This window comes from Hibiscus syriacus, unplaced genomic scaffold (assembly GCF_006381635.1).
Source record: "Hibiscus syriacus cultivar Baekdansim isolate YM2019G1 unplaced genomic scaffold, ASM638163v2 tig00112498_pilon, whole genome shotgun sequence".
Classification (NCBI taxonomy): domain Eukaryota; kingdom Viridiplantae; phylum Streptophyta; class Magnoliopsida; order Malvales; family Malvaceae; genus Hibiscus; species Hibiscus syriacus.
This window is the reverse complement of record NW_024063347.1, coordinates 1,645-115,855: the sequence shown is the minus strand read 5'-3', so window position 1 is coordinate 115,855 and position 114,211 is coordinate 1,645. Positions and strand designations below refer to the sequence as shown.

The window sequence follows — 114,211 nt, the reverse complement described above, 5'->3', positions numbered from 1 at the left end:
GACCACTGCCACCGACGTAGTCCTTGTCATCATCCTAGTTATAAGTTGTCGTAGTTTGGCTGTCGAAATCGCTTGGGATTGCGATTTTTATCCTAGGATTCGCAGGGTATAAAACGTTGATTTGCCGCCAATCGTCCGTTGACCAGTCACAATTTCATAGGGTTTTGGTCGCCAAGGGAGGTAAGGTCGGGTGGAGCTTCGTCGACGACAAATGACGGCGGTCGGTGTGAATTTAGGGGTTGAAATGAATGCTTTTAAAGTTTCGGGTTATTTTGAAATTTATGTGTTTTCTTTTTAAAAATATATATAATTTTATTTTTTAAAATTTTATATAATTTTTTTAAAATCATATTGTGACACGTGTCATTTAACGGAAAAAACTAACGGTCTGTCATGGCTTGACCCATTTTGAGTAACGGAATGAAACATTGGGCACTAAACTATAACGAAATAAACATTAGGCACTAAACTGAAAAAACGAACATAAATTGAACACCTTTTGTATATTTAAGTCTATATAGAATTTAAATTATATCCCTCTTCGAATATATAAAAAACATAATAAAGTATACAAATGATTTTCTAACTATAAAGCGTTGTTTTATTCAATTTTTTTACTATTAAAAGTTACAAAATGATCCTCTGACTATACGGCGTTGCTTTGTTGACTCCCCGACTATTAAAATATACAAAATAGCCACTCGACTATTCATATATTACAAACTCATAATTTTCTATTAAAAATTTGGCAGCCTTCTAAGTTGGACGTTAAACTGTTGATTATGATATTATAAAATCTGATATCATAATCATTTGAGTTGTATTTTATTGATCAACACTCAGTTTACATTATGTCATCGAGTCAGCGCCTAAAGCATTACACCATTGAGTCAGTTCTTGAAAGCAACAATTGTGTCAGTAAACATCATTATAATATAATTTTATTATATATTAATCACCATGTTAACGTCTAGCTCAGACTGTCATCAATATTTTAACGGAAAAATACGAACTTGAAACATATAAATAGTCGAGTAATAATTTTGTAACTTTGAATAATCGGATGACTTAACAAAATATCACCTTATAATTAGATGATCATTTTTAAACTTTTAATACTTAGAATACTCGATAAAACAACTCTTTATAATAAAATGATTACTTGTATACTGTACCAAAAAATATTATTAAATCTATCTAAACAAACTTAAAACCATGGTCCAACATAAAAGGAAAGTAATTGGTAGATGTATAGCAAAGTGAAACTCGAAAGGTGGGTTATATGTCAAATCAATGGATACCGTAAAGAAGCCAGAGAACATTACTACAATCCCCCACTTAACCAAGATTTACACCAATTGAATAAAAATGTTGGGCATTGGGCACACCACTAAACCCCCCCCCCTCGGATTCTCTTCTTTCTCAACATTCTTTTTCAACTCAGAAATTGATTGTTGAAAATTGAAATTGCAGAGAGTGAGTGGCTTGGCAGAGAAGGGTCTTCCACTTTTGGGTTTTTTTGGATATAAATGAATAAAATATAACGCAACGTCAACGCAAGAGAGAAAAAGGGAGGATTTTGATTTTTGGTATTTGGGGGGTGGAAGAATCTAATTCTCTGGAATACGATTCTTGTGCATCAAACTCTCATCCCATTCGCAGAATCAATTCATATCACAGTTTTATAAGTAATTTTGACTTTGCCAAACATTTGCTTTTCCCACAGCATTACAATCCCCCACGCTCTGCCTCCACCAATCATCTTTCTTTATGACTCGCGTTCAACCTCCACCCAGGAAAAAAAAAAGGCATGAATTTTTTTGTCCTTATTTTGTACCCAGTCCAAATATGTTTCTATATTCGCAATCCAGCTCACATCAATTAATACCTAATCTAGGCTTCTATTTTCAATACCCATATGACCATATCTAACCTAAAAAAGAGTTTAATCTATAATATTTATTATAGTAAATTTTAATTTCTTTTTGAATAATTTAGTATGATTATAAGATAATATATGTTCAGAATATTTCTTAACCATTAACAACACGCACACACCCATAGATACAACTGCTTGAACTCAAAACCTCTAGTGAGAGCAACGCTCCTTTTAACCACTGAGCCAACTTGATGTGTTCAACAAGTTTTAAACTTTAAAATTGTGAAAGAAATTATTAAAGTGATGTAATCCTTTTGAGGTATCTGTTTAAAAAATAAATTTTGTAAGGATGTATAAAGAGTTTTGACAATAGATCGAATTTATAAGATATATCGGGTTTATGATATATACTAGAAGTTTTTTTTTCTTTGGAATATAAATATTTTTATTTATTTAAACTCTTTATAATTTGTATGGTTGTAGTGGATTTTTCTCTCATCTATAGTAGTAGACATAGACAAACTACTCTAAATTTTGTTTTTAATGTGATTATTTCATACGGATCTCGTTTTTATTATTTGCCTACTTATAATTTTATAGCAATTGATATTAGATTCATAATTTGAGACTTATGGTGACGTGGACATTAGTAGTTGTTCAGTTTCAAGAGAATTTATTGTTGTAGATTGCATTAGCAAGATTGAAAATATACTAGAGGAGTTTTTTGAAATTAGTTTCAATTGTAGAGGGGTTCTCAACCAGTAAAAAGTGCTTCAATGGATATTTGAAGACTTAAAAGATCAATTCTCTGTGCTAATGAGAGATTATTATGTATTAATTCAAATTTTAATTGATAATTAAGTTGGATTTGGTATAATTCTAGTGGTTCTAGATTACTTAAAGGTTAAATTTATTTATATAAGCATTTTTATGGAATAAAGTTTCTTGGTGATTAGCTATTTAGCTCTACAAGTAAGTCATAACCTTTAGAATTATGAGAGGAAATTATTAGAGAACTGCAATCTTTATGGGATCTTTATTTAAGATAAATCGAGTTTAGAGATATATTAGATTCATGATAAATATCATTTTTTTTAAGATACATAAAAGTTTATATATATGAACTCTTTGTAATATATATGTCTATAATAAATTTTTTAGCTCACTCAAAGAAGCATGCATAATCAAATCATGTTAAGTTTCATTTACTGTGTGTGATTACTTTTCTATTTACAAATTCTTAACAAATTATATATTCATTATATGTATATTCAATGTGTAACTTTCCCCTTTTTCATGAGATATAACAAAGTGAGTGTGCACCATTAAACCTTACAAAAATTTAACGTAGAGTTTATTTTTCATGTACAAGTTTAGTAATCGTTTTATAATTTTTTAATTTTAGTAATTAAATAATTATTTCGACATAATTTAAGGGTTACAAATGTTTTTAATTTTTTTATTCAATAAGTAGATAAAGCTGGCTTTGATTACCCCTATCGTATTTTTTTTTGTTTGATTTGTAACTCAACACCTAACAGTTATTTATTTAGGATAAGAAAAGATGTTAGGGCTTTACCTTTAATAAAGTACAGCAAATATAAAATTAGCCCATCAACTAAACAAAAGACTGTGGCCCGTTCAAACCTTTACAAGAATTGTGCTTAAAGGTTAGCTGTAGAGTTTTCAATTGCCCATCCAGTTCAGTTGGTAGAGCGTAAGACTCTTAACCTTATGGTCGTGGGATCGAGTCCCACGGTGGACAATTCACAATTCTGATTGCTGGAGTTATTCCACGGAAGTTACTCTCAACCTAGCGTTGAGGCAACATACTACCTTACCTCCCCCTCACCCTATTATATATGAGAATAGGGTCAGCTAATTTAATATTAATTATTTAGAATGGAACTCACCCATACGTATATAACAATTAGACGAACATCTTTATATTTTATTTTTATTTTTGTAGGATTTAAAATATAGTTTTTTATATTAATTTACAATTTTAAAAGAGACGGTCGGTTAATTATTTCGAACCCTCAATCGTTCATTCAGTTGTAAATCAATTACATAATAAATTTTATCAATAAATTTAAACCGTACTTATAAAATCAAGAGATGCTCCTCCAATCTAATTTTTAACATCTTTTTCAAATTTCTACTTTAATTAAAAAAACACAACTGTATAACTCGTTTAAGTTAAATTGGTCACTTCATAGAGATTGATACCCTAAAAAAATATGGTTTGTGTTATAAGATTTTACAACTTAAAAAATGTGAGACTTTTGTCTAATTTGCAATAAATGGAACAAATGGTGTAAGGCAGCAGCAACAGACACTTTTTAATTTAAAATTCAAACAATATAAAATGTCAAAATAATTATGAATTTCAAATTCATATGATCTCTCGGACTTTTGCTTCTTTGCTAATAATTTTAAACCCAATTTTTGTTTGTCACACGCTCCACTTGCATGTGGTCTCATTATAAAAGCGAAACATCAATCCAAATCTTACATTAATTTTTATACGATATATTTGAACAACTATCTCTTTTAAATGAATTCTGATTGAAATTTAATATCAGCTAAAGTAAGTATATTTGATTAGTTAATCAAATCGTTCAACTTTATTTATTCACATCCTCTTAAATTATCTATACTTAAAATTAAAATTAAATTTAACTTTTTTCAAAAACAACAAGTTTAACCTTAATTGAGTACTTCAAGGCATGTGTGATGTAACGTGGGGTAGCATTATCTTGAGAGTCACTTTTTTAAAAAAAGAAAATAGTTTTGTATTTGATTATATGTAAATATAAAATGGAATAACAGCTTGGACATCGTTAAAAAAACCTCCCTAAACTTAGATAGATGAAAAATAGTACACCAAGAATTGTTAAGAGTTTGTACCATCTACAAATAGTTTACTAGTCACTTAGTAACTGTAACACCCCTAACTCATATTCGACCCGAATACAAATCCGAGATGTCACATTGACTTTTCAAACTTTGATTCTTAAAGAAAAACCCCGGGAATTTAAAACTTTCATTAAAATAAAATACATTAATTTACATAAAAGATACCACTTAATACAAAATCGATCAGAGCATTTATAATTAACCACTTATTACATACCAACACTCTATACACAACAAAATACCTACTTTGTCAATTACTTCTGATATGATTTCTTAGTAATGTTACAATAATCTTAATCTATCTGATTTGCCTTTTGGGAGCCTTTTTCACAAAGCACGGCCTCAAACGTTTCTAGTGTCCAATTTAAAATGATTTGCCCAATTTTCAAATGACTGAAGATTATAATTCAACAATTACGATTACATTATTTAATTAAGTATTATCACCAACAGATTTGTAGAATAACAACATAAACTTCAAAACAAATTTGCCCCAAGTTGCTAGCTTTTGGAAAAAAATTTAATTATATCGTACACTTTGTTTATGTCTCAATTTAAAAGTTGATTTGATTTAGATTTAGATTATAATTTTGGTCATTTTATCGTGTTTAAATTTAAGATTATTTTAATTTAATATAATATAAACTATTTAATTTTATAGTATTGTTAGTTAATTAAAATAGTTGTTGTTATTCGATTAAATATTGATCTAAGGGTGCGTTTAGTTCACGGAATGTAAGACTACCGGCGGGAATAGGATTACCGGAACGTAACATTACCTAATACATTATTGAGAATGTTGCATTATTGTGTTTGGTTCGTTTAGTAGAAATGTAAGATTACAAAGTTTGGTTAAATGAATAAAAGATTATTGGAATATATATTTTACCAAATTTTCCTTATTATATATATTTTTTTAACAAATTGAATTCTACTATAATTCTACTATAATTAATTTATATATTTTCTTTAAAAAATTTAAATTCATAAAATTTATATAATTCTTTTACATAATTGAAAAGATAAACATGTTTAATGAAATAGTAAAATTTTATTTTAACCCCTGAACTTCATATAAAATTCTAATTCTAATTTTTTTTTGTAAATCTAAAATAGTTTAAGGATAAATTTCCAATTTAAACTTCGTAGATTTTTTTTATTCAATGACAAAAAAATGATATTTAAAAAAATTAAGGGTATTTAGTCTAAAATACTGGGAATGTAACAATAACTAAGGGAAGAGTAAATCACATTTCCAATAATAAGCCCTCAAAATATCACTGTTAAGAATAACTTATTACCGAAGGTTAAGAATCTTTACAATCCAAACATATAACTTGATCAAAACGCCCCCTAATTAACATACTTATTATCATAACATTTAAAAAATATAAATTTAAACATATTTAAACACATTAATTTTTAAATTTATAAATGAGATAAAGCTTACATAATTTAAATATTATTTTTAGGTTTTTCATTATCAATAATCATAAACTGATAAAAAATAATTATTTAAATTACATTACGTCACATCTTGAAAAGAAATAAAAAAGAAGAATAAAAGGCCGCAAATGCCAAAACAAAGGGAGAATGTGATTAGGCGCGTAAACGTGGCACCACTTGAATCGTATACGTATATACCCTTCGAATCCTCTTAGGGGCGGGCCCTTATTTTAAATATGTGAAAATCAATATTACAATTTTGAATATCAAACACGTATTTTGGAAGCAAAAATATTATAAATAAGCTTTCGAATTTTGAACCTCGAAGAGGCCCCATGTTATTGGGATAATGCACACTGAATTTATGTTTTCCTAAAGAGAAAATATTTTCTGACAAAAAATGCTTTATAATATATGACTTTAATTAATTTTTTTTGGATTTTTTAAAATGATCAATTAAATCGTAATGCGATCGATAATTCGTAACGCGATCTCCGGTATCGCAAATCAGTTTCCAGATTCGCAATGCGAATTTCGACTATCGCAATGCGATTTACATATTCGCATTGCGATAGTTCAAGTTCGCGTTGCGATAGTCGAAGTTCGTATTTCGATTTTCCAAATTCGTTGCGATAGTTCAAGTTCGCGTTGCGATTTATTTCAAATTTGTTGCGATAGTCCACGTTCGCGTTGCGATTTATTACAAATTCGTTGCGATAGTCTAAGTTCGCGTTGCGATTTATTCCAAATTGGTTGCGATAGTCCAAGTTCGCGTTGTGATTTATTACAAATTTGTTGCGATAGTCGTAGTCGAAGTTCACGTTGCGATTTATTCCAAATTCGTTGCGATAGTCCAAAATCGCAACGACTTGTGGTATTGTATTTGTTTCTTAAGAATTTTCTCTAAAAAGATAATATTCGTGCAGACGTGTCGAAGACACGACCACGACCACGGACGTGTCGAAGACACGTATTACTGCGACCACGACCACAACCACGAGACGATTAGTATTATACGATTAAATATTTCATAATTAAAAGTCAATCTACAATCAATCGCGATTATTGTAATTTTAAGCAAAACATTCAAAAAAATTGCATCACTCGCGAGAATAAAAAAATTGTTACCGTGTAATTATAATCAATTGAAAATAAATTAGAATTGCATGAAAACTAAACGAACCACAAATATTTTTCATACAAATACTAAAGTCATTAACTATAATTCACAAATAATATCACTATTTAAGGCTCAATCCCACATAGTATTAGGAACAAGTGTTGGTAATGCTCAATCCCACATAGTATTGGAAACACTATTGGGAATGGTATTTAAGGCTTGGCTTTCCCACTTCCTTGTTGAGTGATAGAGAACAAGGGGGACTTTCGCGTGCGCGCCGCCGCCGTATCGTCTCGTCTCGGGTCGTGGTCGTGGTCGTGGTAATACGTGTCTTCGACACGTCCGCGCGAATACTATATTTTTAGAGAAAATTCTTAAGAAACAAATGCAATACCACCGGTCTTTGCGATTTTGGACTATCGCAACGAATTTGGAATAAATCGCAACGCGAACTTCGACTATCGCAACAAACTTGGAATAAATCGTAACGCGAACTTCGACTAACGCAACGTACTTAGAATAAATCGCAACGAGAACTTCGACGCAACGAATTTGGAATAAATCGCAACGCGAACTTGGACTATCGCAACGAATTTGGAAAATCGCAACGCGAACTTGGACTATCGCAACGAATTTGGAAAATCGCATTGCGATAGACGAAGTTCGCGTTGCGATAGTTGATGTTCGCGTTGCGAATCTGGAAACTGATTTGCGATACCGGAGATCGCGTTGCGAATTATCGATCGCATTGCGATTTAGTTGGTCATTTTGACAAATCCAAAAAAAATTGATTAAAATCGTATATTATAAGGTATTTTTGGTCACTAAAATTATTTTCTCTTTCCTAAAATAATTATTATCCTTCGTAAAAGGTAGTGATCTTATCTGTGATTGTGTGAAATATTATTATCTGTTTTAAATATTATTTCTTAGGATGATTTCCCACAAACATGTGTTAATATTATTCACAATCCGTTTTAGGTTCGTTTAATCTAAATATCGTACTTAAAAAAATAATATCTAAATTAATTTTTTTAAGTTTATTTTTTGGATTCATATCTTTTTTGTGTGTAGGCTAAATTCGTTTTACGTCAGACATATTTTTAAAGATATTTCTCGTCAAACACACATTCAAAAAACATATTATTAAAAACTTTTATAAACAGAGAGCTAGATTCCTTAAATTATAAAATTTAATATTGATATTGTAAATGAAATAAATTCGATTTGGAGGATTGCTTTCGTAATGAATCTCTACAAAATTTTATTCGAATTAATCGATAAATTAATCAAATGTTGATAATTACTAAAAAAACTTTTTATCACTTCACACGCACTCGATTTTATTAATTTTATTAATTCAATTAATAAAGTACATAAATACTAAAGAATACAAAAAAATACATATTTATAAAGTTTTAAAATTAATAAATTTTTCTAATTAATAACTATAAAATTTAATCTTTTTAATTTTATCAAATAACATAATGTAACTACTCAAGATCAATTTATAAGAAATAAATAATAAGTGAGTGAAATATAATTTTGAATTATGATGATCAGAATTAAAAAAATTAAAACAAAAGTAACCAATATGATAATTGACCCTTAAAAGATTAATCTAACAAAATCCTTTTTAAGATTGTAGGGACGAAAGTTGTTCTATGATGATAGGCTATCATTGCTTTCCGTTTAATACAAGGATCCGTTTATGGAGATGTCAACCCTCTACCGAACAGCTAATCGCCACGTCAATTGAAAAGGCATTCCACCTTTGATACTCGTCCACGTGGATGACGGTGACGACAACAGTCTGTTAACTCAACACCCCCAGCAAATCAGGTTACCCTTGTTAGAATTTAGATGAAAATAAGACAGCCGCCTAAATTATTACATTTTGGACATCTCTCAAGCATTTTGCATTGCTGTCCCTTATATATATATACTATTCGTATTGTCCGTTTGTCGCGTACACATTATTTCATCCATCAATTCATTTTGGATCCTTGTTTTCAATATGGGCACCATGTAATTATTTATATATTTATTATATTCATTACCCACTTTAAAAATTAAATTCATGAAATTAAAAATTATTTATTATGAGGTAGATTTGTATGATTGCATTTCATCAAATATTATTGCTCCAACAAAATCGGTCCACGACATAAAAATTGACCAGGGTTATTTATATCTCTAATATATTACAATAATCAATAAAAATATTAGTTAATTTTTTAATAGTATTAGTTGATTATAATATATTACTTATTTAATTTTTAAATTATTAATAATATATATACTTTTCTACCAACATAATTGTTTGAACTCGAAATATTTTAAAAGAATAATATTTCATATATCATTGAGATGGTTCAGTATATTGGTTTCCTCTATGTTTGGGACATGAGAATTAGACGATTATGGAAATGGATAGCATGGATGCTTTGCGGCTAGTCAATAAAAATCTAGATCACCGACGTTGCTAACGCACATAAATAAATTGATTAATAGATCGTGAGAGACTCAATCTCAACATATACACCGAGCCGGAAACCGGGTAGTTGACAGATGGGCAAAAGCTGCAAGATTTGATGACGTTGAAACCCGACTATTTCCTGTATCCCTCGTTGGAGTGCTTCTCCTCTTGCATAAGGACAAAAGAGTAGCTTAAGATTTAGATTTATTATATCGTTATTCACCAAAAGAATTTAAATGACTATTTATTAAATAATATTTTTGGTGAAATATTTATTAAATAATTTTAATATATATATTATTATATTTAAATTTTAGTTAAAATAACTTATACTAATTATATTAAATATATATTCAATAAATTTAAAATTTAAATCCTAATATTTATATATTTTTATACTTGAAATGTTTTCCCAATTTAACAAATCAAATTAAATATGGTTTAAGTTTTTTTTAGATTTAAAACCCTAATAGTACATTTTTTTACGAACATTAAATTTATGTACCCGAATTTTTTAATACGGGCTTAGTTCATCAACAATCATGCATGTACAATTTTACCCCTTTTGTTTTTATTAACTATCGATATTTGACCTATTGATCGATTAGTTTAGACCAATATTATAAAGAACAACTCTCCTAATTCAATATGGCTATTCACCATATCATGATTTAAATATTTAATTTTATACAATAAATCTAATATATTATATCATTAGATCAACTAATTAGTGATCCTTTTGTTTTTGTCTTGTACATGAGAAAAAAGAATAAAAATACCAGGGATATGGTTGTAATTTTATTTTAATTTTCAAAAGCATTGAAAAAATGTATATACGTTAATTAATATACCTACCTTATTCAGAACAGTGTGAAATAGAGCAACAGGGATTGGAGCCCACTCTTGAATGCCTTTCTTCAAATCATTTCCCTTTCCCTTTCCCTTTCCATTTCTATTTAATTTCATTCTTTCTCAATCCTTCTCTTTTTGTTTCCATTGTCTCTCTCTTTTCCTCAGTTCATTTCTGTTGCATTCTTTGCTTTTATTTATTTATTTCTGAAAAAGAAAAAAATATCTCTGCTTTCTGGGTAGAGGATTAAGAAAATCATTAGGCTCGGGATTGGATCAGAGCTCATCACACCCAAATCTTTGTTCTTTGGATTGCTTTAACAGTAAGTTTTTAGTTCTGATTCTTTGTTTCCATATTTCTTGCCTTTATCTTTGGGTTCATTGAATTGCTTTTGGTCTGACTTAATTATCATTTCCCTTTTATATTGTTTGTTCAGCTCAAGTATGGTAGCTTGTTCCCCCCCCCCCCCGGGGGAAACATTTAAAACAGTGCCCAGTTTTTGGAAATTCAAAAGGTCACGTTTTTGTGATTTTATCCATTTTCCAGACCATCCGGCTTCTGAAAATTGACCCCCTTTTTTTTTCTTTTGTTGAAGATTACAATTCGGTTTCGGATGTTGGTATTATTGTTTTCTTCTTGTTCTGGTGTATGTATATTTATTGACCTTTTGAAATTGCAGTGTGTGGTCACTGTTTCCAATGAACAATGTTTGATCTTTTTCTCTGTTTACTCTATTTTGTTTCATTGTATTTGATTGTTTTGAAGCATCAATAATTTCAGGTTTTGGATTCTGATTTCTTTTTTATATAACTAAAGGATCTTTTTCTGATTGTAAACATGGATTCAGTGTATGATCGTCACAATTCTTTGGTAGTTAATTAACTTGTTTTTCTCCTGAATATCTTGGAATTTATCCCCATGCTTTTTGTTCCTTTTGATCTCTATAATATGAAGGATTCATTGTGTTCATAGCATAAATACTTTTAAAGGGGAGAAATACTCTTTAAAATTCCTGATTTATTTGGGATAGTTTTGAAACCTATGCAGAATTGCAGATTTACTTGTGAACACTGATAGAGGAATTAATTCCGTTTTAGTTTATGTCTCCGGGGAACACAGATACAGATACATAATTCAAGCATGACACAACATGGATACAATGACAGATATTAGGACATAATAATAAGGATGATTTTTTTATGCAATCATGTACAATGAAAATGTAAAATTGATAATTTTCAGATAAAAATTAACATGCAATTAACTTTTTTCTTTAATTCAAAACTAGTAAGCTGAATATTTAATGTTTGAAAAAATGGACTTCGTTTTCTCTTTGCAAGAAAATTTCAGTCTCAGTGCCTTACTGAAGTGTTTGGTTTATTCAAAAAGACGATCTTAGTCTAGGTGGAATTTACTGATTTAGAACAATTTACATTATTTTGCATAACAAACTTATCTCCCCTTCTTATCCAATAGGTGATTGGATTTACTGGAGTTATTATCTCACCAGATATGTAGTATGTGTCATTACTGTGGTGCTGAACTTTCGAATGCCAGTGAGGACAAAAGGAAACCGGAGAACGGTAATGTTTTAATCTCTTGTACTGGAGATACAATTCGGCCGTGTAAATTATTTTGGGAGAGGCAAGGAAGAGAGTTTGTAAAACGTGATGGTAATACTCTGTATTCAACACCATTGATCAGTCCAGCTTCTTTATTGTCTAGCGGTGACCGTTCATATTCTAGCTGCAGTTAGTATCCATCTATTTTTTATTTGTTAATTTAATTCTGTCCCATTTTTAGGTAACTATTTTAAATTTTGTATTCTGTTCCATCAGGTGATTTTTCAGTTGATATGGACTCATACGATCGGTAGGTGCCCTTCTTTTCTATTATGGTGCTGTTATACTACTAGTCATTATTAATTGGAGACTTGTGATTCTATATGTGTGACCGTGAATATAACATGTACTTATTTATATTTGATATGTCTCAGGGTTGAGGGTGAGCAAGAGTTTGGTTCAAAAATTAGTCATGGGGAGCTCAATTATCTGCCAAATGGACGAAACTTGAGCTCAGAAGGCCTTGGGGGGAGAGTTGATAGCTCGAATATGATAACAGAAAGCAACTTGAGGGATGAGAAAAATAGCAATGATATGGACATAGTTAGAGACGGTGAGAAAACAGAAACTAGTAATGAGCTAGCAGCAAAAGAAATTGGAAATTCTCCTAGAACCTTTGTCAAAGAAAATGGAGTTCCTCAATTTATTAGTGGTGAAATAGATAGTCAAATTTGGGAACCTCCGGAACCTGAAGATCCAGAGGATGACTTGGAGAATACACTGGCTTATGACGACGAGGACGACGAATGTGAAGATGGCATAAAATGGGGAAAACCAAGTTCCTTGAGTCATACAGATGTGGACAATGGACTCTACAGGTTTAAAGAGGAAAAACAAAGGGCAGTGAAAGAGGTGATAAATGGGAAGTTCAAAACTATTGTCAGTCAACTTCTTAAATCTGTGGGTTTTGCCTGTTCTGTGAATGACAATGATGGTTGGGTGGATATAGTTACTTCTCTATCTTTGGAAGCCGCTCTATTTTTGAAACATGATCCTATCGACGGCAACACAATGGGTCCAGATGGATGTATGAAAGTGAAATGCATTGCAACCGGTTCTCGCAGTCAAAGGTGATATGATTTCAATATACTATTTAAAATTATATTGCTCCTAGTTATGGATATTTATTGAATAATTAATTTAGAGTTTACGCGGAAGGACAAATAGGTTTTTTGTTTCACTTTTTATGTTCCTTTTTAAGATTAAAGGGTGAGCATACTGTGCTTCTCTGAAGCATCTTTTTCAGATAGTTCTTATAAACATATATTATCTGCATAATATTTAATTCATTGAGAGAGTATTGGTTACTTTTCCTTTAACTGATAGCATGTAAAAACTTAACACACTTTTTTAAAAATTTAATTAGTTGAATCAATATGTTAGAGCATGTGTGAAAATCAACATCTCACGTGCTTTATTTGAAATACCTCATTATAATAGAAAATTAATGTTATTTCTGTTATAGTATTCATTTCTTGAACCTAAAAATTAACCCTTTTTTGCAGCCAATTAATCAAGGGTTTGGTCTTCAAAAAGCATGCTGCTCATAAGCACATGCAAACTAAGTTCAAGAATCCAAGAATGTTATTAATTCAGGGAGCCCTTGGTCAGTCCTCAAGTGGGTTGTCTTCATTAAGTTCACTAGATGAGGTACCATGGGAAAACATGAATTCTAATTTTTGTAATGCAGAAGTTTTCTACTTCGTTTCTGATCATCGACCCTTAAAAACAGGAAAAAGGTCATATGAAAGCTCTAAGTGAGATGATAGATATGTGCCATCCAAATGTGATATTGGTGGAGAAATCTGTTTCACGTGATGTTCAAGAGTGTATTCTTTCCAAAGGAATCACACTGGTGTTTGACATGAAGCTACATCGTCTCAAGAGAGTTGCGTGCTGTACTGGCTCACCAATAATACCGTCCAATCATTTGATTAATCAAAACCTAAAGCAGAATGATTCCTATAAGCTGTGTGATTCCTTTCATATTGAAAAGTTTGTTGAAGAACATGCTTCCTCTGGTGAAGGGGGAAAACGACCAAGTAAAACATTGATGTTTCTTGAGGGCTGTCCTAAACGTCTTTGTTGCACTGTAAGTTGACAACTTATTCTTCTGTTTCTTTCTTTTTTGATTCTGTTCCCCAATAATCGTGATGAACCAATATGTTTTTGTGTACATGCAAACACATTTTAAAAATGAAGTTTCTTTATGGGTAAGTTACACTTTACCAATTTATAGTTGTTTATGCATAGTTTTGTTATGGGGCTGTTACTTTTGATGCTCGGGTGTCTTCCACTTGGTTTCTTTGTAACATCAATTTTTACCCTCCTGTTTCTCAAAAATAACTTAGTGGTTGATATCTAGTCTTAAGATATTTGACGTGATGCTATCTGCCGGATAACAAGCTTCTTCTTCATTTGTTTCTTTTCTGGTATATCTATGGCATGTTCCCGTCCGTGTACTTCCTTGTTAACTTGATATCACGTTGTTGCAGATTTTGCTGAGAGGAAGTCATTCTGAAGAACTGAAAAAGATTAAGTGTGTTGTTCAGTATGCTGTTGTCATGGCGCATCATTTAATCCTTGAAACTTCCTTCCTTATTGATCAGAAGGGAATGTTCTCTACAATTCCTTTATCTGGAATAGCAGACGTGTTGCCAACAGATCAGGAATCCCATACCTTAGATATTAGTAATACAAGTGTTCCTTGTCTTGATGACTCTACAGCTGAAATTGATTCAAATGAAGTTGACATTCCCATCTCTAATGGATACCATGAAGAAGGTTACCATGTAAATGATGATCAAATCTTGAAGTCAGAATTAGACTATAGTTCTGCTTTATCTTTGGAGCCATATAATCCAGCCATTTTCTCTGGTTTGTCATCTATTTCCGCCTCTCTGAAGAAAGTAATTGGGAACAATTTTCCTCTTGCATCCACTGCTCCTTATCGGTCGTTGTCTACATATTTTGGGTTAAATGAGGAGGAACCAAAGCTTACAGCAGCAGTTCCGACGATGAAAAGTTTAGAGGTCTCAGAGCAATTTGATGCGGAATCTAAATGTGGTCATGATGAAGAGAAATCCCTTGATGACGGACAACCTCAATCTTTTCCAGCTTCCTCTGAAGCCCCACTTGAGTTGAATACTAGTGGCGATAATGATGAAGAGAAAATGCAAAATAAGGAGAACATCAACAGTATGTTGGATTCACAAAGTATTTTGGTTCTTATGTCTAGCCGAAATGTTTTAAAGGGCATTATGTGTAAGCAAAGCCATTTTAGCCATATAATGTTCTACAGGAATTTTGATGTTCCTCTTGGGAAGTTTCTTCGAGATAATTTACTCAATCAGGTCTCTGGGATTTCTTTTTCAGAGTTTTTTCTCTCTTTTATTTTACTTGTGCAGTTTTCTCATGTATGCGATTCTTGAAGAATCGTGGTAGTGTTGAGTTTTCCAGTCCCACTGATAGGAGCTTTTGCGTTTTGCAGAGAAGGCAATGTACTATATGTGGTGAACTCCCGGAAGCTCACTTCTACTATTATGCACATCATAATAAGCAGCTAACAATACAAGTTAAACGGCTTCCAAAGCATTTACCTGGGGAAGCTGAGGGAAAACTCTGGATGTGGAGTCGCTGTTTCAAGTGCCAAACTGGGAATGGAATGTCAAAATCTACAAAAAGAGTTCTAATTTCAGCTTCTGCGCGTGGTCTCTCATTTGGAAAGTTCTTGGAGCTCAGCTTTTCCGAACACTATTCCTCCTACGGATTATCCAGCTGTGGTCATTCTCTGCATAAGGACTTCCTTTATTTCTTTGGGTATGGTTTACTTTTTCCATTTCCATTTAGCAGTAATAAACTACTTTCAAATGTATTATAGAATACAGAAAATTGTCCTTTTTGTTTGTCACTTGGGCTTTTTATGTTTTATAGTAACAGCTTGTTATTTTTAAATGTTTGTGACAATACCTATTAGCTAGGAGTTGGAGAGGTTTATAGTTTCTTATGCTCAGAGACTTGTTTTCCTTAGATTTCTTGTAATGTTAATGTAACTGCAGGTTAGGTCCTATGGTTGCAATGTTTAGCTATTCTACAGTTACCACTTATACTGTGTCCGTGCCTCCACAACGACTAGAGTTTAGCAGATCAATTATACCAGATTGGCTAAAGGAAGAATTCAAAAATGTATGTGTATATTCTATTCCCACTGTTTGATTTATGACATATTTATTCTGTGTTACAACACATTTTCTGTGCCCTCACCAACACTCACACATATTAATATGTTTGAATTTGTTTTGATATTTTCTTTAGGTTTATACAAAAGGAAATCTAATGTTTGGAGAGGTTGCATCCTTTTTGGATCAAATAAGGTCTCAGTTTGTGGGCTCAACTTTAAACCTTAATGGTTCCTTAAAAGCATTCTCTGATGTCGAAGAGATGCTGAAGCTGGAAGCTTCTGAATTTGAGGTTGGTTTCTCTTCTTCTTTCTGATATATTGTTGGGCGTTATTGATTTTTCCTTTTATTCATCAATCACCCGCAAGCAACTATTTTTCATGTTCAATACTGTGTGAGATACTGTAATATATTATATGAGTGTGTTCTTTTGTTTGTTTCCCTGTTTCAACAGATTGTTATCACCAGTGAAACTTGATTGTACTATAATTTTCAATGTAAATGACATCTAGTCAACAAAAGAAATTGTTGCTCTGCCATGTAGTTCAAAATTCAAATAACTATTTTAATTGATTTTTTTGGCTGCAGTATTTAGTTGAGCATGTGTCTCTAATCCATATATATCATTGGAAAAATTGCAGCTAAGCATTCAGAATGCTGTTGCGAATAATGGGAATGAAAACTTGGGTTCTCACAAACTCCTCAACTTGAACAGAGTAAGGTGGGACCTTCTTTTGACATCATTCATTTGGGATCGACGCATGCATTCTCTGCTGTTGCCTGTTACTACAGTAGTAGTCACTGGTGCCAACAACAAAGCAATGCCGGAGCAACTGAAGTTGCATACGGATAGGGCAGAGGGAGAGGACAGTGGTGGAGAAAATCAACATTTTTTATCTGAAAATACTGGTTATCTGAAAGCTTATTCCGATTCATTTGTTGAAAGAAATGAATTTTCAGGTGATGAATTATCTTCAGACATTCCTGTTAAAAAATCTGAAGAATGTGACAGCTTACATGGAAGTTCCACCGAGGTTGAAAACATTGAAAAGCCAACGGTGGATGCTGTGTCCCCTATGGAATCATCCAAGCTAGAGTCCATTGTGGCACCTAATATTTCTGTTTGTCCCAATTTTGGTGATGAAAATTACCAGGCAGAGGATGCACCAATATCAGGTCATTTACAAGTAGATAGAACAATCCCAATATCCAAAGATCTTGATTACAATGATTCTATAGTTGATGCAAGTAGTAGGGGTTGTGGATTTCCATGTTCATTACTATCCAGTTTAGAAAACATAAATGGATGGTTCTGGATGCCTTCTTCTGAAATCAGACAAATATATATGAAGGATCTTCTAAGAGGAAATGTCCCCAAGTTCGAATCCATCAGTAGTTGCACTCCATCACAAATACCTACAGGCTATCAATTAATCAGGGATGAAGCATCAAGACTACACATTCCTCTAGGAACCAATGATTATATAGTATCAGATTATGAAGGTGAACTCTCAAGTATAATTGCTTGTGCATTAGCATTGCTGAAAGATATGCCTTCTGTAACAGAAGTGCCTAATGAGGAAGGGAGGAGAGATAAACTAATTGAAAGTTTACGTAGCCTAAGTCGAGCACCTACTATAACATCTTTGCAATGGTCGTCCAATGGTTCCTCTGATTCAGACTCTGCCTCTAGTCTGAGCGTTTCTTCAGAAGAGTCTCGCTTCTCCAGTTTTGATGGGTTAAACTTGTTGGATTCTCTAGTTCCTCCTGATGCTCATAACATCGAGGTTTCTCTAGGGGTTACGAACTCACTAGGGAAGGGCAAATACTCGGTATTTTGTTTGTATGCTAACCAGTTCCGTGATCTTCGAGAGCGGTGCTGCCCTTCAGTACTTGATTATATTGCTTCTCTTAGCCGTTGCAAAAATTGGGATGCCAAAGGAGGGAAGAGCAAGTCCTTTTTTGCTAAAACGCTTGATGACAGGTTTATTATAAAGGAAATCAAGAAAACAGAATATGAATCATTCGAGAAGTTTGGTTTAGATTTTTTCAAGTACATGAATCAATCACTCGATTCTGGAAGCCAAACATGCCTTGCTAAAGTTCTTGGGATTTATCAGGTTTGCTTTAATTTTCTTTTATAAATTTTAAATATGTAATTACTTTTTTTTTGCTCATGTTCTTGAAAATTTGAACATTTTGCAGGTGATAGTAAGACAGCCTAAAACAGGGAAAGAGTTGTCAAGACATGATCTTATGGTGATAGAGAATCTTGCCTTTGGTAGAAATCTTACTCGACTATATGATCTTAAAGGGGCTTTACATGCTCGATTCAGTTCAGCTGCTGAGGGATCTAGAGATGTTCTTTTGGATCAGAACTTTGTCAATGACATGAATTCCTCTCCATTATATGTTAGTAATCAAGCCAAGCGTATCTTGCAACGGGCTGTATGGAACGATACAACTTTCCTCAATGTGAGCTTTAACATCTTTCTTTTGAATAGTATTCAAAACTCCCCATTAACCGCAACATGGTGACATCCCGAACCCCATATATATAGACGTGTATATATATATATCATTTGTAGGTTACATTTCTCTAATTTAGAACGAGGCATAGACTGAGTTGTGTTCTTGTGCTTTCATTTGCAGTCGATCAATGTAATGGATTATTCTTTACTTGTCGGGGTGGATACGCAGCGGCAGGAGCTTGTATGTGGGATTATTGATTATCTCAGGCAGTATACCTGGGACAAACAACTCGAAACATGGGTCAAGTCTTCATTGGTTGTTCCTAAGAATCTATTGCCGACGGTGATTTCTCCGAAGGAATATAAGAAAAGATTCAGAAAGTTCATGTCAACTTACTTTCTGAGTGTCCCTGACCATTGGTGCTCACAGGGATCCTCTGACCCTTGTCAACTTTGTGGCACGTAGGATGATGCCCTTTTCTCAACCCAAGTCCCTAAATGGTACTTTTGCCTCCTCCTCGTATTCTTTGTTTACCATTTTCCTTGAATCATCCCTCATTCGTATAGCCAGTTGAAAATTGATGTGTATATATATGTTGTATATTCAACCCCATTATCATGCAATCTTTAGCAAATTTCTGGGGATAGTTTCATTCACCATTTATCTTATTATGTTACATAAATTTGTATCTTTAAGTGAGAACTGTAAAGAGCCGATGTTATCGGAGGACCGATGATGTGAAAATCAATGAAAAGTTTCAGCTACCAGCTTGTCTTCTCGGTGCCTTATGTTATATTTATATGCGTTCTTTTCTCTCTTAATTTCTGCTATCTGCAGCCTTAAGATACAGTTACCATCTTTCCTTTCGAAAGAATTATTTTGAAATGACGATTTCCATCATTTTTTTAAATAGCAGTTGATCCCTCAACAGGTTTTTGATCCCTCCCTTTTAGTATTTTATAAAGGAAAACAATAATTAAACTTGAAATAAGATATCAACTGAAGTCTTGAAATAAATACAATTCTATCGATCTCTAATAATATATTAATAGTAAAAACAAACTTTGCGACTATGCCAAATTACATCATCGAAAACTACTCGTTCAAGCAGCATACATCAATCAATCACAACTTATAAATGAAAACGCATTATTTCCACACCTATATCCATATTGAATCGCTTATTTGTATATCAACCTTACTAATCAAACCCTTTAACATAAGGAGACCATTAACTAAATTAAGCATTAGTGTTGGCGGTGGTAGTGGCATACCGTAGAATTCCGAGGGTAGTATGTGTGGTGTCCGAGGAAGGTCGAGCAGTAATGTAATAATGGCCTAGATTCTGGTTTGGGCACAACAAAACGTCGATCACTTGGCCGGGGGCCAGGGTTAGTGAATTTCTGAAGGAGCGTCTGCTGTATGCCCCATTCTGTCCGACGATGGTGAAGCTGTGGTATGCAATACCGAATATCATTGTGTCGCCAACGGCATTTATAACGCGAACAAGATAAAGTCCCCCGTAATTTACTTGATAGTCGAATGTTGTATCTGCAACAAGATAAATTTTAGCACTGCATAAGGCTCTGCATAAAAGTATAGTGCAGGCATACCGTTGCTGCATCCATATGTTTCACCGGGATGTCCGTTGATGGTGTACGCATCGGCTTGGCCGGAAGCTATGGTTTGATTGGCTTGGGTTAACTCTTGCCTGAACCATTCTCCTGAAAGAAGAAATTGGCAAAAACAAGTGTTGCGCTTCAAACAAAGTTGCAAAAATATATGAATGAAACAGTAAGAATATGTACCAAGTATAATTGTTTGATCTGAATCAAGTGTAGGGAAAGGATAGTCTTCGTTAACTGCAGGCAAAACGACAAGGGCACCGTGGACGGTTGCACTAGCCCATGCACTGGTGGCGTGCCACCATAGAGTTCCGATCTCGTTGTGTAATTCAATCTCGTAAGTGAAGTTTCTTCCTGGCTGAATCATATCATTTGAACCATTAATCGATTCCTCAATGCCCTCCCTGCCCATGTTACGAAAAACCCACCAATATCACTGATATAAGATTTTATGTTAGTGGATAAATTTATAAAATTTTAAGTTCTGAAGTTAAATTATCAATAAAAAATATATAAAAAATATGATAATTAAAATTTTTTAAGGGCGAACTTGTGTAGATGCATCCCTGTGTATAATCGATTATTTGCCTCATTAGACAACTTTATAGAAGCTACCAAAAACTATGTAAACATGCACTGATATTACCACTTGATGGAAACAGCGCTGTTCGCTTGATTGTGGACATTGACGAGAACAGTGTCTCCGCTGAGAACTCGAATTTCAGGCCCTGGGAAGCTGCCGTTTACGGTCAAGATGTTCTTCGTGCTACACAGCTTTGTAAACTGGGATTCTTGCAACTAATTTAAACAGATATATAAAAAAAAAGAAAAGAAACTCAGTATCAAAATCCAGCACCAACTGATCTTATTAACAAAACAGAAAACGGGGGGTGAAAGTCGGAAGAAATTACTTACAAAGAAGTCGTAGTAGTGGACATCAGCCACGGATAAGAGAAGGAAATTAAGAAACAAAAGCCCTGAAATCCAGATGAACCCTTGCTTTTGAGAACCCATCTTTTTACCCGTGTTCTTCAGGTATCCCCTGTATTTGTAATCTTCTGGTTTCTTGATCGATTTCTTAATTATCAATATAAGGAAAAAAAGAACAAGAGTTTGGTCAAGTATTTTGCTAAGGAGTGGCTAAAAAGAAACCCAAGTTTCTGAAATCACCATACCCCAATCGAAAATGCCAAGCTCAAAGCATTTGCAATAGAAAATTGATGAATTTCCAGAGGCGTAAGCCGGTAGGCAAATAATAGTAAAAGTCAGACAAAATATTTAAGTTTATCCTACATCCCACTTAATTTGTCTTTGAAAATGGGGTAAATTATATGCTTATTTCTCTTATTTTAATTATTGTACTTTTAATTTTTTCATTTTTTTCACTAAACTTTCTATATTAATTTTTTTGTCACTCGAGCGTTAAATTTTTAACGCCGTTAAATTAAAATTAAAAAAAATTAAAAATTAAAGTGAGTGAAATAGAAAAGAGAATAAAATTCAGTGAGTAAATATAGACATATTTATTATTAAAATAAGCAACGTGAGCACGCCATTATTGAGTAAAAGGTCGAGTAACAAAAAAGTACAATGTCTAAAATTTAGTGAGCAAATTGAAAATATTAAAAGTATGATAAATAAAATAAGAAATAGACAAAAATTAGTGAATAAGCATATAATTTACCCTTGAAAATGAAGGTAAACAAGTTTGAAGCGATATGACCTTTTTTTTCATTCTTAAAGATAACCAACAACATGGAAGCGAGACGTTTTTTTCGAAAAATTACTAGTAATCGGTATTCTTTATCGATGTAATACTTATTAGGTTATATTTTTTTTATCTAACATCTTTTGTAAGAAGGCGTATTTCCTACGCCGCGCTTTATGTCACTTGATAGAAGGTGCGCAACGGATGTCAAATACGTCATTAATTTCTATTATGGTGACATTTGTGTAAAAATATCTTCATTTTGAATTGCACAGACACCCCACACCACGGTTCCTTTTGAACTCGATAGGGTCTTGTCAAAGTGTAGACAGTATGTGTAGTGGTTGAGTTTATTAGTATTTTAATGTGTCACAAGTTTATTTTTATAATAATAAATATTTTATAATTTAAAAAATTATAAATTTCATATACTTTTAAAAAAATTATTGAATAATAATTCATTTGATTCCTCAATTGTAATTAAAATTTTATTTTAATATTTTTTTATATTTTTAAATAATTAATTTTAAAAGGCAATAATTTTTTTTCAAAAATATATGATTTATAATTTTTTAAATTATAAAATATTTATTATCATCATCATTTTGTGCAAAAAATACTAGTTATAAAATTTTTATAAAATTATTCATATTTTAAAATATTTACCCTCAAAGTTTTCTTATACTAGATTATACATATTATGTAATTTTAATGTAAAAATTAAAATAATTTTATTAAAAATGAATAAACATTATTAACTGTTGTTAAAAAATAAAAATTAAAGAATAATAATTCATTTGATCTCTCAATTGTAATTAAAAGTTTATTTTAATATTTTTTATTTTTAAACAATTATTTTTTTCAAAAATATATAAAATTTATAATTTTTTAAATTATAAATATTTATTATTATAAAAAATAAACTTATGACACTAAAATATTAATAAATTCTACCACTACACACTGCCAACTTAATTAACTTGGCACAAAACCAAGCAAGTTCATACGTAGTAATAACAAAAGCTAAAAATTACAGAAAAGGAAGGGGGAGGAGAAGTAAAAGTAAAAGTAAAAGAGGGAACGGAAAATGAAAACACTAGTTATAGAGTAGATTTAGCTGAGATTCGGTCAAAGGAATGGAGTAGCTAGATAAAAAACAAATGATTTATCTTACTGGAGGAAACAGATGAAGTGCGATCCCAAAAAGCCAGAAAACCGGGGAACACGAAGCCAGGTGTATGCACAATTCAAAATGATGATATTTTTACACAAATGTCATCATAATATAAATTAATGATATATTTAACATTCGTTTAAAAATATTTATAAAATTAACACTTGAATTTTTTACATATCTGGTAAGGCGTTTTACGAGCACGCCTTCTACCACGTGGCGTAAAGCGTGATGTGGGGGCGCACCTTCCTGTTAAGGGTGTTAGATAAAAAAATATGATCAATCGGTATTAGATCGATAAATATACAGGTCATCGGTGATTTTTTGAAAAAAACGCATGGAATCAATAACAAGGAAAAACAAAAATCGATTTAATTTAATTCGATTAGATCAAACGCTCATTCTTAAATAATATATTAAATATTGTAGCAGTCTTTTTTTTTCTAATCTTATTTTCTCGTATATGTATGTATATCAACAAGGGTAAATTAACTGAACAGGAATCCTCTGCCCCCATTGTTCTACCATTTTTCATTAGTTTTGCCTCAATTCACTAATTTGTAAGAAGTCGGTAAATCCATTGTACTATTAATTAAAAGATATTAATATCTTTTTATTCAAGAACCGATCTTACTTTTTAAAAACACTTGATAGATGCATATGAACTTTCCACTAGACCCTGTTTCAAATACCCTTAGGACTAAAATTACATTTTTAGTCCCTTTTCTTTAATCTCAAATACAAAATTTCCTTTTAAAATTAATTGAGTTCGATTCTCATCCAATTGATCCCAAATCTTACATATTAGCTTAATTTATTCATACTAATCAATCAATCCTTATAGGACATAACTCGAGTCAAAACTCTAATATGACTTGAAAATTTAGATCATTGTATGCATGAAATAGTTCAAAATATCATCAATATGTTTGATGGTGCCGATGTTAAATCAATTGGATAGCACTCGTGACTTTCTATTGCGGTTCTATGGCGAGATTTGTATTTTTTAAACAATCATTTGCATTTGATGTTTGGTTTCACTTTTGCACTATAAAAGTAGTGAGGATAAATTTATATTTAAAATTAGAAGGTTGAGTGAAACTATTAAAAAATTCTTCAAAATAAGTAAGGTTTAAATATGTCAAATGTACCATCCTATATATGGCGTAGCATATGGAGTGCAAGAGGTTTACTGGAAAAAGGATTAAGATGGAAAGTGGGCAATGGAATGAATATTTCAATCTGGAGTGATTACTGGTTACTAGGAGATAAACCAAAACTCATTGGTTCACTAAGAAGAGATGAAATCCAGAGAGTAGTTGAGCTAATTAACAACACCAAGGAATGGCGAGTGGAGACCATAAATGAAGTGTTCATAATTGAAGAAGCTGAATTGATTAAATCCATCCCAATCTCGAGATTTGAACAAAACGACATACAAGTCTGGGGTAGAGAACATTCAGGTGAATACTCCGTTCGTAGTGGATATAAATTACTCACGCAAAATGACGATATTCAGGATCCATATACAAACATGTACAAGAAGTTGTGGCCCACAGGATGCCCAAGAAAGATAAAATTTAAGGTATGGAAATTATGCAATGACTATGCCCCAACAAAACAGATGCTATTTCACAAACATGTTACAGATGAACCATATTGCAATTTGTCTCAGAATCAAGTTGAAACAGGACTACACATTATCAAGAACCGCACGCTAGCATTGACAGTCTGGCAAAAGTTAGTTTACCAGTGGCCACTGTAGAGTTTGAACTGAAATTTTAAAGAATGGCTTAGTTGGTTGTTTGCCAATGTCCCACCTACAAAATACAGTGAAACATTAGTAGCCATACGAGCCTTATGGTATGCACGAAACAAAAGAGTGAATGAAGGGAAGACCTTTCGAGCAGAAGAAACCATCATATTCAAAGTCATTGCCAATAATTTATCATAGCCAACAATAAAATCCATGAACCTGTACGAGCAAGTGTTGTGAGATGGAGCCCGCCACCAAAAGGTATAGCAAAGGTCAATTTCGACTCAAGTTTCATTCGAGAAAAACAGGAAGCATTGTCAAGCGTGATTATACGGAATAAGAATGGATTCGAATTATGGGCATGCAAGAAACATACCTTGAGAGTACCATCAACATTTGCAGCAGAGGGCACCGCAGCAGGACATGCGCTCCAACTAGCACTCGATTTAGGCTTCAGAAGAGTGATTCTGGAAGGGGATTCAAGATCGGTAATGAAGAAGCTATCCACATCCAAACCCAATTATTTTCAAATAAGTGCGCTCATTTGGGAAGCCCATCAGCTAGCAAAGGGTTTCAACTTGTGTGAGTACAGATTCATGCAAAGAGAAGGAAATAAGGCATCCCATTTGTTGGACATAGACAAATCTGTTGTAGAAAGCGACACATACTGGGTAGAGGAGGCACCGAAAAAGACGGCGAGGCAGGCAGCAGAGGACAGAAGGTGGATTGACCCACCATAGATCCACTTTTGATAGATCATTGCGTTGGGGCATGCATGTTGATGGCGGATGTTTTATTTGTAATGATGCTATGGAGTCCATTGATCATTTGTTTTTTGAGTGTCCTTTTGCTAAGGACAACTGAAGGACTATCTAGTGGCTGTGTGGCTTGACTAAGCATGTCAGATGTTGGAGGGGGAGGGGGAGGTGGAGTCTTCTGTTGCCAACCTCATGGGTAAATCATTGCTCACCATCATTCTCAAACTTGCTTGGAATGCCCACATCCATCTCATATGGGAGGAAAGAAACTGCATGTTGTTTTGTGGGAAGGTTAGAGGAACTGCTGTCATTCTTTCATCTGTCAAATAGGTAGTTTAGTTTAAATTGTAGGGTAGGAACATATTCATGGTGGATAATGTTAATTGCAGCCTTTGTAGTGATTGGGGTATCCCTTGTTGAGGCCTTTAATGCTGTTTGCTGTTTATATCTTGTAACAAAATTTTTCTGTTGTTTATTGTGTGTATCTGTAGCAGGTTTACTGCTTCTTTCAATAATATAAAGCATTTATCCAAAAAAAATAATAGTAAAATTAAAAAGAAACCGAGAGACCCAGATTTTTAAATAAAAAGCAATATATATACCCTAAAACATTAAAGCTAACAAGTAAAATGTTTTCTTTTTAGGGGCAAAGCTAGAATTTTTCTTGGGGGCCATAATTAAATTATAAATGTTTTAGAAGTTAAATGTAATTTTATCAAGACGTTAACTTTTAATTATATTTTTTAAAGAGATAAACTATTAAAAGTTTATCATTACCGTATAGTTTAATATAGTTAAAATTTTCTATAAATTGTTTGTGTGTAGTTATCTGCACAATCTAGATTGTGGAGTTGGAAATGAGTTAGCAATTCTTATCCAACACGACAAGATTTTCTATGTGTATGTCCTTTTCTTTTCTTTTCATTTTTAAAGACTATGATAGTTTTTTTGACAAAAAAAAAAAGACTATGATAGTTAAATACCAACTTTAGACTTATCCCAAAAAGAAGAAAAAAAAACCTTTTCGGGAAAACTTTTCACGTTTTGCCCTCTAAAAAAAAGTCCAACTTTAGAGGAAACAATAAATAGTCTAAATTATATCGTTTTTATCGAGTTACCCCTTAAAATACTTTTCGGGACGTTTTATCATTTGAAGTATAAATCGTTACCTTATTTGCTTCAAAATGTTAACTAAGTCAAAAAAATGCGAATAAATTAGACATTTTGTCACTCAACTATTTATGCGGTTCTGTTTGAGTTACCCAACTTTTTTTCTTCAAAATCATCACTAAACCTAAGTTTTTTGTTACGTTTTGGTCACCCAATTTGATTCAATTTACTTTTTAAATTTTTAATATATAAGAATTTATTTATATTATAGTTTTTTACACGACACATAAATTTAAAATAAGTAATATTATAAGATAAATAATAAACAACATATTAAATTATGTGTAATTAAAACTCTATTAAATGAAATATTATTTATTTATTTAAAATATCATACACGAGAATTGCACAACGTACGAAGACACACTGATCACCCACCCAGTTTAGAAACTTTTGGAGAAATGATAAAAAAAAATTCACACTAGAAAAATGGTTAGTCACGCCACTTCCTGTAAAAAGAATGTTTTGCCTAAATAGATCTACTCGACAGGGATCGGGGTAGCAGCCTCCTAATCTCATGCACCCAAACTATTTTCTTTCCGTTTTCACATACATCATCAACAATACTATAAAAAAATTACGAGTATAAAATATAAAAATCAATTTTTTTAAAGTTATGAGATTTGATTTTGAAATAAAAAATATATTAATTATATTTTAAAATTTTAAAATTTACATATTTTTCTAGTGTTTTTATGAAACCAAACTCATTGTTTTCCTCTTATTTCTTTCTAGGTATTCATTCCTCGTATTTCCCCGACCTTCACCATCGTTTGCACTGTAACATCCTTAATACCGGGTTAGTGATCAAATTGTAAAGTTTCAGAATTTGATGACTAAAGTAGAAGAATGAAATAATTCAATGATTATTTGAATATATATTGAAGGTTATTTAGTAATTATTAAAGGAAATTAAGGGTTAAATGGTCATTTGATCATTCAAGGAATTATATACACGTGAAAAGGGAGAGAACTCTCCAGAGTGCTCTTCTCCTTTCTTCTTCTTCATATGTGGGAGAGCAAGCCAAAGGTAAGTTTCTTTGTTTGTAAATGAATTGTTGATTTTAAGGTTGGGTTTTGATTATTAGATGATAACTAAGCTTAAGGAAAGCTTAAATCATCTTAAAAACAAAGGATGGAGGGGTTAAGAGAGATTAAAGATTTGGAATTTTTATATGAAATTTTGGAAAGGAATTGATAAGTAGAATTTGAAGTTAAATTTGACTTGTCAATAGTTAAATTAAGAGATTTGGAGTGATATAATTGGATTTAGAACATATAGAAAATTTGGTATGATTTTTGAATCTTATATGGATGATAGGATTTTGAGGTTTAAGATGAAATAAATGAATATAGATTGGTTTAAGTATGTGTACTAGAGTTAAGAATGAAAAGGGGATGATATATGAAGTGTTTGAGAGAAAATGAAGTGATTTTCGAGCTAAAAATATGATTTCTGGGCAAGGGGAATCGGTACCCATTCAAGGGGAACTGATACTCATTCAAACGACAGAATTCCAGAATGCCAGAGGGGAACCGATACCCCCACAGGAGGGAACCGATTCCCCCCTAAAGGAAAATGTTAATATTGGTTTAATAAGTTCGTTTAAGTTGCTAGTATCCAATTAAAAGGTGTAGGTCTAATAATTGTCTTAAATTGTATAATTATGTAGATTCAGAGCCTAAACGAGTTCCGGAATCATTGACAAGTAAGATCGATAAAAAGGGAAGATAAGAGATTGAAATGGACTAGTGAGGCCAGGTGAGTGCATATTAATTCATTTATGGTGCTAAATGGAAACAAGACTTGTGACAAGTCTATTTCCTATGTTTAATGCATGAATATATGATTATATGTATATGCATGACATAAATTGTATGTATGCATGATTATATGTGTTAACATGCTTGTGAATGAATGATATGAAAAGTGAGATAAACAAAGTATGGTTGATATAGGGTAATATAAGAATAGCTCATAAGGTTATATGCATAGGTAATATAAGTTATAAGATGAGAATATATAGGAATATCAAATAAGTTATGAGATAAGTTATGTGACATGATCTATATATATATGAGTTTATGTGATATAAAAGTGTATAAGTGAAATAACATGATAGGTGATAAAACCGTAAGCCTATATGATTATGTGTTATATGTTACACGATATGACATGCAAGTTACATGAACAAATGAGAAATGGTATAAGTCATATGAAACGATCTACGTGAATACATGCACTTGTGATACAGGTGATATGATATGAGATATATGGTTACACATACCTGTGGTATGTGACAGAAGAGAGAGAACAAGTGATACGAAATGTATAAATAAATGCCCATAGTATATGATCTTATGTGAACAAGATATGATAAGTATGGTTATATGAATAAAGGTGATTGGGTGAGAAATGATAGAAATTATATGAAAACATGATATATGTGACCTGTGAATTATATGGAAATGATCTACGTGTAAGTGAACTACGTGACTATGTGATAATATGAAAAGAAGCTATGTGATACGTGATATGTGAAAGTGAATTACAAGTGTATGTGAATATTTGAAATGAAATAAATGATAACGCCCATGTTATGTGTCATGAGAGCTAGGGGTATAGTTGGCATGCCAAGAGTCGAGGGTTTACCTATGTTCTACGGAACATATGGACAATTTTACCTATGTCTTTCGAGACATATGGACAGTATACCTATGTTCTAAGGAACATATGGACAGTTACCGAGGATCTTTATGACCTCTGGACAGTTACCGAGGATCTTTATGACCTCTGGACAGTTACCGAGGATCTTTATGACCTCTGGATAGTTACCGGGATCTGTGTGACCTCTGGATAGGTCATTCGGGACATTTATATGAGCTGAGGTGACAGCATAGTGGTGCACAACCTCAATAGACTCACATATCTACAGTTCTCAGAGGTGCACATGGGCTAATAAGAGATAACATGGAATGTATTGTATATGATATATGTGTGTTAGTGATTATTGTATATGCTATAAGATATATGATATGAGCTTAATGGATTATATGAACAAGAGAATAGAAATATGAAAAGTGATAATATAATAATGATAGGAAAGAAGATAATTATATGTATGTGTGGATATGTATATATATATATATATATCTATATGAAAGGTGCATAGTAGGAATCATTATATGTATATGTGGGTATGGTGCTTGTATGTGATATGTTAGTAGAAATTGTTCAAGCATGATTACGAGTTAGAGTTTTATTATATGTTTTATGCCTCACTAAGTCAACGACTTAGCGTGTGATTGTTTCACACGTAGGTTACAGAAGTGAGAAGAGTAAAGAGCTAAGAGGAACAAGACAGGTCAGTTCTCCTTACCCAATTGTCAGATCAGAAAATATATGTACGGTATATAGAGTGTAGTTGGCATGTAGTCTAAAGATATAAATTGTATGAACTCTGATATATTTTGTAAACGTTTTGAATAAGTTAAATGTTATCCAAGTTTTTGAATTACTCACTATTTTATACGAATAAATGTTTGAAAAGTCAATGTGACACTTCAGACTCGTATCCGGGTCGGATACGGGTTGGGGGTGTTACATTTAATGGTATCAGAGCTACGGTTTAGCCGATTCTAGGCTAAAAACGAAGTCGAAAGTGTTTTAAAAAGTGTACATGCCAACACAAAGTGAGAAAAAAAATTATATTTCTGATCTGATAGGATAAGGAGTATGATGTCTTGTTAATAGAGTTAAATTGTTATGTTATATAAGATAAGTGAATACTGAGAATGATTTATGAAATCCATATATATGTTTATATGATATGATAGATGACATGTGAACATATGCAATTGACATATGTTATACAATATGAATTGGATGAGCATATGCACACGTGATATATGATAGAAGTAATGATATGAGCACATGAATATATGAGAGCTTCCAAAGTGAAGCACAAGGCGATAGACCTGAAGGTAATAGCATTCACCTGCCCTGGCCAGGCAGGGAGAAGAGAGAAAACCTCAGGGAATGCCTGTATAAGATTAGAGAATGATTCATGATGTTGAATGATATTCCGATGTATTTTAAATTGTATACTTTGTTAATTCATAGAATGAATGTATTGAAATAGTTAAAAGAGTTATGAGCACCCGATCTCAAGAGTGAATTTGAGGAAGGCTCTGTTGTTACAGATCTTTGGATGTATGATATGAAGATATACTAGAAGATGTTCATTTCTCCATAGTGGAGAAATTAAATAGAGTAGTTTTGTTATTATGTGGATAAGATAGAATATGGAACAGGTCACCATAAGAATGTTAAAAAGATCTAATGACGTGATGAGTACGTATAGAAAACTCAAGGATAAGTGCATCAGTGACAAGTGTATAAGATATAAAGTCAGAGCTTATGAGTTTGAAACGAAGTGATAGTATTGCGCATGAACAAGATTATATTATGATAAGGGTTTGCAGTTAAGATGGAAAGAGTTAGCATTGGCTAACTAGAGTATGTGATAAAAATGTACTGGAATTATAAGATTTTAAGATATTGTCAGGATATGATAACCAAATCCGCAATGGATCTGGATACAGTTGCATATTTGGATCATAGTAATGTGGTATAGTAAAGGAAAAGGAAGTAAGAATTTGTATATTTAAGTAAAGCTGAGGATTGATAAGAAGAGTTTGAGAATGTGTATATCGATGATCAGATTATAGGACACAGGAAGTCAGAATGTTGAGTTTAAGCAAAAGAAATGAAAGGGATTGATTTAAAGGATCAGATACGATAAATATGGGAGTACAGAGGACAATTTTGACATGGAAATAAGACAGGTGTGCAAGGTAATGTGAAAATATTGTTTGACTTCTTAAAGTATATGTTTAATCACAATTGAAGAAGATTTAAAGTTGTGTTTTGGTCAAATGATGACGAAATACAAGTTTGGTATGGTTATAAGGTAATTAGAGAGTTATAAAGAAATAGATGGATTTATGATATAGAGTGATGAGATGGATGTTACTGTCAACGTGATGAGTGACATTATATGGAATTTTAGAAAGGTCAAAAGAAAAAAAATGCATAATCGAATGAGAGAAAAGACACAATGGATTGGTATTACTGGTTATTGTTTATATAAGCAACAGAAGATGAATGTATAACGAAAAAGATAGTTGGAAAACTAAGGATTGAAAAGTAAGTTTCTGATGATGACAAGAAAGAATAAGTCAGGGAAGCAACATAAGAACATTAGAAGATATGTTCCTATTAAGATGTGCAGTGAAAATTCGAGGACGAATTTTCTTATAAGGAGGGGAGATTTGTAACATCCTTAATACCGGGTTAGTGATCAAATTGTAAAGTTTCAGAATTTGATGACTAAAGTAGAAGAATGAAATAATTCAATGATTATTTGAATATATATTGAAGGTTATTTAGTAATTATTAAAGGAAATTAAGGGTTAAATGGTCATTTGATCATTCAAGGAATTATATACACGTGAAAAGGGAGAGAACTCTCCAGAGTGCTCTTCTCGTTTCTTCTTCTTCATACGTGGAGAGCAAGCCAAAGGTAAGTTTCTTTGTTTGTAAATGAATTGTTGATTTTAAGGTTGGGTTTTGATTATTAGATGATAACTAAGCTTAAGGAAAGCTTAAATCATCTTAAAAACAAAGGATGAAGGGGTTAAGAGAGATTAAAGATTTGGAATTTTTATATGAAATTTTGGAAAGGAATTGATAAGTAGAATTTGAAGTTAAATTTGACTTGTAAATAGTTAAATTAAGAGATTTGGAGTGATATAATTGGATTTAGAACATATAGAAAATTTGGTATGATTTTTGAATCTTATATGGATGATAGGATTTTGAGGTTTAAGATGAACTAAATGAATATAGATTGGTTTAAGTATGTGTACTAGAGTTAAGAATGAAAAGGGGATGATATATGAAGTGTTTGAGAGAAAATGAAGTGATTTTCGAGCTAAAAATATGATTTCTGGGCAAGGGAATCGGTACCCATTCAAGGGGACTGATACTCATTCAAACGACAGAATTCCAGAATGCCAGAGGGGAAACCGATACCCCCACAGGAGGGAACCGATTCCCCCCTAAAGGAAAATGTTAATATTGGTTTAATAAGTTCGTTTAAGTTGCTAGTATCCAATTAAAGGTGTATATCTAATAATTGTCTTAAATTGTATAATTATGTAGATTCAGAGCCTAAACGAGTTCCGGAATCATTGACAAGTAAGATCGATAAAAAGGGAATAAGAGATTGAAATGGACTAGTGAGGCCAGGTGAGTGCATATTAATTCATTTATGGTGCTAAATGGAAACAAGACTTGTGACAAGTCTATTTCCTATGTTTAATGCATGAATATATGATTATATGTATATGCATGACATAAATTGTATATGCATGATTATATGTGTTAACATGCTTGTGAATGAATGATATGAAAAGTGAGATAAACAAAGTATGGTTGATATAGGGTAATATAAGAATAGCTCATAAGGTTATATGCATAGGTAATATAAGTTATAAGATGAGAATATATAGGAATATCAAATAAGTTATGAGATAAGTTATGTGACATGATCTATATATATATGAGTTTATGTGATATAAAAGTGTATAAGTGAAATAACATGATAGGTGATAAAACCGTAAGCCTATATGATTATGTGTTATATGTTACACGATATGACATGCAAGTTACATGAACAAATGAGAAATGGTATAAGTCATATGAAACGATCTACGTGAATACATGCACTTGTGATACAGGTGATATGATATGAGATATATGGTTACACATACCTGTGGTATGTGACAGAAGAGAGAGAACAAGTGATACGAAATGTATAAATAAATGCCCATAGTATATGATCTTATGTGAACAAGATATGATAAGTATGGTTATATGAATAAAGGTGATTGGGTGAGAAATGATAGAATTATATGAAACATGATATATGTGACCTGTGAATTATATGGAAATGATCTACGTGTAAGTGAACTATGTGACTATGTGATAATATGAAAAGAAGCTATGTGATACGTGATATGTGAAAGTGAATTACAAGTGTATGTGAATATTTGAAATGAAATAAATGATAACGCCCATGTTATGTGTCATGAGAGCTAGGGGTATAGTTGGCATGCCAAGAGTCGAGGGTTTACCTATGTTCTACGGAACATATGGACAGTTTTACCTATGTCTTTCGAGACAAATGGACAGTATACCTATGTTCTAAGGAACATATGGACAGTTACCGAGGATCTTTATGACCTCTGGACAGTTTACCGAGGATCTTTATGACCTCTGGACAGTTACCGAGGATCTTTATGACCTATGGATAGTTACCGGGATCTGTGTGACCTCTGGATAGGTCCTTCGGGACATTTATATGAGCTGTGGTGACAGCATAGTGGTGCACAACCTCAATAGACTCACATATCTACAGTTCTCAGAGGTGCACATGGGCTAATAAGAGATAACATGGAATGTACTGTATAATATATGTGTTAGTGATTATTGTATATGCTATAAGATATATGATATGAGCTTAATGATTTATGAACAAGAGAGAAATGAAAATGATAATAGATAATGATAGGAAAGAAGATAATTATATGTATGTGGTGGATATGTATATATATATATATATCTATATGAAAGGTGCATAGTAAGGAATCATTATATGTATATGTGGGTATGATGCTTGTATGTGATATGTTAGTAGAAATTGTTCAAGCATGATTAGTTAGAGTTTTATTATATGTTTTATGCCTCACTAAGTCAACGACTTAGCGTGTGATTGTTTCACACGTAGTTACAGAAGTGAGAAGAGTAAAGAGCTAAGAGGAGCAAGACATGTCAGTTCTCCTTACCCAATTGTCAGATCAAAATATATGTACGGTATATAAGTGTAGTTGGCATGTAGTCTAAAGATAAATTGTATGAACTCTGATATATTTTGTAAACGTTTTGAATAAGTTAAATGTTATCCAAGTTTTTTGAATTACTCACTATTTTATACGAATAAATGTTTGAAAAGTCAATGTGACACTTCGGACTCGTATCCGGGTCGGATACGGGTTGGGGGTGTTACATGCACTGTCTACACCGCCATCGATCGACATCTTTAAGCTTTTTTAAAAACTTTCTTCTTTGGAGGTATTTTTATTTTTATTGGTTTAGTTGTTTCTTTTTTTTCAAATATTTTCTCTTTTATTTTAATTGTTTGGAAACGTAGATCTTACTACGGGAAAACACTTACAAAAGCCCCGATCCTAGCTTGTTTGGGGTAGATTTCTTTGGACTTTGGATGCAATTTTAATAGCTATTTTTTTGCTTAAATTTTGGTTTGGTTTCAAATTTTTTTTGTTGTTGTTGTCAATTTATTATTTATTATTTGCGTTATTTATAACTTAATATATTATTTATTATTCATTGTATAATATTATTTATTATTGAAAAATAAATTTATGTGTCGAGTAAAAAAATATAATATATACGAATTTTTATACATTAAAAATTTTAAAAATAAATTGAATCAAATTGGGTGACCAAAATGTAACAAAAACTTAAGTTTAGTGATGATTTTGAAGAAAAAAAGGTTAGGTAACTCAAACAAAATCGCATAAATATTGGAGTGACTAAATATGTAATTTAACCGTGTTTTTATGGAATTAAATGTTTGAGACAAATGAGATAGCGAAATGGAATTATAGTGACTAAAAGTTTAGTGGAAAAATGTTCCAAAAATACTTTAAAGGGAATCTAGGTAAAAAAAATATAGTTTAAAGGGGCAATGGTAGATTTAACCCTTAATAAAATTATATTCACGACCGTATGGAAGATATTGAATTCTCATGTCTATATCAAAACCAAGGTTCTACTGTTTTTCTATTGATATATGTAATGTTATTGTTATGTTTTAATACTGTTTCAAACTTATAGTTACTTTTCAAAAATATTTCAATAACTTATAAAACAAGTGGTTAAATGTTTTAGGTTGACACATTCTCTCTTCTCTAAGTTATGGATTCTATATTCATGGAGTAAAATTTTCATTCCCCATCTCCTAAGTAGAAATTGTTCAAAAAAATATTTAACCTATGAACACAAAATATTATTTATAAATGTTAAATGGATAATATCACAAGAGAATGTTTTATTCTCTCTGTAGGGTGTGCGCGTTATTAATTGATTAAAAAATTATGAACATAAACTACTTTGCAATAACTTTAGATTATCATAAAAAAACAAAAAAACAACAGGTAGTTGTATTTGCAAAGTGCATATGCATTGTCAATAAATTAAAAAAATTCTAAACATGTATTACCTTATAATCACATAGACTACTAAAAAAAATTCAACAAATTGTAAATACTAAGTTGGTATGAATGGATCAAAATTCTAAGTGTTTTTTTTCCCGATTGAAAATGAAAGTTCCATTTTATTTTTCGATTGAAAAAGAAAGTTTCATTTTATATACATACTTTGGAGGATTAGGTTTTTGCCCCCTCCAGCAAGAAACTTAATTTGTTATTTAACTTTTTGAATTTGATGTATCTATAAAAATCCAACTTTCCAAGCTTACATGGCATGTGACGTGTACTTATTTTCTTTCAGAAAATGCAAGTTTCTTTATTAATATGTATAAATATTGGGAGATTTTTTCTCTCTTTTCCAAGAAAGAATCTTTCTTCTCTATAAATTGTATTTTCTGACCCAAAGACAGAGAAAGGAAAATTCAGGGGATAACTAAGAACACATTAGGAGGAGCAAAATGGGCTAGGGAAGAAAGGTTTTGTATGTAGGAGTTTTATTTCTAAGCACTTTGTTCCTTTGCTGTGCAGCAGATGTGCATCACTATGAATTCTTTGTGAGTGCCCTTTTTTCCTTACCATTTTCCTACATGTGCGTCTCAACTACTTAATGACATGATAATAAAACCAAAAATTATTTCATGAATCTTTTTCATCGCGTAATTAATGAGTTTAAATCACCTAAAATTATAGAGGAAAAAAGTACAAAATAGATAATTTTTAGTGGTTGGTATCATAAATAGCGTAACAAGAAAAATTTATGAAAAAATTTCTCCCAGAAATCAAGGATTAAAGAGTCGAGGATAAACATGACAGTTGCTTCTGTTTTTTTTTAACCGAAAGCGAACTTTCCCGCAGAAAACGATAGCAATGCTAGGGATAATTTCATCAGTCGAATTAGGAACACGAATATCACTCAAAATCCGCCATTGAATGTGCCGGCCAATTCGGATATCAACAGACAACTGTACATCGCAATCGGCGCAAACACCTTGCCGTGCAACACCTCAGTGTCTTGCACCAATTAGATTTGCTGCAAGTTTGAACAATGTCAGCTTTGTTTTCCCGCAAATTGACATTCTTGACGCATACTACAACATGTACGTAAGCAAAGAAAAAGTAGTTTCATTAACTGTATCTAATTCTTATACGAGTTCTTCCAAATAATTCAGGAGCACCAGTGGTGTTTTCACCGAAGATTTCCCCCTCAGTCCACCGGAATTTTATAATTTCACCGGGGACTTGACTGGTTTAACCACGATGTCTGATACAGGGACGAAGGTTGTTATGCTAAACTATGGCGATGCAGTTGAGATTGTGCTGCAAGCAACCCAGATTGGTTCCGGTGGAAGTCACCCGATCCATTAGCATGTCTTTAGCTTTTATTGGGTGGGAGCTGGTACTGGAAATTTCAACAATGAGACTGATCCAAGCACCTACAATCTGGTTGATCCACCACTTATTAACACTGTCCACGTTCCCGGTAGAGGATGGGTTGCCCTCAAATTTTTCGCAAACAATCCCGATGAGTTTTCATTTAGATAATTTTCCATCTTTCTTAAAACAAAATTTATTAACTAATGGATATGTGTGTGTGTATATATATATATGCAGGGGTGTGGTTTATGGTTTATGCACTGTCATTTCGACCGGCATTCTAGCTGGGGAATGGACACTGTTTTCATTGTGAGGAACGGAATCACCGCAGAAACAAGCATCCGCCCACCGCCATACGGCATGCCTCGTTGTACTTGGAACTAGATTCATATGATGTGTGGATAAATTACTATTTTGTGGATCTTTATTTTTAATATACGAAATGCATCGGATTTATATTTAGATATTGGGAACAAGATAATTTGGAAATGTAACTTCATGATCAATAAATGATACCGCAACCACTTGCTTTGATTTCTAAATTTTTTTTTTATTTTTAAATTAAAAACAGAATTGATAAATAAAAATATGAAATCACATTTAGTACTCACATTTTTACCGTAGAAACATGACAAATGAAATAAAAAATCTTATACTTGTGTTTGAATGAGCATTAATTATTTGATATTTAAAAATTATTAAAACATACTTTCGTGTCTCTATAAATTTAAATTATGAACACGAATTAAACGACCTTAGTGGTTAAGTAATTTGTATTATTATTTAAAGTTTCAGGTTCGAGCACTATGTATTCCAAATATATAGGCGTTAAATATTAAATGGTTGTGAGTTTTTTAACAGATATTATCTTGTACTCACCACAAAATTATAAAAAAAATTAAACTATGATTAATTCTTTAATTAAATTCAAATTCCTGCACACATGCATATAAGCCTGATTCGGTGGGTCCTATCCCGACCCTATTTAAACTGGTCTAATTCCACTTTAACCCACGCATTCAAATTTAATTGAAATTTGGGTCATTACAATATGCATTTATTATTGCAACAAACCTTTTAATTGATGTAACATTATCAATGATTTTATTACAATACTCTTTTATCATGAAATTTTAACTTGAAATCCAGTTTCGTAATTTAGAAATTTAAGATTCATGTAAAGAGTGACATTTTAATTTATGAGATTTGAGATTTTTTAATTTATTTTTATATAAAACTTTTCTTTCATTTTTTTTAAAATATTTTTTCATAAAGTTTAAAGTATTTTTTTAATAAAAATACACATAATGACAAAAATTCTGTTGTAAGAGAGTTACTTGGATTTTGAATTTATTATCATATATGGAAAGCCTATGGTAGAAGTTGCTTACCAAATTATAGCCTCCAAGTCGTATTCTTCTAGACTTGTACTGAAAACAAAGTTTTAGCCAAATCAGTTCCTTCATTCCTTATTCTTTGATGCATAACAATACCGTGAAGGTTCAGCATTTAGACTCCATATAATTTTACGGTTTCCAGGTTGGTTTTTGGAGGTTGACACAAAGGCAGAAGCCCAAAATTTGAGAAACGACGAATCTAGAAATTAAAAAATAGAATCTAAAATCTTAATACTATATGCTAAAAAGATCCGAGTATGTAAATTTTCTTATTTTTTCTATTATCATTAACAAACTAAACTAAAATTAATACTTTTTCTAAAAATAATTGGTATGCAATTGCTCCCTTAAATACAACATATATCTCCCCTTGATTTTAAGGTGAAGCTATTTTGTGTTGTTTAGCAATGTGTCATCTTTATCAAAAGATAATTAAAAGGATGTACGTTTTTAGCATTCCCAAATTGATATTGATTATATCCCATTGATTTGTCACACGTTGCTTCTAATCTGCGCTAAAAAACAACTTTTGGAGCAATAACAGTGCTTGCCTCAATGGTTGAAGCACAATTGAAAGCTCAACTTATGCTCTTCTTTTTGTGATTTCAACCTTGTTGGTATAGTCTCGTCCATCAAGGTAGTTGAACGTTAGAAAGAATTAATCCGATTTAATTTGATTATAGAAAGTCATTCGACTCAAATAATCTTACCCCCTTTTTATTAGGCTCATTAAACCCCAACTTAAACTACACATTTTCCCCATTATTCGACACATCTCTCCATCTACGTCCATTAACCCTTAAATCGAAACCATCCTACTCCTTTAGTTAGTCCCGTTGAACCCTAAACCACGCCTTACTCGTCACCAGACTCATCTTCCCTATATACCTTCATTAACCCTTAAACCAAAATCATCTTTATCCCTCTAGGCCTCTACTAGTCTCGTTGAATTTTGAACCAACCTATACTGGGATTGTCTCAGGAAAGGCGGGTTAATATACGGCTAATATACATCATTACCGGATACATTAAAATGTATTTAATAAATTCGGTTTAGCGGTACCTATTATGTTGACAACTAATAATGTTTTAGGTAGAAAATATGAAAAACTATTAAAAAATTTGGTAACCGTAAACTTTGGTTATCGTAAGTATCTATCCTTTTTATAAAAGTGTCCATACGTTTAACATCAAGTAAATTTTACCGGTTTGTCATAATGAATATGGTTTGTCATATTTTTACCTGTTATATTGTAAATTATCTATCCTTTTTATAAAAGTGTCCATACTTATTTCACTGTGAAAATATATTTATTATTATCTTTAGTTAATATTGTTAAATTTAAAATCTAAATAATATTTTATAAAATATCAAAACAATCAAATAATTTTTTGTGTAAATGAAATTATTAAATTAATATTGTAGGTGGAAAACATGAAACTATTAAAAAAATTGAAACATAAATTACATAACTTTCAAAAAAGTATATATCATTTTTATAAAAGTGTCCATACTTATTTCACTGTTGAAAACATTTATTAAATTATTTGGTTAATATTGTTAAATTTAAATTCTAAATAATATTTTATAAAATATCAAAACAATCAAATAAAATTTTGTGTAAATTAAATTATTAAATTAATATTGTAGGTGGAAAACATGAAACACTATTAAATAAATTGAAACATAAATTACATAACTTTAAAAGCAGTTTTAAATCCTAAAAAGTGTCGATCTTTTAAAAATATATCGATCCAAAACGATATACCAGGTAAAAATATGATAAAACCGGTAACAAAATGATAAAAACGGTAAATTTAAAAGTGTCGATACGTTATATAGGATCGACACTTTGTGAATTTAAAAGAGAAGCAGTTATAGCGCCTATAATGTGTCGATACTTTAAAAAAATATATCGATCCACAACGATATAACAGGTAAAATATGATAAACCGGTATCAAAATGATAAACCGGTAAAATGATACCGGATATATTGAAAGTGTCGATACTTTCGTAAGTACGTGTAATAAATTATCGACACTTTCAAAGAAATAGGTAATTATCCTTTCGAAAGTATCGACACCTGACATAAAAGTATCGACACTTTTGTATTTGTATCGATTAAATATAAATAAATATCCGATGAAAATATAAAGGCCATAGCTAAATATCCTCTGAAAAAAGATAGAACGGACGAGTTTTTGAAATCGAAGAGTAATTGTTGCTGCATTTCAGAAGGCGTTTCTAAAGCGAAGTTTGTTTGTTTGTTGCTGCAGTCGAATCGAAAAGTATGTTGTCGAAACCCTAATTTTTTATTATTACAGTAATCGCGATAGGGTTTTTTATGTGTTGTTTGGGGTTTTGGAGTAAGGAAGCATTTGGGACCGATTGCAGGTAGAAATAGATATTCAAGGAAAAATATAAATGTCGATACTTTTATTAAATATTATAGGTAGAAAATGATATTATAGGTTGTATAAATGTGCCGACACATTTTGGTGTGGCCATTCAAATTCTTTTGAAGAAAACCGTTTTACCACAAGAGTAGTTATCTATATTGTATATTGAAAAGTGTATGTAACAAAATAATTTGATTTGCGTAAACTGATATATGAAGGAAAAATGGAGTCAATGGGTTGGAAAATTGTTGGTGGAGCAGATGACTTTGAATTGAGGCCGAGACTCGAAAGCAACCAAAGGGTGGATATATGTACTTCTAGTAAGTATCAATGTCTTTTTGTTATTATTGTTGAAATGGTAATTGGATTAAAGTATCGATAAACTTTAAATTGATTACAAATTTTAAATGTTAACAGTATGGCCGAATGCAAAATGATGAAGGGAGATGGCACACAGAGCGGTTCGTATGTAAAATGAAATTGACATTGAGTAGTATTAGTATTTAGTGTTAATGTATTGATTAAGAAACGTTTATGTTTAATATTAGGTGAAAAAGATGTGAGGTCCAAATGGAATTCAATGAGTGATGCTGAAAAGGAACCTTACATCACACAGTCAAGGAATGATAGTAAAGAATACAAAGAACGGAGGAAAGCACATGAAAATAAGGTATTCATTAAACTTGTAAATACGTTGATACAAATATATAAGAACTATAACATTATATTGTTAAAAAATGTAGGAAGTGTCGACAAGATGCAGCATTAAAAGGGTGAATTTATTAATTAAACACCTTAAGGAGAAGGGTCAGTTGAATGTGCTGTGAGAAATAGGTTTTGGATCGTTGATCGGAGTAAGGGATCGACCTATTCGGAGGGAATTGTCGATCCTTGATGGCACAATTTGACGTCAGTCAATGTATGGCTAAGTATGGTGATTATTCATTCCCTCTGGGGGTATCGACTGCTGCAGCCGTATTGGGGTACAAAACAAAGGCAAAAGTGTTATAGAAGTCTGTAGGAGTAAGAACTGGAAAGCACTTGCCTCCAAATATGGTTTGAATCATAAGGTGACATATACTGAAGTTGAAGAGATATCAAAAGTGGATCTTACTTGGGGATGAGCTGAAGGCCCGAGTTCTATTGTACCTTGTCGGGATATTTCTTTGTCCAACGGGTGATACGTCAACGAACAAGGAATATATGAAGCTCATTTGCGATGAAGGCTTGAAGGGTGAATTCAATTGGGCTGAATATATCCATTCGAGATTGATTGAATCAATAATCACCTTTAAAAAGGGCAGCCAGAGATACCTCAAAGGGTGCATAGCAATCTTAGAGGTAAATGAGTTGAATCACTTTTTTGTGTTTTTATATAAAAATATAAATTTTATTATAAATGCAGGTTGCACTGTTCGATTTTTGGTCGGGCTGTGAGGCAGTGCCGGCTTATGAAAGAACCGGAGTGGCACGCATCCGTGCATGGGGGAAGGAAGAGGTGGTTAGAGTGATGGTGAAGTTGAAGTTGGATAGAGGGAAGAAGCAAGAAATGGTAATAAATGTAATTAAATAATATTAAGAATATAATCAATGTCTTAATATTGTAATTTAATTTTTTGAAGGTTATTGGCAAGGATGTAGAGGAGGCAGTGGAGGCAGAGGAGAAGAAAGGAGGGATGGTTGTATTGGGGGATGAAGGTGAGTGGGACGACGGTGAAGCAAAACAGAGTAACTTCGACATTTTGATGTCTGAATTGGCTGATATCAAAAAAATCCAATTTGAAATCATGCAAAGACAATCAAGAGTCGAAGAGAAACTTGATCAAGTCGTAGAGAAACTCGAGAGAGTCGAAGATACACTCGAGAGGCATAAGGGGGTAGTGGAAGGAAAAATAGATGGAGTGGTGAAAGAATAGAGGTGTTGAGGGGTGAAGTGGTGAAAGAAGTTGGGGTGTTAAGGGGTGATATTAAGATGGTGACGGGAGAAAAATTTGAGGGAGTGGTGAAGGAGGTTGTTGATTTGAGGAGTGAACTTACGGGGGTGAAGGGGGTGGCTGATAAATACTCGGATGAAGGAGCTCAATTGAAGGGTGAAATAAAAGATATGAAGAGCTATGTAGAAAAAAAGTACGATGAACTGAAAAAATATGAAGAAGAAAAGAGGGAGGAGGAAGAAGAAGAGATGGAAGAAATGAGGAGGAAGGAAGTCGATGTCATTTATACACCGGAGAGTGTTATAGCAGCATTTTGGATTCGGAATGTCCTGCACCCCAGAAGAAGAAGAAGGTAAGTTTAATAAAAGAATACTTAATTTGATTTTTATTATGTTTTGTGACAAAAATTTGTATGCAAAATTGTAGGTTGAAAAAGCGGATATTCCAACCGGAATTGATGACATCGAAGCTGCAATTTGTGATTATTTATGGAATAGCGAGTTAGAATCGGGGTAAGTGAAATATATTGTTTTGTGAGTGATATTTAAATATTTCATGACAAGATATTAATCCTAATGATTCATACAGATATTCTGTAATATCAATGGGAAATCAATTCGCTACTGTATACGACGTTGCAACGTTGAAGCCTACGGAATGGGTTGGCGGTGTGGTAAGTAGAAAGTAGAAAATAAATAAACTTATTGAATATGTTCTGATTGTGTAATTAATTTTGTTAGGTTATCGATTTGCTCGCCTGGACCATATGCTACGATTCTCAAAAGTCACACCGGAGGATTGGCTACCTTCCATACCTCTTAGTGGTGAGTTAAATTAATAAATATTGAAAAGTAGTGTTATAGACGGTAATTAATAATTTGTTGCGTAATTACAGTAACAGGCGTTGGAAGCCAACAACAAAGAAAGTGTTGAGAATATTTCTACCTTCTGGGGTGTCATATTGGATAACTATGTGAAATTCACCGACTGTGAGAAGGTAAGACACCATACCAATTGCAAATGATGTTTTCGGATATAGAATGTTGAATTTTGTCAAATTGGGTGTGAAATTTGTTGCAGATAATGATCACAATAAACTACCATAATTCACATTGGTATCTGTTGGTGTTGGATATGGTAGATCATGTTGTAACAATATATGATAGTATGTTTACAACTGAAGCAGCTAAACAGAGAGTGAATGATGCTAAGAGATTGGTATGTATGTATGAAAGGACATTATGTAAATTATAATGCATAATTTTTTTGGTGCATAACTTCTTCTATTTTAATGCAGATTAAATATTAGATTCTTATAATAAGAAACACATTTGGGTTGAGTCATGTGGATCTCTAGGAAAGTATCTCTTGAAAAATTTCAAATTTGTGGAGCATAAGAAGAATAAGCAATTGAATGGGTATGAGATGTTATCACAATAGAAAGCTTAATTTATGCAGTATTCATCATAATTGACATGTGTGGTTTTCAAATTTTGTAACAGATATGATTGCGGCATGTATGTGATGATGTGGATGGAATCGATCGGTTCTACAGGGCAACTGGTGATTTTGTAAGTGGATAGAAAAATTGTTTGTGGTAAAATTGTTAAAAGTCGTAGATTGAATGCTGTAGTTGACAATACTTAACGTTTGACAATTTGAATATAGGTTGTTGGAGACTGGGATCGATCGCGAGTATTAAACGATCTCGTAAGCCACAATCAAATGAACGAAGACAGGAGATAACAAAAGCTGCAATATTACATAAGAATAACAAAAGGATGCATGATGTAAATGTCGAGTTAATTTTGTATAAGATTTATAATTTTGTATACGATTTATTTTTGTATGTGAATATAATTATGAATGAGATGAGAAAAGTTAGCAGTATGTTGTTGTACATGTTTCTTATACACATTAAGGGTCATGTCGATACTTGGAAGTAAAAGGCAAATTTACAATATGGCCAACAGGGTGCACCCATAAAGTGTCGATCCATATATAAAAAAAGTGTCAATCCCAAAAACATCGAAAACCAAAGTATAATGTAATATGTAATTTTTCAATCTAACCGGTACAATTATACCGGTTTTATGAGAGAATATGTCTAAATAATGTGTCGACACTAATATAGTTTGTGTCGATATTTTTTTTTCCAGAATGAATGGAAAACAGGGTGCACCCATAAAGTGTCGATCCATATATAAAAAGTGTCGATCCAAAAATCATCGAACCCAAAAGTATAATGTAATATGTAATTTTTCAATCTAACCGGTACAATTATACCGGTTTTATGAGAGAATATGTCTAAATAATGTGTCGACACTAATATAGTTTGTGTCGATATTTTTTTTCCAGAATGAATGGAAAACAGGGTGCACCCATAAAGTGTCGATCCATATATAAAAAGTGTCGATCCCAAATCATCGAACCCAAAAGTATAATGTAATATGTAATTTTTCAATCTAACCGGTACAATTATACCGGTTTTATGAGAGAATATGTCTAAATAATGTGTCGACACTAATATAGTTTGTGTCGATATTTTTTTCCAGAATGAATTAAAAACAAGGTGCACCCATAAAGTGTCGATCCATATATAAAAAGTGTCGATCCCAAAATCATCGAACCCAAAAGTATAATGTAATATGTAATTTTTCAATCTAACCGGTACAATTATACCGGTTTTATGAGAGAATATGTCTAAATAATGTGTCGACACTAATATAGTTTGTGTCGATATTTTTTCCCCAGAATGAATGGAAAACAAGGTGCACCCATAAAGTGTCGATCCATATATAAAAAGTGTCGATCCCAAAATCATCGAACCCAAAAGTATAATGTAATATGTAATTTTTCAATCTAACCGGTACAATTATACCGGTTTTATGAGAGAATATGTCTAAATAATGTGTCGACACTAATATAGTTTGTGTCGATATTTTTTTCCCAGAATGAATGGAAAACAAGGTGCACCCATAAAGTGTCGATCCATATATAAAAAGTGTCGATCCCAAAATCATCGAACCCAAAAGTATAATGTAATATGTAATTTTTCAATCTAACCGGTACAATTATACCGGTTTTTATGAGAGAATATGTCTAAATAATGTGTCGACACTAATATAGTTTGTGTCGATACTAATTTAAATATAAAGTGTTTTCCACCGTTTACGATATATAGTACTCTTAATCGAGAAACCCTAAACATAAATGCAAGCAGGCAGATCTTCCTCTTTCTTCTACCGTTATCATAAGTGACGATCAGATATTCAGGTAAATTTATCGATATTTTATGGGTTTGATTGATTTCTATATTGGAGTTTTTATCCTGAATGTGTTTGTGTTCCATTGTAATAGGGGTAGCATCCAACCAAAATGGCTCCAAAACGTCAGCGTCAGAAGCGAGGTCTTTCTCAAAGCTCTTCTCAACCCAGTTCTTCTCAACCACCTCCTTCTGTAACAAACGATTCTTCTGAGGAAATCAGGTCCTTCGAAACTTTGAACTTTAGATCCGACATGGAGAAACAAAGATGGCAGACGAGTTTTAAAGTAAGGAAGATTCGTCCCGAACGTGTCATTGACCTGGGTTTCTTGTTTGATGATAAATATGCATTTAGTTTTAAATCCACATTTACATCTTGGGGTTGGCTTGAATTCCTTGGTGTAGAACCAAGATATTATCCCAACCTAGTTAGAGTCTTCTACAACAATGCTTCCTTACAGCACGAGCCTAATAAGACTAATATAATAGGAATTAATACACATGTCATGGGGAAGGATATATATATCTCCAGAAACTATTGCGGAGGTTTAGGTGTAGCGAATACAGGGGATTCAGATGAAAATGGTGTAGATTGGTCTACAATTAAACGGTTACTAGAAATAGCCCAATTCACCTCGATGTAGAGTCGAGAGTGTTTCACAAAATGCTCACATGGTATATCCGGCCTAGTGGGGGAAAACATTCAACGCTTCGAGACATCGATTATTGGTGGATAGCAAAGTATAAATCCAAAACGGCTCCAAACATTGCAAAACTCATATTTAATACAATTGTATATATGGTCACAAAGGGAGCAACAATTTCAACTACACTACCATATGGATGTGTCATCACCCATCTGTTGAAGAAGAAGGAAGTTGATTTTTTCGCATGACGCCCCTGTTCGATTAACCCGCAAGATTGACATGGTATTTATTAAAAAAGCGGGATATGATTTTGTTGAAAAACTCGGTTGGAAGCGTGTCAAGGAGGTCGGATTAGATCAAGAGAGGGAGGAAATGGACCCCATTGGCCATGAAGAAGAGCAACCAAGTGGAGACGCAATGATGGAAGAAGCTCCAGTTGCAGAGGATGTCACAATTAAGACCGTGATGGAATACATGGTCAATTTTCGGGAGCATATTGATTCCCTTGTGAGTGAATTATAGGCGTCTAATGATTTATTTCTTACGTTACGATATATATTATTATTAAATTAAAAATTCTAAATATTATTTTATAAAATATAAAAACAATCAAATAATTTTTTGTGCAAATGAAATTATTAAATTAATATTGTAGGTGGAAAACATGAAACACTGTTAAAAAAATTGAAACATAAATTACATAACTTTTAAAAAAAGTATCGATCCTTTTTATAAAAAGTATGAACACTTTCAATATAATAGGTAAACATATGATGTAATAGGTAGCCCTTATATAATGTAATAGGTATCGTTTATATAATGTAATAGGTAGTGGTTATATTGTAAAGTGTCTATCCTTTTTATAAAAGTGTCCATACTTTTTTCACTGTGGAAAACATTAATTTAAGGTTATCTTTTGAGTGAGTTTTAAGATATTAATTTAGTAATTATAGGCGTCTAATGATTTATTTTTTACGTTACGATATATATTATTATTAAATTAAAAATTCTAAATATTATTTTATAAAATATCAAAACAATCAAATAATTTTTTGTGCAAATGAAATTATTAAATTAATATTGTAGGTGGAAAACATGAAACACTGTTAAAGTATCGATCCTTTTTATAAAAAGTATGGACACTTTCAATATAATATAATGTAATAGGTAAATTTGCAATGCTATCGGTATAAATATACCGGTTTACTTATAAAATAGGTAAATATAAGCGCTACCTATTACATTATATAAGCGCTACCTAGTATGTTATTGTACTTTATAATATTTCCGGTTAAATAATATAACATAACCGGTCTAAATTTTAACCGGTCACTTGTTTAACCGGTCACGCCGTATATTAGCCGTTTTTTAGGCGCCGCACCGCAGAACTACCCTACAACTTTGCCCGTTACCAGACCCAAAAAATTAAACCAAACCGACAACAAAATCACGGTAGCAAAAATGCAAAAAAAAAAAAAACAGGGGAAAGGAGAAAATTAAAATTGGCAAATGAAACTTACCCTTTTGCTTACTTGTTCTTGAATGATCAGAGACCCCTTAGAAAATTTGAATAGTTAAAGGTTGAGAAATGAAAAAAAAGAAGAGTATAGATTAAAACTAAGTTGTAGATCAAATAAAGGATGATTTTGATTTAAAATATTATATCCAAAAGGCCTAAAGTCTAATTCAAGTGGTGTTTCAACCATAGAACAAAAGAGACCACAAAAAAAATGACAATTTCGCAAAGAGATGGGAAACAACGATGTTAGATCCAAGGAGTTTGGGTGTTTTCTAGTTAAACATTGGATTTGTATTCAAGAGGACAAAATGAATTTGATGAAAAATTTTAAGATTCATCTGTCACTGTTGACGTCAGTCAATAGTGGTCACACATAGTGATCATTCACAACGAACGATGGTATGTTACAAGAGATTAAAAAAATTGTATTTTACAAAGATACAAAACAAAATCATTTTAGAGTGAATTTGATTTTTCTAAAATAATGTCATTATGATGCGGTATGTTATGTCACAACATTATTAGGTCAGTATGAGTTTTAGTTAATATATATACTAGACACCCATTTTCATTTCAACGCCATCATGAGAGTTTATAAATGACATACTTGAGTTCCAATTTTTGTTCTTTTCTGGGATTTTAATTCATGAAACTAATACCAGAAGTGATTAGATGGTGGGTCATTTTTAGTTTATCTAATACTGATTAATTTCGATAATGAACATAAAAGGTTAAATGCTAAAGGAAAACAGTGTAAATCAAGGCCCTAAAAAGATATACCAAATGGAGATTCTATCCTTGTTGGAGCAATCTACCACACCAACTTCTTGGACAGACATTAAAGTCTATCAGTTTCACCAAATTGATGCTCTAATTTTCTAACTTCTCTATATAAAATGCTTAGGAAATGCCTTCTGCATGTATAGTGTGAGAAGGGGATCATGCCAGAGTTCTGAAACAAATATGATTTTTCCTATGAAAACCTTCCTTCATATACTTTGCTTCCTACTCTTTCATCCCCAACCTTCCTCACTAGCAATAGATGAATATAAATTTGTAGTAAGCGGTTAAATGGGGCGATGGTCCTCCTGAAAATTTTAAATTTTCATATGTTTTGGATTTTTTTATATATATTCTTTATTGAAAATTTTATAAGTTTACCGCTTAACATAAAATCATGCATTCATCTATGTTTGTGTGTACTCTAAACTTGTTAAATGTCGCTTCTTAAGAGAGATTGCATGAATTAACTATACATGCATGTGCGCAGGTGAAAGAAGCTTCGTGCACACGACTGTGCAGTACAAAGAAGATTTTAACTGTAAATGGACAATTTCCAGGGCCAACTATAGAAGTTCAGTATGGAGAAACAGTTTATGTAAACGTTTATAACCAAGGGAAACAAAACATCACCATTCACTGGTATATTAACTGTAAATATGCACACACATACACACATACACGCATACATTCATACATATATTGTTGGTAGAGAATGTTGTAGCGAATCATTGTGTTCATGTAATGCCGTTATCAGGCACGGACTTCAACAGCGAAGGTATCCGTGGTCAGACGGACCGGAATATATCACACAATGCCCTATCAGACCAGGACGAAGATTCAGGCAAAAGCTCTTATTTACAACGGAGGAAGGGACCCTATGGTGGCATGCTCACAGTGACTGGTCAAGGGCCACTGTTTATGGAGCCATTATCATCCACCCAAAGGTTGGAAGTAGGTACCATTTTCCCAAACCAGATGCAGATGTGCCCATAATATTAGGTATTCAACTCTGTTTGGATCTAAATCAGATTCTTCACTGAAGCCAAATAGCTAATTGTGCATGTTGATCATAGGTGAATGGTGGAAAGAGGATATAACAAAGGTTGTTCAAAGATTGCACGACACTGGAGGGGACCCCAATATATCTGATGCATTTACCATTAATGGTCAGCCTGGTGATCTTTACCCTTGCTCCAAACAAGGTACTATTTCTCAAGATTAATCGAATTAGAAGTCGAAAATTATGATTTGAACATGAGTTATGGCTGCAGGTACGTTCAAGTTAACTGTGGAGCGTGGCAAAACTTATCTACTTCGCTTGATAAATGCAGCAATGAACGTCATTTTGTTCTTTGCCATAAAGAAACATAATCTCACGGTTGTGGGCGTGGATGCTACCTACACGAAGCCACTTAGCAGTGAATATGTTACCATTGGTCCGGGACAGACTGTCGATGCGTTGTTATCGGCCAACCAAAAGCCTGACCGATATTACATGGCTGCTAGAGCTTATTCTACTGGTACCAATCCTGTTTTTGATAACACCACCACCACTGCAATTGTTCAATACAGAGGAAAATATACTTCTTCTTCGTTTCCTTCTTTGCCTTCTCTTCCGTTCTACAACGACACAAATGCGGCCTTTTCATTTTTCGGTAGTCTCAAGAGCTTAGCTGATAAATACCATCCGGTTAAAGTTCCCTTAGACATCGGCAACCGGATTATGACCACGGTATCAGTTAATACTTTCCCTTGCCAACACAATAACAAATGTGCTGGTCCTAATGGGACTAGATTTGGTGCTAGTATGAACAACATAAGCTTTGTTAGTCCATCCACTGCTCTACTTCAAGCTTACTATCAGCATACCAATGGGATCTATGGAGATGATTTCCCGGACATGCCACCGTTTCTGTTCAATTTCACCGATAAATTTCTTCCGGTGGGCTTCGAAACTCCGAAACGAGGAACTGAGGTGATAGTGTTAGACTATAACACCACGGTGGAGATTGTTTTGCAAGGGACGGAATTGTTGGGTGGGATTGATCATCCCATTCATCTCCATGGCTACAACTTTTACATTGTCGGATTTGGCTTCGGGAATTTCGACATATACAAGGATCCTTTGAAGTATAACCTCAAAGATCCTCCGCTTCGGAACACAGCGGTTGTCCCCTTCGATGGCTGGATCACGGTGAGATTCAAGGCAGACAACCCTGGTAAATTGCTTGGCCATTCTCCATTATCATAATTATAATAACACTATAATGGATTTGATTACTAATTTGTTTATATTTGTAGGAGTTTGGTTTCTCCATTGCCATATAGAAAGGCATATGACATGGGGGATGAAGACTGTTTTCATAGTAAAAGACGGGGAGCAGCCCGATGAGAGGTTACTGCCGCCGCCACCGGACATGCCATCCTGCTAACAAATCTCTGCAGAAATTTCTTTTCTTCATTGCTGTTATTATTATTATTATTTTTATTTGTGACGCTTTTTCAATAGGCAATGGCTTCAATTCAAGAATGTTGTTTGAACTATGGTTTTTAACGCCTATAAATAAATATTTCAGGTTAATTGAATTTGTTCTCAATAATTTATTAATATTAAATGAGGTGATTAGATAAAAGATGATCCTGCCACGTTCGACTACTACGTATAAACATAGTTAATGATGAGCATCATTATATTAATTTATAAAAATTAAAATATAAAGTATTAAACGTATAATTATAAATTAGTTAAAAATTAAAATATAATTTAATTAAAATACAATATTTATTAAACATTAGATTTTATAATCTTATTTTAATTATAATTAGATAAAGTATTGATTTGAGAAATTTATAAATATTAATTTATTTTCATAACTTTAAAGTTATCGCCGTTGTCGTCGTCACGATCACCGCCACAGCATCATCTTTTACTGCCAACGAACGATAAATACTAAATCGACGGCGAAAGATAATACATGTGGCGGTGGCAACGACAAAGCTATGAAAATAAATTAGGGTTTATAAATATTGAAAATTATTATTTGATCTAATTATAATTAAAATAAGATTGTAAAGACTAATGTTATATAAATATTATATTTTAATTAAATTATATTTTGATTTTTAACTAATTTATAATTATACATTTAGTACTTTATAGTTTTATAAATTAGTTTAATGATATTTATCGTTAACGAGTCGCTAGATGAGCTTCGTAGAATTTTTCTTAGATAAAATCATAGGGTAAAAGTAAGAAATAAAATTAATTACCAAGGCAAGTCGGGTCAAACATACCGTCCGACTACAGAAACAGTCTAACAATTTATTGTTAACAATAAATTAACACAGTGAATGCAGTTCACATTTTATTGTTAGGCCAACACTCAACTCTCAACTCTCAATGACTACAGGTCCATCCAAGGAAGATGATCAAATTAAGACATTACTTAACAATTTCAACAGTCTCAAACCCTTTCTCAATGGATGCCTTGACAGCATCCAACACTAACTGTGTCTTCCTGATAATTGCAGGCCACTTTTTATCTGGCTTTGCGCCATTCTTTTTAATATCTTGAACCAACTTGGCAAACTCTCTCACCATGCACACCTCCTGAGGTAGATCCGCGGTGACCGTATGTTGGCTCGGACGCGGCGTCCATCCCATCACGAGGTCGTTGAATCCGGGTTTTGCCGATGCCATAAAAGAGGCTTCGTGCTCTTGGTAAGGAATGACGAAATCGGTGAGATGCAACGTTCCGTGTGTTCCGATAGCAGTGATGTTCATTGTCAAACTTTGTAAGAAAGAGCAGTGGAAGATTGCGGTTTTGCCATCTTCCCACTGTAGTGAAGCACCACACTCTAGTATCACCCCTGCTTCATTAAGAACAGCCCCACGCAAGGCTGTTGCAGTTTTCGGCAGCTCGTAGTCGGCTGCCCACAGGATCGACCGGACACAGTACCACCCCTCGTCACCGAGAGCACCAAGAGCATCTAGATTGGGCTTCACACGGATGTCGTTCTTGAGAAAATCAGGGTCGGTAAAGAATGAGAAGCAGCTATTTACCTGGGAAAATCAACATTGTCATTCTGTTTACCTCAGCATACCATTGACATGGAATGATCATCATTTAAAATATTTTATGATGAAGCATAGGCCACAACAAAAGAGAATTAGATTATATTACGAGTATAGAATTAAATTACGGCGGCAATGCAAAAACCTCAACTCATCTCTCCCTATTATACATAAGCCATTTTAACAAATTATTGGCAAAGTTACAATCTTTTTTGGTAATTAGGAAAGAAAATTCATTGAGAATGGAAGAGGTGCAACCTAGGGGAAAAGTTTACCGTTTTAAGCTGACCAAACCGTTCCTTATCTTCCAAGAACTCCTTCATTTTTTGTGTCCTGGGGTGATGCATCCACATGGTTCCATCCATAATCTGAACCCCATTTTCCTCACAAGCCTTTATAATCTCATCAAACTCGGCCACATGCAAGGCCACGGGCTTCTCCGTTAGCAAATGCTTCTTTTTCTGAGCCGTCAACACAGCCCATTTGAGGTGTAGGCTAGTGGGCAAGGGCATGTAGACGGCGTCGATGTCGGGGTCGTCCAAAAGGGACTCGTAGGAGCCGTAGATTTTGGCTTCAGGTGGGAAGCCATTGGCTTTGGCGAAATTGGCGGCTTTTTCGATGGAGCGGCTGGCTACGGCAGAGAGAGTGGCGTTGGGTGCAAGTGCTATGGCTCGGGAGACTTTGCGGGCTATGTCAGCACAGCCGATGATTCCAAATCTGATCGGAGAATCAGTCATTTTCGGGTGGGAGGAGGAGAGAAACAAGGTGAGATAATGGCTGTGATAACTGATGAAAGGACGGTGTTGTTTGATGAAGTCGACAGAATCACGTACGTGGATCAAGATGACTTCATCCTTTATTCACTTTTTTATGAGGCCTTCTTCTCAATTATTCTCACGCTTCCAGAATCATTGATATTCACTCAATTATTACCATGTTTTCATTTTCATCCTCCAAGAAAAATCCTTTTTTTAATTCTGAAGCTATCATTTGAGTTTTTGATATTTTAGCCGCTAGCTGTTCAACTCTAAATAGATGTTGATCTGATTTTTTACCATTAAATTTCACTTAGAAAACAGTCTTTAATCACTCGTTAGCCTTGCCCAGACAACTGCCCCGAACCTACCCGTAGGGTGGTTATTTCATTTGGACCCTACGGATTTTGATTCAATTTTGCTCGACTAAAATTTCCATTGTAAAAGAGTGTAGATTGGGTCAGGTTAGTATTTCTTTTAAAAGAGTGCAGTCGGATCGCATTCAAATTTATGATAAACAAAATTCAATCCAATCTATTCAATATAATATTAAAATTATTTCTTATATCTTTAAAAATAATTATAAAAATCTTCCTTTCAATTTCTATTTTCCAATCAAATCAGGTCAAATACGAGTATAAATTTTTATCTAAAAAATTGAATCTAATTTTGAATCATATGGGACTTTCTAATATCCAAATCGAATTAATTGTGAATAAAACAATTTGATTTCTGAATCAGATTTGAATAAACCAAAAACTTAACACATGTTCATCCCTGCCTACACACTAGCATTATGCAGTATAAATTTATAAAACAATTTCAATATTATTAGATATTATAAAAATAGTTTCAATTGAATCTAATAATTTTGAATGCAACGTAGAAAAATAAATAACTAAAACATAAATAATAACATTAAACGAATATGCAAAATATACGTATGTTGTCAAATGATTAAAAAATACTTCAAAAGAATATTATCTTGTAATAATAATTCTTAACTACTCAAAAATAAATTCTTTAAATGTATTATGCCAAACATACGAGAAAAATAAAATATAAATATCTAACTTAAAATGCATTTTTAAAATGTTTTTACTATATAGTAAACGAACTTTCAAACACTAATAGATCAAATCGGACATATTCTTTGGATTGTTTGAAATAACAATTGAAGATATAACGTAAAACAATTTATTCTACAATCACAGAAATCTATTTCACAACCACGGCGCATAATAATATTGCGAGCATTGCTTGATAGGGGACACAATCAGCACATGAATCCAACATAATCCGAGAATATATACGAGATCTGCATTGGCTAATCCAGCAAGTGATCCAAGTTTACCCTTCTAGGGTACAAAAAGATAAATAGTACGCCATCAACACTGACAAGTACTCAAATGTCAGACAACGAGAAGATTAGACAAAATTTTGATTTTGATTTTTCTCTCTTTCATGTACTCTCGAAACAAGCTCATAAATATGACATTGATGAGATTTGCTACAGAATCTAGAATCAATTATAATTTTACAAGCATTGTGGATTTGAATGAGAACCCACAGCTGTGTTTGTTCCGTCTTCTTCCAGAACGCTAGAAAAATCTGATGGAAGATCGACACTTTTGACAATAGTTGTATTCGAAGCGTGCTACGATGGCTGCTGCATCTGATCTTGCCGAAGTGCCTGTTGGAGTTGAATGACCTGTTGGCGCTGTTCAGGTGGCAATGAATTCAGCTGTTCAGGAGTTAGGTTTAACACTTGCTGCAGTAAGACGGATTCGACATCTGGTGCGAGCTGTGGCTGTTAGAGAAACAAAACAATGGTATCATAAGTTTCATAATTAGCATCAAATCAGCCACATTGAACTATGAATGCAAAGCATTTCACATTGGCCAATATAAGAATTGGTTAAAAAAAATGACCAGCACCATAATTATAATAACTTGGTTATAGAAATTTCCTCAGCCTACTTCTATATTTCTACAAATGTAGAGAGACTTACATTTATAGGAAATGACAAATCAAGTTTACATCTGATAATTGGACAAAACACCAAATTTGATTGTATTAAACGCTAGCAAGTACTTCAAAAACTCAACATTCAATAGCAGGTTGAACTTCAATATGCCTTACTTTCATATTCATTAAACACACCAAAAACAGCACATATTCAAGTCCTCAAAACAATGAGTTCAAAGAAAATAGTTTAACATAGGACAACATCCAAATTACACCCCAGCCATTTCTAAGCATATCAATAGCATGGCGAAAGTCACTCCTCAATCAAGATATCTGAGATGTGTAAGTTTTCATTCACCATTTCATATTTATTATTCTGCGTACTGCCAAAATGATTACATAGATATCAGAAGACAATACAAACATCTGGCCCTGACAACAAACTAACAAATCCAGAAAAGATATCAGTTAAAGGAACTATATATCTTTTGCACAAAACCCATCTAATCCCTACCATTCAAACTCCAAGAAAAAAAATTCTGCCATTTAAGACTGTAGAAATGATGCATGAGTAAATGGACTCAAAGTAAAGTAGATAAGGTTTTTAACTTTTATGTCACCAAGTATAATACATTACCTGAGAAACCTGCTTTTCAGCATATTGCACCTCTTCTGTTCTAGGTACTTGTTTATCAAGTGCTGAATCAACACCAAATGTCTGTGATGTTATGGATCCACTTACATTGGATACATTCAACCCTAATGAGGGAGAACTGCTTTCCCCCCAATCTAATTTCGCCTTCTTCAGAGGCCGATTTACCGCTTCTGAAGGATTTCTAACAATATTTGATTTTTCCGCAATGCCAGGAGTTCTAGAGGGAGTGGGCTGTTATAAAAATGAAAACAGAAGTTAATAAGAAATGCTGGGATATTAGAAGAAATAAAAACCAGTGTTCTACCAACTCGAAAAAGATACAGCCAATGATACAGCTCAAGAAGATCACAAGAGAGAGGACTGGTGTTTGTCTGTGGAAAGGGAGGAGGAAAGAAGGGGCAAGGATCCGTCTAAATGTACAATAAATGAAAAAGAGAAACTATGTGTTCAATGGAAAATGTATGTAAGTGAGAGATTTTCTTAAAACCCAACTTTATCTTAATATTTCTTGGTTGGATTTGACTAACTGAATTTAAAAAAAATAGAACTAACAAAGTTTTCTTTTTTAAATATTCAAAACACAACCTAAAATAGATCTGGGACTGCTAAATTCTCAAATCTAATGATTCTCTCAACAAAACTATATAAGAACAAATCAAAACATAATCTTAAGGTGCATGCTTTTAATTAACATAAACTAAACTAAAATTTCTCTAGTGGTATGTTCTAGCTCAAGTTTGTGAAAGCTTTTGTACCGGAAGCTGGTGTGATAAGAGGATGAGGCAGGGGCTGAATTCATGACAGCTTTTGGCAAAACCACCCGACCGCCATGATTTAAATTAGCAGTTGCAAGCTGTCTTGAGTGTGGCAATGAAGGGTGCAATTGCTGGCTCAAAGATGAAGAATTTGCCATCGGAATTTGTGGTCTAACAGAGGTGTTTATAGAAGGAAGTTTGGGAACTACAGAATGTGCAGCAGCTGGTGGTAGAACATGATTGCTGGAATGTTGTGGAAGCTGTGCCCGAGGCTGCAAAGTGGACTGTAGGGTTGCAGAAAATTGGTTGCAAGCTAAAGAATTATGAGGCGCAGAAGATATTTGACTTTGTACTTTTGGAATCAAGCCAGTCTGAACCATCTGAAGAGAGTCTGTGATGTTGGCTGCCGACTATGCTGGTCGTCCTGTAATGGAGTTTGTGCATGTTGACCAAGAGGCTGTCGTATGTTTGGCATCTTCAACTGCAAAATTCAAAAGAAAATTTTATTTTATGCGACACGGTTTCAAAGCACCGAATAAACGATTAACAATTTTTTTGAGACAATGAAACAAACCACTTGGGGGTTGACCATTCCAAGCATTACTTGTGCCTGAAAAACAAAGGCAAAAAAGTAAGACTGAATCAGACATTATCAAATAATGTCTTCAAACGTTTGAATATTCTTTAAGGACAAAGAACATAAAAAATACAACAATCCGAAAAGCAAGAGGCAATTAGGATTTTTCGGCTATCCTTAGCAGAAGAAAGTTGATTTTCAATGGAATGATCAGGTTCTTTATAACTTTTTTATTGTTATCAGGGCAGAAGGATAAATAGTCAAGTTTTGACCACCGATCTGCTAGCCCATTCAAATTTGCTTTAAGTCACTGCATCTCTATTTTGAAGCAGAAATAATGGGTGTTCTAAACACAATATTGCTGTTGTAAAGATTATTTTATTCAGTCTTATAAAAACAATGTTTCTGACCATATAAAACTGCCATTTTTTCTCCGAAAGAGAGCATTGTTCAAATTCCTTCCCAGACACGAAATTAATGATAATTTGAGACATATAGCTAAGATGAAAACAAAAATGAAAAAAGTAACCCATCAAGTTATAAACATAAAAGGTTTGAATTTAAACGATAAACTCATTTGTTTTTTGGAATTTGGAGTGTTTCAAGGACATTTTTAATCAAGGGAATCTGGATGAAATTCATGAGATAGATATTAACTATCTGAGATAAATATCTCTTCATATTTTCTTATAAAGAAAGACCAAACAATGAAAAATACCTGAAACGTGAAAGAATACCATTAATTAAAGAAAAAGGAGAAAAGCTCTGTAAAACAGTTTGTATTACTCAGTATACCTTCAGCTCAGACATAATTTCATTCAACTGGCTCCTAGACATTTTGGCAAGATGGAGCGTTAGCGGGTCAGTAGCTGGTGCAGGCTGACCCGGTAAAGCATTTTGATTATGTTGCAGACCAGCCTGCACACCACCAAGAGCTTCAGCCACGAGAGCAGCAGCAGATATAGCTGAATGGAGACCAATAGGCTGCAGCTGAAAAGATTCACCCTGGACTGCTAGGCCTCCTACTTGTTTGGGGGTTCTATTATGTGTCGGTTAAAGGGGAAAAAATCAGGCTGTATTCCTCCAAAAGAAAATAATCTAAAAGAAACATAAATACTAACCAATATTTGTTGCCAGTCCAGGTCCACCACGGCCCTGCGAAAAAACAAGGTTCACTGTTTAAGCTATTATATAAAAAATACTAATAAGAAACCGTTATACTGAAGAAGTATCATCCTAAGAAGTATGATAATGCATGTATATGGGCTTTTGTTGCAATGAAATAAGCTTCAGCTACCGCCAAGGTTATAGAACAGAGAGTTAGATTATCAATGTGAGTATGTAGCTTTACAGTAGACCTATCACCCAATAGAATGGTTAAAGCCAACTGACACAGTCCAAAAGTTACTATGCCAGAAATTTGCTAAAATATTTAGCAAATATAACCTTGCAAGTACATCTCAACCATGCATTCACATAAGTGTAAATAACTTTATCACATTGTTCATTTTCCTCTAATTTCAGTATTAATGGTCTAGTATAAAAGGCTGAAGGCCCTTCCCAGATATAATGATTAATCTCTTTCTTCCGGCAGGGATATTTATGCGGAGGCAATGGCCCATGACATCAAGTTCATTGCAGCTTTTTTCCTTTCTCACTTTTTAAGAATTGGAATATATTACCTAATAAACTAATAAACATACAGGAATTCAAAAACTAAAAACTTTATAAGTGAAATGCGACATGTATCAAATAATACATACTAAAGTGCAGGCCCCCTTTTATATCATCCAACAGATTAAAATAAATTTCATCAATAAAGGCTACGCAGTATAAATAATTTGCATAGATCATCCCTAAGTATCAGTTCGGATATATAGATATCACAGAGAAAGCATAATTTTCCTAGGTAACTGGAATTACACTTAAAATGTAGATATAAACAGTTTGGAATGGAAGGAAACTGGATTTTTATAGGCTTAAATTAAATTGATCTATAGTAATTCCTGAATAGCTACCTACACCGCTGTGACATCAAGACCAATGATCATCTAATCACATTAAAATGAATGCCACTGTGAAGAAATAGTTCACCTGTTCTCGGTTTCTATCAGAGCCTTTGTCATTTTCAGCAAAATCAACTCGTAATTGCCTTCCGTTGATCTCATAACCTTGAAGATTCCTTCGTGCACTTAGAGCTGTCTCCTCATCCTTGTACTCACAGAACCCATAACCTTTTGGTTTGCCAGTTTCTCTATCAATAACTAATCTGCAATGAAGGAAAATCTGGATATGAAGAACTCTAAAATAGAAAATATCTTCCAAAATGCAATATCATCTCAAATCAAGTTAACAAAGATTTCTAATGGGAATATTTCATAGTTCATGCAAGAGGCACCGATAATATTAGACTGTATTTATATGTTTCTGTTTGGATATTTACTTAATACTCGAGTATAATTTTGTTCAATATTCCTCAATAACTTAAATCCCATCATACCTGTCAAGGTCAAAAGATTTTAAATTCTCAACAAATATATCCTCAAAATTTCATTGTCATTGTATTAGTCCGTAGTCCCAACTATCACTATCAATTATGCAACTACGCAGTTGAAACAATCAGGCAACTCAGTTTGCTTTAAAAGTTTTGCATTCAGTAACCGATAACCATTCTATTCTGGTATAATTACAAACCTAAAAGCTTTTAACTTAAAAGGGGAAATTGAATTTCAAATGTCGAAATATTCTAAAAGAAGATATCAAACCTGAAAGAAACAACAGGGCCAACCTCCCTGCAGATATCTATAAGCTGTTCCTCAGTAGCATCATAAGGTATATTCCCAACTGCCAACGAAAAGAAAAACAAAATAAATACCAAATTCAGTAACTTTGTAAAAAGAAAAAGCAAACCTTCGGGTTAAAAATCATTTAACCAATTAAAGAATGAAAAAAAATCAAATCCTGCGATTAATTGCTATTAATACACAAATATTTTCTCAGAAATTAAACAGAAAAAACAATCTAAGAAGTAAGAAGCAAAATCAGAGAGGGAGAGAGAGAGACCAAAGACGCAGCGATGCTGAGGAGAGGCCATGAAAAGTGGATTGAAATCAATATGAGAAGAAGGTGAAGCGGCGCTGCGGCTTCTTCTTCTCCTTCCTCCTCCACGTCGCTCTTTCGAATTCAAAGGTAGGGCGCGGCGCTAAAGTGGTTTCTCCAAAGATTCGTCCTTGATTCTCAGTATTTTTTCAGTTACGAGAGAAGTAAAGAAAAGAAAGAAACAAGGATTTGATTCGCTTGTTGTCTCTGTGAAATCTGAAGGAATTTTCAACCAGAGAGGAAGGAAAAGAGGGAAGGCTGGTGTTTAATCACTTTTTTCCTACTATTTTTTCAATTTTTTAGGCTTTTTCCCTCTTATGCGTTATCCAGGATACGACTATTAGTAGGATTTGGTGTTTATTGTTCAGATGACGTTATTATTTAATGATTGATATAAATAATATATTTAATTTTTAAAAAACTAAATATTTTATTAATTTAATATATAATTATAAATTATTCTTAATATTTTTATATTTTTTAAATTTAATCTTAAAAAATAAATAAATCCCTTTAAATATATAGTTTTTATTTAAATATAACCTCGACATAAATTATTTTAAAATGTGATTATAATTTAAACTATAAAAATTAATTAACGATTAATAATTAAATTAATTTATAAAATGTGAATTATAAAATTTGTAATCAAGTCACCTAATTATTTAAATATTGTCAATCAAATCACTGCCGTTAAATATTAACGGAGGAGATTATGCGGAAATCAATAAAATTTGTATAATTACACATTCATCCTCATTACTTACAAATTCTATTAATTTGGTCATAATTTTATTTAATTTAATAAATTTAATCTTTAATTCGACGGTGACACATGTCACTATGTTATTGGATTTTTTAATATTTTTTATTTAATAAATTAAATTAATAATCGTTGCTAGTGGGGTTTGAATATCAGATGTAAGCAAAAACTAAACACCTTAACCACTAAGCTAAACCACTGAATTTATTTAATATACAAAACATAATCTAGATAATTTATAATATATTTAATGGTAATAAATGACCTTATAAAAACTCAAACACGAAATAATTGAATAATATGAAAATATAAAAATATATATAAACAAATATTATAATTGATTTTTATTTATATTTTAAATCACATTTAATGCAAAAATTAAAATAAAAGTGAATTTAATATGTTATAATTAAAATGTATCATTTTACATATTTTAATTTAATAAATTATCTTCATTATTCTAATTTTATTGAACTGAAATGTATCATATCTTATATTTTAAAATATTATAACGTCGATCGAATTCAATCTATTTACAATCTATATAAATAGACTAATCAATAAAAGTTTCCTTAAAATTTTCTTCAAATATAAAATGAATAAATAAAAAAATAAAAAATTCTTACTCTAACCGGGTTATAAACAAGTCAATGCATAAATTAAAATGCTTACTACGATAAGCCCTCAACTATTAAGAAAATTCTAAGTCAACGAAGCTCTTCGTTATATTTCAATTATAATATATTAAAATCATTTTTATTTTTATTTTTTCATTAAAATAATTTAAAATATAAATAAAATACATTCACATATTGATCAATTATAATATTTTGTTTATATATATATATATATATATATATCATATTATTGTATTATTCAATTGTTCCATGTTTGGAGTTATTATTAGGTCATTTTCTTTTTTTATATTGCCATTAACTATATATTTTATGTCGTAATAGGTTCGTCATTTGAATGTCGCAACTCAATGGTTGGGGCATTTACTTCCTCTCCTCACGTCTTGAGTTTAAACCACACCAGCAGCGGTTGTTGATTCAATTTATTTTATATTCATTCAATTGGTGACATGTGACACCATTTGATTGGATAGAAAATTTATTAAATTTAATAAAAATATTAAGAAAAAACATTCAGTCACATAGTGACACATATCAACATCTGATTGAGGATTAAATTGATTGAATTAAATAAAAGTTAGGATCAAATTAATAGAATTTGTAAGTAATGAAGACTAAATGTAATTATACAAAATTTATTAACTGCCACGTCATCTCCTCCGTTAATATTTAACGGCATGTGGCTTGATTGACAAGATTTAAATAGTTAGATGACCCGATTGACAAAATTGAAAAATCGATAGTTAAAGCAAAAGGGGTAAATAGTTAAGTAGTCAATGGTATAGTTTACCCTAAAAACTAATGTTTTATAAATATTGTATTTTAATTAAATTAAATTTAGATTTTTAACTAATTTATAATTATACATTTAGTACTTCATAATTTAATATTTTATAAATTAATTTAATGATGTTCATTATTAATGGTACTTATCCACGCTCAACAAGCGTTGTAGAATTGTTCCTTTTAAAATTAGCACTTATTTGAGATTAATCGTATAATTAATATGTTTTTATACCACATAAAATAAAAATTTATCACGTCAGATGCGTCTATATTTTACGTGTCACAATTTGTTTACCGTAATATAATAAGTGTTAATTTAAAATTTATTTTTATAAGTGATATTTAGGTAAAAATAAAGCGTTATCCAGAGATTAAAAAATATTAGACCGACGTCAATTGTATATATAAAATTCCCCCCTATTTGTTTTAGTAAATCCAAAATTTCCCCCTAAAGAAGGAGTGTATGGTTCCATTTGAGAATAAAATGGACCAAAAACAAACAAATTGTTATAATAAATGTAACATACGAAGTTATTCCTTTCAGTACTAGAGAAATGTTGAAGAAAAAAAATCCATGCCCAAGCAATAACTAAGGGGCTACTGCAATACCATAACCAATCTATAAGGATTTTAAAGTTATTTTTAATTTCAAATTTTATTCGGTTTGGGAAAAATAGGATGAGAAAATTGAAGATTTAGTTTGCGAAACTTGTCAATAATATCGTGAAAATAACAGAGAATTGTTTAATTTGTTAAGGATTAAACTAAACAATTATAAAAATATTGAAAATATTTTATTATAATTAAGAATTATATATTTTGATATGTAATATATATTAACAATCATGTCATTTTCGACTAGAAATGGGCACGTATAAATTGAACTGATACAAAATAATTAGTTTAGTGATGAGAACATAATATTACTAATAGTCTAACGACTACATGTGATGTGAGTGTAATTAACCCTAATTTTATCCGCTTCCTTCCTTCATTTTTCCTTTGAACAATAATAATTGTTTTTTATTTTATTTTTCAGCAATTTAATTAATTATATAGTGACATTTATGTTCGACTTTAAATTTGAATAAATTTATACACATATGTAAATTAAGCTATTCTAATTCCGGCCATTTAAAGAAAATATGTCACCCTTTATAGTTAGATCTCACTTTAAGTTCATAATAATTATTTTTATTATAAGAACGATAATAATTTATTAATTTTATAACAATGAATGTTCATAATATGAAAAGATTATTATGCAAAAGCTTAGTGTGACATTTTCAAATTCTTTTTCAGACAGCGGTTTAGAATCCCAGCTTATTTCTACTTTGAAATCACATGGTCGCATTCTCAACATACTATATATCATCAAACCATGCATTGACGCATGTTAGACATGCATACGTCTCTTAAAAGTAGTCCTAAAAAGATACAACTTTTCTTATTACTACAATTTAGTTATCTATCATTAACGCATATATAATATGACTAGTAGGAAGTAGGCGTCAAAAGACGGGTAATCAAGGGTTCTAGTGACCACCAGGTAGTTTCTCCTTCATCTTCTCCATCACCCTTTCTTCTCCTGGTGGTGTTGAGGATACGTACGCCCTTGCCCCAGCGTTGTAGTCGACGCTGCCTCATATTGCTGCTCTTTGTGCCCGCCATTTAAGACGAGATTACTCAACATCCTACAGTTGCACAAGCTAAGCTACGGGTATCTTTTATACTTTCTATCAAGCTTTAATGTACAAATTGACGTTCAACTTGACAATTTCTTTTTAATTTGACATCTAAATCTTCCTTAGATCAATTTGGTACACAACTTTTTAATATTTTTTCAACCCATTAAATACGTCTATATTTTAACAGGTCTATACTACATTAACAATATAATTAACTGTTAAAATGCCAAGTTCGTACGAATATCAATTTGTGCCATGCCAGATACAGAGATTTACTTATGGTTAAAAGATTATGATGCTAAATCATATTGGAAGCACAAGGCAGCAAAATTTGCTTCAAGATGATGCTGTATGTAGATATGCCATTCATTAAACTACTCTCTACTTCCTGAGGCATTCATTTGAAGAACAGTGAAATAATTTCAGAAACTTCACTGTAGGACATAACAAAACTTACCAGATATATATATCTTCATGAGGCCATCGAGCACCCTAGGACCCTAACTGTTCCTGTCAGGAACCATAATATAGCAAACAAGGCACCAAACATAGAAATGAAAAAGAACCCCTTATTCCTGCCTGTCCTCCCAGCATTGGTGTTTCTAGAATTTGTTCTCAACCTACTGAAGCTAGACATTCGCTCCAAGGCCCGGTTTACCAAAGGACTCTCAGATGCAGAAGCAGAAGAAGTCGGTATTGACTCCACAAAGGACCACAACACGGAAGAAAATCGGCTTGCACCACCACCACTGTTTTTCTCACCTTGGTCTAGATTATTAACACTGTACATCAAACCTAAAGATGACCCAAAAAAGTAACCATAAGCACTATTTACAGTATAGCAGTTTCCAAAGCCAAAAGAAAAAAAACACATCAAATATTTGCAGCCTAATCACTTTATAGTGACTACAAATGAAAATACTTGTATCAGAAGAGCTCTTGAAGCAGGCTCAAATTCCCTTTTTACAAAGGCTTTTTTTGCCATATGGACTTTTGGCACATCTACCAAACCATCCATCTCATCAAGAGCTCCATGAGGATGGGCTAAGACCGCAACTTTGTCCGAAACAAAAAAAAAACATTTCAGAGACTGCATGTTAACTTCACAGATAAATGCACATTGATATTCACACTTGTCCTACCTGAAGTTGGAGAGGCATTCCCAAGATTTGATCCTGATGGAGTGAAGACATCACCACTTTGATCAGGCGTCCAAATTGAGCCATTGGTCTGATCCATTTGGAGTGGTTGCTCCAGCTCGTTTCCAAAAGACTGGAATGGTAACTGGTAATCCACCTGTTCCACAGTTGTATTGGGCATCAACTGTCTATCCATCAGGTTATTTAAACAGGAATGAGATTGATAATCCACCTGATTTAATATATTATCTCTGAAAGCATTCAATTGAGGCTGCAACTGCGGATCCATGAGGCTTATAATTGATTGAGGTTCCAATTGGTAATTTACCTGATTTATCATATTTTCAGCACATGAGAATGGAACTGTTCTTTGTTCAATAGGTCCAATGTCTTGTAGGAACATTGCAGCATCATGGTACAGTTCAAATTCAGCCAGACCATCCAACTCATTGAACTGCTGCCCATTCTCCACAGGTTTCTCAACATTGGATGTCAAAATATCAGAATTTAGGAGATCATCAATTTCCAGAAAGTCCTTGTCGCATATTTGTGGTAATTGTTCGATGGGGTCAGCAACAGACGTGACCTCAGGTGCCTCACGCAACTGCAAATGGGATGTAGGGGACTGGGAGAATTCAAAGCTTGCATGGTCATGTACAACCTTAAGCGTCTTAGGAAAGAGCACATCCCTCGGAGATGGCTCCAGAAAAGTACATTGTATCTCTTCTTCACCAGTAACTCGAGGCAATACATAGTCGAAATGAGCTTGTGGATGCGGAAGGACAATCTCATCAGCAAATTGTCTCATGAACTTCTCGATATCATTCAATGGAGGTTGAATTTGATCATTAGCTTTTTCATCATCATCATGAATGGCCTCATATGGTTGTTTGACAGGGGTGATTGCATCTACCGGTTCACTAGTATATTCCTCATCAGCCCATTCTTCTTCTTTGAACGGAGCCCCATATTGCTCCCCATTTTTAGGGCCAGGTCCACTTTTTTTGTACAATTTATAGAGAGCATAATAATCCTAAAATGCAAAAAAAGGAAAATCAGAATTAAAACAGCTCACATGCAAGAGGAAAAACTAGAAAAGTTCCTCCGAAAACTTCTTCCGCTACATACCTTTGCAGTCTGGCATCTCTTGAGTTCCTCCTCATCGAGGGTATACTCATGCATTACCCAATCAGTTCTCTCACCATTAGTGCACGCCCTCTGTAGAAAACTAAAGTTTTCTTGATTCCAACTGTCCGAGAATTACAGGTAACGGTACGATCTTTTCCTGTTGCCTTCCAATACCCCTGTCTGGTTGCTCTGTTTGACATAGCTGCATTAGGGTATTTCCTGTCTCTCGGACTGAAGAAGAACCACTGCCTATCCCCAGTCTTCAGTATCGATTGTGCTGTATAACAAAAATGCATTTTTGCTCATTAGAAAACTGCTAATACAACAAATAGAACAAGATCAAAAACCAGAAACCAACAAACGCTATCTATCGCTGAACATTTTCAAACAAGAAATCACCATCTGAAAAATAAATGGAATCAAGAGCCTCAATTCAGAACCCCCAAAAATAAACATTCTTGTTCTATATAAACATTGAGATATCTGAATACTCCATTGATTAATCAGCTTTGAAGTTTATAACAATCAGAGGTTCAAAGAAGTTACTTTTGCAAAATAAAAATTCTAACGTACACGCCTCGATCAAATCTAAACCCCACGACCATCAATCACGCTATGGAACCTGAACAAATCTAAACAGTACAGTTACTGTGCAAAACAGAGCCAGCATACTCCAAGAAGAAAATAATTATTTTAATATTACATGAGTTACATCAATAGCCATATAATCCTCACAAAAGAAACCCAGAAAATCAGCAAATCAATAACAGATAAAGTTAAACAACTCCCCCAAAAAATAAGTAATTTAATGAAACGAAAATGAAGGCAACGCAAATATTTTCTCAATTATCAGTTAAACTAACAAAATGCAGCCATATAAATCAAGATCAAGATTCGATTAATAAAAATAAACAATTTCAGGGGGTGGAGAAAGTTTTACCAGGCAACTCCTCAGGATCCCACTTGTAAACATCAGTCTCCCTTATGATATCAAGCTTGAGCTTTCTTCTACAGTTTTTCCGCTTTAAATAATAAAGAACCAGCTCTTCATCGGTTGGATGAAACCGGAATCCCGGTGGCCACACTTGATCGTCGCCAAAGAGCGAATCAGTCGTCGCAGCCTCCGCCGTCACCGACATCTCTCTTAGTGGTAAAAAAAACTTTATTTTTCCCCTTTACGATAAAATTTAAAAAAATGGAAACTTTCTGATCAAGACAGCAAAAACTGATGAAAACCAAACATTTAAAGAGTTAAATTAATTCACATGATGTAGAATTGGAAAGCGGGTCTTAGGCTACAATCAGTTCGAGCAAATTTAGGGGTCTTTTTTCTCTTTCAGCGAAACAAAAAGAAATAAAAGAGGATTGCAGTCAGAGAAGAAATTCGAAAGAGATTTTACTTGTTAGACTAAACTACTAGGAAGTTTCGATAATATATTCATATTAGGTTTTAAGAAAAACCTGGCTGGCTAGAACCAGCTCTTTATAATTAAAGAATTATTTATATTCCACCATCATATATATAAAATATGATATTTACAATTAAATTATTAAAAATCTTTAAATAGATAATATCTTATATTTACTCCAAAATTATTATGAGAAATAATATAGTCTTTAGTAAATAAAACAATTTTGGTCAAATGATCCGTCAACCAACCAACTTCTGTTGCTTGAGTGGCAAGTATGTCGGTATTATCAACGGAAGCTTGCGCTTCTTTTACTAATATTAGTCTCTAGTCTATATAAAAATATTGTTTAATTCTTCGGTAATAGGTTTTAATCAACTCATTTAACTATTACAAAAATTATAGAAGAAGACAAAAACACATTTATTGTAATATATGTTGGTAAAATATTATCCACATAATGAAATTTTATTAAGTAAAATATAAATATAAAATTAATTTATTATATCATGATAAATTTTATTATCTTAGAAATGATTTTGTATAATGAATATCATCCTTAAAGATTACACAGTATTTTCATATTTGTATACTTGAGCAAGAAAGACAGAACTTAATTAATATTGATCTTTTTGAAAAACAAATACAATGAGAGAAGAAAGAAAGAAATGGACGTTTGGATGTGAACAAAATATAAATTTTATAAAAGCGAAACTTATCAATAAAATATATATTATCTTCTCTAATCACTCCCTTAAAATATCTCAATCCATCCATTAATATTCACAATCTCCTACTAGTTCAGACAAATAATTTTTTTTTTTTAAACAAACTAGAAGTAAATAATAACGAAATTAGACGTTGAAACACCGATATATATATATAGAACTAATACATAGTGAAATGAGTACTTATTCTTTTAAGACTGAACGAATATAAAATTTGTTAAAATAAGAGTAAATTCATATACCTCGAGATACTAGTAATAATTATTAAAAAAGTGATTTAATGTATTCCATAGAAAGTGACTACTACTTTATACTTACAAAAACGATTTCATCAAATTTATCACAATATATTACGGTGAACTTATGAATGAAAAAGTTTTATTTATACTTCCATACAACAATAAAGGAGTATCTACAAATAAACAAAACCCTACCATCCTTAACTAAATAACCAACTTATAACAACCTGAACTAAATAACTACCATCCTTAACATAGACTATTCAAATTTATTAATAAGTTTAACATCTCAAAATTAAATTAGATGAATTCGTTATCTCAATAGGATCACTCAAATCAAGAGATATAAGCTCATTCAGAGTAAAAAAAAAAATTAATCTTATATGTAGACGAATTCATCAAATTCATCGTAATAAGAACATCTAAATTTTAAAATATGAATTTACTAAAAATATTTAAAAAAATCCATCCTTTTGAATTTGATAAATTTATTAAATGTATCTCAAAAGAAACACTTAAATACTAGAGAATGAATTTATTAAGAGCAAAGGAGAAGATTCAAGCTTATAAGTGTACATATTTAAAAAGTCCATCTTTTTGAATATATAATTGTATTTAAAAAATATATAGTATACTTAAAGTATTTTAAAACATGTCAAAGGTAGACAAAGAAAATTACTATTATAATATTTAATATGTATTAAAAATAAATTTTAATTGTTAGTATAAATTATTTAAATCGAACACGTTCAATGATTATCAAATAAAATTTGATTTTTTGAATCCAACTAAAATAGAATGGGTCTCATTTATACCTTTGCTACATCTAAAGGCCTTGTAAAAATCGTTAAAAGGAAATTTTAATAAGAAAAAAATGGTTAAATAATAACAAGTAACATAATTTTTTTTTGGTAATCTACATGTTTACTATCAAAACTATTACTTTTGTTCTATTTTAATACCTAATTTTTTTTAAATTATACCTAATGTTTAGTTTATGTTTTAGTTTGATACAATGACGTTAAAAACTTAATAGAATTACTGACATGATATTTTTTTTATTTTTATCAATGATAATGTGACATTACCTTATGACATCACGTCATCAGATTTGTTAATTTTTAATGGTAGGTACTAAAATGAAACATAAACTAAACATTAGTATAGTTTAAAAAAAATAAAGTTTAGATACCAAAACAGAATACAAATAATAGTTAATGTACTAAATGTATAGTTTACCCTGGAATTTTAACTTTTTTTCCCTTTCATTTTTACCTCCAAGATCCTATAAATATATTCCAAACCTCTCTATATTTTACAGTCTGCTGCGTCGCACAGGAATTCTCTGAGTGAAAACAATCAAGTACGCAGAGAATCGCCCAATCATGAGGTTTTTCCTCTCTCTAATTATTTATTATTTTCCATCACTCACTTTCTCTAATTTTTGCTTAGAAGATGGAGGAAATGAAAGAGAACGAAATTGAACATCAACTTCCACTGTCATTATTGTTTGTTTACCCTTGTTTTGGCCTTTCAAGGCTATTTTTTTAAAAAAGTTTTCTTTCTGGGTTTATGTTATTTTTACTCTGCTTCAAATAGAGGGCTTCAACGGATTAGATTTTTTTTTCATTTTCATTTTGGTAGGGTTGAAATTATGACATGCGATGTTGTTCAAGGTTTCAACTTTCAATTACAAGACAGACTTTATGATAATAAAACAGCATGATTTTATGGTCTTCAGCAATTTTGGATCAGTTTTTTAAGATATGAAATAATGGGTTGATTAATTGTTTTATTTCCAAACAACGTTCTTAGAAAGATTGATGATTGATCAGAGTTTCTACATTTTCGACTTGTTTATAATTTCATGTTGCAGCGGACATCCAACAGTGAAATGGGCACAGAGATCAGATGAAGTATTCATAACTATTGAGCTTCCTGATGCTCAGGATGTGAAGCTTAGACTGAAGCCCGAAGGAAAATTCTTATTCTCTGCCACAAGTGGGAAGACAAAATTCCCTACGAAGTCGACTTTGATCTGCACGACAAAGTTGACGTCGATGTATGTTGGCAGCTGAAGTCTCGATTCTTAGAATCAACCCTTAATACATACTCTGCCTATATAGTTTAATGTGTGTCATTGTGATCTGGTTTGCAGGGAAGCAGGGCTAGTGTTGGAAATAGAAATATCACTAACCCCGTGAAAAAGGCCGAGAGCAAGTAGTGGAACAGATTGCTGAAACAGGAAGAGAAACCCCCTGTGTTTTTTAAAGTCGATTGGGATTGATGGGTCGACGAAGATGAGGAGGATCAGGACACTAAGCGTATGAACAATTCTCTCAATTCTTATATGTTTTCTTCCACTGCTTTATTTTCATGGTGAAGGGGATTCGTTTTTTTGACTCACCACCGGCTTGTTGTTGCCAGCCGGACCTGACATGGACTTTGGCGACTTTGACTTCTCCGTGAGTGGCAGTTTTATCACCTAATATTTACGATTCGAGTGTCTCTAAATTGGACTTGACACCATTTGCTTCTATTTCCTTCTTGTTACAGAAGATAAACATGGGTGGTGGTGAGGGCTTTGATATGGCTGAAGGGGAGGATGGTAAGTTTCATAATCCATCTAGTATCGATTAGTATCGGATCTTGAGTTGGTTGCATGTTTAAAAAGAGATAATATTTTGGTAGTAATTCAACGTATCTCGATGCGATCTCCTTGCAGATGACGACAATGATACAGAAGATGAAACTGTGAAAGAATTATCAGCTTCAAAGAAAGATGCCTCATTGTCCGGTGCTGCACCTGAAGTCAAAAGCGTTTAGAGCTGCATGTTTCGTCTCGCAGTCGTATATCTTGCCAAGTCGGATGCGTTAAGCTACATAACAATATTATTTATGCTCTTATTTTTATTTTCGCTTGTTGATCTCCCTTTCTAGTGGAAGAGTCTGGTCATTATTAGATTTTCTTAGATCGAGAGTATAAAGACTAAAGAGAAGTAGGATTATAATCTTTGCTTGTATTGCATTCCAATATATATGGTCTCATATGAAAGATCTTGAGACAATCCCGTCCTGGCTGGCTTTTCGAGCTTTCAAATACATATATCCCATACACAAAGCATACTCTGAGGTCACTCTAGTAAAGAAGCATGGCACAAACATCAACTTCTTATGGTATATATACCCAAGTCAACTACTAGGCAATCTCAACTGCACAACCTCATTAGGCGGTCGTAAAGTGCAAACCATCTCTCTCGTCTTTCCAAAGTAGACCTGCAAAATATGTAAATATTTCGACCTGGTAGTACCAAACTCAATTATCAATGTCGGTGTGCAAAGAAAGTTCAGGTAAAGTAGTAGGTGTACCTGATCCAATGAGTTCCGGAGCTTACCCTCCATTTCTTCTATCATCTTTCCCATATTGGAGAGATGACCATCGGCAACTGGGAGGTTCATGTTCATCTACGGACAAGAAAGATAAACCGTAACTTCACATTTGAGAGCAGAAACAACAGAAGGATGATAAGCCATAGGGTAACTGTAATGTAAAATTCATTAACTAAACAATAAATGCTCAGTCCATAACACCAGTATCAAATAGTAAAAACGAGTTGGACACCATGTTTTAAGACTCGATCCGATATTTTATGGGCAAGTGGGAACATAAATTTAAGTCCACTTACTACGGATGGGAAGAGGAACTTAATATTCTGCCTGCAGTTAGTACAGAAAAGTTCTAATGATATCAGATTAATGACCCAAACAAACTGCACCGAGAGTATTTAACTTTACAAAGGCAATTAGCAAACTACTTTTTAAGTTTCTTGCTATAGAGCTATGTTAATCTCACTCCTCATTTTTGCTGAAATACCCATTAAACAACTTGTGTCCAACACATAACTGTATTCAAAACTTACACCCAAGTCCAAGTAACATAGCTCCATTCTTGGATTTTTCAGGTGGTCCAAGATACCAGGAGCAAATGTAAAACAAAAAATTTCAAAAAAGATCTGTATTGTAAGGCAAGTTATCCTTTTTTATCATATAATTCCTTCCGATTGTGCCATCTGTAAATGGTTTATGGAAGAAAAAAAACCCTCCTAAAAAGGGCAAGGAAAGAAAACCCATGAAAGCCTAGTACAGGATTTCAGATGATCAATACTAGTTATGAACCACTTTTTCTGATAGATCTAAACAATCATCGCTTGTGATGTCCAAGGTCATCAATTCAACACCACTTGGGGATCAAGAGATTCCAAAAAACTGTTTCCCCTTCCCAGTGTTTCAAAATTGAATAGATACTAACGGATTGCAAAAAAAAAAAAACAGTTATCAATGGAGTACAAATCACTTTCAATGAACATAAAGCTGCATTCTCCAACAGTTTAACTCTTCATTATTAAAAAATCCCACCAATTACCTGTCTTCTGATAGATCCAGACAAACTGAAAGTGCCTGATGACACGTCATCTGTAGTTAAAGACAGCATGACTGTACTAGTCAAGCAATATCGAGTAATTTCTTCTTCTGGTCCAACCTAAATAAAAGGTGAGAGTGCAACATTAGCAAGAGAATCCAATATAAAGTAACAAACTACCCATAGAGGAATAAATGTAAACATACAACAAAAAGAAAGAGGCCTGAGATAAGAATGAAAGTTCTATATCCCTAATTGTATAAAGCCATTGAAATTCACCTCTATAACATGAATAGCATCCCAAGTTCCCTCCTCCAAATAACCTCTTCGCCCTTGCCCAGTCCTTGAGCCATCTTTCTCCAAAAGCCAAGGAAACCAAATCAGAAGAACTAACAGGGGTTACTGGTTTTATTTGGGAAAAATTAAGCTGCTTACCTTTCTTTATCAAAAAGCAGGCTACAAAACATTCGTGATCATCTTCCCACATGTAGACAGATGAGATGCCACCCTCATAATACCTATTGTATTATTGGTTAAACATAAATAAATGAATTATAAAAAAGCAGATACTGCATAAAAAATCTAACTTGATGGAGCGATGCCTTAAGACTCCATATCCAACCACAATAAAAAGAGAAGCATAAAACTTAATAGAGGTCAATTGTAATCAAACCCAGACAAACAGCAAATTAATAAACAAAGTACAACATAAGTAAGAACCTCACTGGTCACAATAGACTGTAAAGATATCGTTAGCTTCAATTTCCAATTGCCTCAACTTTGAAGATGGATAAGGCGCATCTTCCAAAGGTGGATGATATTTGTTTGACCAAGGTGATCTACAAACAGTACAATTGCACAGAACAAAACCACAGATTACAAGTTAGTCAAAGATGAATTCTAATTGAAATTTGCTACTATGCAAGTAAAAAGGAACTCAAAAGATGGCCTTAAAGCATCATATGAGACATGAAACTGAAGGAATATCATTTGATATAAGATTGATTTGCTGCTGACAAGATTCACTAACAGCTCAAACATGGAGTACTGACTGAAAGAATTCAAATTCTGGAGCTAGTGTCTGTGCTTAGGTTTGAGCAAATCATATATGCAAATGTACTTCATATAGATAATGAACATGCAAATACAAACATATACAGAGGAGATAAACCACCGTGGCATAATTATAATATTTCATAATGTTTATTCAACATCATGGTGATATGTACAGTTTTCTGGATTATATATTCAATCTTTTTCCACCATAAAAACTAAACAACTGTTTTACTATAAACATTTTGGAGGAAGACCCCCCAGGAAAGGCCAACATCTACAAACGTGCACAGTGCTATGGATTAGATGTGCAAGTTTATATAAACATATTGGGAGAGACCCAGCATAGGCAACCATGTATAGGTAACCATGTATAGTCCATCACCAAATTTGAATCTACAAAGTAAGAGTATAGAAAATAAAACCTCAGGAAGATTGTTAACATAACCATTATTATTTAGGCAAGATAAATGAGGAGAAGGGGGCTTACTTTTCATTATTTTAAATCAGAACAAAAATACAAACAGGCAAGAACATAGAAACAGCTTAAGAAGGCTTAGGCAACAATAGGAGAGGCAAAATTAAGTTCAGGGTTTATAATTTATATATCGATATACTAATCAGAAGAGTAAAGCTACCTGTAAGAATCGGCGTCTCTGTTGTATTCGCACAAAATGAACTTCTTTCCACTGTCCACATCAGACAAAACCTGTTTCAGAGGAAAATGTGAAAATCTAATCAACTAATTCATCCAAATCAAGGGAACAAAACTCAGTTGTTGTTATATGTTTTGATATCACGTGAAAGCTTCACTTGTAACAAAACCTATAGGTTAGTGAATAAGATTGCATGTAACAAGTTGCCAAGTTGTTATGAGGATACCCAACACCACAAAATCAAATACCAGCAAAGGGGAAAAGGGCTGATTATATATGATATAAAACTAAGACAAAAACAATCTAAGTTATTTCATTTGAGAACAGTGCAAAAAAGAAAGCTAATAGCTCCATACACAAAAATTGAAGTAAACTTAAGGATCTATAAAATGATGGATAAAAATTCAAAGGCAGTAAAAAAATTTTCTATGACATTCATAAATCAAGACCATGATAATGAGCTAATAATATGCAAACATCAAGGAGGAGCATCTCTTGGGGAACAATTTAAGTTCAAGCAATCAATGAGAAAAACGAGAAAGAAGACAATACTCAATCCAGAATCCAAATGTTGCATGTGATCAAGGTCAAAAAGAAATAAAACCCCAATTCAATTTCATCCTGATCCGTTTATTAAATAAAGTTGCTCAGTTTCACAGCTTTAAGAAACTAACCAAAAGCAAAATGTTGAAATGCATTCAAAACGACTACCATGAATTCTAACTAGCATAGAGTGAAGAATGAATATACAACATTCAAAAATTTCTTTTCAAAACATAAATTTTTGAAACTTTTCAAAAATAAATAAATGTTCAGCCCCTTTTCACTTTAAAACACGAACTAACTAAATCTTAAAGGAAACACATTATAAAGTACGCACTCGGATCATTAAAATTTTATTTTCTAAAAATTGGCACCGCTTTTGTTTTTGAACGCAGATTTTGATCTTTCTTTTGGTTTCCAACGCCAAAGGGGGGAAAAAGCAACCCCAGATACATTTTGGCTGAAAACCTTATACTTCAGTATCGATCTTCCGCAATACATTTTCCGTGATGATTTCGACCCAGCTTTCTCTATATAAAAAGAACCCTAAGACAATCGTTATTTTAAAATTTACTTCATTCTTTAGCCAAACGAATTACCAAATACATTATGGTCATTTTCAAAATAAAAATAAAACATAATAAATAACCAATTCGAGCAATATTACATAGCGAAATCTCCAGAAATGAAAAAATATGGGTAAACTAAAATTGGAAAAAGAAAGGAAGAGACCTGGAGAGGGAGATCGACTTGAGAGAGGAGATCGGAGGAGTGGTGAGGCAAAAGGCTTAAAAGAGCGGAGAGTGTTGTCTCGGAGAGGCGAGGCGGCATTCTTCGCATCAGTCCCATGGCTGCCTCCATTTTCTTTTCTTTTTCCTTCCAATTTCAACTTACTATTGTAAAATCCAAACAGGGAAACGAAATGAAAGCAGATAATGTCCTTTTTTTTGGATTGAATTCAAAGCGAGAGGGACAGAGATATTAGCAGCAGTTTGAATTTGACAATTGGGGGGATTTTTTTAAAAGAAAATGCAAAGGAAAAGAAAAAGAAAGGTGTGGGTTATTTGATCCGAGTCTCATGGTAAGGATACCGTCACCTCTCTTTATTACACCAACAAAAACATTTTCAGTGTTCGTTCTTGGATACAACTAGAGAAGAGAACCGATTATTATTATTAAAAATCTTATTTTACTACCAATATCTATCCATACATTCTATAATTAACCTTCGGGTAAATCACACTATTTCTCACGAAACTATATTCTCTGTCTTATTTTTCTTACTCAATTTTTAATTTTTCTAATTTGCTCACTAAACTTTACAAATTGAATAATTTTATTCACTCTGTCGTTAATTATTTAACAGTATTATGACATGACACAATAAATAGCATAAACATCAAAATGATATTGTTTTAAAAAAATCAAATATACACCAAAACGACATCATTTCGAATCCATTATAAAATATTTTTCTTCTTCTTCATTTCGTTCCTTTTTCCTTTTTTTTTCTCCCATTTTCTCTCTACTTTGCAATCGGTTCCCGTTGTCGGCTACCACGTCATTTTCATTCCGGCCACTATCGTTGATGGTGGTTGTTCGGTCTCAAATTTCATGGGTCGGTTCATCTAGACTCCTGAGACTAAATCTGGTGGTTGTTTCACCGAAAAATGTCCAAAAACTCGTCAACTTCAGAGCAATTTCAGGAAAAAAAATGTGTGATTTGAACTCACGATGTTGAGATGAAGCGACCCATAAAATTTGAGACCGAACGACCACCATATACAATGGTTGACGATGGGCGAGTGTGGCATCCGACCACATATAGTTTTTTTTTAAATTTCTCAATTATTTTATATTCAAAATAATAAAAAAATAACATGTCATCAAAATGTTAGAGAGATAAAAGAATAATGAGCAAAATAATTCAATTTGTAAAGTTTAGATAGCAAATTAGTTGGGTTAAAAAAATAAGAGAGAGAATATAATTAAGTGAGAAATAGTGTAATTTACCCTTAATCTTCCAAAAAAAATATTGTTTGATTAATTTTTTTAATTAATATAAATTTGGTCCCTGTAGGAAAATTTCAAAACCAAGCCTAATATTGGAAACATCTGATAAGCTACCTTACCTATATATTGTTTTTAAAATATATTAATTAATTAATATAAATTTGGTCTAAATCTATGTAAAAACAAACAAGAAACAAAATATCAAAAAAATATGTGTAGAAAAAACAGATAATAAAATTATGTGTTCAATTTAAATTATAGATATGTTTGATATTTTGTTTAAGAACCAAATATGAGATATGATTAGATTATTTGATTGATGTGATAAAACGGTTAAAAGAAACAAAATAAAAATATTTTATTTCTGTGATATACCGATACGTAGGTATACTCTACATTAAATTAGTTGATAATTTTAATTTTAAAAAATAAAAATATTTAAAATATTAAATTATAAAAAAATAAATGTTTATATATCTTTGAAAAAAATAGTGTATATTTAAACATATTTATTATACATTATGTAAATAATAATTCCAATGGAAATATAGTTAAAACTCTATAAATTAATAATGTCAGAATCGGAGAAATTTATTAATTTAGAGAGTTATTAATTTATCGATAAATTAATAATTATTAATTTAAAAAGTTTTTAAGTAATTATAATGTACATACCAAACAAAAAGACAAATTAGTCTATGTCTCTTAGAATTACGTTGCAAGAGATGAGTTAAATTAATAATGAGCTCCAAATAGACTTGAACTTTAAAGGAAAACATACAACTATTGAATCATATTTCAATAGAGTGTAATATATTTTTTTCAGTTTCTATGAATTATTAATTTATGATTTTCTTGGGATCAAAAATTATAAAGGGATTTCACGAAAAATTATTATCTTATTATTTTATCGAGTTTTTCAATTTTTTACATTGGCCTAAGTCGAGACCAGACAAATTTATTATTTTAGAGAATTTATTAATTTATCGAGTTTTAATTTAAAGAATTTCTACTGTATTTAAATACCATTATTTACTCGGTTTGTATAGAACTCAATTACTATGAGGAATTTGATAAAAGAAATTACTACGAGGGGAAACTACCTTTTACCTTTACTCTAAAGTACAATAAAAATTTAGTAAAAAAAAAGTACAATAAATTGCAATTGCCAGTAATTGTCAACCATGCTTTTGAGTAAAAGAGATGGAAACAGAAACAGAAACCTCTAAGGATACCGGAGAAATCGAACCACTGTTACAGGACTCAAGAGATGTGCCTAAATCCGACCCTAATCCGAGAACCGCGAAGACGAAGGTACCTGGAGTAGAGATCCGTTTGTACCGACAAGGCAAGGGTCCGATCGACGTGTTCAAGTCGAGCTTGGGAGGGTGGGACCAGAACCAGCTGGAGGTTCGAGATATACTTGAGAAATACGGGTTGAAATCGATTTACGCTTTCAGTACCCAGTCGGGTCGCGGTGTCCCAATCCGATTTCATCCGAGAAACGGTAGGTCTATTATTGGATACAAGGACGGATCGGTGGTTCACATTGACGGCGAACCAAAGGTAATTTCAATTTTCTTTCAGTTTTAATGGTTTTAGGTTATATGCGATTTTTCTTTTGTCGTATTTGTTGATGATCAGAATTTTTATCTTGAGTTGAACAAAAAGTTTCTTCTAGTATAAATTATTACATATTTCTGAACAAAAGGATCAAAAAAAAAAAGTAGCAGGATCTTATTTTTCACATGAAACTATTTGCTTATTTATAACCTAATAATGCTATATAAGATGTTCGAGGAGGAGAATGCTCAATTAGGATCATAAACCATTTCAAATCAGACCAAGCCTCAACCAAATAGAAATTTTTTTCTTATTATTACAATTGATATAGATATAGTTATATTTGAATGTATAACTATTAACCGAGTCTTTGTTGGATGCTTAGAAGTAATTGCTTTCAGATCCATGGATCAAACTGTGGGAGATGAGGCTTAAATTTCAGTAATCAAAAGATTAGAAAAATCCGTATAATGCAGATTAAAACCTATCTTATTGGTGGACTAATTGGATTTTAGACTTGTCTTCAAATATGGTGTTGAAGTTAACCAAGGGTTTGACTACATCCCTGATCATAGAGGTTTAATCGAGTTCAAACAGTAAGAAGTTCGAGCTTGAGCTAGATTTGAGATTTGAAGCTCAAAGTTCGACTTGAACTTGAACTCTATTGAGTTTTATTTTTAGAACTCAAACTTTGAGATAATGATTAAACTGTTCGAGTTAACTTGATTGGTTTGTTTACCTAGTGAAAAATGAGTTCGATTATTTGTGCTTGAGCTCAAGTTGAATAAAAGAATTTCAATACTAATTAGAAATGAAAAAAATACTTGAATTGAATTCACTCAAAGCTTTAGCTTGACTCAACAATAACTGAGCCGAATTAGATTTTTCTTTTTTCTTTTTGCACTGAACCGGAGTAGGTTGTGCAAGCACATGTGTCTCATTGACACCTATGTTATACATTGACTCAAGTCCTGGTATCAGATACTGGTATGTGTCCAATTGTCTTTTGTTTAATTTTTTTTGATTTGGAGAGTCAGCTAAATGGATCCAAAAGATGCAAGTACATGGATGCATCTTATAAAAATGGCTCAGAACAATATCTTAAATAAAGGTATTCATATTTAAATACAACGATCTTTGAATTCATGAGAGTCTGACTATATAGTCGAAAGATGTAAGGGAATGAATATTTAGAACAAAATACTTACCTTCTTCAAATAGATTTCCCCTACCCACCTACACTCAATCAAATAAATAAATTATGTGTTATTTCCTTTGTGTACGCTCCCCTAACTGTATAAACTTTCCCATGCACGTGATTTTCTGCCAGTGGTCCATGTTGCTGAGTCCAACTAGCTTTCAGTCTCTTGAATGTTCCAATATTTTAATAATTGTAATATAGTTTCCTGCATGCCTGTGTATGCATTCAGTGGATGAGTAAATGACTGAGCTTATGGGCAATCATGGCCATGGACCATGGACTGCTTCAAATGTTGTATTCATCTTGACTGATGATTGGAAATAATTCAACTGTTAATGATGCTTACAATAGAACTGTCGGTTGCTGCATAAATAAGGTGATATGACATGTTTTTTTCTATTTTGTTTTATTCTTGATTTCAGGATTCATTGATCAAACCTATAACCAAAATATTGGTGGGAATAGCAGCTCTTACACTTGTCATAACTCTACTAGTGAAGGATACTCCCAAATGGTTGAAGAAATTTAACATTTCGGTTGGAGATTTCCCTCCTTGGGTCCTTGCTTGCGTTGTAATTGTTTTCACACGTATGAGGAAGAGGACTAAGGATGCCTTGAAGAAGTTTGGTTGGTGAATGGAGGTACTCTTGAAGCCATTTTGTAAGCCCAATAAGTTACTGAACATTGTTAAATCTTGTGCTTTTCTAAGTTGTTTTGCCTAGAAAATATGTTGATCCTTGTGGAACACGCGTAAAATAATAGTGGAAATCAAACTCATTTGTAGTGAAGGGGATAGAGTGACATCCATCATGATATATCTATTTTCTTACCAAGTGTTTTTAAATACAGACGTGCTGAATGCTGGAAAGAAATGTGTTAAAAGTAGTTTAGACGATCGTGAATTTTTTTAATAAGAATCTTCTATGATATTGAAAAGTATTTGAATGCATGCAAGAAAGTCTTTACATGAGGATTCCATTGGACCCCAATCTTGATGAAATACAAGATGCTCATTTAATGACGGGAAACTTAATTACGACTTTGAATGTTTTTATCAAGCTGTGAGCAATTAACAGCTGGATTTGGGCCTAAATCGAGCAGGAAAAGAATTCAACAATGCCCTACCTGTCGCTTCCTTTCAATCTTATAATAGTTTATCTATTTAACACAAAAAGCTCAATTTTATGTTTGGTTGAACTATTTAGGGGGGGGGGTTGAAATGGAGATTCAACTTGCAATAATTATAGTGCATATACTGCATCTTCCGAGTCACCACTTAACCGATCACTAAATTAATGATTGAAAAGGTTTTTAATAGCCTCTCTTCCATGTGGCAAATTAGGTTTAAATGCAAACGAATTCTTACCTCTTCTAAATGGTGTAACATCAGTAATATCAATCGATTTAACAGTTAATAAACTTTAACATTTAAGACTTGACCACTTGTTAGATCATTTATATTATATAATTGTATAACTTATATAATTATATTGCAATAAAAATATGCTCTAAGTTCTATTTGGGGTTTAACAAGATTTAAAGGATTGGATTGTTTAAACGTTAATGCGTAAATTGTTAATATTAGAAGGGAATGTTACCACGGATGCTACGAGAGTTCTGATACCATTGACGCTAGAAGGGGATGTTATCACGGATACTACGAGAGCTCTGATGAATCAATCCTAGCTGATGAGGATTTGTCATATTTCACGTGAGTTTAACAAGGTTATTGGTTTTCTAGCAGCTCTAAGTCAGGATAAACTATTGGAGAATTACTATTTGACTCGTCCTTAGAAGTGTGGAACGCTTGTTTGAGTGTGAAGAATTACAGTCAGAATACTAATTTAGTTGTTCTGTATGATTAAAAAAATATGCTCCAAGTTTTTGTGATTTTCTATATATTTGAAATTTAATTATTCTTTTCTATTTAGAAAAAATAAATTTAATTCTTCTACTCTCATTTACTAAAATTTAATTTATGTGTTTTTCAGTTTAAAAATTATTTTCAATTATATTAATATTATTAAACTGGGAGTAGAAAAGGCGTAAATGCACAATCTTCTTTAATTCAAAGAATAGAGAAGAGTTTAAATAATTTAAATATTATATAAAAAAGTCTATATGTATATAAAATAATCAAGTACATATACTATAATTTTTTTTCTATATTTCTTATATATTTTACCGGTGACGACGACACTAACTTTATGCTATTTAGCTAACTGATGACTTTTTCTTTCTTCTCTCCTCTTCCATATAATTTGAGTTATATAATTTTTTTGTTTTATTATTCTTTCCCTTTTCGTATGAAATTATGGATGAGTTTATCTGCTTTTGTAGCATAGTTTTTGTTCGTTCTTATTGTATGTTTTTCTTCTACTTTTTCTTAATGTTAGATTGGACATGGTTTGAATTTTCAGACTAGGCATTCATAGACGTTTAAAATCATCGAAGATATATTGTGATTGAGTTGTGGTAATGTCAATTTGTCAACAAACCACTATTGTCATATGCATTTTTATGTTAGTGCTTATGGTGTTATCTTTCACCACAATCAATGATGTTTGTTTGTATTTATCATTTGTATGGATTGTTTGATTGAATTTTTAGTTATTTTCTTGTATAGTTATTTTCTATTCATAAGCATCTAATCGATGCACTTTAATGGTTTTAGGAAGCATGTTGGTTTCTATAATTAGTTTATTATTATTATTTACTCTTAATGTAATATACTTTTAAATATATATTCTTTATTTATATGGGATGAGGACGGTCGTATTAAATTTAACTTGTTGCATTCATAATACTAAAATTTAAACCTTAAATATTATTAAGGAATCTAACGCTTTATCTAATTAATTATGTATATCTTATTTATATACTTAAATAAAATGTTGATGACCATGGAGCAGAATTATACACTATTATTTAAGAATAGTGTCAATTAGATAACATATAAATAGAGAGAGTAATGGAGATGGGAAAAAGTGCAGTAGTAGGAATAGTATTTTAGTTATATAGCTTAGGGTTGATGAAACTGTGTGCGTAAAGTGCAGTGAGCAGAAGTAAGCAATATGCAGTTTGATCAATTATAGATAGGGGAAATGTGAGGGAGCTTTCATGGTTATGCCTCCCCTCGTATGTCGCTATCACAAAGCGCCCATCTTTCTTTCCTTGGTAATGCTCAATCTCACGTAGAATGAGAAATATAATTGAATGAGCATTTAAGGTTTGCATTCTCCATACTCTTGTTGAGTGATAGAGAATAAGGGAAACTCTCGCATGTCGTCGTCCATCCGTCTCGCTTGTAGCAAGTGACAATATGTGTCTTCAACACGTCCGTGTAATACTATATTTTAAAGAATTTCTCTATGAGGGTTTTAATTTTAGAAAATTCGTTAGACCCTTTTACTCCTATTTCAAGCCTATAAATAGAGGGTCTTTTCAGTTTCTCAATTCACTTCGTAGCTCACGATCCACTTTGTAGCTCACAATCCACTCTTAAAGAATGTTCGAGTTGTTCTCTGCTTTCCGATCAAGAAGTGCAATACCGCTGACAGTCCACTTCGATTTCGAGTGTGCGAAATCTCGAAGCGATCGTGTTAACTTCGAGGACGATCGCCTATTGGAGAGATTACACACATAGAGATGAATTCATTTCTAAGGCAGTGATTTTACACGACAATGTTTAAATTTGAATTATTTTTATTTTCCAGATAGTGTTAATGGTGTAATTTTGCTTTCCAACATATATATAGATAGGGTTAGGATCTAATTATATAGTGTAAAACTAAAAAGTTTTACACCTTTTTAGGATCATTGGATGAGGTAAAATCAAAGACTGAGATTAACAGTAGAAAATGAGAGGATATTCACTAGGAAAAAAATAAGAGTTAATCTCAGCCTTTGATTTTCCTCATCCAACGATCCTAAAAGGGTATAAAACTCTTAGTTTTACACTATGTGAAGTGGATCCTAACTCATATATATATATGCATGAACACGATCTTTCTAGGAAGCATAATCATAGGATGACGACGACGAAATGATTGAAGCTATATCATCAATTCATAAACTGAAAAACATGCATGCTGTAACTTGAAGCTTTTGAAACTTTTACATGCATGAAACCAGATTACCTTGGAGTAGGGTTATCCTTATCATTTTCTTCCCATATTTTCTCCATTTGTACCCGTCATCCATTACCTCAACTCCAGATTCTGTTCTGAAAGCAATTTTAACCTTCTCTCCGTTGTCATCGCATAACCCTCGTTTCTACAAATTTAATACCACAATCACTAACAAATAACCAAGAATTATATAAACAAACCTATATATACAAAATAAAACATAAATATAGGAAGGAAAGGAAGTCGGTTTATGTTTGCAACATATAATCAACACGCGCGCCAGGATTGACCGGAAAAATAGTAGGGAAGGCGGAGGCAGTTTCCGGCTGGGGTAGAAGTAGGAAATCTTCAAACTCCATGGTGTGAGTGCAAATAGGGTTTGGGTTTGATGATGTTGTGAGGAAGGTGGCGGTGAGGATGGAGCTTGACATACCAGAATATTAGAGGGTGCTTATTAACTTGTTTTATCTTCGTTGCCACTGTACTACATGTCGTTATATTCTATACCAAAAGCAGTATTATTAAAGATAGATAAAATAAGAAGAGATTTCCTGTGGGGTTCTTATGGTTGGGTAGGAAGATGTCAAGAATTAATTGGGGAAAGATGTGTAAACCGAAAAAAAGGAGGAGCTGGTATTATTGATTTAGGAGCTAAAAACAAGGCCTTATTAGCAAAATGGGGGTGGAGGTTTGCAAATGAAAAAGATGCCTTGTGGAGGTCGGTGATAAGTTTTAAATATGGTTCGGACAAGCTACCTTGGATGGTGAGTACAGATAAAATCAAGGAAGTTTCAATTATTTGGAGAGGGATTATTAACAATCTAAGGAGTGAAGAATTATCTAAATGGATGAGCTTTGATTCCTTTAGATGGCAAGTGGGTGACGGGAAGACAGTGTGGTTTTGCGAGGATGTGTGGTTGGGTGAGAAATCTTTTATGAATAGGTTTCCTCGAATCTACAGGTTAGTCTCAAGAAAATTTCGGACAGTTTCGAGGTGTTAAGGGAAAGCGAGTGGAGTGATTCTTCAGTGTTATTTGTTAGACAACTCTTGGACAGAGAAAGAAGCGTTTTCAACGTAATTAAAGGAGAAATAGGTGAAGCTCAAATCAAACCGGACGTAGCTGATCGCATTATCTGGATTCACGAGAACGATGGGAAGTTCTCGGTTAAAAAATTGACTGAATTATTGCTGGGGGATGATAACATCATTGAAGTTGACTAGCCTAAATATGATAAAATATGGAGTCTCAAGGTTCCCCCGAAGGTGAAATGTTTCTTATGGATGCTAAAACAAAATAGAGTACCAACAAAAGTGTTTCTTAAAAGAAGAGAGATTAAGTTAAACGAGCATCAATGCTTATGTCCATGGTGTGGTGATGTTGAAGAAGATTCGTATCACTTGTTTGTTTCTTGCATATATATGGCGTTTTTCTGGATGTCTTTTTGCAGGTGGTGGCAAATTGAGGGGTGTAGCATGTCTACTGTAGACGAGATGTTTGAATTCGGGTTCCAGGTTTGCTGGTCTGTTCCAAGATTTTTAGCATGGCAAGTTAGCTTTGCGACAGCATTGTGGAGTATTTGGCTGGTCAGAAACGAATTCGTTTTCAGGGAGAAAATAGCAAAACTTAAAGATGTTGTTTGTATAGTCAAAATGCGAGCTTTGGTTTGGTGCAAGGCACTCAAGGAGTTTTATGATCTGGATGAGAAACGTTGGTGGGTGTGTCCGGGTTTTGTGTTGATTCTTGTGAAGAGAAGAGAAGACAAATTTAATTTGGCAGCCTCCAGGATTGGGAAAAATAAAGTTTAACGTGGATGGATCGGCTAATAAAGAGGTAGCGAGGTATGGTGGTGCTACGAAATTCTGAGGGTCATGTGGTGGCAATGTTTTTCGGGCCTGTTTCTCTGGTTAATGTTGATTTTACAGAACTGGTTGCAATTAAATTTGCATTGGAATTATTTTATGGATCTAAGTGGCTGAGGAAGGTAGTTTTGATCATTGAATCCGATTCTGCAGTAGTATTAAATTGGTTACAATCTTGTTCCGGTCGTCCTTGGAGGTGGGGAACAACCTTTGAAGAAATTGATGGGATGATATTAAAGATTAAGGATGTTAGTTTTGAGTTCACGTCAAGGTTAAGAAACAGCATGGCCGATCATCTTCGTTAAAATTGGATCGAGAAGAAAAGTTATGTTTAAAGCTTCTTGGTAAGATAGCAGGTTAAACTTTAATGTAGTGGGTGGACTGGTTTGGTTTTTGCTTGAATGTTTAGTAGGCAATGTTATTTAGATTCTTGTTAGTTTCTTGATTGTTGCAGTTCGGTTGTAATATCCCTTAACTGTGGAGCACTCTTTCCCCATATAGGTTTAGGGGTTTTTTTAATTAGGCACTTAGTTGGGATGAGAATGTCTTTGCTAAGAGTAATAAAGTTTCTGGATTTTGCCGAGCAAAAAAATATATATTGTAAAAGCACATATTTTTTTTGAAGGGGGTTTCATGTGAATTTCCTTGTGGAATCTAAGCAACGTCAAACTCACACCGGAAAAATAAGTGGAAAATTATCCCTTTGATTGACTTGGACGAATCCCAAGCATTATGCAATTTATAATACTAATTATTCTTTTATTTTTTATGCTTAATTCTTACAAATCAGTATTTCCGTAATTCCTCTATGTCATAATAAAAATAAAAATCGGAGGTTGTCCGAATGACAAGTGCAAAAACAACCATTTGTCACTCCCACGTAATAAAAATAATTAAAATATTTATAAAAACAGTATAATTTATGAAACTATACCTAATGATACAAAATTTATATGATGATATTAGTGAACGGGCGAATGTGGAGTGGATAGATGCGGGACATGTAAGATCTCAAACCTATCATTTATTCACTAGTCACAATGGGTATAAATTTTTACATCCACACTTTCCCACTTCCCACTAAATTTATATGCATCCCTATCTCAATTAAAATAAGCTCAGTGCGAAATCTACGGAATTGTACTCGTATACCATCCCTACAAACATTGATCACACCACTAACCTCCTTCACGCAATCGAACTCCGATGGTTGGCACCGCAATTTCCAATTTTAATTTTGGGTAAATTACATCGTTCTTCACTGTACTTTACTCTCTCTCTCTCCTATTTTGCTCGTTGTACTTTCAATTTTCTAATTTGCTCACTGAACTTTATAGATTGAATCATTTTGCTCAATCTGTCGTTAATTGTTTAACGGTGTTATGACATGGTACAAGAAACGCCATCGGCCACCACACCATTTTCATTCCAGACACCGTCCACCGTCGTTGATGATGGTCGTTCAATCCTAAATTTCATGGTTGGATTCATCTCGACCCTATGAGTCTGAATCTGGTGGTTATTTCACCAGAAAATATCCCAAACCCCTTGAATCTAGATTGAAACGTTTCGGCTTCCTCATTTTCAATCTCAAAATCGTAGACTTCGGAGCAAGTTCCAACAAAATGGAGGCCGGATTTGGACTTACGGTGTCGAGGTGAAGTGACCCATGAAATTTGAGACCGAACGACCACCATCTGCGGTGGTCGATGGTGGCTGGCAGTGGCATCCTTTGTCTTTTTGTTAACGGAGTTAGAGAGATATCAAGAGAGTGAGCAAAATGATTCAATATGCAAAGTTCAATGAGCAAATTAGAAAAATTGAAAGTACAGTGAGTAAAATAGGAGAGAGAGTAAAATACAATGAGGAACGGTGTAATTTACCCTTTAATTTTCCTGTTTTTTAGTTAGGGTAATTTACCTTTTAGACTCTAATGTTATCTTTAATATACAATTTAGCCTCTAACTTTCACTTTCCTATACAATTCAATCCCTTACTTTTACATTGATATCAAAATTAAAGTAAGAATCATGTTAAAAAAGAAAACTAAATTGTATATTAAAACCAAAGTCAAGGATCAAAGTTACAATAACCCAAAAAGTTATTAGTATTTAACAAAAAATAATTATTTTTTATTTGATGCTTGAATTATTCATACTACTCTAATTTTTAGATCATATGATATTAAATATTTAAATTTATATAATCTTATGTACTCTTCTTATATATAATGGCATAATAATATAAATTTAATTTAATAAAAATATATTTTTTAAAAACGAATAAACTACACTTAAGGTCACTTAATTATGAGTTTGATAACAAATATGTCATTTTTAAAACATACAAACAAGTTTTCAATTAAAATATTGTTACAAAAATATCATTTCGTTGTTAAATATTAAATAAAATAGTGACATGACACGATATAATAATAGTTTTAGTGCTTAAAACTTGTAAAATTTATTAATTTTTTCCTAATATAAAGTAATTCAATAAATTTAAATATTTATATTTAAAAATTAGAATTTTAATCTTTTTTTCTCCTAAATTGTTTGTGCTCTCTCATAAATTTTATATTACTTTTTTTTGGTATTATATAAGCTTAACAGTAATTTGTTGTTGTTTTATGGCATAATGAAAAAAGGTAAAAATATTATTATATCATTATATTTTAATGTTAACGCGATAATGACCTGTTTGTAATAATATATTAATTGAATGACCTATTTATAACTTTTTAAGAAAAGGGTGTCTTGTTTGTTACCAAACCCATAACTCAGTGACTTTGAGTGTAGTTTACGCTTATAAAAACAACGATTGCTCTTTTCTTTCATCATATAATATAATAAAAAACAGACAGAACATAAAAGAATGAAAAGAGGAATTTCTTTGCATCTACAGTACTTGTGGTTATAAAACACCCAAAAGGGCAAAACAATTTTCATAAGTGTAGAAGTTAAGGATTTTTTTAAAAGATAAATAAAACATAAATCAAATTCAAACCACTCAATCAAAATTGAAAATTTTCCCTTAGTTTTACCGCAATGTCAATGCGAAGACGAACCTTGCTCAAGGTCATTGTTCTCGGCGACAGCGGGTATGTTCGTTTTCAATTTTTAGGTTTTACTAATAATTGATATGTATTATTTGTATAATCAACGGGTTATTGTCAATGTCAGGGTGGGCAAGACGTCGTTGATGAATCAGTATCCTTTCAACAGTAATTGAATTTGAATCTTCTTTTTGTGCATTTTTTTTTAATTTTGGGGGTTAATTTTTAAATCTTAAATTTTGTATTCTGGGTTAAGTTGATTCATTGTTGTTAAGTTTCTTATCTGAATATTCTCGGCTCATTTATACGTTGTTATTGACTTTAAAAGGTACATTCGTGTTAGACTTAACTGCTTGAATTTAGATATGTTCATAAGAAGTTCAGTCAGCAATATAAAGCAACAATTGGTGCTGATTTTGTCACTAAGGAACTACAGATTGATGATCGCCTTGTCACTCTGCAGGTAAGATTTTTTTTCTTTTCTTTCTGGATATTTCTATGTTCTCTATAGCTTAATTTTAAAGTTGTCATGGAAGGCATGTTTATGCTTTTTTTTGGGTGATGGGTGGGGGTGGGGTGCATTCTATTGGATAGATATGGGATACTGCAGGACAGGAGCGATTCCAGAGTCTCGGAGTTGCCTTTTATAGGGGTGCAGATTGCTGTGTCCTAGTTTACGATGTTAATGTTATGAAATCATTCGACACCCTTGATAACTGGCATGATGAGTTTCTTAAGCAGGTTTTCTTTGCCCCTTTCTCTAGTCTTTCATTTTTCTTGATCATTTTAGTTGTTCAGTGAACTGTATTTTGCTTTTCCTATTGAATGATATGTTTCACTTTAAGTTGTTTTTATGCCTCTATAACTTCAACTTAGATGTAAAAATGTCAAAAATAATATGTAATGCATGTTGAACTCCTTTTATTTACCCCTGCCATGATAAACCTGCTTAGTTGAAATATATTCTTTTTGTCAAGGGATGTTGGCTAGCACTGCATTATATATTAAACTTTAGTCTACAATTAAAGGTTAAAACTTAGAGGTTAAAACTTAAAAGTTAAAACCTTGCCAACCTTGTCTAAGGTTAAAACTTAAAAGTTAAAACCTTGCCAACCTTGTCTAGCGCTACACGTTGACAACACTGATGTTCACAAGTTTTCTTTACTTAAGCTTGTGATAGGCATGGCTAGTGAATTCAGTAAGGGATTGCAGGCGCTTCAGGGAACTTTCCCAATTGACACTTTTTCAAGCCAAACTGTTATAAATGAAGATAATATTTTTATAAAATTATTTCTCTGAAAAGGCTAGTGGTTACTTATTTGAGGCACAATTGACATGAATCCCATAATATAAATCTTCTTGCAAGTTGGTGTTTTATTGAGTTACCTTGACCAAAGTTTTGTTTCCTTTATGTGTCAAACGGAAGAAGGAACGCATAGGATACTTCTGGTTAGGAGTGTCTTCTTTCAAGTTCTTAAGATCTTGACAGTGGAATGAACAATGGTTCCATAATTTCAAGTACATTATTCAACCTAGTTTTGCCACATTGTGGTTGGGCTCATGAATTTTTTAGATTGCTTCCTGTTATCTGTTGTTTTTGTTGTAAATATTGCAAGTAAATATTTGCTTTACCTAGTTATAGGGCTGACTTTAGATGGCTTGATTTTTGGATATAGATTGATTTAATTTGATTCTCTAGCTTCAGTAGATGTCTAGATAAATACACTTTGCATACTACTTTAAGATATATAGAGAAAGATCTGGTGTCATAACCGGTTTTGTCCTTATCCTTCTCAATTTGTATGCATTTTTCTTTATTTCATGATCTGTTTTAGGTTGAATCTAGGTTAGAAAGGTCATTAGTTTTGATTCTCTAATTAAGGCCCAGGTTATGACTTTATTTCAGTTAATTTATTTCATTTATAGAATATGTTTCCTAATTATGTGATAGGGCCGGTCCTTATTTAAAGGAACGTATGGAATGAGAAACCATAAGCAGAATCTTTATCAAAACCCTAAAGAAGTATTGATTTCCCTATAACTAGTCCTAAGATTTTTCTCTCTTTTGATGACCTGAGAGGTATCAGTCTCATTTTGATGAGCTGAATATCAATCTCACATACATGACCATAACATGGTCATTCATTTTTTTCACTTCGTGAACAGGAATAAAACATACGGTATTACAAATTTATTTAGAAATATGTTGGATAATTACATTTGGCCACTAGAGTAAGTGATATAGCCTCAAATGTCCATACTGATTTCCTGATTTTGGTCTACTTTTTTGGCCATCTGCTGTTCCTTTGGTCATCAATCCATTTTCCCAAACATTCCTTAGTTATCTAGTCAAAGCTGGTTTCTAGGAGCAATATGGCTTTAAGTAAACTGATCTAAAAGAGCATCTTAGTAGTTATGCATTATGTAACAGCACATTTAAGGAGTACTGACTATCATGGGAGTGTGGATTTTTTTTTCTTCCTGTGCCTAGTTGCATCACGGTAATGCTTGTCTAGTCTGGAAATGGTTACAAAACATATGTGACCTGCTGACCTTTCAATGTGCATGATATTTTCTAGCAACCAATTTAATTTCTTAGGTTGCATTCTTATTTTTATGGTTTCCATTTTACTAAACTGTATATTAATTTCTTTGAAAAAGTGATTTCCACTTTTTTGAATGTTGATATGGTTTCTGTTTTCATTTTCTTTGCCAGGCAAATCCAACTGATCCCAGGACGTTTCCCTTTGCGTTGCTTGGAAACAAGATAGATGTAGATGGCGGTAATAGTCGAGTGGTAAAGTTATATAGTATCTATACTTCCTAGTTTTCTTTTGTCCTCGCTCCTCAGCCTAAAAGGTGATGTTTTGAGTCATGTAGGTCTCCGAGAAGAAAGCAAAAGACTGGTGTGCTTCTAAAGGAAACATGCATTACTTTGAAACATCAGCAAAAGAAGATATCAATGTTGATGCTGCATTCCTTTGTATTGCCAAAAATGCTCTAGCAAATGAGCGAGAGCAGGACATGTAAGTTTATCTTGAATTATATTCCCTGGTTGGAGTGAATAGTGAATTTTGCCAATTACATCAGTATTGTTCTGACATTGTATTATTGACAAAGATGCATTGTTTCATCAAGCACTGCAGATTTCAATATCATTATTATCTTGTCTTGCATTTATACTGCACAGCTGTGTGATCATTAGCTTTTGAGACATAACTGTTAAGAAAGAGGAGGATGTTTCCAAGGAATACGACAGTAATACTTGAAGAAGAAAAATAGAAACATTACAACGTGACTTGTTAGAGTATAGTTCGAACTTCGTTAACGACATATTCCTTGGAAACATCATCCTCTTTCTCCAACATTAAAAAAATGTGGGGTCTATGATATTTCCAGAATTATGCATACCGAACAGTTCCCTCTTCCACTTTCTCCTTAAAAAATACTGGGTCTATGTGTATACCTATTTTCTGTGTAGATGGCTATAACATTCTAAGATTGACGACGAGGCAATGCATTTTATGATTCCCTTTTTAATTGACATCTCGTTTATGTATGGTTTGCAGATACTTCCAGGGCATACCAGAGGCTGTGACCGAGACCGAACAAAGTGGTGGTTGTGCATGTTGATTACAAATCAAAATCTTTTTTGTTCATGGTTGTCCGATGCGGTCTAATCATTATGTTATGGTTCCATGATTCTTATCCATTTTTTTTAATACATTGTATTTTCTAAGTGGCCTTGACTGGAGGGGGGCATTATTTGCCACTTGTTTTATTTTGGTAGGGAGGAACTTTAAGATGTGAAATTTGTAGAATTCCAGGAGAGTTTGCTTTTAGTGTTATCTTCAAGAATTGCAATGGATTCTCTTAAACAACGTTTGATTCCAATTATTGGATTCGAAGCCAGGTCCTCAAAGGAAGACAGTATATTACCGCTGCATCAAATCTAAGTATTTATTTTATAATTGATAAAAGTTATATTTAACTTGAATTCTGATTAATGTAAGCTTTTATAAGAATATATAGATTGTAATAGTTTGATAAAAAAAATATGATAATTTTGTAATAGTTTGATAAAATTTAATGATAATTTTATAACTTTTAAAGTTTATTGACCAAAATGATTATAATTAAAATTAAATAAATCACATAGTGGTCTTTGAGTTTTTTAATATTTACTTAATAAAAATAATTTAGTTAGTGGTGCATTTCGGTATATTGTATTAGTGATATGTTTTGATCTTTGATGATCACTGTAGACACATCCATAATATAAAACGTTAATGATTAAACCAATTAAAAAAATCTAAGTTAGTGATAAAAAATAAGACCGACCATATACTTTGATGACTAATAGAATAGTTTACGCTTTAAAACAGATGATAGAAAATAAAAACCAATTACCTTGGGAAATACTAATTAAGAGGCTTGCAAGGTACAGTAGCCCGAAAATGCTAAGGGTGAAGCCGGAAGACAACACTGTTATTTTTTACCTCATAAAACTCCTAAAAAGGAAAAGAAAGATAAAAAAGAAGGTTCAAAATCAAGAAGCTTGTAAGGTACGCTAGACGGCCGTTTTGTTCTTTAAGTAGCCTTTGCTTTGCTCTCTTCGTCTTCCGCCGGACAATGAAGAGTTTTAAAACTTCCAAAGTTAATGTAAATCAAAACCCAAAACATTGAAGATATGAAGACGAGGAGAGTGCATGATATTAAAGCTATGTTTATTTCGAAGTGGCTAGTGTCAAAGAAAGGGCCTTTAGGTGCCATATGGGTAGCTGCTTTTCTCTTCAAAAAGCTCAAGAAATCTCAAATCATTGAGACTAATATCTCCTCTTCTGTCGGTTAGTTCCCCTCCCTTTCAAATGCCCGTCACTCGTTCTTTTTCTTTTTAGTTTCCAGCAATCTCTTGGCCGAATGGCCAGATATTTGTGTTGTATGGCATGTAAGCTTGAGCTCTCTCTATGGTATCCTTACCTCTACCCCAATTAAAAAACAAGAGTTCATCCTGTTACTATTGAGTTGAAGAGGCTAATATTAGTAATTGCAATAAACCTGGATAAGTGAAAAGTTGGATTTATTGGTTTTCAGGTCAATTTTTCCTCTTTTTAGGCTGTAAGGGGAAAACTTTTACTTATGGAAGGTTGTTAGTATGGAATGTGTGTGACCTATACATGCAACTTGGATATTTTAATGGTTTTACAGGTTGTCAGATTATAAATGATGGTTTTCCTGCTTAGATTTCAATTTTGATGCTGGTATTCAGTCAAAAGTCCTGATTTGCTGAAGTTGACTCTTCCATTCTGTGCAGATTGCGGCATTGGATGATGCTTTCTTGAAGGATTACACTCTAGCTGAAGAGTATGCACAAAAATTTCATTTGCCAGGTTCTCAGTTCTATACGTTAAGATATGTTGTCTTTTTGAAAGAAGCTAAACGGCTCAAAGTTTTGGAAATGTTCTTCTAATCATATTCTTTTCGCAGCAGTCTTTCACGCCACCAGATGGACTTTGAGACAGAAGTAAGAACATTGCATGGTGTGCGCGACTCGGAAGCAAGTGTAGAAAAGCTTCGATGTGATAACTTCTTTCTTGAGGAGGTTTCACATTTTAAAACAGTTGGTGGGGTAGAGGAAGAACCTCAGAGCCTTGCCAATGAAAATGAAAGAGAGCGTGTAGAGGTTCCTGACATGGCAGGTTTGGTGAACCGTACAGACCAAGAGGCAAATAGAGAGAAATACAATGATAGATTATTGTCAGAAGAACACGTAAACCTTCATACTGAGGCTGAGGAAGATTCTCCACTTCCCCTTAAACTTAAACCACTTGCTGAAGATCAAACTAGCAGGGAGATGATGAAGGGTCCAGACCATTTAGAATCAGAAAAAGAAAAAGAACGCGTAAACCTTCATACTGAGGCTGAGGAAGATTCTCCACTTCCCCTTAAACTTAAACCACTTGCTGAAGATCAAACTAGCAGGGAGATGATGAAGGGTCCAGACCATTTAGAATCAGAAAAAGAAAAAGAACGCTTAAACCTTCATACTGAGGCTGAGGAAGATTCTCCACTTCCCCTTAAACTTAAACCGCTTGCTGAAGATCAAACTAGCAGGGAGATGATGAAGGGTCCAGACCATTTAGAATCAGAAAATGAAATGAACCAGGCTATGGAGGAAGATAATGAAAGCGTCTTGGAAGCAAGTGCAGAGTTTCCCGACATTTCTGGCTCAGCAAGTATGGAGAAATGCAGTAATAGGTTCTCTTCAGAAGGAGCAAACCTGTGTACTGAGGCTGATGAGGAACCTCTAAGACCTGTTGAATCACTTGTTGAAGATCAACGTAATAGAGAGACGATGAAGGAGTTGAATTTGCTAAAATCTGAAAATGAAGTGCACCCTGTTTTGCATGAAGATCGTGTAAGCATGAAAGTAACTGTAGAGGTTCCAAGCCTTGTAGACTCTGAAAATCATATAGGAAGAGAACCGAGCAGAGAGAATAATAACGATGAACTCTGTCAAGAAGAATGTCTGAATCTTGTCGTTCAGGTTGAGGAGAAATCTCCAGGTCTCATCAAACCTTTTGGTGAAGAAGAAACTAACAGAGACATGAAGAGTTCGTATAGGGTGCAACCAGAAAATGAAGTACACCATGTTATGGTGGAAGATCACAAGTTGGGAAAAGTACGAAGAAGCTCCAGCCTCCAGGTTGAAGGATTCTTTCACTTGGACATTCAGGAACCTTCCCCACTTGTTAGACCACTTGCTGAAGAGATTCATACTGATGCAGAGCATGGGAAGCTTCCAGCCACGAGAACTTCTAAGTATGGAAATGTCAGGCTGCTGCTAAAATGGTATAAGGAAATATTAAAATGGTATCTTTTTTTGCCCCTCAAGGATATAATCTTTCTTGTGCTTGATTAGTTGGACAGTTAACAAGATTCTTGCTTTTTGGTGATCTGACAAATACAATCTTATTCTTTGTTTTCTTACTCTTCATTTTACATGATCTACCCATGTCCAACATATATCCAATGAACAAAGTATGGAAGTCTAACCTCCATATGTAAGGAAATATCGTTTTGAAACTCGCTTTTAGGCCGAAAATTATGTTTATCATTTAAAGCTTTTGTTTAATACACAATTTCTCCTTTAATGCAGGAACCACTACACCACATTTTATGCTTATCCCATCACCTTCTAGAAAGGAACATTCTCGGTTTTCTAGGAAGAGAAAATGTTTATTCGATGATGTCATAGTGTTCTGTAATGAGTAAGCTATGATTACCTCAGAATCTCCCTTTTTATGTTTCCAGTTCAAGTAGTTTTATGTTATGAATCTAATTGACTGCAGGCTACATTGTTGTGTAACTTTATACTTAGTGCTGAGCATCATCATTGCATGTCTGTAGCAATGGATTGGAATTTATGATATAATTTGGAAATAATGTGTTGCGATGAACTCTGCTGAATATTAAATTGGGAAATGTTTGGTTTCATCTTTAAGCCCTAGATATTGTAATATGGTGTTTCGTCTTATGAGATGTGCATCTTGCTGCTGCAATATGAGCTAAACAAAAATTAATTTTATGTTAAATCTTAACGTACTTTTCCCTTGGTCCTGGTCTGGACTACTGTAGTTGATTCTGCTATTGTTTAGAATGTGTGTGTGTGTGTGTGTGTATATATGGATTGCAACATGCTCAATTCATGCTGTTTTTTTGCAATTGATTTAATACCTGTGGCACCTCTCTATTGAAAACTCTAATTAGGACATTTGTTATTGGTCAAAAAAATTAGAGGATAGAAATAAATTAAGAGGACAGCTGATAACTGTATAATTCATTTGATTTCACGTTCAATTTTTGCAGCATAATGAGGCAATGGATAAAAGATGCAAGTGATTTGGTCTCTAAGCGGGTAAAGGATGGCCGTACTGCTTTGGGTGCAATGAAGACTCGTTGGATTCCCAACCTTCCCCAGAGTTTCTCAGAGCCTTCACTTCCCTGTAATTGCACTATTAGAAATATTTCTACATGGTATTTCTCTAGTTGTGCTTCTTTGTTAATCATATTCTTGACAGGCATCTTGGAGCTTAAATCTGTTTACTGTGGAAAGAGATTGAGACATCTAGAATCTATTAATATCACAAAACATATGGACTCTCCCGAACCTCCTGCGGTCAGTGGATTCATTGAGCAAGCAGAAATTACTCCAGTGACTGTTGAAATGAGGATCCTCCTGATATATTGTACCTCTCAAAATCTCCTTCGTTTGATGGATCCACGGAGCAGGGCAGAATTGCTCCACAAACACCCATTCAGCAGCCAACTTCCCTAATTGTCGAAGAACAGACAGAAATGGCTCCACAAACACCTGTTCTGCACTATAAATCAATGAGGCCTTTTGTGAGCCCGAAGGACCTGAAATGTAGTAACTTATCTGAGTAAGACCAGAGAAAGTGGATCCTATTCAAACTGTAATACCCAGAAAATTTGATTAGTGATTGAAGTGTAAATTTTGAAAGTTTGGGGACTAAAGCATAAAGTTGTAAAAGTATAGGGACTAAAAATATAAATTTTCAAAAGATATATTTTGGATTTCTAAATTAGTATTTCAGGCTGGGTTTTAGATTTTTGATCCCCAAATTTGTATAAAAGTCTATTAAATGATAAAATTCGGTATATTATATAGATAACTGGCTCGAATCGGAAGTTTATAAAAATTTGCGGAAAGGTAGATTTGGGTTGAAAAATTATATAGATATTTTTAAATAGAGAAATTTAAGATGTATCGGTGGAATTTGGTGAGATTTGCATTATAAAGTGAGATAGTACAATTTAGTAATTAAAATGATTGTTGGCGGGATTGGTATGGTGATTTGGCCATTGATAGATTTGTTAGAAATTTGGTTGAATTTGTTTTGTTTTACTTAGAATTTGATTGAGAATGGTTAGAATTGATTAGAAATGAGTTTTACTTGATGAGTCAAGCTTGAAACAAGTTGGAGAGTATTAGGAGCCTATTTTACATGACTTGAGAAAATAAAGCATAATTATATAATTGTTGGAAATTACTATATTGTGATGAAGGTGATTGTGTTGATGATGTTAGGATCTTCAATTGATTCATTTGTGTTCATTTGATAAGTGAATAAGTTAAGAATGTAAATTAGTGAAATCGATTTAAATTGATAATCTGGGCAGTAAGTTTAGAAAATTACTATAAATTCTACAATAATGAATAAAATATGATTTATATTGTTGGATTCGTGAATCAGTCTAGTTTTGTTTAAAACAAACGTATATTGATTTAAAGGTGTATACAAAAAGATATAATTTTTTAATCGGTGATAGGTCATAAACTTGGACAACAGATTCTACTCCAAACAGATTATGTAAGCTAGATTGAAAATTTTGCCATAAAATGTAAAAGTTGAATTAGAAGAAATGCCTTATGTGGTTAGATTCGTATTCGAGTCTAGTTTTTAATGAAACAAACATAATAATTTTTAAGTGTATAGATTAATACAGAAAAATACTTCTTTGAGGGTAGTGCAAACTGCCAGTATATGAAATAATGGTAAATTATGCATTTTGTGATATTTTATATTATATGCTATTTTAATTAATTGAAATGAGCCAACTTTATTATCTTAGCGTGAAATTTATGACATTTATCATATGATGAAATTATGATAATTTCATGGAGATGTTGCTTAGAGGATGAATTTATGTTTGAATCAAAATATAAACTATGTTAGGAAACTTAAAAGTATTTGGCCAGGAAAGAAATAAGGAAAATTTATGGTAAAATTTTACAAGGTTCAGTATATAATTAGAATATGACATGAGCCAATTTGGAAAATGGTGAAAGTATAGGGATCTAATCGCATAAATTGAGAAATATGAGGAGAAATTATGATATTATGGATTTAGAATCAAATTTGGAAGAATATATAAGCTAGAGAACTAAATTATAAATAAGGAGAAATTAGGGATTAAAGTAGAAATTGAGTATCAGATGATGTGTAAAGTTTAAATAATTATTAGAGAGACTTGAATAGTTAAACTGGGATTTGGTTTAATGTGAAAAGTTGTATAAGATAGAGATCAAATTCGTAAGTTTTTGGAAAGTTAGTGGTGAAACGTCAATTGAGTAAAGTTAATGTATTACATTTAATATAATGTGAAAATAGTTTATATAGATTTAAATTGAATATTAAGGAACTAATTTGCATATGTACTAAATATTGGATTTATAATTGAAAGAAAAATTTATTAGTGGTTAAATGTGAAATATTGAAAAGTCAAGTGAGTGATTGTAAAAAATAACGTTAGTATCAATTTGGTAAAAGAAATTAGTATCGAATACGTAACATCCCAAATCAGGGCCAGTGACTAAATTGAAAAATTTGAAAACTATGTGCTCGATTTTGAAATAAGTTAAAAGTTCAAGGATAAATAAGAATAATTCCTTATTGGATTATATGATAATTATGGAAATTTTTAAAGGGTATAATAGTAATTTCACAAAAAAGATTTTATTTCCTTCTTTATATAGGATATAACACGTGGAAGTGAAAAGAGACAAGGTTCCAGTTTCCAGAGTTCTCTTATTCTCTTTTCTTCTTCACGTGTGGAAGCCAAGAGCAAAGGTAAGATTTCTTATTGGTTGATATTTAGCTGAATTTAATATTTGGTTAAGATCATTAGATGATAATTAAACTTAAGGAAAGCTTAATTTGTCTTAAAACCATAAGACGAATGAGTTAAGCGAGATTAAATATTAGGAGTTTTTAAATGAAATTTTAGAAAAGAGTTGATAAGTAGAATTTAAATTTAAATTTGACTTGGAAATAGTTGAATTAAAAGATTTGGAGTGATAGAATTGGATTTAGAACATATAGAAAATTTGGTATGATTCTTGAATTCCATTTGGAAGATAGGATTTTGAGGTTAATATGTGATAAATGAGAATAAATGAGTTTAGGCATGAGTATGTAAGTTAAGAATAAGAAAGCAGGTGATATATGAAGCAATTAGGCTGAAAAGAGTGAATTTTTGTGCTTAAAATTGATTTCTGGGTTGGTGTGTATCGGTACACAATAGGTACTGATACATCAAGAGTAAAATCTGGGAAGACTTTCAAAGTGTACTGATACATTAGGAATGTATCGATACCCCTTGAACAGGAAAACATCGAATATAATTTGTGTATCGATACATAGGTAGTGTATCGATACACACGTTAAGGAATGTACCGATACATTATAGTGTGTAACGATACACTTCAAAAGGAAAATAGAAATAAACCTTTCTTTTAGTTTAAGAAATGAAAGATTTGAGTATGCCAAGTGGAATATTGATATGTATAAATGTATGATTGTGTAGATAGCGATTGAAAGCAATGTATGGACAAGTTTTCAAGTAATAATCATCGAGAAGAAATAAGAGATCGATATTGACTAGTGAGGCCATGTGAGTGCACATTATTTAGTATATGATGTTCAATGGGAAATAAGACTTGCGATAAGTCTATTCCCAATAGTAAAATGTATGAATTCATTGATAGAAGTATGTGTTTGTCATGATTTATGTGTGTGCATGAGTATATGTGTTAACATATTATTGTGTATGTTACATGGTTTGTATAAGTACATGTTAGTGTGATAAGTTAGGTGAAACAATACAAATGATCTATATGATTATATAAGAATATAAAATAAGCTATGTGATATAGAGATAAGGAATGAAACGAACACGTGACACAGGCTATAAGCTAAAGAATTATTTGATATAAATATATGTGAAAAGAAGATAATCAAGTATAAGTTATGTTATATGGTATAAGTGATTATACAAGAAAGGTTATAAGACTTTATGAAAATAGTATGTAAATTAGGGGGCATAATCATAAATGATGATACAAAATTATAAGATAAGCGATATAGGGAAGATTTATAATTAAAGGAAACTATGGTATAAGAGTCATGTGAAATTGAATTAAATAAATAGATTAAACTAATAGAGAAATAATGTGAGATAAGTAATATAGGTTATATGATCTGTATGAATTCAGGTTAGTGAAATCAAATCATGTGAACGGTTATAAATGATTTATGTGAGTGAAATGGAAAAGTGAGATAAGATGAGTATAAATTACTTATATGATAAAATAAGACTATATGAGCATATAGTATAAACTTTATGAGGGAGACATAGGTGAAATTATTATAGGATATGAGTATATGGCATTACTAAGCAAATTACATTAAAGAGTACATATGAGTATATGTTTAAGTCTATATGTTATTGATAGGAAATATAAGATTATATGCATGTGTGATAACATGAAAAAGTGAACTAAGTTCAATGACAGTGATCCCTATAAGTAAATGTGATATATATATGATATACGGGAAACATATTTGAACAAGAGATGGAAATGATATACATGTTATATGAAAACACGAGAAGTGTTATAAGATAAGTGACATATGAATATGAAATCATATGAACAGTGATATGAGCTATGATATGTGATATATGAAAAGTGAACCATATGTTTATATGAATATAAGAAATGATATGAAAGAGAATGCCTATGTTATGTGAAATGAGAGCTAGGGGTATAGTTGACATGCCAAGAGTCGAGGGTTCATAGGTCATTCGGGACAATTTCACATGCCACTCAGTGGATCTTTATACGAGCTGTGGTGACAGCATAGGTGCACAACTTTAATGTACTCGCATATCTTTAGTTCTCACATATGTACATGGGCTAATAAAGAGACAATAACACATATATGTTTGTGATATGAAATGTTATAGAAATGATATGATGTTGTGTGTTTAGTGTTTGATCAATAAGGTTAAGTGTAAAGTATGTTAAGAATGATCTATGTGTGTGTATATATATATATTTCTTGCTATGAAATATGATATGATTTTTACATGATGTGATGAAATGAAGTGAGTTTGTATAACATGATATAGTTTGTAAAACACGCATTCATGGTTAAATGTTATAAATTGCATTAGAAATTTTATATGCCTCACTAAGTCATCGACTTAGCGTGTGAATGTTTCACATGTAGGTTCCAAGATGAGCTTATGGATCGAAGTGAAGCAAGACAGGTCAGTTCTCCTTACCGAAGGTCAGATCAGAAGAGAAATGTATAATATGTATTTTATTTTATATAATCTAGTTGCCATGTATTTATAGAAAAATAAATTGTATAAGCTCTAAACAGTTTTGTAAACGTTTTGAGTAAATATATGTAAATTATTTAGTATGTTATAAATGGAATTTGAATATTTCTCTATTTGATATAAGAAATGGTTTGAAAAGTTTATGTGACATCTCGGACTCGTATTCGGGTCGGATACGGGTTGGGGTGTTATAGAATATCCGTTAATAATATTTTTAAAACATTTATATTAACATGAATTATTAAGTTAGTTAAAGTATTAACATATGTTAAAATATTGTATGAAGTTGATAATTAGTCTTTAAATGTTTTATATTAATAAAGATATAAGACATAAATAGAAGTCAATTTATAAGATATGAGAGTCAATGATGCAAGAGGTAAAGTGAACAAGTGCATATTACTCCTATGACTCATGTACCTTTTTGGTGCATGAGGTGGAGTGATAATTAAATACAGTACATATCATTCATATGATTCATGTACCTTTGTGGTGCATGGGGTAGAGTGATAATTGAATACAATACAGATCATAATATGACTCATGTACCTTTGTGGTGCAGATCAGTAATATGACTCATGTACCTTTGTGGTGCATGAGGTGGAATGATAATTGTATACAGTACAAATCACTCATATGACTCATGTATCTTTGTGGTACATGAGGTAGAGTGATAATTGAATATAGTACATATCAGTCATATGAATCATGTACATTTATGGTGCATGAGGTGAAATAATAATTGAATATTGTAAAAGTCAATCAATGAGACTCGAGTATCATACATTCTAATGATTATGTACTAGGCTATAAAATGAAATTAAATAAATAGTACAATACATGGTATATATATGAAATAGTACAACATCAGATACAATATAATAAGAGAAATATTGTAATAAAAGGAAAGGTACAGTAAATAAATCAGTACAGAAAAATGAACAGTACAGTAAAAGGAACGATACAGGAAAAAGAATAATATAGTGAAAATATTAGTACATGAAAAATAGTAAGTATATGATAAAGAACTGTACAAGTTTAATTATTACATTTTACAGTAAAATGTTATAAACATAGTGTAAATTAGTGGGAGGTCGTGTGGCGGTAGACAACAACCAAATAAACATGTTTTAGAATAAATCTGATTATAGATGTTACATATATTTTATGAAATAGTACAACGTCAGATACATAACAGTAAAAGATATAATACAATAAGAGAAATAGTGTAATAAAAGGAAAGAAACAGTAAATAAATCAGTATAGAAAAAGAAACAGTACAGTGAAAGGAACGATATAGGAAAAAGAATAATATAGTGAAAAGATTAGTACAGTAAAAAGAGTAAGTATATGATAAAAAACTGTATAAGTTTAAAAATGCATTTTACAATAAATATTATAAACATAGTGTAAATCAGTGGGAGGTCGTGTGACGGTAGATAACAACCAAATAACTTGTTTTAGAATAAATTTGATTATAGATGTTACATATATTTTATGTATAGTATTATAAAAAGAAAATTCTAGAAATTGTGTTCAAACCAGAAATAATATAGTAAAAATAAAGAAAGGCGAAAATATGATAAAATACTAAATGATTATGTATGAGGGTAGTAAAATATTGTATTATAAAGTTTAATCGGTTAAGTTTTAAATTTGATGCACAGAATGGTGCCAAAGAGACCTCAGAGAAGTTTTCAAGATCAAAAGAATAAAGGGGAGGAAGAAAGGTGAACTTATCAAAGCAAGCGTGAAGGTCTTTTACGAGATATTGGTATATTGCTTACACTCGAGTCTAACATAGAAGCTTGTCATACCCTATAGACATGGAAATGGAATTTTCAAACTGAAAGCTAAGTTACGTTTGTTGGTGCAAAATTTGCAGGTGTTGAAAACTAGAGGACTTGTGGATGTGCAGCAGGACGATGGTTTCGGTGACATCATTGTTCTGAAATCTCCAAAGTGGGACGAAAGCGTTCTGATGGAAACCGTGTTAATCAGTTAGTTAACAGTAGTAGTGGCCTCTGTAAATCTTTAGTTTAACTTTTTGTAATTTTAGCTGACGTTACCATGAATGAAGTTGTAGCCGATTTTAACAGTGGTGGTGTTACTTCTGTAAATTTAAATTGCCTAGTTTAGTTGAGAAGCTCTTTGAATTTCTGAACCTTCAAGTGCCTTTTCAGTCAATGGATGGCTTCAAAGGAGAATTTTTTTGATCTTGCCTGCCCAAAATGTTTTAAAATTTTCCGTTAGTTAGCTGATATAATTGTTATTTGTTAATGCAGGGATAGGATTTATGACTTGAAAACTTCTTAGGTTCCTTTCATCCCAAAATAAACTCTAGTCATCGTAAATTTTAAATGTAAACCATTAAGGCAATTCGTCAATGTTAATTATTCTTTTATTAATTTTATATGATGTTAATTGATATAGTATATCTAGTTGCATTATATAATTTGGTTTTAAATTTTTTACAGAATATTAAATTTAATCTGTGAATGTCAGGGCCGTGACTAAGTTGTTGGAGGCCCTGTGCAAATTCTTGTAAAGGGCCTCTTACATCTGGAACTTATTTTTCTAAAATAATAAATGACTAATTTCATTAACTTAAAAAACTGATAGATATACTCTATTTCGGGGGCCCTGTGCAAATTTGAATTTGTTTTTCCCAAAAATAAATTTGTTTGTTAACGAGATTCAAATTTAAGATCAACAAAGTCATGGGCCTAATAATCTAACCACTGTTCTATATCTATTTTCTACATCTTAATGGCAACAACTGATAGATATACTCTATTTTGGGATCCTGTTTTTTGAGGCCTTACGTCGTCGCGCACTATGCACTTACTCAGCCACGCCCCTAGTGAATGTTTATAGTAATGGAAAAGTGATTTTCACCTCATAAGGTAATGTTAAATACTGAAAAATTAATTTAAAATTGTAATTGAAAAAGTGATTTTTAATCCAACTCCATAAGCTCAAATTTCTAGTTTTTGTTGTGGAAAATCACTTTTAGGTGAAATTATAATTTTACTCTTAAACATTGTATTTTCAAATTACAACATAATGTCTAAAATAAATATTTTATCCTTCGAACAATTAAATTTTAAATTATACTTTTTAAAGATCAATTTAAAAAAAACAATACTAAACTGGAGTTGGTTACATGATTAAATGTGTGTATAAGGTTCAAACTTGGATCCAGCAGAAGCACCCAAAGCACTTTGATGAAGCAATTGAAAAGCAAAATCTCACAAGATTCAAACAAGCATCCCATCTCACCTATTTAAGAGTTTGAATCGTGAAATAAACAACACTTAAAAGAGTATTGATTATATGCCCACGTAACGAGCACAACCCTTACAACAGTCATTTACAAAAGCTTTTCACCAGCAGTGAATAAGCACCTATCAACAGGCTAGGTTTATTCTACGTATATCTATAGCTGTTATCTGATAACTTGCCTTGGCTGCATCAAAAAGTCAGGGACTGAAGAACAAGTGATTTCTTATACCAGTATTGCTTAAACCTCTGCCTTGCATACTCCAGGTAGTCAAACTCTATTTTGTTTACGTGACCCTGGGTACACACCAACCCCACCATAATTAGTCCATGAAGAAACTCGAAGCCGGATAAGCTAATCGAAAAGAAGCGAAAGGTGGTGCCGAAAAGATTACCGAGATGATTCCCCATAAGCCCCAGAACAGATGATTAGCAACGGTGTATTTCTCTGCATCAGCAAGTAGCTGCTCCACTTCAGCATCACTGGGTTCATTCCCTGCATTCAATTAAGACCAGTTAGAATATGTAATTGTACCCCATACTCTTTGACATAATTTACCTGAAGATGTTATATATGCACGGATGAATCTTCGGCGCTCCTCTGAATCTGTTGTCGAAAATTCAAAAGGAAGGGGTACAATTAGACCCGAAAATGCCAGACGGTTAGAAGTCAATGAAACAATTACTGACCAGGATATATGGTGTAGTCCAAGATATGGGGTGTCTCTGAATGATAATTTGCTGCCATCTCGCAGAAGTGATTTGCAAGGTCATAAGCAACGGGATTGTAACTTGCATACTCGTAGTCCTACATAAAGGGAACATATATACTCAATTCATATACAAATTTAGCAGCTGTCCCTTTGAGAACAGGCCAAAAGAAAGAAACAGCAAGAAAGTTGATACCAAGAAGAATGCAATGGTAGCCACTAGAACCGAAAGTGCTGTATAGAAGCCGCATTGACAAATTATAAGAACCGAATAAGATACTTACGATCAGGGTAATTGCTCTTGTTTCTTCATCCATCATTATGTTACCGTATTGCAAATCGTTGTGACAAAACCCGATTTCCTGATCGCCCTGCGACAACTCTTTCTCGAGGATGCTGATTTCGTCTCTGAGAGCGTCCAAGCCAAATTCTTTTGCAGCTTCAGGGGAACACAATTTCTTTGCCTGACTAAGCCAGGTCCTGGTAAGGAACATAAAGGGTTTAGATCTTCCAACTCAAGAGTATAAAAGCACAAATATTAGTTATGCATATTTGGTACCTCAATCGCTTCCAGAGAAGTACATCCTTGGGACCAGGCATGTCAAGATTGTGGAACTCTCTCAGTTTAGCTGCTACAAGGGAAGATATTTCAGGGTCACGGAGGTCTGCGGCGGAGAGTGTCTGGTAAATACCAAAAAGAAGAAATGGGGTCAAAATATCTTATAGGTACTTGAATGACTATGCCAGTTAACTTCTCAGAAAAACAGGCTCTTCTTAAAACTAAGCTCAACTTTTGAAGACCATTAAGTAAAATAACAGTGTGTACAATCTGGAAAATTGCAGAAATTATATATCAAAATGATAAATAAAAAAAAGACAAAGTATTGAGAGAGATACCCTGGAATGGATGAATTCCTCAATCCTTCCATCTGGAAACCGCCCAAGAAGCTTAGGTCCTTGACCATGCTCGGACATGCACTCGAAGGTCCTAATATCATCATCCCTATTGAAGAACACTTCCACACCTTCACCATAAACCCGGACCAGCACTTTCTGATGAAGACCACCGTGCTTTGTCGGCCAGTTTATCTGGAAAACCTCGTTAGTCATTGCTCCCTTCAACTTAACGACAAGAAATTCTTCCATGTCTTTTATTATATCTCCCCATTCGGATGCCACTGCTTTCAAAACTGCCTTCAGTTCTTCTGGTGCACGGCTTGGGATGGACCCGTTTTCCTTCATGGCCATTTGTGTGTGTATCGGTTGATAGAACTCAAAATTGACGAACCTTGACCTGTAACTAAAGACTACTCATTTAAGAATTGAGAGAGAACTTATCACGAAAACAACGATATTCATTGAAAACCAAAGAAACAATTCAACCAATAAAGAAAACAGATTATGCCCAGAAATATTAGAGCAGAACAGAATTTCCCAGAAAGAAACATAAGAAACACCCACCAAAGAGGCTAATATTTCCTGGGAAAAAAGCCGGAAACGTACACTCCAAATCTTTCCAGGAATATTTGGAAGCAAACAAAGCTAATGAAAACTGGGACTTAAAGTATGAGTTTATTTATAGAGTCGAAAACCGCAAAGTCGTTTACTTTTTCTCACTGTTTGCTGTATTGGTAAGCGCTTCCGCGGAATCTCCACTCTCTGTCTGCCACGCCCTTTAAAAGCATAAAATTACACGAACCAACCATAGGTTGACACGTGAAATGAACCAGCTGGAGCTTCGTCAATTTGGTCTTCTCTCGTTGTGTTTGAAAAACAGTTAAACATGTATCAATTGTGAGTGTGACGGCGGTTGGTTTTGTCCTTTGCTCCCCCTAACTGGAATATGGTCGGTTCATCCACCGGCTTAGTGCAATACGGTTAAGTCGAATTTCGTTTTTTTTCTCTCGGTTCAAAAGTCAAAGTGTTTCAGTATATCAAATACACGACTCCATATTTTCATTTGGATAATATTTCCTGCCTTTTTTTATGTCAAAATTTTATAGAAAAAATACTAAATAAATACATGTTAATTTGATCATAAATAAAATATAAAAGGTCTGTAATTAAATTGTGTTATTTTAAAACTTCTATTTTTTACTGTGCTTAAAAGTAAATCAATTTATTTTTCGTAATTGAAATATAACTCTACTTAATTTTTTAATCTCCATAATTAATATTATAATAGATGAAATATAGCTTACACTTTCACGTAAAAAATAAAATAATTAGACACGTGATGACAAATACTATTATTAAAAAGCGAACAAAATAAGTCTTTCACATTGGAGAGCACATGCGATAACAGATAGTATTATAGCAAAATTACATAAATACTTAACTACACTACACGTACTAATTATTTCATCGAGTGTGTATATATAAATATATCATTATCAAAATTTAACAGTAATTATCATCGTGTTGATATAAAAATAATTGTATTGGTTTTCAAGTGGTTTTTGGTAAATATTAAATATAAAAAATTAATTTAATAATTTTATTCATAATTATAAATTTATTATAAAAATACAACAGAAAAGAATAAATCTTCCTTATTTGTTTCCTTCTTTTTTTTCTTTCTAATCACGATCTATCATGTTGTACATTCTCTGCTTTATCCCATGCACTCAACGATAAACATCAACAGTAAACATGGCCCCCGGTGAAGTCGAATACTTAAACCCCGTCCACGATGAATCAAATTATTACTGGTACAATTAAATAAGCACACAAAATCTTCACCCCTTTTTTTTAATCACAAAATCTCTACTTTTGGGTTTTAATAAATAAAAAGCATTTAAAGAATCACATTGATCATATGTTAATAATTTTTATTTTATTATAAAATACTTGAATCTATTGTCATAAATAAAGAAAATACATACATACATATATATATATATATATATATATAACGAGATTTGAACATGAAATATTGTGTTTTGAGATCTCAATCTTATGATGAAGTTAAGACCTAGTTCACTGTCTCTCTTTCTATTTATTCTTATAAGAACATATTCTTTTTCATATATTGGCCTTGGCTCCTTGGGAAAAGGCAGCGTCAAATAATTAGGAATTTAAGATCCAATCAAATGAATTTTATATTGTGCCAAGAATTAAATGCTTTTGATGATAAAAATGGTGCACTGTTAATCAGAATTTTAGAGACTAAGCCCTGAGCACGTCTAACAAATAAATATTAATTAACGGTATTGATTGAAGAACAAACACACACATGGAATGGGTCATATCATAAAGCATTAATGACGATAACCGCTATAAATAACTTGACTCGAATTTGAATATTGTTATGTTCTACTCGATTTCAAAAATTCAAAGTTCAACTTCATTTGAAAGCTTGTAAACTTATAATTATCAAGTTCAATTCAAACTTGAAATCAAAAATTGAAGTTCGACTCGAGTTCGAAAAACTTGAACTCAAAACATTATCATATTTAACTCAATTGATGCTCAAACTCGACCTCGAACATGAATCCTAAGTACATAAAAATCTTATAATGTGTTTTTTATTAAACAAATATAAATATTTATTATTATTAATTTAATTGAAAAAAATAAAATTTTAATATATTATTGTTAAGAATTCGATTCGAACTCAAACTTCAATTCAAATTAAATTATTTTAATCAAACTCTAACCAAATCAAACTCAAATAAACTTTTGGCAATTTTATGCTCTTTTTGCGGCTTATAATTTATTTCAAACTAGATTTGTTCAAAGATTACTTGGACTTCATCTTTTGAAATTGGTATTCACTGTTTGGTCCACTTCAGACCCATGAGTTGTACAAGTTTGAAAGGGAAAAAAAAAGATAAAAGAATCAATTGGTACAGTTTTATTGTTCTTGTATTTTTGTTCTCTTATCCGCTTCAATAAAATCAATTTCTGTTTAAATTATTAAACATATAAGCAAAAGACACATGACTCATACAAAATATTAATTATTATTTTTAAACAAATTACCATTTATTTTTTATATTATTTAATAAAAATTTATTTCTAAGCTTAGAAAGATTAAATCTTTTTATAAACATCATTATTGTTGAAAATGGAGAATTGAGATGTGAAAAAGTCTGTAAAATGACTTCGCTTTGTTATTCTAAACACGAAATATCAAACTTTAAGCTTAAGGCAGCCTAAATTATCCATCTAAGAAATGGTTTAATCCAATCCAATTTTTTTGCACAAGCGTCCACGTAATAGCTTTTTTTAACATGTAATTGATGAACTTCATAGCTTATATTACTATCTAATTTTTAATTAAATTAATGTCATAAAACAATATTTTAATATTAACTTTATCTTTATCACTAATAAACCGTGATCTTATGAAATTAAAAAGATAACATAAAAACAAGACTTGTAAAATATTAGTATGTAAATTTCAATAGACATTAAAGTTGACACTTTTAATGTTCTCTTGTCCTAGAGTGGAAATAATAATTTTTTAATAATTTAAAGTGATTTTAAAATAATATATTTAAAATTATTTTAATATTTGAGAAAATATGTACTCTACAAATATATATACTTAAATTTGAGATCTTTATAAAGAATAAGATTTTTTATTAATGAGATTATTTAATAAATTTATAAAAAAAAATTAAAAGCAACAAAAATGAAGATTGAAATAAAAAAAAGTTAACTATTAGAGTTTTTATGAAGATGATGAACAGTTCTTGCTTTCCATGACGTGTGACACCTCTTAATAGGTGATATTTTGACGTTTTATTCGATTATCTATTTTTACAGTTTTTTTTACCATTTATTTAAGAGAAAATCGTCTCAGTGACCAAAAAAAGTTATAATATACGATTTTAACCACTTTTTTTGGATTTGCCAAAATGACCAAAAATTCGCAACGCGAAATAAAAATCGCAACGCGATCCCCAGAATCGCAATCAGTTTCCAAATCGCAACGCGATTCTTGAAAATCGCGATGCGATAGTACAAATTCGCATTGCGATTTTCCATAATCGCAACGCGAATATGAAAATCGCAACGCGAACACATAAATCGCAACGCGTATCCGTAAATCGCAACGTGTATCCGTAAATCGCAACGCGTATGGGTAAATCGCAATGCGTATCCGTATATCGCAACGCGTATCCGTAAATCGCAACGCGTATCCGTAAACCGCAACGTGTATCCGTAAATCGCAACGCGTATCCGTAAATCGCAATGCGTATCCGTAAATCGCAACGCGTATCCGTAAATCGCAACGATAATCCGTAAATCGCAACGCGTATCCGTAAATCGCAACGATAATCCGTAATCGCAACGAGAATCTGTAAATCGCAACGATAATCCGTAAATCGCAACGAGAATCTGTAAATCACAACACTGAAATTTTGGTATATAACACTGAAATCATAAACTAAATCCCTAAATCGCAACTCATTCCATCTCCATCTATCACTCTCTCCGGCGACATCCGTTCCTATATCCAACGACATCCTTCCCAATCCGGCAACAGGTTTTAGTTTCGCAGCTCGTCTGTTTAGTAAATTAATTTACAACCATGAAATCATCTAATGTTGATCATGTTTGGATAGATTTGTGTTTTGGAGGGTCATGGGATAATGTTCATGGTGTTTTACAATATATGCCTTTACCCATGAATCTTCAACTAAAATTGTCTTTACAAAAGTTAACTTATGAAACTCTAATGCTACGTGTTTCAAATAAATTGAATTTAGAGCCCCTAAGTGGATTTAGGCTATCTTCAGAGAAATGGTAAAGTTTATTTGTTAACCGACAATGAAGATGTTGAACGATTCATTGCTTACATTAGTGTTTCACAAGATGATGTTACATTGTATGTTGTTGAACCTAGAAGTAGTATTGTTGGGTCAGTAGCGGGTAGTAATCAACTAAGTTTTTCTCAAAACCCACAACCTTTCTCTAATCCAAATCCCAATCAACTTTCAGCACCAAATTCCGGTTTTCGTATTGACCAGTTAGACGATGAGCCAACAGAAAAAATTGTGAGTACTAGTCAGTATTCGAAATTTGGTCTTGGTCAATATCCGGACTTTGATATTGGTCAATACACGGATTTTGATGATGTTTCAGAAGAAGAAACAGACCATGCGTGTAATGATATTGATATTGGTCAATACCCGAATTTTGATGATGAAACAGCCGTTGCCGAAGAATGTAATGTTGATGATAATGAGGAGGAAGTTACGACTGTGAATGAACATGTTGAACATCCATTCTGTAATTCATATAATCCTGAAGAAGAAAAAGAAGAAG

General features: G+C 32.6%; 9 protein-coding genes, 2 long non-coding RNA genes and 3 pseudogenes across 12 annotated transcripts; 7 read left to right on the top strand and 7 right to left on the bottom strand.

Moving 5' to 3' along the window:
* Positions 1-4,863: 4,863 nt before the first annotated feature.
* LOC120180535 lies at positions 4,864-13,846 on the bottom strand. The gene is made up of 3 exons (XR_005521692.1): positions 13,477-13,846; positions 8,529-8,534; positions 4,864-4,877 (listed from the first exon to the last, which is right to left on the bottom strand). It is a non-coding gene; the product is annotated as an uncharacterized LOC120180535 (long non-coding RNA).
* Positions 10,860-19,742, top strand: LOC120180534 (putative 1-phosphatidylinositol-3-phosphate 5-kinase FAB1D). Its single transcript, XM_039185845.1, has 13 exons — positions 10,860-11,015; positions 12,170-12,444; positions 12,532-12,565; positions 12,690-13,385; positions 13,821-13,965; positions 14,048-14,407; positions 14,811-15,668; positions 15,806-16,134; positions 16,374-16,500; positions 16,630-16,785; positions 17,135-18,613; positions 18,699-18,968; positions 19,146-19,742. The coding sequence occupies exons 2-13, from the start codon at positions 12,213-12,215 to the stop codon at positions 19,428-19,430; spliced, it is 4,971 nt and encodes a 1,656-aa protein (XP_039041776.1). The 5' UTR covers positions 10,860-11,015; positions 12,170-12,212; the 3' UTR covers positions 19,431-19,742.
* Positions 19,743-20,037: 295 nt separating this feature from the next.
* On the bottom strand, positions 20,038-21,771 carry LOC120180512 (laccase-14-like). The gene is made up of 5 exons (XM_039185826.1): positions 21,506-21,771; positions 21,237-21,388; positions 20,774-20,994; positions 20,579-20,689; positions 20,038-20,516 (listed from the first exon to the last, which is right to left on the bottom strand). Exons 1-5 carry the CDS (start codon positions 21,602-21,604, stop codon positions 20,206-20,208), a joined length of 894 nt encoding a protein of 297 aa, XP_039041757.1. The 5' UTR covers positions 21,605-21,771; the 3' UTR covers positions 20,038-20,205.
* A 15,594-nt stretch (positions 21,772-37,365) lies between these two features.
* Positions 37,366-37,893, top strand: LOC120180513 (laccase-14-like). Its single transcript, XM_039185828.1, has 2 exons — positions 37,366-37,610; positions 37,683-37,893. Exons 1-2 carry the CDS (start codon positions 37,444-37,446, stop codon positions 37,876-37,878), a joined length of 363 nt encoding a protein of 120 aa, XP_039041759.1. The 5' UTR covers positions 37,366-37,443; the 3' UTR covers positions 37,879-37,893.
* An 11,940-nt stretch (positions 37,894-49,833) lies between these two features.
* LOC120180609 (laccase-15-like) lies at positions 49,834-52,265 on the top strand. The gene is made up of 6 exons (XM_039185916.1): positions 49,834-49,893; positions 50,321-50,472; positions 50,588-50,832; positions 50,907-51,035; positions 51,105-52,052; positions 52,135-52,265. Exons 1-6 carry the CDS (start codon positions 49,834-49,836, stop codon positions 52,263-52,265), a joined length of 1,665 nt encoding a protein of 554 aa, XP_039041847.1.
* An 807-nt stretch (positions 52,266-53,072) lies between these two features.
* Positions 53,073-54,726, bottom strand: LOC120180527 (uncharacterized oxidoreductase At4g09670-like). Its single transcript, XM_039185841.1, has 2 exons — positions 54,184-54,726; positions 53,073-53,896 (listed from the first exon to the last, which is right to left on the bottom strand). The coding sequence occupies exons 1-2, from the start codon at positions 54,643-54,645 to the stop codon at positions 53,276-53,278; spliced, it is 1,083 nt and encodes a 360-aa protein (XP_039041772.1). The 5' UTR covers positions 54,646-54,726; the 3' UTR covers positions 53,073-53,275.
* A 1,333-nt stretch (positions 54,727-56,059) lies between these two features.
* LOC120180608 lies at positions 56,060-61,983 on the bottom strand (annotated as a pseudogene).
* Positions 61,984-65,924: 3,941 nt separating this feature from the next.
* LOC120180470 lies at positions 65,925-69,291 on the bottom strand (annotated as a pseudogene).
* A 2,264-nt stretch (positions 69,292-71,555) lies between these two features.
* Positions 71,556-73,197, top strand: LOC120180497. The gene is made up of 4 exons (XR_005521690.1): positions 71,556-71,623; positions 72,110-72,557; positions 72,661-72,841; positions 72,959-73,197. It is a non-coding gene; the product is annotated as an uncharacterized LOC120180497 (long non-coding RNA).
* A 97-nt stretch (positions 73,198-73,294) lies between these two features.
* LOC120180494 (probable F-actin-capping protein subunit beta) lies at positions 73,295-77,913 on the bottom strand. The gene is made up of 8 exons (XM_039185809.1): positions 77,638-77,913; positions 76,345-76,415; positions 75,379-75,492; positions 75,089-75,171; positions 74,933-75,006; positions 74,657-74,773; positions 73,603-73,698; positions 73,295-73,509 (listed from the first exon to the last, which is right to left on the bottom strand). Exons 1-8 carry the CDS (start codon positions 77,764-77,766, stop codon positions 73,426-73,428), a joined length of 768 nt encoding a protein of 255 aa, XP_039041740.1. The 5' UTR covers positions 77,767-77,913; the 3' UTR covers positions 73,295-73,425.
* Positions 77,914-80,113: 2,200 nt separating this feature from the next.
* Positions 80,114-82,470, top strand: LOC120180496. Its single transcript, XM_039185811.1, has 2 exons — positions 80,114-80,484; positions 82,105-82,470. Exons 1-2 carry the CDS (start codon positions 80,122-80,124, stop codon positions 82,315-82,317), a joined length of 576 nt encoding a protein of 191 aa, XP_039041742.1. The 5' UTR covers positions 80,114-80,121; the 3' UTR covers positions 82,318-82,470.
* Positions 81,007-109,306, bottom strand: LOC120180493 (probable choline kinase 1). Of its 2 annotated transcripts, XM_039185806.1 has the most exons (7): positions 108,830-109,306; positions 108,492-108,613; positions 108,217-108,412; positions 107,913-108,030; positions 107,782-107,829; positions 107,618-107,718; positions 107,374-107,519 (listed from the first exon to the last, which is right to left on the bottom strand). In XM_039185806.1, exons 1-7 carry the CDS (start codon positions 109,178-109,180, stop codon positions 107,415-107,417), a joined length of 1,041 nt encoding a protein of 346 aa, XP_039041737.1. In that variant the 5' UTR covers positions 109,181-109,306; the 3' UTR covers positions 107,374-107,414. The 2 variants fall into 2 exon arrangements, with proteins under 2 accessions (XP_039041739.1, XP_039041737.1); XM_039185808.1 differs by lacking the exons at positions 107,374-107,519; positions 107,618-107,718; positions 107,782-107,829 and adding exons at positions 81,007-81,038; positions 85,629-85,636 and having other exon boundaries at positions 107,898-108,030.
* LOC120180495 (ras-related protein Rab7-like) lies at positions 90,549-94,580 on the top strand. Its single transcript, XM_039185810.1, has 7 exons — positions 90,549-90,773; positions 90,856-90,882; positions 91,092-91,191; positions 91,323-91,469; positions 93,445-93,525; positions 93,609-93,754; positions 94,298-94,580. Exons 1-7 carry the CDS (start codon positions 90,721-90,723, stop codon positions 94,359-94,361), a joined length of 618 nt encoding a protein of 205 aa, XP_039041741.1. The 5' UTR covers positions 90,549-90,720; the 3' UTR covers positions 94,362-94,580.
* Positions 95,747-99,223, top strand: LOC120180607 (annotated as a pseudogene).
* Positions 109,307-114,211: the final 4,905 nt, after the last annotated feature.

What these genes read in the sequence shown, in the direction of transcription:
- LOC120180493 (XM_039185806.1), bottom strand. Translation starts at nt 109,180, where the DNA reads ATGGCCATGAAGGAAAACGGGTCCATCCCAAGCCGTGCACCAGAAGAA. An exon ending in CAAGAGCAATTACCCTGATC is followed by an intron (nt 108,031 to 108,216) that starts GTAAGTATCTTA and finishes CCCTTTATGTAG; the next exon opens with GACTACGAGTATGCAAGTTA. An exon ending in GCTTATGGGGAATCATCTCG is followed by an intron (nt 107,520 to 107,617) that starts GTAATCTTTTCG and finishes GTGTGTACCCAG; the next exon opens with GGTCACGTAAACAAAATAGA.
- LOC120180512 (XM_039185826.1), bottom strand. Translation starts at nt 21,604, where the DNA reads ATGGGTTCTCAAAAGCAAGGGTTCATCTGGATTTCAGGGCTTTTGTTT. An exon ending in AGCGCTGTTTCCATCAAGTG is followed by an intron (nt 20,995 to 21,236) that starts GTAATATCAGTG and finishes TAACATGGGCAG; the next exon opens with GGAGGGCATTGAGGAATCGA. An exon ending in AACATATGGATGCAGCAACG is followed by an intron (nt 20,517 to 20,578) that starts GTATGCCTGCAC and finishes ATCTTGTTGCAG; the next exon opens with ATACAACATTCGACTATCAA.
- LOC120180513 (XM_039185828.1), top strand. Translation starts at nt 37,444, where the DNA reads ATGTGCCGGCCAATTCGGATATCAACAGACAACTGTACATCGCAATCG. An exon ending in CTTGACGCATACTACAACAT is followed by an intron (nt 37,611 to 37,682) that starts GTACGTAAGCAA and finishes CAAATAATTCAG; the next exon opens with GAGCACCAGTGGTGTTTTCA.
- LOC120180495 (XM_039185810.1), top strand. Translation starts at nt 90,721, where the DNA reads ATGTCAATGCGAAGACGAACCTTGCTCAAGGTCATTGTTCTCGGCGAC. An exon ending in ATTGTTCTCGGCGACAGCGG is followed by an intron (nt 90,774 to 90,855) that starts GTATGTTCGTTT and finishes TGTCAATGTCAG; the next exon opens with GGTGGGCAAGACGTCGTTGA. An exon ending in ATGGCGGTAATAGTCGAGTG is followed by an intron (nt 93,526 to 93,608) that starts GTAAAGTTATAT and finishes TGAGTCATGTAG; the next exon opens with GTCTCCGAGAAGAAAGCAAA.
- LOC120180609 (XM_039185916.1), top strand. Translation starts at nt 49,834, where the DNA reads ATGGAGATTCTATCCTTGTTGGAGCAATCTACCACACCAACTTCTTGG. An exon ending in CTTCTTGGACAGACATTAAA is followed by an intron (nt 49,894 to 50,320) that starts GTCTATCAGTTT and finishes GCATGTGCGCAG; the next exon opens with GTGAAAGAAGCTTCGTGCAC. An exon ending in CAAAACATCACCATTCACTG is followed by an intron (nt 50,473 to 50,587) that starts GTATATTAACTG and finishes TGCCGTTATCAG; the next exon opens with GCACGGACTTCAACAGCGAA.
- LOC120180534 (XM_039185845.1), top strand. Translation starts at nt 12,213, where the DNA reads ATGTGTCATTACTGTGGTGCTGAACTTTCGAATGCCAGTGAGGACAAA. An exon ending in CTAAACGTCTTTGTTGCACT is followed by an intron (nt 14,408 to 14,810) that starts GTAAGTTGACAA and finishes ACGTTGTTGCAG; the next exon opens with ATTTTGCTGAGAGGAAGTCA. An exon ending in GAGATAATTTACTCAATCAG is followed by an intron (nt 15,669 to 15,805) that starts GTCTCTGGGATT and finishes TGCGTTTTGCAG; the next exon opens with AGAAGGCAATGTACTATATG.
- LOC120180496 (XM_039185811.1), top strand. Translation starts at nt 80,122, where the DNA reads ATGGAAACAGAAACAGAAACCTCTAAGGATACCGGAGAAATCGAACCA. An exon ending in ACATTGACGGCGAACCAAAG is followed by an intron (nt 80,485 to 82,104) that starts GTAATTTCAATT and finishes TCTTGATTTCAG; the next exon opens with GATTCATTGATCAAACCTAT.
- LOC120180494 (XM_039185809.1), bottom strand. Translation starts at nt 77,766, where the DNA reads ATGGAGGCAGCCATGGGACTGATGCGAAGAATGCCGCCTCGCCTCTCC. An exon ending in CTGGATCTATCAGAAGACAG is followed by an intron (nt 73,699 to 74,656) that starts GTAATTGGTGGG and finishes TCTTGTCCGTAG; the next exon opens with ATGAACATGAACCTCCCAGT. An exon ending in TCCGGAACTCATTGGATCAG is followed by an intron (nt 73,510 to 73,602) that starts GTACACCTACTA and finishes CATATTTTGCAG; the next exon opens with GTCTACTTTGGAAAGACGAG.
- LOC120180527 (XM_039185841.1), bottom strand. Translation starts at nt 54,645, where the DNA reads ATGACTGATTCTCCGATCAGATTTGGAATCATCGGCTGTGCTGACATA. An exon ending in GGTTTGGTCAGCTTAAAACG is followed by an intron (nt 53,897 to 54,183) that starts GTAAACTTTTCC and finishes TGATTTTCCCAG; the next exon opens with GTAAATAGCTGCTTCTCATT.